Source organism: Nycticebus coucang, chromosome 12, assembly GCF_027406575.1.
Source record: "Nycticebus coucang isolate mNycCou1 chromosome 12, mNycCou1.pri, whole genome shotgun sequence".
Lineage (NCBI taxonomy): Eukaryota > Metazoa > Chordata > Mammalia > Primates > Lorisidae > Nycticebus > Nycticebus coucang.
In genome coordinates, this window is record NC_069791.1 from 99,648,099 (window position 1) to 99,787,391 (window position 139,293).

Consider the following 139,293-nt stretch of genomic DNA (forward strand, 5'->3'; position numbering starts at 1 on the left):
ATGCATACAGGTATCTAATGGCACAGATGAAACCTTGGCTTGTGAAGGGCTTTCAAAAAAGTCCAGCCTGAGATTCCTTATAAAAGGTTCCAGCAAAGCCAATTTTAAAGGAAAGAAGCATCTAGATGGCTAATAATTAATTATTCTTACTGCAGTTTATGCAAATAATTAGATCCAGTATACTGACGGTATAGTTTATTTTGGCAACTAAGTTAGTTCTGCTATAATTTGTCTTTAGTAAAGAGAGAAATTGGACGTGGCACCTGTGGCTCAAGGAGTAGGGCACCGGTTCTATATGCCGGAGGTGGCGGGTTCAAACCCAGCCCCGGCCAAAAACCACAAAAAAAAAAAAAAAGAGAGAGAGAGAAATTGGAAAGAGAATAATGATTCAAAGAGAAAAGAGGCTGTGGCCCACCTGTATTAGATCCCAGCCTTGCCTGTACTGTCAACTCATAAAATGAGACATTACTGTTTCACTAGGGTGGCGCCTGTGGCTCAGTGAGTAGGGCGCCGGCCCCATATGCTGAGGGTGGCGGGTTCAAACCCAGCCCCGGCCAAACTGCAACAAAAAAATAGCTGGGCATTGTGGCGGGCGCCTGTAGTCCCAGCTGCTCGGGAGGCTGAGGCAAGAGAATCGTGTAAGCCCAAGAGTTAGAGGTTGCTGTGAGCCGTGTGACGCCACGGCACTCTACCTGAGGGTGGTACAATGAGACTCTGTCTCTACAAAAAAAAGAAAAAATAACTTTCACTAAATTGATCTGTTAAATGGGACTAAGAGACTGGCCAAAGAGTATAGAATTATATATAGTAGTTATATTTATTCTGAAGCCTTAAGACTCAACAATAGTCACCTGCTGACTACACTGGAAAAATTTGTGCAGTATTAAATGTTATCTACTGTGTCTATATAGATACCTCAGGAAAAATTAAAACCTAAAATGAGAATTTCCCAGTAAATAGTGTAACTGTAAGACTGCATCCTACTGTGCCTAATTCATATACTCTGCTGAGTCTGCTGCCAACAGAAGCCAAGTGGCCCACTTGCCTGGACTTAAAAGATGCCTTTTTCAGTATAAGGCTGGCTCTGGGGGCAGCGCCTGTGGCTCAAGGAGTAGGGCGCCGGTCCTATATGCCGGAGGTGGCGGGTTCAAACCCAGCCCTGGCCAAAAACCACAAAAAAAAAAAAAAAAAAAAAAAAAGGCTGGCTCTGGGAAGCCAGAGGCTGTTTGCTTTCCGGTGGGAGAGAACAGATACGGAAACTGTGATCCAGTATACATGGACCAGGTTGCCACAGCAGTTCAAAACACCCACGATTTTTGGAGAAGCACTGGCTCATGACCTCCAGAAATTCCCAGCTGAGGAATTAGAATGTGTGCTACTCCAATATGCCAATGATCTCCTTTTAGGGCATCCTACCCAGGAGGGCTGTGCCTGAGGCATGGACTGTCTTTTATGACATCTAGAGGTATGTGGCTATGAAGTGTCCAAACTAAAGACCCAGATTTGCCAGCGGCAAATACATTATCTAGGATTTACTATCCAGCAGGGGTAGAGTTATCTAGGCGTGAAATGGAGGCAGGTCATTAATCTCCTCCCCATCCCCACGAGCTGAAACCAGGTTCAGGAATTCTTAGGCTCAGTTGGCTTTTGTTATCTTTGGATCGCCAACTTTGCCATCTTGGCTAAGCCCTTGTATGAGACAACTAAAGGAGAGGAAGGAGAGCCCTTAGAATGGGGAGGAGAACAGAACATGCCTTCTCTCAACTAAAGATGAGGCTGATAAATGCACTTGCATTGGGGCTACCAGAGTTGGCCAAGCCCTTCACTGTGTGTGTCTCAGAGAGAGGAAAGATGTCTTTAAGTGTGCTAAGCCAGCTGGTTGGGTCCTGGCCAAGGCCTGTAGCCTACCTCTCTAAGCAGTTGGATGGAGTGGCAAAAGGATGGCCACCATGTTTACAGGCTCTAGCTGCTACTGCTCTCCTTGTGCAAGAAGCTGATAAGCTGACTCTAGGGCAGGATCTCAGAGTGAAAGTACCCCATTCTATCATCACTTTAATGCACACAAAGAAAAAATTTTCACTCTCTAATGCAAGAACACCCTGAACCCAGCCACGCTCCTTCCAGTCAGTGTAAGAGAGGCTGAGCATGACTGTACAGAAGTTACAAATAAGGTGTACTCTAGCAGACCTGACTTGCGTGACCAGCCTTGGATAGTTGCAAACTGGGACTTGTATGTAGACTGAAGCAGTTACATAATGGTGCAAGGTGAGCAGCTGGCTGGGTATGCAGTGGTTACCTTAACAGAGACTGTAGAGGCTAAGCCCCTATCCCAAGGAACATTGGCTCAGAAGGCTGAGTTGCCTTGACTTGAGCCTTAGAACTAAGTCAAGGGAAAAATGTGAATGCTTTTCTGACTCTCTAAGTACACGGGACATTGTACAAGGAGAAGGGACTATTAAATTCTAGGGAAAAGGACATAAAGTATCAGCAGGAGATACTTCAGTTGCTAGAGGCACTATGAAAACCCCGGAAAGTGGCAGTGATGCACTGTTGTGGACATCAAGAAGACGCTTCCACTATCACTAACAGGAACACCAGGGTTGGTACTGAGGCAAAAAGGGCTGCACCCAAAACGTACCAGGTGTCTGGAGTGGCTCCCCTCATCACGTGGGTTCTGGAGCTCTCACCTATCTACTTCTGAGAAGAGAAGGAACAGTTGGCAGCAGAGAGGAGCCAGGAAATAGAGGGAGAATGTATAAAGATGCCAGATGGATGAGTAGCAGTCCCCCAGATTCTAGGAGCCACCGTCATGACAGGAGTATTTGATGAAGTTGCTGGGCCAGTACTTCTACATCTCCCACCTGGCAGCCCTGGCCAAAATTGTCAGTCTACAGTGTCACCTGCAGCCAGTTCAATGTGCGCCAAGGACCGATGATATCCCCAGGAATCCAGTCGTATGGAGCAATGCCCTTCAAGAACTTCCAGGTAGACTTTACTGAAATGCCCAGGTTTAGAAGGAACAAGTACTTGCTGGTGATGGTCTATCGGACTTGGAATAGGTAAAAGCCTTCCTCACCGGAATAAAAAGGACTCCTGAAATAGTAAAAGTATTGCCTAGAGAAATCGTCCCATGATTTAGATTGCCACTCTGATTTAAATTTAACAATGGGCTAGCCTTCATAACAGAATTAGTGCAAATAATAAGCTAAAGCTTTGAATAACTTATAGGCCTCAAAGCTTAGACAGGGTAAAGTGCATGAACATGACCATAAGAACAGAAATTGATAAACTCTGCTGGGAACCAAAGCTTAATTGGATACAGGTCTTACCACTGATGTTGTTCAAAGAGGCCTCTGTCAATCCTTCGCAATTAAGCAGGAACTCCTAAAAGACCTGGGAAATACTGAACTGAACAGAGAAAACCCCAAAAAGAGTAGCAAGGAAAATCTCCACTGGGGTAATTAACAATGTTCTGTTTAGTCTTTTGTGTCTGTACATCCTTTGTCTCTAGAGGATCAAGGGGACCAAGTCTAGGTCCAGAATCAGAACTTGACCCCCCTGAAACCAAGGTAGGAAGGACTTTATACCATCATCCTGACCACATGCACAGTAGTGAAGGTGGAAGGGATCCTCACCTGGAGTCATCACAGCTTGCTGAATAGAGCTTCACTGCCCCTTGAGAAGTAAAGGTAACTTTTAAGACAGTCAACATGCCCTGCTCTAGCCATATACTAGGAGCTGGCTGGTCAACACATGGCTGAAGCCTGAGGAAACTCCTCGAGGGACTTGTCTTAATTGGACTTTGGGAAAAGGGGGGGGGGAATGTCACAGAGAAAGGTAAAAACTTGTATGTATACCCATCACCACGGTACTATTAAGGCCTGAGAAGAGAACCCAAGAAGAGTTATAGTCCCTAAAATGTCAATGCTAAAAAGTAATTAACATAGGCACCTGCAGAAACAAGCTGATATTGACACCCCAAGTTCTGTGAAATCCTGTAGTTCTGTAGGGACTAGAATAGTATCTCCTACTTGATTCAAACTGGCCAATGAGAAGGGCACTGTGGGGTGGAACTTTTTGACTGTTGATAAAAAGGGGAAGACAAAGCCTCGGGGAGCATGGTGGTTTGGAATTCTTCTATGCCATAAGCTCCCAGCTGGTGAATAAAGCCCTCTTCCTCTTATAAACATGGTATTTGGGTGCTCTTTCTCTCCTTTGGGCCTCGTCTTCCTGCAACAGTTTGGCAGGCCGGGCCAGGTTCAAACCCACCAGCCCTGGTGTATGTGGGTAGCACCCTAGCTGTTGAAGTACAGGCACCAAGCTTTCTTTCTTTCTTTTTTTTTTGATACAGAGTTTCACTCTGTCACCCTCAGTAGAGTGCCATAGCATCAAAGCTCACAGCAACCTCCAGCAACTCTTAAGCCCAGCAACTCTTGGGCTTAAGAGATTCTTTTGCCTCAGCCTCCCAAGTAGCTGGGACCACAGGCACCCACCACAACGCCTACTATTTTTTTTTTTTTGTAGAGACAGAGTCTCACTTTATGGCCCTCGGTAGAGTGCCGTGGCCTCACACAGCTCACAGCAACCTCCAACTCCTGGGCTTAAGTGATTCTCTTGCCTCAGCCTCCCGAGTAGCTGGGACTACAGGCGCCTGCCACAACGCCCAGCTATTTTTTGGTTGCAGTTTGGCCAGGGCCGGGTTCGAACCCGCCACCCTTGGCATATGGGGCCGGCACCTTACCGACTGAGCCACAGGTGCCGCCCCCACATTGCCTACTATTATTGTTGTAGTTGCCATGGCTGTTTTTAGCTGGCTAGGGCCAGGTTCAAACCCGTCACCCTAGGTATATGGGGCCAGCGCCCTACCCACTGAGCCACAGGCACCACCCATCACCAAGCCCTTTTTTTTTTTATTTTTTGTTTTTTGAGACAGGGTCTCACTTTGTCGCCCTTGGCAGAGTGCCCTGAGTCATAGTTCATAGCAACCTCAAACTCTTGGGCTCAAGCAATTCTCTTACATCAGCCTCCCAAGTATCTGGGATGGGACTACAGGTGCCCACCACAATGCCTGTTTTTTTTAATTTTTTTTTTATTTTTTGAGACAGAGTCTCACTATGTCGCCCTAGATAGAGAGCTGTGGCATCACAGCTCACAGCAACCTCAAACTCCTGGGTTTAAGAGATTCTCTTGCTTCAGCCTCCTGAGTAGCTGGGATTACAGGTGCCCACCACAACACCCATCTATTTTTTAGAGTCTGCTTCAGCCTCCCAAGTGCTAGGATTACAGGCGTGAGCCACTGCTCCTGGCACCTCCTCTCCTTTCTGAGAACTGTCACCTCATGTCCACCCATACCCAACATCTTTTTTTTTTTTTTTTTTGTAGAGACAGAGTCTCACTTTATGGCCCTCGGTAGAGTGCCATGGCCTCACACAGCTCACAGCAACCTCTGACTCCTGGGCCCGAGCGATTCTCTTGCCTCAGCCTCCCGAGTAGCTGGGACTACAGGCGCCCGCCACAACGCCCGGCTATTCCCAACATCTTTTAATGGTGCCCAACCTGGTCCTGTACCAGGGTTAGCCGAAGAAAACCTGCAGGAAGTCTCTCCTTTCCATTGCTGGCTCTTCATCCACTACCAGGACATTACAGCTTTTCTCACCTTCTTCTTCCTTGAGTGACTCAGGCCTTCCCTCCTGGGATTTCTGATTTGCTGTCTTGTTTCCACAGTCCTACAAGTGAGCTGGAAATCACTCTCGGGCCAGGCTTTGGGACCCACTCTTGGACTTCCTCTAACTCTAGAGATGCTTGGATTAGAGACTGTCCTCTCCTGGCAGTCAGACTGAGATTAAGGGTCCTCTCTCTCCTCTGGCCTGCCCTGATGCTGGGAGCCAAAACATATCACAAAAATACCCCTTGCTATCTTGATTTTACGAGCAAACTATTCTCAGGAATTCAACCATAAACAGCAACGGTACTTTCCCCTTGCATATCTCCTCAAAAATGTACCCCACCGCCTTAGGGTCCTTCTCCTAGTAATTTTCCAGAAACTAACCCCCTCCCCGCCGTGTTAGGAATAGCCCTTAGTTACTTCCTCGTTTGTGTGCTTATAAGCCCAGCTGAAAAAAAACTCTTCGGAGCTTGATCAGACTCTTGACTTGCTCTCATTCTTTCGTGTCTCTTGTCCCCTCATTCGACTGACCCCTTTGTTTCCCAGGTCCCCGTTGAATTCCCCGTGGGCCGGGGCAATTGGCGCCCAAACGTGAGGCAAGGGTACGGGGGTGTCATGGAACATTGCTGCCAGTAAGGGTACCCTTATCATTGGATTGCCGCAACATGAAGGCTGTGAGTGAAAATCCGCACTGTGATCGCCGCGCCACAAGAAGGACGTGAGTAAAGATCCGCACTGAGATGGCCGCAGAATTGCCCACCAGCAGTCTGATCCGTCAAGGTAAGAGAAAGCAACGAGTTTATGGGACAAACGTTAAGTAAACATGACTTGTTTATTCAGGAACTCAAGGAGTCCCTCAAGACATGAGGAATTTAGGTAAAGAAAAACGATCTCTATAAATTTTTTGTTTTTATTGGTGATATCTGTCCTTGGTTCCCCCAAGAAGGCACTGTTGATGTTCTGAGATGGACTAGAGTCGATAATTGTCTAAAAGATTATTATAGAACATTCGGCCCCGAAGAAAATCCCCGTTCAGGCATTTTCCTACTGGAACTTGATCTATGATATTTTAAAAACTTACAACCAATGGCCTGATATCCAAGAAGTTGTTAAAGAAGGAGAGAAGGCGCTTAAAGAACACTCCAGACCACCCTCAGCCTGCCCTTCTGTTTCTGTTCCTATGCCTGAGCCTGACTCCCTCTCCCCCGAAGAAACGACCACCCGGGAAAAGGAGGCCGCTAAGTATCACAATTCTGACTGGCCTCCCTTCCCTTCCGTCCTAAATCATCCTCCTTCCTATGCTTCTGGCCCTCCATTTTGTGCTCCGATTCTAGGCATAGATACGCCAATTGAAAATGTCAAACGTAAATTATGTCAAGAGGTCTCCTCCCTTAAGGACTTACTCCAAACAAGGAAGGAACATTTAAAACTCATTCAAGAGTTACGTGCTTTAGAATTGGAGCTAAAAATCCCCCCCCACCCCAACGTTTCACAAACATACCTCAAAACAAAAACCTTTAAAGGCGCTGCACACCTTTCCTGTAACTAAGATAAAAGGGAATCCCCCTCCCGAATCAGAACCAAAACCCCCCTCTGATGGGGACAAACACCCCTCGGCAGATGATGCCTCAGATAATGACCACGAGGCCTCTGACTCAGATGCTGAAAAAGCTGAAACTGCCGATCAGCAGTATCGTCCCTTGAATTTCAAGCATGTTAAAGAATTAAAAACTACTGTGTCCCTCTATGGCCCCACAGCCCCTTTCACTATATCTATAGTTGAATCTCTGAGCGAGCGGTGGCTCACCCCAAATGACTGGTTCTTTATAACCCGTGCCACCCTGCCTGGAGGTGATTATGTCCTCTGGAGAATCGAATATGCTGATAACTGCAAAGAAACAGCAGCCCGTAATCTTGAAAATAAGACCTCCAAGAAATGCACTAGGGATAAACTCATGGGACGTAGTCCCTATGATAGTAACATCATACAAGCTAAATTTTCCCCCAGCCTCCAGCCCAAATACAGAATTGCTGCCCTTAAAGCATGGAGAAAGCTCCCTCCCAAGGGATCGGCGACTACCTCCTTGGCCAACATTCGACAGGGCCCCGACGAGCCTTATAGTAATTTCATCAGCCGCCTTACCGATGCGGCTGAGAGGCTCATCGGCCAACAAGAAAATGAAAGCGAGTTCATTAAACATCTCGCATTTGAAAATGCAAACCCTGCATGTCAAGCCGCCATACGGCCTCACCGCAGCGGCAAGACCATTTCTGATTATGTTAAACTTTGTGCAGGTATCGGAACCGCTCACTCCGTGGGACTCGCTATTGGAGCCGCCCTTAAAGAATTCGCTCAGGGAAACAACCCAAAAACTTGTTTTAGTTGTAAACAACCAGGACACTTTTCTAGAGACTGCACGGCCCCTAAGGCCAAACGACCCATACCCCCCACCCCTTTGTCCACGATGCAAGTGGCAAACACTGGGTGTCTGAATGCCATTCAAAAACAGACATCCAAGGCAATCCCTTACCTCAGAAGCAGGGAACTTCCTACGGGGCCAGCCCCTGGCCCCCAAACGGGCACAAACCCCTGGGACTATCAGGTTTGTCCCCCAAAACCCGCCCCCTCAAGTCAAAGCCTCCTCTCCCTCTCCCGAGCAACTGCCGGCAGCGCAGGACTAGACCTCTGTTCCTCCACCGGCGCAATACTAACACCTGAAATGGGCATCCATATCCTCCCTACTGGGGTTTATGGTCCCTTGCCCCCCAACACTTTCGGACTTCTTCTTGGCCGTGCCAGTACCACCCTGCAAGGCCTCACTATTCCCCCTGGCATCATTGATAACGATTACACGGGAGAAATTAAAATTTGCTTCCACCTCCCTCGGCCCTATAACCATTCACCCAGGCCAAAGAATAGCTCAGCTAATATTACTTCCCCTATTACCCTCCAACCATCCTTATTCTCTAAAAACCCGGGGTACTCATAACCTCGGTTCCTCTGACGCTTATTGGGTCAAACAAATCACACAAGAAAAACCCCTCCTTAAGCTACAATTAAACGGCAAAACTTTTGAAGGGTTGCTTGACACTGGGGCAGACGCCACAGTAATCGCCAGTAAATACTGGCCCCCTTCCTGGCCCCTCACTACTTCCCTAACCCATCTCCGGGGTATTGGCCAAACCTCCAACCCCCAACAGAGTGCTGAAATCCTCAAATGGACAGACGAGGAAGGCAACACTGGTACTGTCCAACCTTATGTTGTGCCTGGCCTCCCAGTCAATCTCTGGGGCAGGGACATCCTTGCCCAACTAAGACTAATTATGTGCAGTCCAAAGGAAGCCATCACCCACCAAATGTTAAAACAATGGTTTCGCGCTGGTCAGGGATTAGGGAAATATTCCCAAGGAATAAAAGAGCCCATTCAAATAACCTCAAATCTTAACCGCGCTGGACTAGGCATAGAAAATTTACCCTGACGGCTATTGACCTTCCTGTACCCCACGCTGATAAGATTACTTGGAAATCCGGGCGGCGCCTGTGGCTCAGTGAGTAGGGCGCCGGCCCCATATGCCGAGGGTGGCGGGTTCAAACCCAGCCCTGGCCAAAGTGCAACAAAAAAATAGCCGGGCGTTGTGGCAGGCGCCTGTAGTCCCAGCTGCTCGGGAGGCTGAGGCAGGAGAATCGCGTAAGGCCAAGAGTTAGAGGTTGCTGTGAGCCGTGTGACGCCACGGCACTCTACCCGAGGGCGGTACAGTGAGACTCTGTCTCTACAAAAAAAAAAAAAAAAAAAGATTACTTGGAAATCCAATGAACCCGTGTGGGTCGATCAATGGCCGTTAACTACAGAAAAATTAACTGCAGCAGCAACGTTAGTACAGGAACAGCTTGCTGCTGGCCATATTGAACCTACTACTTCCCCTTGGAATACTTCTATTTTTGTCATAAAAAAGAAATCCGGCAAATGGAGACTACTGCAAGATTTAAGAGAAATAAATAAAACAATGCTTTCCATGGGAGCTTTACAACCAGGTCTGCCTACTCCCGTGGCTATCCCTGCTGGATTTTATAAGATTATAATTGACCTCAAAGATTGCTTCTTTACCATTCCCTTACATCCCGAAGACAAGGCACGCTTTGCATTTAGCTTACCAGTAACTAATTTCAAAGGACCCATGCCTCGCTTCCATTGGAAAGTTCTACCTCAAGGCATGGCTAACAGCCCAACACTGTGCCAAAAGTTTATAGCCCAAATTATTGACCCTTTTCGAACATTATGGCCTACTATCTATATAATTCACTACATGGATGACATTCTTTTAGCAGGAGCAGATGCTTCCCAAGTACTCCTATGTAGTCAGCAACTCTCACAGAGATTAATAGACCGAGGCCTCCAAATTGCCCCAGATAAAATTCAATTAAAAGACCCCTATTTTTATTTAGGATTTGAGCTCCACCATCAGAAAATCACTACACAAAAACTCCAATTAAGAACCAGCCATTTAAAAACCTTAAATGATTTTCAAAAACTTTTAGGCGATATTAATTGGATTAGACCTTATCTCAAACTTACCACCGGAGACCTCAAGCCCCTCTTCGACATTCTTAAAGGTGATCCTAACCCCTCCTCCCCCCCCGCTCCTTAACCCCTGCAGCAATAACAGCCCTAAAAACTGTCGAGGTGGCCATCCAGAACCAAGGAGTCACTTTTATCTCTTATGACAAACCCTTCTCATTCATTATCTGTGCCATACCTCATACCCCTACTGAAGTATTTTGGCAACATGGTCCCCTTCCTGGACCCACCTTCCTGCTTCCCCTTCTAAGATTCTCGTCCCTTATGCTACCTTAGTTGCCAACCTCATCCGTTTAGGACGCGAACAAAGTCGTCAGTTCTTTGGCAAGGATCCTGGCAGGTTAATATTACCCTATACAAAAGACCAGCTAAACTGGCTCTTACAAACCACAGATGAGTGGCCAATTACCTGTTTATCTTTTCCCGGTGCGATTGACAATCATTACTCCAATTCAGCAAAATTCACCCTTTTATTTTTCCAAGAATAACTTCCCCTCAACCACTTCCTGAGGCAAGCCTTGTGTTTACCGATGGCTCCTCTAATGGTCTTGCTGCCTACACCATAGACGGACAAACCACCACTGTCTAATCTCCTTTTAAATCAGCACAACTTGTAGAACTTTATGCAGTAATTCAAGTCTTCTTAACCTTAACTAATCATCCTTTTAATCTATATACTGATAGCGCTTACATTGCTCATTCAGTTCCTCTCTTTGAGACAATTCCCTATATTAAACCCTCCACCAATGCCACCTCCCTTTTTATCCACCTCCAAAAATTAATCAACTCCAGAAATCACCCCTTTTATCTTGAACACCTTTGCACCCATTCTGATCTGTCCAGTCCTCTCGCCAAAGGAACCGCTTGTGCTGATGCGGCCACACGCCTCACCTTCCCTATTTCTGTAGACCCTATTGCAGAAGCCCAGCGATGCCATGCCCTACGTCATTTAAACGCCCAAACCCTACGGCTAGCTTTTAAAATTACCCAGGAACAAGCACGACAAATTGTTTTTTTTTTTTGTAGAGACAGAGTCTCACTTTATGGCCCTCGGTAGAGTGCCATGGCATCACACAGCTCACAGCAACCTCCAACTCCTGGGCTTAAGTGATTCTCTTGTCTCAGCCTCCCGAGCAGCTGGGACTACAGGCGCACGCCACAACGCCCGGCTATTTTTTGGTTGCAGTTCAGCCGGGGCCGGGTTTGAACCCGCCACCCTCGGTATATGGGGCCGGCGCCTTACCAACTGAGCCACAGGCGCCGCCCAAGCACGACAAATTGTTAAACAATGCCCAGCCTGTGTCACCCTACTACCCTCCCCTCATATAGGTGTTAATCCCAGAGGTCTAATTCCTAATGATATATGGCAAATGGATATTACACACATCCCTGAATTCAGCAATCTCAAGTACTTGCATGTAACTATAGACACCTTCAGTGGATTTGTATTTGCTACCCTCCATACTAGAGAAGCCTCCAAAAACGTTATCACCCATGTCCTTAATTGTCTCTCAGTCATGGACAGACCTAAAATCATCAAAACTGACAATAGCCCCGGATACACCGAAAAAACTTTCAGGAGTTTTGCCACCAAATGCAGATTAAACATATTACTGGCACACCTTATAATCCTCAGGGACAGAACATCTTTGAACGTGCTCATCAAACCCTTAAAAATACCTTTCACAAATTAAAAAAGGGAGAATTATACCCCACGAAAGGATCCCCAAGAAACATTCTTCATCATGCCCTATTTGTCCTTAATTTTTTTTTTTTTTTTTTTTTTTTAGAGATTAATTACTGCAATTTACTTAGGGAAATGTATGCAGGCTGGATCAGCTGGTAGTTACATAATAAAACATAACTCAAAACCTGTGAGATGCATTATCTCTTTTAGATTCAAACCATTTTTTTGAATATGGTTTAAATATCAAAGTTATGTTGATATAGAAGGGTTGAATTTCTTTTAGTTTTATAAACATTACAGATATATTTAGCTTTTCAGGTTAATCATGTACAATTATAACTTTGACAGAAGCAATTATAAAGTAAAGCAATGAAAAAGTAATTTTTAAAAACCTGTATGAATGGTTGAAAAAACAGAAGTTAAAACCATGAGTTGTACTAAAATTGGAGTATTAAAGTTAGCCATATCAATAAATATATTTAAGTATTTTTATATCTATATAAAATCTCTTTGTCCTTAATTTTTTAAATATGGATGCCCAGGGCAAGTCTGCCGCTGATCGCCTTTGGCACCCAGAAACAAATAACAATTATGCCACAGTCCTATGGAAGGACCCACTCACCTCAAAATGGAACGGCCCAGACCCAGTTCTTATCTGGGGCCGAGGATCTGTATGCCTATTTGATATGAAAGAAAATGCAGCCAGATGGCTGCCTGAAAGATTAATAAAACAAATTGATAACAATTCTAAAATCCAGGGAGAAAAAACCTCCCTGAGATTATCTTTCTCCTTTCCCTTCCAGAACCATGGATTTCCATCCATGATGCTGCCTTATCTCCTGATCTTCTGCCTTCCGGCACCGGGCCAAGCTGTTCCAGGGGTTACCAAGCCCTTCGCTTGGCGCTTCTATTTAACCGAAAACTCGACTGATGAAAACACAGATTGACAAACTTCATAAGCTTAGCTTAGATTTACAAAAACAAAAATTTTCTTCTGAGGCAAGCGAGTGGTGGAAATCCTCCATGTACTCCTTACTCATGCCCCTTGCAGGTCCCCTTATTAGCTTGCTATTAATAGTCACCCTTGGACCCATTATTCTTAACAAAATCATGAATTTTATCAAATCACAGATTGACTCCCTGACATCAAAACCCATTCAAGTCCATTATCATAGACTCGACCTTGCAGACCGGGGTCTTGCCGAACCTAACAACGAAGATATTCCTCCGGGAACCACGTAAGCACTCAGAGCTATGCATGTTGACTCACCATCATGTGTGAGTACAACCTGGGTACCTTTTTATGGGGTGCAATAAAGACACTGCAAAGGGAAGGCATAAACAGCCTCTCGGAGTCCCTTGGAAGCAAACCTGATTTGCATAGAGGTTAGCGTCCTAAAAATTTCTCCTCTCCTCCCCAAAAAACGCTCAAACTTATCATGCGGTCATTATGCCCGCGGGAGGAATCAGGTCAATACTTCCCCCCAAAAGGTTAATGCCCTCTCTTCTACGCCGACAACTGACAGACCCCAACAATTTAAAAAACTAAAAGGGAGGAGATGCCGGGAGCCAAAACATATCACAAAAATGCCCCTTGCTATCTTGATTTTACGAGCAAACTATTCTCAGGAATTCAACCATAAACAGCAACGGTACTTTCCCCTTGCATATCTCCTCAAAAATGTACCCCCCCGCCTTAGGGTCCTTCTCCTAGTAATTTTCCAGAAACTAGCCCCCTCCCCGCCCTGCTAGGAACAGCCCTTAGTTACTTCCTCGTTTGTGTGCTTATAAGCCCAGCTGAAAAATAAACTCTTCGGAGCTTGATCAGACTCTTGACTTGCTCTCATTCTTTCGTGTCTCTTGTCCCCTCATTCGACTGACCCCTTTGTTTCCCAGGTCCCTGTTGAATTCCCCGTGGGCCGGGGCACCCTGAAGGTCCTTGTCCTGACCCTATCTTTTCCTTAACTTACAGAGTCCTCTAAGTCCACATTTCTTGGCTACCTTCTCTGCAACACACTCTCAGTCTCATGCCCAATATCCAGCCTAAGCACCTTATTTTCTTCTGTAACACAGCTTGGCTTCAATACAAATTTGATAATGACTTTCGGTGGCCTGAAAATGGCACCTTTAACTTTTTTTTTTTTGAGAGACAGAGCCTCAAGCTGTTGCCCTGGGTAGAGTGCTGTGACATCACAGCTCACAGCAACCTCCAACTCCTGGGCTTAAGCGATTCTCTTGCCTCAGCCTCCCAAGTAACTGGGACTACAGGGACCCACCACAACGCCTGGCTATTTTTTGATTGTAGCTGTTATTGTTGTTTGGCAGGCCCTGGCTGGATTTGAACCTGCCAGCTCTGGTGTATGTGGCTGACTTTGATTTTGTAGAGATGTAGTAGAGAAGCAACTCTAAAGAGCACAGCTGAGAGTTTTTGAGACACATTTGTATTTAGGAAAAGATTAGGGCGGCACCTGTGGCTCAGTGAGTAGGGCACTGGCTCCATATACCGAGGGTGGCGGGTTCAAACCCAGCCCTGGCTGAACTGTAACAAAAAAATAGCTGGGCGTTGTGGCGGGTGCCTGTAGTCCCAGCTACTCGAGAGGCTGAGGCAAGACAATCAACTAAGCCCAGGATTTGGAAGTTGCTGTGAGCTGTGTGAGGCCATGGAACTTTACTGAGGATGATGAAGTGAGACTCTGTCTCTACCAAAAAAAAAAAAAAAAAAAAAGATTAGAACTAAACGTGGCACCTGTTGCTCAGTGGGTAGGTGCTGTGATGCCACAGCACTCTACTGAGGGCAACATAATGAAACTCTGTCTCAGAAAAAACAAAGAAACAAACAAAAAGAATAAGCGGCTAAGGCACCAGCCACATACATCTGCGCTGGCGGGTTCGAATCCAGCCTGGGCCCACCAAACAACAATGAGGGCTGCAAAAAAAAATAGCCTTAGGTTGTGGCGGGCGCCTGTAGTCCCAGCTACTTGGGAGGCAGGAGAATCACTTGAGCCTAGGAGTTGGAGGTTGCTGTGAATTGTGATACCACAGCATCCAACAAGAGCGACAACTTGAGGCTCTGCCTCAACAAAAAACATGTAACAATTTTGAGGCTAGCCTTAAAAATTCTCTTGACAAAATCACAGAATAGATATCCAATTTAAATCTGTTTCTGTCTGTGTACTTATGTGTTCCTATATGTCATATACGTGTAATGTTTCACCACCAAAATATTCAAAAGAGTTCTTGTTGCAGGAAGACCAGGCCCAGTGGAGAGAACCAACACTGAATACCATGTTTTAAATAGGAGACGGCAGACGGCAGAGCAGTGGCATAGAAGAATTCAAAATGGCCTTGCTTACTGACCAGCTCAGTCTTCCTTTTATCCCCAGTGAAAAAGTTCTGGCCCTGGGTACCTTTATCATTGGTCAGTTTGGATCAAGCTGGAGAAGCTGTCTCCGGCTTTTACAGACACAGAAGCAATTATTAGTTTGCAGCTTCCAGGAAGTTAAGTTTCTACAAATTCCTAAGAGCTGAGTCATCACAGGGAGCTTTGGCAGGTATATCCTTGGGGTCTCCTTGAGAAGACCTCTGTTCTCTTACACCTTACTTTTTTGGGGTATCCTCTCTCACTCTAATCAATTGGCATTTTATTTTATTTTTTGAGACAGAGCCTAAAGCTGTCACCCTGGGTAGAGTGCCGTGGCATCACAGCTCACAGCAATCTCCAACTCCTGGGCTCAAGCAATTCTCCTGCCTCCGCCTCCCAGGCACGTGCCAAAACGCCCGGCTATTTTATGGTTGCAGCCGCCATTGTTGTCTGGCAGTCCAGGGTTGGATTGGAACCCGCCAGCTCAGGTGTATGTGGCTGGCGCCTTAGCCGTTTGAGCCACAGGCGCCGAGCCAATCAATTGGCATTTTAAAAAGTATGCAGTTAAATCAAACATTTTACCAGGAAAATAGTACAAAATTTGGGTGCATAATGTGGCTTTGGTAATCTATTTTTGTTTGTTTTATTTTGGTTTTGAGGCAGAGTCTCACTCTGTTGCCCTGAGGTCAGTGCCATGGCATCATAGCTCACAGCAACCTCAAACTCTTGGGCTTGAGCAATTTGCCTTCGCCTCACAGGTAGCTGGGACTACAGGCACCGGCCACCATGCCTGGCTTGTTTTTCTATTTTTTGTAGAGGCAGTTTTTTTTGTTTTTGTTTTTGTTCTTTTTTGAGACAGTCTCACTATGTAGCCCTGGATAGAGGGCTATGGAATCATACCTCACAGCAATCTCAAACTTTTGGGCTCAAGAGATTCTCTTAAGCTCAGCCTTGTGACTAGGTGGGACTACAGGCACCCACCACAATGCCTGGCTATTTTTTTTTTTTAGCAGGCCTGGGCCCAGTTTGAACCCACCAGCCCTGGTGCATTTGGCTGGCACCCTAATCATTGAGCAATGGGTGCCAAGCTGACTTTGGTAATCTTTTTTTTTTTTTTGTAGAGACAAAGTCTCACTGTACCGCCCTCGGGTAGAGTACCGTGGAGTCACACGGCTCACAGCAACCTCTAACTCTTGGGCTTACGCGATTCTCTTGCCTCAGCCTCCCGAGCAGCTGGGACTACAGGCGTGCGCCACAACGCCCGGCTATTTTTCTGTTGCAGTTTGGCCGGGGCTGGGTCCGAACCCGCCACCCTCGGCATATGGGGCAGACGCCCTACTCACTGAGCCACAGGCGCCGCCCGACTTTGGTAATCTTTTTTTTTTTTTTTTTGGCCGGGGCTGGGTTTGAACCTGCCATCTCTGGCATATGTGACCGGTGCCCTACTCCTTGAGCCACAGGCGCCGCCCAACTTTGGTAATCTTTAAGAAATGAAACCGTTTTGTTTTGTTTGTTTGTTTGTTTTGAGACAGAGTCTCATGTCACCCTTGGGAGAGTGCCAGGTCGTCACAGCTCATAGTGAAAGACTTGGGGCAGGACCCCCCACTCTGCCCTGAGCTCTGACGACCCCAATCAACGGCAAGAGACGGCGCTTGATGCAAACAGCAAGAGGATTTTATTCCAGCATGCTGGGGCTTGACTCGCAACTCTTTTAGGAGCCGAGGAGTCAAGCCCTGAACAGCAGGTTTTACAAGCTTATAAAGGCAAAAACCATAAAGTAGGGAGGAGTAGCAGACATAGCAGGGGCCTTAGGGAGGGGTAGCAGACATAGCAGGGGCTTTAGGGGTAGCAGACATAGGGGCTTTTCCAGATAAGAAGAACTCTGGTTCATTACTCATCTGTCTTAAGATAAGATCAGCAGTTAAACATTTGCTTAGCTTTTTTCTTTCAGAACCAGTTACCCAGTTACCGGTTATCTGCTTCAGCTTGGGGCTATTTTCTAGGACAGTTACAAAAGGTCACATTCTTATGGTAGGGGGCGAAGGGTGCTGCTACATATCTGGTCCCCCCCCCTTTTTGGATTTGGTAGTACTTTCCTTCAATAGCAACCTCAAACTCTTGGGTGTAAGCAATTCTTTTGCCTCAGCCTCCCAAGTAGCTGGGACTACAGGCACCCACCACAACACCTGGCTATTTTTTTGTTGCAGTTATCATTGTGGTTTAGCTGGCCCGACCAGATTCGAACCCGGTAGCCTTGGTGTATGTGGCTCGCATGGTAACCACTGTGCTACGAGTGCCAAGACAGAAACCAATTTTAAAAATTATTATTTAAAAACAAAACAAAGAGGCAGCACCTGTGACTCAGCGGGTAGGGCACCGGACCCATACACCGAGGGTGGCAGGTTCAAACCCGGCTCCGGCCAAACTGCAGCAAAAATATAAATGGCTGGGCATTGTGGCGGGCGCCTGTGGTTCCAGCTGCTCGGGAGGCTGAGGCAAGAGAATCGCCTAAGCTCAAGAGTTGGAGGTTGCTGTGAGCTGTGTGACGCCAAGCACTCTACGGAGGGCGATAAGGTGAGACTCTGTCTCTACAAAAATAAATAAATAAATAAAAATAAAAAAATAAAAACAAAACAAAACAAACAAAAAAATTGTTATTTAAGGCTCAGCACCTGTAGCACAGTAGTTATGGTGCCAGCCACATGCACGGAGGCTTGGTGGGTTCAGACCCAGCCAGGGCCAGCTAAACAACAATGACAACTGCAAGGAAAAATAGCTGGGCGTTGTGGTGGGTGCCTGTAGTCCCAGCTACTTGGGAGGCTGAGGCAAAAGAATTGCTTAAGCCCGGGCGGCGCCTGTGGCTCAGTGAGTAGGGCGCCGGTCCCATATGCCGGAGGTGGCGGGTTCAAACCCAGCCCTGGCCAAAAACCACAAAAAAAAAAAAAAAAAAAAGAATTGCTTAAGCCCAAGAGTTTGAGGTTGCTGTGAGCTGTAATACCATGGCACTCTACCTAGGGCGATATAGTGAGATTTTTATTTTTTTATTTTTTTTGCCCGGGTCTGGGTTTGAACCCACCACCTCCGGCATATGGGGCTTGCGCCCTACCCCTTTGAGCCACCGGCACCACCCCTATTTTATTATTATTATTATTATTTTTCGATATAGTGAGATTTTTTCTCAAAAAATAAATAAATAGGGCAGCGCCTATGGCTCAAAGGAGTAGGGCGCTGGCCCCATATACCGGAAGTGGCGTGTTTAAACCTGGCCCTGGCCAAAAAATAAATAAATAAATAAATACCAAAAAAACCCAAAACAATCACAAAAGGCTGCAAAGGCCACAACCTTTCACAAAGACCATGCCAACCTTACACACACAAAAATGCTTCTTAGAGAACATCTACCCGGCAATGGCCTGTCCATCTTCACATTGGCAAAGATAATTCTTTCAGGACTACTCTGTCATCCTCCTCGTTTTTTTTTTTTTTTTTTTGTAGAGACAGTCTCATTTTACCGCCCTCTGTATAATCTCGGTATATGGGGTCGGCGCCCTACCCACTGAGCCACAGGGGCCACCCATCCTCCTTGTTTTTACTTTAAAAACCTTTGTTTTGGGCGGCGCCTGTGGCTCAGTAGGTAAGGTGCCGGCCCCATATACTGAGGGTGGTGGGTTCAAACCCAGCCCCGGCTAAACTGCAACCAAAAAATAGCTGGGCATTGTGGCGGGCACCTGTAGTCCCAGCTACTAGGGAGCCTGAGGCAAGAGAATCGCTTAAGCCCAGGAGTTGGAGGTTGCTGTGAGCTGTGTGATGCCATGGCACTCTACAGAGGGCCATAAAGTGAGACTCTGTCTCTACAAAAAAAAACAAAAAAAACCTTTGTTTTTCTTTACCTCCTTGAGCACACACACAATTTACCATGGTAAGCGTTTGGCATTACAATGTCCTATTCCCAAATATTTTTTTTTTTTTTTTTTTGTAGAGACAGAGTCTCACTTTATTACCCTTGGTAGAGTGCTGTGGCCTCACACAGCTCACAGCAACCTCCAACTCCTGGGCCCAAGCGATTCTCCTGCCTCAGCCTCCCGAGTAGCTGGGACTACAGGCGCCCGCCACAACGCCTGGCTATTTTTTGGTTGCAGTTTGGCCGGGGCCGGGTTTGAACCTGTCACCCTTGGTATACGGGGCCGGCGCCTTACCGACTGAGCCACAGGCGCCGCCCAATTCCCAAATAATTTTTTCCTGGAGAGAGCCTCCCTCTATTATTTAGGTTGATGCACCTGTCTTATAAACGTGGGCAGGCCACGAGCCACTCTTCTCTCTTCTTCTCTCCTTGGGCACCAACTGGCTCCAATGTGGCCGCAGTTCAGTTCCCACCCAGACTGTCTTTGTTCTCATACCTGCCTGCCCCACTGCCTGAGTCTCCACGTTTGCATCCTACAGCTCCTCCAACTCAGGAGTGTGAGCTCCCTCCACATCCCTGCTGTCAGTGTGGTCCCCTTGTCCTCACTGAAGCTCATCTTCATCTCAAGCCCCTCAGACCCTCTTGTTCAACTCTGACACAGGAGCCTGCCTTCCCCACTCTCTGTTCCCCTCAGCATGGACAGGGTCCCACCTTTCATAATGCCCAGTTATTTTTAGAGACAAGGTCTCTCTGGCTCAGGCTGGTCTTGAGCTCATGAGCTCAGGCAATCCACCCACCTTGGCCTCCCGGAGTGCTAAGATAACAGATGTGAGCCACCTCGCCTGGCCCAGTACTTTTTTTTCTGCTTGTTTTTTTTAGGCAGGGTCTCAGTCTGTCACCCAGGGCTAGTGTACAGTGGCATCATCACAACTCACTGCAGCCTCCAACTCCTGGGCTCTATCAGTCCTCCTCAGTCTCAGTCTCCTGAGTAGCTGGGACTACAGGCATGCATCACCACACCTGGATAATTTTTCCAGTTTTGTTTTTTTGTTAGACAGAGCCTCATTTTGTCAGCCTCAGTAGAGTGCCGTGTCATCATCATAGCTCACAGCTACCTCAAACTCTTAGGCTCAAGCGATTCTCTTGTCTCAGCCTCCCAATTAGCTGGGACTACAGGTGCTTGCCACAACACCCAGCTATTTTTTTTTTTTTTTTTTGCAGTTTTTGGCTGGGGCCAGGTTTGAACCCACCAACTCTGGTATATGGGGCTGGCGCCTGCCCCATCCAGCTATTTTTTTAGAGACAGGATTTTGCACTTGCTCAAGCAGGTCATGAAACTATGAGCTCAGGCAATCGACCTGCCTCAGCCTCCCAAAGTGCTAGGATTATAGGTATGAGCCACCATGCCTGGCCATTTTTCTAGTTTTTTTAGAGATGGGGTCTCACTATGTTGCCCAGTTTTTAGAAATGGGGTCTCACTATGTTGCCCAGTCTGATCTCAAACCCTGGGCTCAAGCAATCCTCTCACTTTAGCCTCCCAAAGTGCTAGGATTACAGGTCTGAGCCACTGCACCCAGCCCCACTTCTGTCAAGACCACCAGTGACTCTTCACCAGCCTCAGAATGAAATCTGATCTCTAGGTGGCATACACAGCTAGTCCAGAGGGGTCTTCCAGGGCAGCGACTTTCAGCCCCAGAGCTGTGTGCTCTACATAGGCCCTGTTCTCTCTGCCCAGCTCGTCCCTGCCCCCCACAGGCTGCACCACCTGGCCAACACATACTAATTCTTTAAAGCTTAGTTTTGTCACTCCTTTGGGGAAAGCAGCTCAGGATGAATAACTGAGCTTCCTCTACCCACACAAGGACAGGCAAGGACTATGTATTTGGAGCTTGCTATGGCAACAGAATCAGCTGCCTGCACTTGCATGTGGCAGAGAGTCAAAGGCAGGAGGACGGCTCAGGTGTGCTCTGCAGAGGCTGTTGGGCTGGGGAAGCTGGAGGCAGCTCCCTTGAAGCAATAGTGTCCTTTGTGATTAGTTTGGGGGGCATAAGTGGCTTTCTCTGGTTGGTCTTGAGTTGGAAGTGGAGGGAAAATAGGGAAGCTGCAGTCAGTGGGTTCTGAGCCAACACCTGCAGAGATTGTGAGCCAGAATCCTCAGTGGCCTGACCACTGTCCGTGCACACACGTGGGCTCTTCCTGGGCAAAGTGACCCCTAGTTTCCTCTCCTTCCCTCCACATCCCAATCATAACAGCAGCCACCGAGCCCATATCTTTATGACTGGAGTCCCTTTCCTGGCCCACTGCTATCTGCCCAGCACCCAGGACAGGACAGGCACATGGCAGGGACTCACAGGGACCAGGTCACCCCCACAGAGAGAGGATCTGGCCCCAACAGCTGGGCTAAGTGGTTTTCTGGAACACTTGACTTTCTGGCAATGATATCTGTAAGCTTGAGAAAGAGAAGAAATGTACTCAAGGTATGTAGCAAAATATAAAAACCACTTTAGATTGAGCCAGGGTTCAGCTAAGGAAAGTGATACAAGGAAGAATCTGCAAGCAAAAGGGGACACGGGCTTGGCATGGTGGTGTGTGCCTGTGATCCCAGCACCTTGAGAGGTTGTGATCAGAGGATCACTTGAGCCCAGGAGTTGGAACAATGCACTTTAGCCCAGGCAACAAATACCTATCTCCAAGACAGAAAGAAGGAAAAGAAGGAAGGAAGGGAGGGAGAGAGGAAGGGAGGAGAAGAGAGGGGAGGAAAGAGAAAAAAGAGGAAAAGAAAAAAAGAATAGAAAAGAAAAGGGGCGGTGCCTGTGACTCAGTAGGTAGGGCACCGGCCCCATATACCGAGGGTGTCAGGTTCGAACCCAGCCCCAGCCAAACTGCAACACAAAATAGCTGGGTATTTTGTTAGATGCCTGTAGTCCCAGCTACTCAGGAGGCTGAGGCAAGAGAATCGCTTTAGCCCAGGAGTTGGAGGTTGCTGTGAGCTGTGATGCCACAGTACTTTACCAAGGGTGAAGGCAACAAAGTGAGACTCTGTCTCTTAAAAAAAAAAGGAAAGAGGGCGGTGCCTGTGGCTCAAAGGGGTAGGGTGCCAGCCCCATATACCAGATGTGGTGGGTTCGAACCCAGGTCCTGGCCAAAAACTGCAAAAAAAAAAAAAAAAAAAGGAAAGAAAATACAGCAGGTGGGAGGGACGAGGGAATGGGAAAACTCATACTTAACCAGTACAGTGCACATAAAATGGGTAAGGGGCACCCTTATAACTTTTATTCAATCTGTATAAAGCAAATTATGTAACCAAAACTTGTATACCCCAGTAATATTCTGAAATAAAGCAAAGGAAGGAAGGAAGTTACAGATTTTTTTTTTTTTGAGACAGAGTCTCACTTTGTCACCCTCCGTAGAGTGTCAGTGGAGTCACAGCTCACAGCAACCTCAAATTCTTGGGCTTAAGCGATTCTCTTGCCTTAGCCTCCCAAGTAGCCGGGACTACAGGTGCCCGCCACAATGCCCAGCTATTTTTTGGTTATAGTTGTCATTGTTGTTTGGTTGGTTTAGGCTGGATTAGAACCCGACAGCTTCAGTGTATGTGGCTGGCGCCTTAGCCATTTGAGCTATAGGCGCTGAGCCTACAGGATTTTTTTTTAACACATGGCTTAAGGGAAAATCAAATAACTCATGTTACAAATGAAAACAAAGGAAAAAAAATCCATAAAATTGCACAAAAAGACTGCCACAACTTTAAGATGATTTTTTTCATTTTAAACTGCTAGGTCTGGTTTCTTATACCCTCAGTGAATCCCAAACAATAAAAAAAAAAATAATAGGGCGGCGCCTGTGGCTCAGTCGGTAGGGCGCCGGCCCCATATACCGAGGGTGGCGGGTTCAAACCCAGCCCCGGCCAAACTGCAACCAAAAAATAGCCGGGCGTTGTGGCGGGTGCCTGTAGTCCCAGCTACTCGGGAGGCTGAGGCAAGAGAATCGCCTAAGCCCAGGAGTTGGAGGTTGCTGTGAGCTGTGTGAGGCCACGGCACTCTACGGAGGGCCATAGGGTGAGACTCTGTCTCTACAAAAAAAAAAAAAATAATAATAATAATAATAAATTTAAACAAAAAAAACTATTAGGAAATTTTTTTTTTTTTTGCGACAGAGTTCAAGCTGTCGCCCCTGGTAGAGTACTATGGTGTCATAGCTCACAGCAACCACCAACTCGGACTCATGCAATCCCTCTTGCCTCAGTTTTTCTATTTTTATTTTTATTTATTTATTTTTTGAGACAGTCTCAAGCTGTCGCCCTAGGTAGAGTGCTGTAGCGTTACAGCTCACAGCAACCTCAAACTTTTGGGTTTAAGCAATTCTCTCGCCTCAGCCTCCCAAGTAGCTGGAACTACAGACACCCGCCACAATGCTCAGCTATTTTTTTGTTGCCATTGTCATTGTCGTTTTAGCTGGCCCCGCTGAATTCAAACCCGCTAGCCTCAGTATATGTGGCTGGCCACCGACCCACTGAGCTATGGGCGCCGCCCAGTTTTTCTATTTTTAGAGAGACAGGTTCTCACTCTTGCTCAGGTTGGTCTTGAACTCGTGAGCTCAAGCAATCCACTTGCCTCAGCCTCACAGAGTGCTAGGATTACAGGTGTGAGCCACTGAGCCCAGCCTGCTAGCAATATTTTATTGTTTCTTTAAAGAAATGAGGTGAAATAGTAATAAAATTTAATTATCTGCAAAAAAACAGAAAGAAAGAAAGAAAGGGGACACAAGTCCCTACAGGTGGGGATGGACAGGAGATGGAGGCCAAGACTGGGCTGAGGGTGGCAGGAGACCCAGGCCTAGGAAGGGCAGGGCTGGGTGTACCTCTGTGACTGAGACAGAGTATCCCGAGGTCTCTGTGCTGTGCTATCAGCCTAGCTCACAGCAGCCTCAAACTCCTAGGCTCAATAGTCCTCCTGTTTCAGCCTCTCAGGCTAATTTTTAAATTTTAAAAAATTTTTATTTTATTTTATTTATTTCTTCTTGTTATTATTATTTTATTTTTTATTTATTTTTTTTTAGAGACAGAGTCTCACTTTTCACCCTCGGTAGAGTGCCATAGCGTCATGTGTTCCACTCACCTAGGCATAGTGGAGGGCAATTTTAATATACCTGCCAGGCTGAGCGAAGTGGCTCACACCTGTAGTCCTAGCACTTGGGAAGATTGAGGCAAGTGGATAGCTTGAACTCACGAGTTTGAGACCAGCCTCAGCAAAAGCAAGACCCCATCTCTACTAAAAATAGAAAACTGAGGCAACTGCTAACTGCCTTATCAAACACACATTAGGAAATAATCCCAAAATTAAGTATTTAACTTTGCATTAGATATCAAGGAGACACTGGGTGCTATAATTAGATTATTTTGAGGCAGACAGCTGTTGTCCCAACTGATTTAGTACATTGTGTAATTGAGAAAATGTTCACCAGATTATACTTTTTAGTGATTTACATGTACATTTATAAGGGACATGTTCTGTGTATAGTGAATAAATAACTTTTATAGTATCACAAAAAAAAAAAAAAAAAACTGAAGCAAGAGGATCACTTGAGCCAAGAGTTGGAGATTGTTGTGAGCTATGATGCCACAGCACTCTACCCAGGGTGACAGTTTGAGACTTTGTCTCAAAAAAAAAAAAAAAATACACCTGCCGATTTCTTAGCCATTCACTTCTCTTTTAATTGAAATTTAATTCAGATGTCATAAAATTCACCATTTTAGAGTATACCGTGCTGTGGCTTCTAGTGTATTCACAAGGTTGTGCAGCCATCACCACTATTTCTTTTTTTTGTAGAGACAGAGTGTCACTTGATGCCCTTCGGGTAGAGTGCCATGGCATCACACAGCTCACAGCAACTTCCAACTCCTGGGCTTAAGCGATTCTCTTGCCTCAGCCTCCCGAGTAGCTGGGACGACAGGAGCCCGCCACCATGCCCAGCTATTTTTTGGTTGCAGTTCAGCCGGGGCCGGGTTTGAACCCGCCACCCTCGGTATGTGGGGTCGGCGCCTTACCGACTGAGCCACAGGCGCCGCCCCATCACCACTATTTCCAAAACGTTTTTATCATTTCAAAAAAGAAAAACCAGTACCCATTAGCAGTAACTCCCCCAACCCTGGCAGCCACTGGTCTACTTTCTGTCTACAGATTTGCCTATTCCAGACATTTCGTGTAAATGGATGCATACAATATACAGCCTTTCTTTCTTTCGTTTTTAGGCCTCTGCATCATATATTCAACGAACCAGTGCAAAAACATCTTTTGGGGTGGGGGGTGTAGGCAGGCCAGGCTGGGGTCCCAGGAGGATGCTGGGGCTAGGGGTGGAAGAAGAGGGACTTGCTTCCTCTTCCCATCTGCAGGCACGACCCCCTTCTCCTGGAGTCTGGGTCACTGGTGATGGGGCCGCTGACTGTCCATCTGTCGATATACAGCCTTTCATGACTGGCTTCTTTCACTTAGCATGTTTTCAGGGTTCACCTGCCTTATAGCATATATCTGTACTTTTTCCCAATTAGGACTGAATAATATCTCAAGGTAGGGATGTACCACATTTTGTTAATCCATTCATCATTTAATGGGCATTTGGGCCACTTTATGTTTGTTTTGCTTTTTTTTTTTTTTTTTTTTTTTTTTTTTCCTACAACCATTGTTTATTGTACAGGTGATCCCCAACCCACATGATGGTTTTATCGGTAAGATTTCTGGTAGCGAGCTCGGGCACCAGGGCCTCCAAACTTTTTGGATTCACAGCGACGGGGGTCAGCTACAAGCAGAGTCCGGTCATATTGGATGAGGATGTCTTTAATCTCCTTCTTGGAAGCCTCGTCCACATATTTCTGGTAATAGGCCACCAGGGCTTTGGAGATGGACTGACGGATAGCATATATTTGGGCCACATGACCACCACCTTTCACACGGACACGAATGTCTACACCAGCAAACCTCTCCTTGCCCAGAAGCAGAACAGGTTCCAGTAGCTTGTACTGCAGTGTGCGCGGCTCAATCATCTCCAGGGGCCGCCCGTTCACCTTGATGAGGCCATTACCTCGTTTGCAGTGCGCCACGGCTGTGGCAGTTTTCTTGCGTCCGAAGACCTGCACGGACTGCAACGGGCCCTTGGACGGCATGGCTACGGGCCTAGAGTGAACGTCCTCACCGCGCGGCCCCACAACCGGAAAAGATGTTTGTTTTGCTTTTACAACTAATTCACGAAAGCCTTGTGGCTAAATCCGTGTCACTTAGGGATAGTCCTACGGAGAGAAATTGTGATAAAACTACATCGTTCAGTGAACAGACAGGAACGCGTCCACAGGGCGCGTCCAGCGGCTGTATTCTGTCCAATCTGAGGTCTTCTGATTATTAGGAGGCACTGGGAATGGGGGGAAGGGAAGTCAGATGAACAAAGAACCCAAAACACCGCTCAGTCTTGTGTAAACGCTCCCTGTGCTTTTCCTTGGTCAGCAGTAAAAGCTGGTCTGGTAGTCCCTGTCCCAGGCAGGCTTCCCACCCGCGTAGTTTCTGCGTGCTGCTCAGGGAGGCCGCGAGGGGGCGCGCGCGAGCTTTGCGATGAGGTCACCTACCCAGTCCCCAGGCGGTGAGGTAGACCGGGAGCGCGGTTCACACCCAGCTGTCTGGGTCCCGCCTGCCACTCTCGCCGGACGCCCATGCGACTCTTTAAGGACCGGCGCAGGCTGGTCTCGTACCTATGAGCTCAGGGCAATTCACTCTCTGCGCCCGGCTAAAAGGTAAAATTTTCTTTTTCTTTTTTTTTTTTTTGTGGAGACAGATTCTCACTGTACCGCCCTCGGTAAAGTGCCGTGGTGTCACACGGCTCACAGCAACCTCTAACTCTTGGGCTTACGCGATTCTCTTGCCTCAGCCTCCCGAGTAGCTGGGACTACAGGCGCCCGCCACAACGCCCGGCTATTTTTTTGTTGCAGTTTGGCCGGGGCCGGGTTTAGAACCCACCACCTTCGGCATATGAGGCCGGCGCCCTGCTCACCGAGCCACAGGCGCCACCCAAAAGGTAGAATTTTCAAACCACTAGGATAATGTAAAGGCAATTAGCAAATATCAAATATTTACCAAATCAATATGGGGAGAATTCCCTCAGTTTTTTTTTTTTTTCATTTTTTTGTTTGTTTTTGCTTTTTGAGACAGAGTCTCACTTTGTCTCCCTCGGTAGCGTGCCATGGTCTCATAGTTCACAGCAACCTTAAACTCTTGGGCTCAAGTGATTCTCTCGCCTCAGCCTCCTGAGTAGCTGGGAGTACAGGTGCCTGCCATAACCCCTGGATATTTTTAGAGACTGGATCTCGCTGTTGCCCAGACTGGTCCCGAACTCCTGAGCTCAAGCAATCCACCTGCCTGGCCTCCCAGAGTGCTAGGATTACAGGCACGAGCCACCCAGCCTGACCAAGAGTTTTGTTTTAAAAGAAAGCAACCTAAACTGGAAAAGACCATTATTAACTGTATAAATGTATACATCATACTGTGGTCTGAATGTGTCCCCCAAAATTCAAGTTGAAACTTAATCACCCAGTGTGATTAATAAGTAGTATTAATAAGAAGGGGGGCTTTAAAGAGGTGACTAAGCCCGGCGCTGTGGCTTGTAATCCTAGCACTCTGGGAGGTCAAGGAGAGTGGACCGCCTGAGCTCACAGGTTCAAGACCAGCCTGAGCAAGAGTGAGACCCAGTCTCTAAAAATAGCCAGGCCTTGTGGTGAGCGCCTGTAGTCTCAGCTACTAGGGAGGCTGAGGCAAGAGAATTACTGGAGCCCAAGAGTTTGAGGTTGCTGTGAGGCCACGGCACTCTACCGAGGGAGACAAAATGAGACTCTGTCTCAAAAAAAAAAAAAAAAGAGTGACTAAGTCTGTCTTTTTTTTTTTTCTTTTGTAGAGACAGAGTCTCACTTTACCGCCTTCAGTAGAATGCCATGATGTCACAGGACTCACACTTGGGCTTCAGCGATTGTCCTGCCTCAGCCTCCCGAGCAGCTGGGACTACAGGTGCCCGCCACAATGCCCGGCTATTTTTTGGTTGCAGTTCAGCCGGGGCTGGGTTTGAACCCACCACCCTCGGTATATGGGGCCGGAGCCCTACTGACTGAGCCACAGGCGCCACCCGACTAAGTCTGTCTTTAGAGCAGAGCCCTCCTGGACTGGATTAGTAACCTTATAAAAGGGCTGGAGGAAGTGGGTTTGCTCCCTCCATCCTTTCTGCCTTCATCCCCTCCAGAGAAGAGGCAACAAGGTGCCACCTTGGAGGCAGAGAACAACCCTCACAAGACATCAAACCTGCTGGCACCTTGATCATAGACTCTCCAGCCTCCAGAACTGTAAGAAATAACTTTGTATTGTTTGCAAATTACCCAGTCAGTGGTATTTTATTATAGCGTCACAAACAGACTAAGACACATTTATAAACACATACCCTTATTTCCCCATCCCCCTCCCACAAATGCAAATAATGATATTTTCATCACATGTGGAATGCTAGGGTTAATCTAAATTCAATTTTAAAGGCCTTTTTAAATTAGTAAGAAAAAGATTAACCACCAGTAGGAAACTAGGGCAGCAGTTCTCCAAATGTGGTTTGGTGACACCTGGGGGTTCTCAAGAGCCTTTCAGGAGGTCTGAGATTATTTTCATTGCATTTTCTACCATGTTGACATTTGCACCGATAATGAAAAAGCAATGGCATCTCCTAGTAGGAATCAAAGCAATGATACCAAGTTGCACTGTGTTCTTCTTTTTATTTTTTGAGTTGCAAGATGTCTGTCGGTAGAGTGCTGTAGAGTCACACCTCACAGCAACTTTCAAATCTTGGGCTTAAGCTATTCTCTTGCCTTAGCCTCCCAAGTAGCTAGGACCATAGGCACCCGCCACAACACCCAGCTATTTTTTGGTTGTAATTGTCCTTGTTGTTTGGCAGGCCCTGGGCGGGATTCAAACCTGGCAGCTCCTGTGTTCGTGGCTGGGCCTTAGCCGCTGAGCTACAGGCGCCGAGCCATTGTGCTGTGTCTTTACAGCCACAGGCTGGCAGCACATGAAAGCCATTTACTTAAGAAAGTCCTTGGTTGATGAGGCAATACAAAATCATTAATTTTATTAAATCTTGGCCAGGAGTTCATAGCTTCTTGGTATTTTGTTAGAAGTGAGAAATAGGAAATACACATAAAGCACCTCTATTGCATACAATTGTTTCTAGAGAAAGAATGTGTGTAATAATTTGAATTGCAATGTTAGCTAGCCACATTTTTCTTTTCTTTTTTTTTTGAGACAGAGTCTTATTATGTTGCCCTTGGTAGAATGCCATGGCATCACAGCTCACAGCAACCTCAAACTCTTGGGCTTAAGCGATTCTTTTGCCTCAGCCTCCCAAGTAGCTGGGACTACAGGTGCCCACCCCAAAGCCCAGCTATTTTGTTGTTGTTGTCATTGTTGTTTAGCAGGCACAGGCAGGGTTCAGACTCACCAGCCTTGGTGTATGTGGCCAGTGCCCTAACCAGTAAGCTACAGGCACCAACCTGTAGCTACATTTTTCATGGAACACTATTTTTTTTTTCATGGAACAATATTTTTATGTGATAGAGTGACTGACAAGCTGTGTTTTTTTCAGATGTGGGTATTTGGCAGACACTTTTGCAAAAGTGAAAAAATGTGGTATGTTTCTTCAAGGTAAACAATTGACAATATTTGTTGCCAATGATAAAATTGTGACTTTTAAGCAAACATTAAAATTTTGGAAAACTCGGATCTGCCACTGTTTCATGGTTTCCCAGTAATTTAAGGATTTTCAACTATGATTGGTGATGATGTTAGTAAATATTACATTATTTATTTATTTATTTTTGAGACAGAGTCTCACTATGTCGCCCTTGATAGAGGGCTGTGCCATCACAGCTCACAGCAACCTCAAACTCTCGGGCGTAAGTGATTCTCTTACCTCAGCCTCCCAAGTAGCTGGGACTACAGGCACCTGCCATAATGCCCAGCTATTTTTTTGTTGCATTTGTCATTGCTGTTTAGCAGGCCCAGGCTGGGCTTGAACCTGCTAACCTCGGTGTATGTGGCTGGCGCCGTAACCACTATGCTACAGGCACTTAGCCATGAATGTTACATTTTTTTATATTGTGTAATAAAATGTCAACATCCATAAGATGTGCATTAGTCAGTAAGCAAATATTTTCTATTTTTTCTTTTTTTTTGTATATTTTATATATATATATATTTTTTTTTTTTTTTTTTTACAGAATCTCACTTTGTTGCATTAGGTAGAGTGCTGTGGTGTCACAGCTCACAACAACCTCCAGCTCCTGGGCTTAGGCGATTCTCTTGCCTCAGCCTTTCAAGTAGCTGGGACTACAGGTGCCTGCCACAACACCCAGCTATTTTTTGTTATTGTTGCAGTATGGCCGGGGCCGGGTTTGAACCCGCCACCCTCAGAAGATGGGGCTGGCACCCTACTCACTGAGCCACAAGCATCACCCTATTTTTTTCTTTTTGTTATTTTTACTTTTTTTGGTGTTGATTCTGTCAAAGACTACAACTAATATTTTCTAAAAGACCAATGCATGATGTTACCAAACTAGATGTAGATAAAAGATCCTTTCAGGGCGGCGCCTGTGGCTCAAAGGAGTAGGGCACTGGCCCCATATGCCGGAGGTGGCGGGTTCAAAACCAGCCCTGGCCAAAAACTGCAAAAAAAAAAAAAATCCTTTCAAAGTGCTAAATAAACCAATGGATTCTAATGTGATACCATACCAAAATTGTACTGATGCCATTTCAGATTCCACATAGCAACTAACTCCTAAGACCCTCCACTTGTTAAGTTTTGTGTAGTATCAGAGAAGAATATCCATAATCATCTAAAAAGGTTATTAAAATATTTATCCCTTTCTAGGGCGGCGCCTGTAGCTCAAGAGTAGGGCGCCGGTCCCATATGCCGGAGGTGGCGGGTTCAAACCCAGCCCCGGCCAAAAAAAACACACACACACAAAAAAAATATTTATCCCTTTCCAGGTATTTACCTGCACGAGGCTGAATTTTCTTCATGTGCTTTAATGCAAACAACTTCTCCTAGAAGAGTGAATACAGGAGCAGTTGTGATAATCCACCCTGATGTGTCTCATCAGCTAGACACTAAAGCAATTTTTAAAAGTGTGAACCCTGGCTCGGAGCCTGTAGCTCAGCAGTTAGGGCACCAGCTACATACACAGGAGCTGGCGGGTTTGAACCCAACCCAGGCCTGCCAAACAACAATGACAATTACAACAAGAAAATAGCTAGGCTTTGTGGTAGGCGCTTGTAGTCCCAGCTACTTGGGAGGCTGAGGCAAGAGAATCGCTTAAGCCCAAGAGCTAGAGATTGCTATGAGCTGTGACGCCACAGCACTCTACTGAGGGCAACATAGTGAGACTCTGTCTCAAAAAATTAAAATTAAAAATTAAAAAAATAAAGGTGTAAACCCTCCTGTTCACTGATTCTTCTGGTTTGAAGACATAGTGATCCAGTGGATTTATTACTACTATTTATTTTTTTTTGAGACAGTCTCACTTTATCACCCTCAGTAGAGTGCTGTGACGTCATAGCTCACAGCAACCTCAACCTCTTGGGCTCAAATGATTCTCTTGTCTCAGCCTCCCAAGTAGCTGCGACTATAGGCACCTGCCACAACACCTGGCTATTTTTTAGAGACAAGGTCTTGCCCTGGCTCAGGCTGGTCTCTAACATGTGGGCTCAGGCAATTCACCCACCTTGGCCTCCCAGAGTGCTGGGATTACAGGCGTGAATTTATACTGCTATTTTTTTTTTTTTTTTTTTTGTAGAGACAGAGTCTCACTTTATGTCCCTCAGTAGAGTGCCGTGGCCTCACACAGCTCACAGCAACCTCCAACTCCTGGGCTTAAGCGATTCTCTTGCCTCAGCCTCCCGAGTAGCTGGGACTACAGGCGCCCGCCACAATGCCCAGCTATTTTTTTGTTGCAGTTTGGCCGGGGCCAGGTTTGAACCCGCCACCCTCAGTATATGGGGCCGGCGCCTTACCAACTGAGCCACAGGCGCCGCCCTATACTGCTATTTTTAATAAATACTTTTTGGGTGAACCATCTCATTCCGTCACCTGAGTAGAGTGCAGTGGCATCATAATAGCTCACTGCAACCTCAAATTCCTGGGCTCATAGCCTCTTGAGTAGCTGGGATTACAGGCACATGCCATAATGTCCCATTAATTTTTCTATTTTTAGTAGAGACAAGATCTTACTCTGCTCAGGCTGGTGTCAAATTCCTGGGCTCAAGGAATCCTCCCACCTCAGCTTCCCAGAGTGCTGGGAGTATAGGCCTGAACCACCGTACATGGCCTGAATTTCTCGGTTTGAATTTCTATATAGTAAATGGTATGTAACTCACATAACCAGAATCTCTTTGAGCTATTCAATAATTAAGAGTGCAGGGCAGCGCCTGTGGCTCAACGGAGTAGGGCGCTGGCCCCATATGCCAGAGGTGGTGGGTTCAAACCCAGCCCTGGCCAAAAACTGCAAAAAAAAAAAAAAAAAGTGTAAAGCAGGGGGTGCAGTGGCTCATGCAGTGAAAAGTACCACTGTACTCTACCTGGGGCGACAGAGAAAGATCCTTGTCTCAGAATAAAAATTATAATAAAAATAAAGAGTGTAAAGGGATTCTGAGACCAAACAGTTTGAATATTGCTGGACTGAGGAATATAAAAAAATTTTTTTTGAGACAAGAGTCTCACTTTGTCACCCTGGATAGAGTGCTGTGGCGTCACAGCTCATAGCAACCTCAAACACTTGGGCTTAAGTGATTCTCTTGCCTCAGTCTCCCAAGTAGCTGGAACTACAGACACCCGCCACAACATCCAGCTATTTTTTTAGAGATGAGGTCTTGCTCTAGCTCAGGCTGGTCTTGAACCCGTGAGCTCAGGGAATCCACCCACCTTGGCCTCCCAGAGTGCTAGGATTACAGGCGTGAGCCACCACACCCAGCCTAGGAATATAAATTTTAAAACCCAAGACTTACCAGCCCACATAGCAGTACTCTGAATTCTCATGACTCTATGATGTGAGAACTGTTTTTACCCCTATTATCACAGGCAGAAACAGGCACAGGTAGAAACAGGCATGGACAGAAATAGGCATGGACTGGGAAGTAATTAATCCCTCAAGTCACACAGCTAGCAAATGACAGCAGGGATTTGAACCTAGGCCTCGGATCCCAAGCTTATGCTTTCCTTAGGGACAATTTGGCAAAATATTTTAAAAGTTTTTTTTTTATTTTATTTTCTAAATAGATTTTTTATTTTTTTATTCTTGGGGATTCATTGAGGATACAAGAAACCAGGTTACACTGATTGCATTTGTTAAGTAAAGTCCCTCTTACAACCGTGTCTTGCCCCCAAAAGGTATGGCATACACCAAGGCTCTAAACAGATTTTTAATTTACCTTTAGAGTGACGTGGGTGTCTTACAGTGTAAGTGAAACCTTAATTGAGATTGTTATGACATTTGCCCTTTGTTCAATGCTTCTATGATTGAGAAAGCATTTTTAAATACTTCTTTGACATATATGCCCAGGTGAATATGGATCTTCCCCAAGCAGAATAACACCAATTCCTTTGGACCTGTAAGGAAGAATTAGGTTGTTTAAGGTGTCAATGAATTTAGAGTGTTTATTCCTGTTCTATATAACCATGGAGAAAGCCAAGATAAATTTTCCAGATAACAAAGAGAATATAGCTCTTTATATTTTGCATTTTTTAATTTTCATTGCTTTTTCATAATAATAAAGATATTTATGATTTTAAAAGTTTTTAAAAATATATGCCTGCATGGCTCGTGCCCAGAGCTCAGTGAGTAGGGCGCCGGCCACATACACCCAGGCTGGTGGGTTTGAGCCTGTCCTGGTCCTGTTAAACAACAATGACAACTGCAACCAAAATAGCCAGGCGTTGTTGTGGACATCTGTAGTCCCAGCTACTTGGTAGGCTGAGGCAAGAGAATCACTTAAGCCCAAGAGTTTGAGGTTGCTGTGGAGCTGTGACGCCACAGCACTCTACAAAGGGTGACATCTTGAGACTGTCTCAAAAAAAAAAAAAAAAAAAAGAGAGAGAGAGAGAAAAGAAAAAATCAGCCGGACATAGTGGCGGGCTCCTGTAGTCCCAGCTACTTGGGAGGCTGAGGCAGGACAACAGCTTGAGCCCAGGATTTTGAGGCTGTAGTGAGCCGTGATGACACCACTGTACTACTGTACTCCAGCCTTGAACAAAGCAGTGGACTCTGTCTCAAAAAAAAAAAACAAAAAACAAACAACTTTGACATAAGAGATTTATATACAAAATAAATCTTTTTTTGAGACAGAGTTTCACTACATTGCCCGGTAGAGTGCCGTGACGTCACACCTCACGGCAACCTCCAACTCTTGGGTTTAAGAGCTTCTCTTGTCTCAGCCTTCCAAGTAGCTGGGACTACAGGCGCCCCTCGCAACGCCCAGCTATTTTTTGGTTATAATTGTCATTGTTGTTTGGCAGGTCCGGGATGGGTTCAAACCCATCAGCTCCAGTGTATGTGGCTGACGCCGTAGCCGCAGAGCTACAAGCGCCGAGCCTATATACAAAATATTTATAACGTAATAAAGTTAGAAACAACCAGTAGTCTTTGTGTGATTATTAGGTAATGGGAAATAAACCCACGAAGGCCTTTTGGTGGCACTGGAGAATGCCCAGGAAAGGATATGGCCCGAGGAGAATGATGGGACAGTGCGGGGGTGGAGTGGGACAGTGGCGGGAAGGAATGTGGCCCTGCTAACAAGTGGGGCATGAAGGTAAGGAAAATGCGGAGGCTGGGCGCGGTGGCTCAAGCCTGTAATCCCAGGATTTGGGAGGCCGAGGTGGGTGGATTGCCTGAGCTCACCAGTTCGAGACCAGCCTGCGCAAGAGCGAGACCCCCCCTCCCCTCCCCGTCTCAAAAAAATAAAATAGCCAGGCGTCGTGGCGGGCGCCTGCAGTCCCAGCTACAGGCTGAGGCAAGAGAATCGCTTGAGCCTAAGAGTTTGTGGTTGCTGTGAGCTGTGACGCCTCGGCACGTTACCGAGGGCGACAAAGTGAGTCTGTCTCCAAAAAAGAAAGAAAGAAAAGAAAATGCGCGATGCGGGAGGCCCCGGGAACCTCGACCTGGACCTCCTGGAGCGCAGGGACCCGCTTCCTGCACCACCTTTAAAGCCGTGGAGCAGGTAGGGCGGGGATTCCCGGAGGTGAGCGGCTTTTCCGCCCTGCACCCGCTGAGGACACTCAGCCAGAGCGGATAGGGGCTGGCTCTGCTGAGGGGAGCTGACGGAGGGAAGCGTCTCCACGGGGCCCAAGAGTCGGGATGAGCCCAGGGCGTCGTTGTGGGGTGGGGCGGGGCTAGAAGCGGTGGTCCCAGGGTGGCTGGGGGGAAGGTGGGCGTCAGTTTGGGTAATGCTGGGGCCGCCTTGGCTGCTACCGCCAAGAATTAAAAAAAGCTGCACGCAAGACCCCGCAGCTTCAGCGGCGCGACACTGGTCTCCCCACAGGGATGAGGGAGGATGACAAGTGTCTAATGGCTGCGCGCTGTGAGCCAGGACTGCGCAATGGGCGAGGGCTGGACCAACAGAGAGGGCTGGGCAAATGCGTGAGGGCGGGGGCAATGGCAAGGATGCTGCGTCAAAGATGCTGGGTTGAATGGAAACCAACGGATTCAATGAGCGTAAAGAGACCTTCCCTCTGCTTGCTCAGTATTGTGATGGAGCTGAACAAGTCCTTTATTGAACAAATGCTACAGCTTCCTCGACGGAGAGAAGTCAAATCCCAGAGGCAGTCGAAGGGTCTCAGTTAAATCCACCATTTTCGTGCAGCGAGAGCGCCTCCCAGGAACCGAATCCAGGCCGCTAGCCCCAAAGACGCTCAGCTCGGGTTGAATAACCCAATCCCCGCCCCTTCAAAGAGTCCCGCCCCCTCACGCCGATTGGCCAGGCGGCCTGCTCGGCTGCGTTCGGGAAAGACCCGGAGAAGCTGTAGGCGCCCCCGGAATGGGCCTGGAGACTGCTACGCATGCTCGCTCGGTGACCCGGGACTGAGGTGACTGCCCGAACGGAAGCTGGGAGCCGCTTGCGTTGAAGCTGAGAACACGCCACGGCTCTGTGTCACCGCTGCCGTCGGTGAGAACGGGCCCAGCAGGTGGGGAGGGTCCTGAATCACGCAGTGGATGGCCCTGCTCTCATGGAGGTCTACAGGGTCGCTGGTGCTAGGAAGGGGTTTCCCGGGCAGTGCGTCCTAGCGTTCCGGACGCCTCCTTGTCAGTCCGCCACGGGTGGCCTCCTATCCCCTCGCTCCTTCTCGCAGCCCACCAACTCCCTGGACTGATGCCCCCAAATCAGAAAGCCCCACATTCTCCCGCCTTTCCTGGCTGTGTTCGCCCCACCCGATGCTGCGCCCCCCCGGACCCACCACCAGTCCCGTCCCATCTTGGTGGCTCCCAAGGCCCAGCAGAGATGGCAACAAGTTGGAGGCGTGAGATAATTGAGACTGGGAAGACACTCCGGAGCCTTAAAGTTGAGGGGAGGTGGTGATTTGATGGGAGAGAAGAAAACTGAGTCTCTGGGGCCATTTAGGCCAGCAGAGCCAGCATTTGATGGAAATTACATTAGGTAAAGGAGGAGTAAAAGTAAGATTATGAGCCATGGTGATCAAGGGAGGGAGGTGCAGTTACTGAATCTCTGCCGCCCATAGCAGGTAGATCTTGACCTTTGTGTGTGTGGGGGGGGGTCGTGCTGCTTTTTAAAATCTCCTTACACTGGGCGGCGCCTGTGGCTTAGTGAGTAGGGCGCCGGCCCCATATGCCGAGGGTGGCGGGTTCGGACCCAGCCCCGGCCAAACTGCCCCAGAAAAATAGCCGGGCATTGTGGCGGGCGCCTGTAGTCCCAGTTGCTCGGGAGGCTGAGGCAAGAGAATCGCGTAAGCCCAAGAGTTAGAGGTTGCTGTGAGCCGTGTGACGCCATGGCACTCTACCCGAGGGCGGTACAGTGAGACTGTCTCTACAAAAAAAAAAAAAAAATCTCCTTACACTTACACTTACCGCACACCTAAGTGTCTCATCATCCCAGCAGCATACTTGTCACAGCTCTCCATGGACTGCATGGAACACGATTATTAGGAAGCAGCTGTCATTATCACCTGAGGACTGCAAACAATGAATTCACTCTTCCTCTGCTATTGACAACTTTTGCTAAATTCCTTGGGTGACCATCCTATTCTCCGTCTTCAAAGCCAGCACCGTCTTTTCTCTTGGATCTGCTTCCAACCATTACTCTCTTTCTCACTCTCTACTGCCTTTTCTTCCTCTAGTTTGTTTATGAGACAAGGTCTTGCTCCCTCATTCAGGCTGGAGTACAGTGAAGTAATCATTGCTGACTGTAGCTTGAACTCTGGAGTTCCTAATACATAGCAATATCAAACCACCAGATTCAGAGTTGAGGGGAGGGTATAAAATGAGCAAGATAAGATAACTATTAAGACTTTTGCTGTGTGTGTGTTTTTTTGTTTTTTTGAGAGAGTCTCACTTTGTCACCCTCGGTAGAGTGCCGAGGCATCATAGCTCACAGTAACCTCAAACTCTTGGGCTCAAATGATTCTTTTGCTTCAGCCTCCCTAGTAGCTGGGGCTACAGATGCCTACCACAGCTCTCTCCCTCTCCCCCTCTCTCCTCTCTGTCTCTGTCTCTCTCGGTCTCCGTCTCTCCCCCCCCTTTCCTCTCTCTCTCTTTTCTCCCCCTCTCTCTTTCCTCACTCCTCCTTGGTGTTGTCCTGCAACCCCACCCCACCAATAAAAACCTTTTGTACAAGCAAAAAAAAAAAAACAGATGCCTACCACAAAGCCTGGCTATTTTTATTTTTATTTTTATTTTTTTGAGACAGAGCCTCAAGCTGTCACCCTGGGTAGAATGCTGTGGTGTCACAGGTCACAGCAACCTCCAACTCCTGGGCTCAAGCAAATCTCCTGCCTCCGCCTCCCAAGTAGCTGGGACTATAGGCGCCCGCCACAACGCCCAGCTATTTTTTGGTTGCAGCCATTATTATTGTTTGGCAGGTCCAGGCTGGATTCGAACCCGCCAGCTCAGGTGTACGTGGCTGGCGCCTTAGCCGCTTGAGCCACAGCAGCCAGCCTGGCTATTTTTAGAGGTGAGGTCTCACGCTGGTCTCCAACGTGTGAGCTCAGGCAATCCACCCACCTGGGCCTCTAGGAGTGCTAGGATTACAGGCATGAACCACCGCACCTGGCCCATTTTGCTGTGTTTTTTATTCTTTTTTTGAGACAAGTGGGTTTTACTTTGTTGCCCAGGCTAGATGTTGTGCTGCAGTGTCAGCCTAGTTCACAGCAATCTCAAACTGCTGGGCTCAAGTGATTCTTTTGCCTCAGCCTCCCAAGTAGCTGGGACTACAGGCATCTGCCACAACACCCGGCTATTTTTAGAGATGGGGTCTCACTCTAGTTCAGGCTGGTCTGGAACTCATAAGCTCAGGTGATCCACCCACCTCGGCCTCCCAGAGTGCTGGGATTTCAGGAGTGAGCCACGATGCCTGGCCCTTCTCTCTCTCTTTTCTTTTAATTTTCTTTTCTTTTTTCCATTTTCTCTTTTTTGTAAAGATCTGAAGCATTTCTTCTGCCTCAGCCTCCCAAAGTGCTAGCATTACAGCATAAGCCACTAATCCCAGTCTGTCTTCCTCTTTTTTTTTTTTTTAGAGACAGAGTCTTACTTTGTCACCCTCAGTAGAGTGCCTTGGCATCACAGCTCACAGCAACTCCAGCTCTTGGGCTTAGGCGATTCTCTTGCCTCAGCCTCCTGAGTAGCTGGGACTAGAGGTGCCCGCCAAAACGCCCAGCTATTTGTTGTTGTTGTTGCATTTTGGCTGGGGCTGGGTTCTAACCCGCCCCCTCAGTATATTGGGCCGGCGCCCTACTCACTGAGCCACAGGCGCCGCCCCCCTCTTCCTCTTTTAAGGGCCCCAGTGATTACATCAGACCCTCCAGAAAAATCTCCTAGTGAGCATCTTTAATTCATCTGCAATCCCCTTTACTAAGTAAGGTACCATATTCACAGGTTCCAGAGATTGGGATCTGGACATATTGGGGGTTGATGGTGTGTGAGAGACTCCTGCCAATTCCTAACATTGTGTTATCTTGGGTCTTGGCTTTACATTTAGCCATCTGTAGGCTTCTGGGTCTCCTTTGTTTTGTCCACTGTCATGACAACTGGTTAAGATAAGTGGGTGACTAGAAACCCATAGGAATATCAAACCACCAGATTGCAGAGTAGAGGGGAGGGTCTAAAAAGAGTAAGGTAAGATAACTATTAAGTCTTTTGCTGTGTTTTTTATTCTTTTTTCTTTTCTTTTTTTTTTTTTTTGAGAGTGTCTCTCTGTTGCCCAGGCTAGAGTGCTATAGCTTTAGCCTAGCTCACTGCAGCCTCAAACTGCTGGGCTCAGGCAATCCTCCTGCCTCAGCCTCCCAGGTGGCTTGGACTATAAGCCTACCCCACAACCACTGGCTCATTTTTCTATTTTTAGAAATAGACATGGTCTTGATCTTGCTCAGGCTGGTCTTGAATTTCTGAGCTTATGACCCTCCTGCCTCAGCCTTCCAAAATGCCAGGATTACAGGCATGCACCACCACACTTGGTCCCTTTTGATCTTTTTAATTCGTTATCTGCTTCACTTTTTAAGAGTCTATATATCAGCTCAGTGCCCGTAGCACAGTGGTTACGGCACCATCCACATATACCAAGGGTGGCGGGTTGGAACCCAGCCTGGGGCAGCTAAACAACTGCAACAAAAAAATAGCCAGACCTGTAGTTCCAGCTACTTGGGAGGCTGAGGCAAGAGGATTGCTTGTGCCCAAGAGTTTGAGGTTGCTGTGAGCTATGATTATACCATGACACTCTACCCAAGGCGACAGGGTGAGACTCTGTCTCAATAAATGAAAACAAAAGAGGCCAGGCAAGGTGACTGACATCTGTAATCCTAGGATCCTGGGAGGCTGAGGCAGGTGGATTGGCCTGAGCTCAGGAGTTCGAGACCAGCCTGAGCAAGAGACCCCATCTCCAAAAAATAGCCAGGCATTGTGGCGGGCACCTAGAGTCCCAGCTACCAAAGAGCCTGAGGTAAGAGAATCATTTTTAGCCCAAAAATTTAAGGTTGCTGTGAGACACCACAGCCCTCTAGTGAGGGCAGCAAAGTGAGACTCTGTTTCAAAAAAAAAAAAAAATGTTTTTTTAAATGTTCAAGATATATACATTAGAAACTGACTATCTTAAAATAGCTACTTCTTAAAACTTTCTTTACTATTAAAATATAAATTGCTAGAAGTTTAGAAATAAATCTGGAAAAAGATTGATCCCACTTGAAACTACTAACCTAGAACATACCTATCCCCAACCATGGAGTGGCTAACAAGGAGTTTGCCTGTGAACTAGAAATTACAGACTCCTCAGGTATAGGACTTCAACATCATCAGTGTTTTTCAAAGTATCAGAATCAAATGAGGTGCTAGCTAAAAATATAGGCCCTTGGGTCCTTGTCCAGATTTTCTGAGGCAGAAGTCTTAGCATGCATTGGTCCAGAAGTATGCATTTTTAACAAGAACGAAAAGAGAATCTTTGGCGTATTGAAGCTAAGAGAACCACTGCTTATAGACTTCATTTGCCCTTTTCAGAATATTTAAAACTATTGAGATAATTCACATACCATGCAGTTTGCCCACTTAAAGTATATATAATTCAGGAGCTTCTAATGTATCACTTGGTTGTGATGTGTGCAGCCATCACCATAATGAGTTTCAGAGCATTTTCATCATCCCCAAACCCTGTAACCATTAGCAATCACTCCTTATTCTGCCCTCCTCCACCTCAACACAACCACAAATCTACTGTAGGTTCTCTAGCGAAGTCATTTCATATAAAGGGAATCATAATATGTGATCCTCTGAGTCTGGCTTCTTTCACTGAGAATAATTCCTTCAAGGTTCGTTCATGTTGTAGCGTGGTTTTTTTCTGTTTTGTTTTGTTTTTTTGAGACAGAGTCTCAAGCTGTCACCCTGGGTAGAGTGCCCTGGAGTCATAGCTCACAGAAACCTCCAACTGGGGCTCAAGCAATCCTCTTGCTTCAGTTTTTCTTTTTTTGTTTGTTTTTGTTTTTGCTGTTTTTGGCTGGGGCTGGGTTTGAACCCGCCACTTCCGGCATATGGGGCCAGCGCCCTACTCTTTTGAGCCACAGGCGCCACCCGCTTCAGTTTTGCTTTTCTTTCTTTTTTTTTTTTTTGAGACACAGTCTCAAGACGTCACCCTGGGTAGAGTAGAGTGCTGTAGCATCACAGCTCACAGTAACCTCAAATTCCTGGGCTTAAGTGATCCTCTTGCCTCAGTCTACCAAGTAGCTGGGACTATACCTGGCTATTTCTTTTTTTTTTTTTTGCAGTTGTCATTGTTGTTTTAGCTGGCCTGGTCTGGGTTCGAACCCACCTACCTGGGTGTATGTGCTCAGCGCTCTACCCACTGAGCTATGGACACTACTCTTGCCTCAGTTTTTTTATTTTTAGTAGAGATGGGTCTCGCTTTTGCTCAGGGTTGTTTTGAACTCATGAGCTCAAGCAATCCACCCGCTTCAGCCTCCCAGAGTGCTAGGGTTACAGATGTGAGCCACTGCACCTGGCCATAGCATGTTTTGTTTTGTTTCTTTTTTTAACACCAAATAATATTCCAGTGTGTGGATATGCTGCATTTTATTTAACTATTTATTCATTAATGGATATTTGGGCTATTTCCACTTTTTGGCTGTTAAAAATAAGGCTATCATGAACATTTATGTACAAATTTTTGTGTGGAAATGTGTTTTTATTTCTCTTGGGTATATTCTTTTTTTTTTTTTTTCTTTTTTTTTTGTAGAGACAGAGTTTCACTTTATTGCCCTCGGTAGAGTGCCGTGGCATCAAACAGCTCACAGCAACCTCCAACTCCTGGGCTTAGGCGATTCTCCTGCCTCAGCCTCCCGAGTAGCTGGGACTACAGGTGCCCACCACAACGCCCAGCTATTTTTTTGTTGTTGCAGTTTGGCCGGGGCTGGGTTTGAACCCGCCACCCTCGGCATATGGGGCTGGCGCCCTGCTCACTGAGCCACAGGCGCCACCCACTCTTGGGTATATTCTTAGGAGTAGAAATTCTGGCTCATAGGGTAACACTACTTCAACTTTTTTTTTTTGAGACAGAGTCTCACTATGTCACCCTCAGTAGAGTGCTGGGGTGTCATAGCTCACAGCAACCTCAAACTCTTGGGCTTAGGTGATTCTCTTGCCTCAGCCTCCCTAGTAGCTGGGACTACAGGCGCCCGCCACAACGCCCAGCTATTTTTTGTTGCAATTTGGCTGGGGTCAGGTTTGACCCTCAGTATATGGGGCTGGCACCCTACTCACCGAGCCACAGGCACCGCCCTCTTTTTTCTTTTCTTTCTTTCTTTCTTTTTTTTTTTGTTTGTTTTGAGACTGGGTTTTACTTCGTTGCCCTCGGTAGAGTACCACGGGGTCATAGCTCACAGCAACCTCAAACTCCTGGGCTCAAGTAATCTCTTGTCTCAACCTCCTGAGTAGCTGTGAATACAGGCGCCTGCTACAATACCTGGCTAGTTATTTTTAGATACGGTGTTTTGCTCTCACTCTTGCTCAAGGTGGTGTGGAACTCCTGACTTCCAGCAATCTACCCATCCTAGTCCTCCCAGAGCCACTGCACCCAGCCAAATAATCCAAATTTAAAAATAAGCTCAACACAATCCATTTCATTCCCCCCTTCCTTTTCTTTTTTTCTTTTCAGTTTTTGGCCTGGGCTGGGTTTGAACCCACCACCTCTGGCATATGAGGCTGGAGCCCTATTTCTTTGAGCCACAGGCACTACCCTTTTTTTGTTTGTTTGTTTTGAGACAGAGTCTCACTATGTCACCTCAGTAGAGTGCAGTGGCATCACAGCTCACAGCAATCTCAAATTCTTGGGCTTAAGTGATTCTCTTGTCTTTGCCTCCCAAGTAGCTGGGACAACAGGTGCCTGCCACAATGCCTGGCTTTTTTTTTTTTTTTCTTTTTGGGAGTTGTCATTGTTGTTGGGCAGGCCAGGGCCTGGTTCAAACCTACCAACCCTGGTGTATGTCGCTGGCGCCCTAGCCGCTGAGCTACAGGCACCAAGCCTCCATTTCATCACTTTGCCTCAACAATATACAGGAGCTATTTATCATTCAGGATTGTATTTTCAAACTGGTAACCCAAAGATGAAAGTAGTTTCTACAAAAACTTTTTTTTCTTTTTTTGAAACAGAGTCTCACTATGTCACCCTTGGTAGAGTGCTGTGGCATCACAGCTCACGGCAACCTCAAACTCTTGGGCTTAAGTGATTCTCTTGCCTCAACCTCCCAAGTAGCTGGGACTACAGGCAGCTGCCACAATGCCCAGCTATTTTTGTTTTTGTTGCAGTTTGGCTGGGGCCGGATTCGAACCTGCCACCCTTGGTATATGGGGCCGGCGCCCTATCCACTGAGCCACAGGCACCACCCATGCCCAGCTATTTTTTGTTTCAGTTGTCATTGTTGTTTAGCTGACCTGCGCAGGTTTCAAACCTGTCAGCTGTGGTGTATGTGGCTGGCGCCAAGCCCACAAAAACTTACATTGGGGCTTTTATTATTTGAATGATGATCCTAACAAAAAACTCCATATGCACATATTCTGGATCCCCTGGGGGACCGAGCAGAGCCCAGGGACCTGAGTTGTGCTGAGATCCAGTGGAGGCAAGGGCTCCTCACAGCAGATATTCCCTGCATGCTGCCTGTGTGTAGGCCTGGGTGTTCCTGCCCTCTTAGATCTGGTTTGAATGTACATGGAAGCTTGAAATGAAGATTTAGAGATACCACAAGCTATGATTTATCACTCATTTGCTGTGCTATAGGTTGAGTTGTGTCCCCTCAATATTCCTCTATTGAGCCAGGTCCAGTGGCTCAGGCCCATAATCCTAGCACTCTGGCAGGCTGAGGCAGGAAGATCCCTTGAACCCAGAGTTCGAGACCAGTTTGAGCAAGAGGGAGACCCTGTGTCTTCTAGAAATAGAAAAATTAGCTGGGCATTATAGTGGGCGCCTGTAGTCCCAGCTACCTGGAAGGCTGAGGCAGGAGGGTTGCTTGAGCCCAGGAGTTTGAGGTTGCTGTGAGCTAGACTGATGCCACCACACTCTAGCCTGGGCAACCAAGTGAGACTCTGTCTCAAAAAAGTTCCTCTGTTACAGTCCTAACCCCTAGTACCTCAGAATGAGACTGTATGTGGAGACAAGGTCTTTATTTTTTATTTTATTTTTTTTGGAGACAGAGTCGCACTCTGTCACCCTTGGTAGAGTGCTGTGGCATCACAACTCACAGCAAACTCAAACTCTTGGGCTTAGGTGATTCTCTTGCCTCAGCCTCCCGAGTAGCTGGGACTACAGGCACCCTCCAGAACGCCCGGCTATTTTTTTGTTGCAGTTTGGCCAGGGCCAGGTTTGAACCTGCCACCCTCAGTATATGGAGCTGGCGTCCTACCCACTGAGCTACAGGCGCTGCGGAAGACAGAATCTTTGAAGGATTGATTAAGGTAAAATGAGGTCCTGGGATGGGCTCTAATCTAATCTAACTTGTGTCTTTATTAGAAGAGATCAAAGTGAGGTGACATATTCGCAGCACTGTGGGATACTGAGGCAGGAGGATCAAAGGATTGCTTTGATCAAAGGATGCAGAGGCCAGGAGTTCAAGACCACACTGAGCACAATCCCAGCACTATAGGAGGCCGAGGAGGGAGAATTGCTTGACCTCCAAGTTCTCGAGACTTGCCTGAGCAAGTTTGAGACCTTGACTCCTAAAAAAATGCCACACCTAGCAGGGCACAGCGGTAAGCACCTATAATTCCAGCGACTTCCCTAGGCTGAGGCATTGGGATGACCCAGCCAGAGTCTGAGGTTGCAGTGAGCTGTAACGCCATTGCACTCTGCTCAGGGCATAGGGTGGTATTCTGTCTCAACAACAACAACAAAAAAAGCAAAGAAATAAGAAAAAATACATAACAAAAGTGTCACTTTGGAATTTCTAAGGATTTTAGGAGTTGTATGTCAGGAGAGAGAGTTGAAGACCAATTTATTATCCTCACAGCCCAATTTATGGATTTAGGGATTCGCTTGTTCAAATTTGATGAGGTTTTATTTTCTTGACTTTTCTCTTTTTAGAATTTGTCAATAGTTCAGGTCTGTTCTAGTCTTTACTTTGGGAGTTGAACATTTAATTTGAGATGGGGCATAATGTCACTTTGGGCCATTTTTAACAACTCAAGACTTGGCCTGGCAGCAGGGTGGGGACCACAAAGGGTGAGTCAGTGCCCCTAAGGTCACTCTTGGTCCTATGTGAGTGGAGGGTTCTGCCAGGCCAGCCTCAGGCTCCCAAAGGAGCCACAGACCAAGGGGGCGGGGGGTGGGGGAGGCAGCTACCACTGTCCCTACCACTTTATTGTGGGAGTTTGCATGCTGGGTGGGCAGGAAGCCACATCATTTTTGGAGTCCAGGGGTGCTGGGGTGGCAGGACATACTTGGAGACCCCAGGAGGACACTGGGTCAGGACACCTGTTAAGCATCCGTCCCTAGGACCAACCTGAGAATGACACTGACCCAGGCCAGTCAACATCCCATGGCTGGTCTTCAGGTTCCCCACAGCACCTCCAAATAGCCTTGTGGGTCCAGCAGGCAGGGCTGGGAAAACACACACAGAAGGAATAGGGGTTGACTCTTCTTGGGGCCAAGGGATAACATAATAGCAATCCCTGTAGTCAGGTGACTTGTTGGTCTCATTGAGTGCCTGCTCTCTGGAGACAGTGATCCTGGGGTAGGGCCTTCACATCTGTGTCTGTTTAGTCCTGTGGTCAGGAGACTACCCCAGACCCCCTCAGCCTTGCATCCCCTGGCTTCTTTCCTGGACAATGGGGTCTTGGAACATGTTGGCTTGCTGGGCCATGGCCTCTGGAGCCAAATGTATGGGGAAGAGTCAGAAGAAACAATGAGAACCTCACAGCCAGGTTGGGGAGACAGGCCCAAGGGCAAAAGTGGGTATCTATGGTCTTTGTCCTGCCTAGGTTCTGATCCAGGGGCATGACAGCTGCCTGGGCTACAGTCTGAAAGACTCTCACCATCCACCTACCACCCAATTACTCCTAAAAGACAGAAAAGTCTTCCCGCACTGATGCTGCAGCCCCCAGGCCCTGGTCTCTAAGCCAGCTGGCCCCCTTCACTGGCTCCACCTAACCGATCCTCTGCTTCTCCAGGTCAGAAGTCAAGTGGGATTCTCCAACATCGCCATATCCTTGTCCCCGCCCAGCTAGGGCGGGTCCAGCTCCAGTTCAGATTTTCTCAGTTTGAGAAATCGTTAGTAGGGTGACCTGTAGGCCTCCAGACTGAGACGGGGCAGGGCCAGGCTTCAGTGCTGTGGTCTGTAAAGTACAGACAGGTTCCTGGCCCACTCTCCCTTGGACCACAGGGTGAAGGGTAGCAGGGATTCTGGGAAGGGCAACTAACTGAGCTCATGTCTCCTAAGTGCTTGTCTCGGACTGTAGGTACTCAGGGACACCAGTTTCTATGGATACAGATGAGATTCACTAGCTACTGTGTGGGGATGACTTCTGGATCCATCCTAGCTCTGCCACTTCATGGCTGTGTTGGTCACCTTGACATGCCTTTGTGTCTTCATTTGTAAACTGGGTCAATAAAAATGGCCAACTTGGCCAGGCAAAGTGGCTCAGACCTGTAATTCTAGCACTTTGGGAGGCTGAGGTGGGTGGATTGCTTGTGCTCAGGAGTTCAAGACCAGCCTGAGCAAGAATGAGACTCCCATTCCTTCTAAAAATAGAAAAACTAGCCGGATGTCATGGTGGGCACCTGTATCCCAGCTACTTGGGAGGCTGAGGCAAAGGGATTGCTCAAACCCAAGAGTTTGAGCTCACTGTGAGCTACCATGACTTGATGGCACTCCACCCAAAGTGGCAGAGTGAGACTCTGTCTCAAACAACAAAAAAATAGCCAACTTTTTTTTTTTTTTTTGGCCGGGGCTGGGTTTGAACCCGCCACCTCCGGCATATGGGACCGGCGCCCTACCCGCTGAGCCACAGGCGCCGCCCAAAAATAGCCAACTTTTATAACGGACTGGAAGGTCAAAGGAAAAGTGTATGGAAACACTTCCAATGAGCTTAGCACATTAGAAGCCCCATGGGTTGTCACTCATGGTATCACTGTGTTAGTCACCCTGACAGCCCCTCTGTCTTTATTATACATATTTTCCAAATGGGGAAAGTGAGGCTTTGGGTCACAGGGGTGGGGGTGGGGGGTGACCCAGAGCTGCCAGGAGAGGATCTGGCAGTGAAACACCAGCCCAGGGGCCTGGTACTATCAGGTAGATCCCCCGCCTATCAGCCCCAGGGGTCACCCAGATAGCTTCATCTGCCCCAACTTTCTTCCAGGTCCATTTCTACAGCCCCATGCCCAAGGGTTTCTCCACTGACTGGGATTTTGCTTCTTTAGGACAGAGAGCCCCTGAAGCCCTGGGTTGCCAGGGAAGAGGAGAAATCCATCTGCCAGGGGCTGAATGTGGCCTGAGGGACAGGCCATCAGTCCTGGAATGCCCCTGCCTGAGGCCAGTGAGCAGGAGGCTGAGAGCATGAAGGCCAGTCAAGAGCCGTCCCCTCAGCCGGGCACAGATGTCATCCCAGCAGCCCCCAGGAAGCCCAGGAAGTTCTCCAAACTGGTCCTGCTGACAGCCTCCAAAGACAGCGCCAAAGTGGCAGGGGCCAAACGCAAAGGCGTGCACTGCATCATGTCCCTGGGAGTGCCTGGCCCAGCCACCCTTGCCAAGGCCCTCCTCAAGACCCATCCCGAGGCCCAGCGGGCCATTGAGGCAGCCCCCCAGGAGCCTGAGCAGAAACGCAGCAAGCTGGACCAGGGTGAGGCTCCCGCGCGGGACGCCCCTCCCCCGGTCAGCGCACCCTTTAGAGCTGCCCCTCTCCTGCTGCTTTTGACCATGAGTGGGAAGCAGGGAGAGGGTCTTCAAGCCCAGGCATCCCTTTGTGTGACCCTCTCAGTCCCAAGATTCTGAGGCAACCTTGCCTCTGCATCTGTTCCCTCTGAAATGAGCTGTCTGCAGCAGTCTCTGGGGGAGGTGGCATCGCATCACCAGGTGGCACTCCATGCTGGTTGCTGCCATCAGAGCCCAGCTTCTCTAAAGGTTGCTTTATTGTTGCTTCACCACATGTTCTAGAAAACACCTTCACTCACTCATCCAATCACTCAGTCACCAAATCCATGTTTCCTGAGCAGCAGCTGTGTGCAGGCTAGGCAAGACCCCTGACATAGAAGCCTCCTCTCCCAGGAGAGCACAAAGGTCATGAACTTGACCTGGGCTCTCCAGGACTGTCCCTACCCTGCCTGCCTCTTCTGGCCAATTCTCACCCTCCCTGGAGCTCCCAGGACTGAAAGCTCAGTTCCCAGCTCCTCCCAGATCCCTTGAGGGAGGCAGCAGGGAATGCTGCAGCCTGGCTGGAAGTCATCAGGCAAGTTCATAACCTACTCTCTGCCTTTGGGGTAATAGTCTTGGGCAGCCTTAGCCCTGTTCTCCACCCCCGCCCCCGTCCCCAGCCACCTTTGGCTCTGCCCCTGCTGTGGGGCTAGACTTTTTTCCAAGCCAGACTTGGGGGTGATAGAGCAGGTAGGTAGCAAAAAGTGGGATGAGGGCCAGGTCACCCCTTTCTCTGCACCCAGCTCTCCCTAGGTGACCTGGGCCTTAGAATGCTCTCCCCTGCAAAGGAGAGGGCCCCTTAGGCTCTCCCAACAGCAAGTTCTTGGGACCCCTGGGTCCTGCCTCAGGGCTCTGTGGGAGCAGTGAGCAGTGGGAGGAACCTGGGTACAGGGGAAATGACCTGCTGGGGCAGAAGGATGGGCACAGGGGTGGTAGCTACAGGACAGACAGGGGTTGGGAAGACAGGAACCTATGAGGTTAGACCTCCCTGGAGAGCACATGTGTGTCCTGGCACTTCCCATGTGCATGCAGTGGATTATTTCTGCAAGTGTATTGGGGTCTGTCTACTTGAGTGTCTCATTGTCAATCTCTGGGTATTTGTGGTCTTGTGTATGTATTTACCTAGGAGGTGTGTTTGTGCGTCCCCGGTGTGTTGGTGTGGGTCTGTGTGTATCTGTTCTCGTGCTTATTTACATGTTGAAAAGACGGTCTGTATATATGTTTCTGTGTCACAGTCCAAGTGAGTCCTTAAGCAGACCTCCAATCCCCACCAGGCTTGGTGTGAGTGATGGAACCTGAACATGCCTTCTGGGGAGTGCCTCAGGGGGTGCCCTGTGGATGGAAGGAGATTAGCGGGTTTTTTCCCAACTGGAAGTGGGGTTCACCATGCCCTAAGAAGAGGGGACTATTAAACCCTGATAGTTGCTACCTACCTCTGAACAGGTGGCTCCTTGAGGTCACCCGGGATCCTCAGCCAATCACAGGAGAGGGAAGAGACCTTTGGGTTTCCATCTGTTAGCTGAGAAGTGCAGGGAACCCTGCCTCAGTGATGGAAATTGAGGGGTACATGACCTACAGTTGGAGGGAATCATAGCCCTTCAGCTTCCCCATGGGCCAAGGCCCTAGGACATCCTCACCCCGCTCTCCTTAGGTGAGATCTGGACAGGCTCAGGAGACCCTAAGGATCCCTCAGCCTCTGTCCCAATGCTGGGGTCCCTGGCCTGGTGGGGCCATGTCAGGGACTCAGAGGGATCCCAGGAGCCTTCTCTGCTGTGTGCCCGCCTGTCACTAGTATTCCAACAGCTAGTCCTGTTCTGAGTGCTTCCACATGACTACTGGGTTCCTTCCAATAGCCCAAGGGTGGAGGGTGCCATCCCCATGGCCTTTTGAAGGCAGGGCTCAGAGGGACTGAGTCCCTATCCTGAGGCCACCAAAAGTCACTGCAGAGGGTGGAACCCTGGCCTGTTTTCCCTGAGCTCAATGGAACAGGGCCATCTTGAGGGAGGATCCTTTCTAACCCATCTGAGACTTCTGTTCACTTACTTGGATCTGTCTAGACTCCAGGCCCAGGGTGATTTTGTGAGAACAGGAGCAGGGGCACCCTTCTTCAGATGACATGCTTGGCAAGGACCCATCTCAGCCCCAAGAGTTTCACTGGCAGATATTCGTGGGCAGTCTACCTGCCTCACCTTGCTCCTCTATCCCTAAGTCCACAAACATCTCCCCCATGCCAGGGGGCAGGCCAGGCTGTGGGTATGGCAGTGGCTTCCTAGTGCTCAGCCTGGATTTGGCCTAAAGTTTCCTGGAAAGGATTTTAACAGCCTCTGTGGCCCTGGGCTAGTGGCCTTTTGGAGCAGTATCCCTGAGTGGCCCTTAATTGTCTAAGTCAGCAGGGGGTCTGACCCTGGAACATCCCCAGCCTGATGGTGAGGAAGCCTAGTGAGGCCCAGGGTTTGGGCTTCAGGACACTCAGGGTCAGGTGCTGCCCTTCCCCCTACAGACCCTCCCTTTTATTGGGATGCCAGCCTGACCCATCCCTTCTCTTCCAGATGCTGATGCTGAGGGAATGGAAGCTGGCAGGTTGCCAGGGGGCCCTCCCTCGGAGCCAGGAGAGGAGACCGCTGCCAATTCCATGGCATCCAGCACATCCCCGGAACCTTGACAACACAGGGCATCTACCCTCACTGGTCAGCCACCTGGGCTGAAGGCCCTACTCTGACGATAGAGCTTCTTGAGCCCTGTCCTCAACAGATTTTCACTTTCAACATCATTTTTTTTTTTTTTTTTAGATCAAGCATAAATTACTTTTGTAAGCAGGAAAAAAAATCAAAACAGAATAAAAGAAGCTGTATGCTAGATCCTGTCATGGACAGGTTTTAAATTGCAGGATTCTGGATCCTGTGAGGCCCATAATTGCCCCAACCATTCCTAGGCCCCCCCTTCCCAACCTTCTGGCTTGGGCCATCTTTCAAACTCTCCCGGGACTTCTGACCCTCAGGTCTCAACTGGGTCCCTCAACCTGGGCATCAGCCACAGGTCTGGGCACTAGCTGGGGTCCCTGAGGCCTCCCCTTCCAGCTGCCCTTAGACTGAAATGGGTAGTGGCACCTCCGTGCTGGGCCCCTGGGAAGCCAGACTCCTTTCACTCCAGGAGTCTGACCACAGGAGGCCTCAGGCCCTCCTGCTAGGCCTGAGTGACCCTCCATCACTGGTTACTACTGTTCCCTGGCCCAAGTTCCACCTCCAAGAAGCCTCCCAGACGGATGGTTCCTGAGGAAGAACTAGGCCTGACAAAAGTGCAGGGTCACCTGTCCCACAGGTTCATTCCAGGCAGTTTGGGGACTGAGGGAACTTGAGTGCCCACCCCCATCCTCCTGAGTGCTACCCCTGCCCAAGGAGGAGAGAAGGAACACAGATTCCCCTTCCCTGCACTCCTGGAGCAGGCAGCTCTCTGGTCACTTCCCAACATGGCCCTCATTTGAAATCTGCTTCCAGGAACAAGGAATTATGTTTTAAAACTAGGGCCTGCAGTGCAGTGCCCATAGCTCAGTGGGCAGGGGGCCGGCCACATGTACCAGGGCTGGTGGGTTCAAACTCAGCCTGGGCCTGCTAAAAAAAAAAAAAAAATAGTCGGGCACTGTGGCAGACACCTGTAGTCCCAGCTACTTGGTAGGCTGAAGCAAGAGAATCACCTGAGCCCAAGAGTGAGGTTGCTGTGAGGCACTCCACTGAGGGTGACATAATGAGACTCTGTCTCAAAAAATAAGTAGGGCCTGCATTTTTCTTTTTTTGGAGACCAAGTCTCTCTCTTTGCTGCCCTTGGTAGAGTGCTGTGCCATCATAGCTCACAGCAACCTCAAACTCTTAGGCTCAAGAGATCCTCCTCTCAGCCTCCTGAGTAACTGGGACTACAGGCTCCTACCACAACACCCGGCTATTTTTACAGACGAGGTCTGGCTCTGGCTCAGGCTGATCTGGAACCTGTGAGCAGAGGCAATCCACTCACCTTGGCCCCACTAGGATTACAGGCGTGAGCCACGGAGCCCAGCCGTGTACTTCTTGTTTTCAGAAAATTGGGGTGATATCATACATGTTTTTTGTTAGTGTACCACAGATGTCTTCCCATCACATCAAGGCTCCTCAGTACCCCCTTACTGATTGCATATGTCACTGCAAGGATGGAGATAATATACCCACCAATGCCAATTACTGGACACATCCCGGTTGTTTCTGGTTTGTAACAATCCTATAAATAGCCTTGTATTTTCCTAGAAGTGATATTGCTGTTCACAGGATGAAGCAACTTACATTCCACCCACAGCCTGTGAGGGCCGAGCTCTCCCGCATCTTTGTCAACACCCAGTTCATTTTGCTGCCCATCTCCCCAAGCCATCTCCTTTTTTTTTCTTTGTTGGTATTATCATTAAGAAGAAAATAACGATAACGCATTCTACGCTTCGCCTTTGTGTGCGTATTTTCCTCCTGGAGATCGCATTTTTCCTTGGTCAGCTAGTCTGGCAGTCATGGTCCCAACCGAGCCCCCCACCCGCGGAGACACTGCGTGCTGCTCACGGGGAACGCGAGGGGGCGCGCGCCGGCTTTATGACGCGGCCATCTACCCAGTCTACAGGCAGTGAGGGCACCCAGGAGCACGGTTCCCACCCAGCAGTCCGGGTCCCGCCCGCCACCCACGCCGGACGCCCACCGGCTCTTTAAAAACCTGCGTAGGCTCTAAGGTGCCTTCTGCAGGGCTGGGAGGCGAGCGATTGGGCCGGGAGATCTCCTCAGCATTGACCCTGCAGGTGGCCAGCGATGGGAAGAATCGAAAATTATGTGCTCCTCGCTGCCCCAAAAACTGCAACAAGAGGCAGCCGCTCCTCCTTCCTGTTTTATTTTCCCCGTAGCAAGTACCCTCTTCTTCTTTTTTTTTTTGAGACAGAATCTTACTTTGTCGGTAGAGTGCTGTGGCGTCATGGTTCACAGCAACCTCAAACTCTTAGGCTCAAGCGGTTCACTTGTTTCAGCCTTCCGAGTAGCTAGGACTACAGGCGCCTGCCACAACGCCCGGCTATTTTTAGACGGGTCTCACTCTGGTTCAGGCTCGTCTCTACCTGTGAGCTCAGGCAAATCCACCCGCCTCGGCCTCCAAAAGTGCTAGGATTACAGGCATGAGCCACCGCGCCTGGCCTCATGTACCCGCTTCTAATACTCTGTGCATATTATGCGTTTACCAAAGGCATTGCTACCTGGTCTCCTTGTCCCGACCCTCTTCCATCCCCATTAACATAAGCTAAGCAACTCCAGGGAAGGCATCTTTGTCCATTTTGTCCCAAAGTGGAGAACAGGGAGAGAGAGAGGGCGGGGGTGCAGGAGTGCGGAGGTGCTATCAGGACGCAGAGGACCCCTGGGGAGTACAGATGCGAGGGCAAGGGGCCCACCGAAGAGCTGGAGGTTCCGGCGGAGAGTGGGTTGCGTGAGTAAATTCAAGAGGAAAACGGAGAGGACAGGGGTGGAGTGGAGGACGCCGGGCATGGACACAGAGGATATGGAAGGATGCAGGAAGGAAGGGATCCCACAGAGAATGTGGAAGAGGCGGCCGGGTTCAGGACACCAGGGAATGTGGGAGGCTGGGCCAGGGAGGCTGGGGGATCTCATCCCCATTCCAGAGCCCAGGGGGCGCTTCCCGCAGCAGCTTTATAGCTAGGGGAGCGCGGAGGGGAGGGGCTGGAGCCAGAGAGGGCGGGGTTTCCCGGAGGTGAGCGGCGTTTCCGCCCTGCACTTGCTGAGGAAGCGCAGCCAGAGCGGGCGGGGGCTGGTTGGGCCTAGGGAAGCGGACGGATGGAGGCGTCCCCACCGGGCCCGAGAGTCGGGGTGAGCTGAGGGCGCCGTTGTCAAGGGGCGGCGATTCGCAGGGTGGCGGGGCGACGAGCGGCGGTTACCCCCTAGGGCTGGTGAGGGGAAGGTGGGCGTTTGCTTGAGTAACGCTAGGGCCGCCCTGCCTACAACAGCCCAGAGTTCAGGGAAGCAGCGCTTGGGGCTCCGCAGCGTTGCTGGGGTATGACGATTGTTCAGAGGCTGCACGCTGTGAGCGACGGCTGAACCGACGGAGAGGGCTGGATCAACAGAGACGGCTGGGCCAATGAAAAGGCTGGACCAACTGAGAGGGCTGGGCAAATGGCAAGGCTGGACCAAGGGAGAGGGCTGGAGCAATGGGGAAAATCCTAAGGGATTGAATTTGTTGTTGTTGTTGTTTTTGAGTCAGTCTCACTATGTCGCCCTCGGTAGAGCGCTGTGGCGTCACAGCTCACAGCAACCTCCAACTCTTGGGCTTAAGCGATTCTCTTGCCTCAGCCTCCCGAGTAGCTGAGATTACAGGCGCCCGCCACAACACCCGGCTATTTTTTTTGGTTGTAGTTGTCATTGTTTGGCAGGCCCAGGCTGGGTTTGAACCCTCAAGCTTCAGGGTATGTGGCTGGTGCACTAGCCGCTGAGCTACAGGCGCTGAGCCTGAATCTTTTTTTTTTTTTTAATTTGGCTGTCTCAGATTTCGACGTAATTTCACCCCTACAGAAATTGTACAAAGCATTCCCATATACTCTTCGTTCAGATTCCCCAAATGTTAGTTATGAAACCAGCCACAGCCGCAACATGTATACTAGTGAAGTTCACAGGAAAAAAAAAATCTAACTGGAAAATTACTAAATTATGTAGCAAATTATATGTAAAATGAGCTTATAATCTGGGGTGGAGCTTACAGTATAGAGTTAGGTGAAGAAGCAGGGACACAAATATAATTGCTATGAGCTCAATGATGTAAAATTAAAGGTAGAGTTTTTTTTGTAGAGACAGAGTCTCACTTTATGGCCCTTAGTAGAGTGCCGTGGCCTCACACAGCTCACAGCAACCTCCAACTCCTGGGCTTAAGCAATTCTCTTGCCTCAGCCTCCCGAGTAGCTGGGACTACAGGCGCCCGCCACAACGCCCGGCTATTTTTTGGTTGCAGTTTGGCCGGGGCTGGGTTTGAACCCTCTACCCTTGGCATATGGGGCCGGCGCCCTGCTCACTGAGCCACAGGCGCCGCCTGAGATTAATTTTTAAAAAGATTGACAAGAGGGCGGCGCCTGTGGCTCAGTGAGTAGGGCACTGGTCCCATATGCCAGAGGTGGCAGGTTCAAACCCAGCCCTGGCAAAAAACCACACACACAAAAAAAAAAAAGATTGACAAGAAAGATGGCAACTGGAAATTCAAGGGACCCAGAATAGGCAAAAGAATCTTGAAAAAGAAAAATGTTGGAAGACTCAAACTTCCTGGTTTCAAAACTTACTACAAAGCAACAGTAATCAACACAAGCATACTACTGGCATAATAACAGATATATACACCCATGGAATAGAACTGAAAATCCAGAAACATAACCTCATATTTATGGCCAACTGATTTTCAACAAAGTTTCCAAGACAATTAAATGGGAGAAGAATAGTCTTTTCAACAATTAAATGGTACCGGGACAACTAAAATATCCACATGCAAAAAAATGAAGTTGGAGACCTACTTTATATGTATTTTTAAAAATAATAAAAATAATCAGGGCGATGCCTGTGACCCAGTCAGTAGTGCGCTGGCCCCATATACCGAGGGTGGCAGGTTCAAACCAGGCCCCTGCCAAACTGCAACAAAAAACAGCCAGGCGTTGTGGCGGGCACCTGTAGTCTGCCACAATGCCTGGCTACTGGGGAGGCTGAGGCAAGAGAATTGCCTAAGCCCAGGAGTTGGAGGTTGCTGTGAGCTGTGACGCTACAGTACTCTACCATGGGCGATAAAGTGAGACTCTGAAAAAAAAAAGTCCTCGCTGGCAGCACCTGTAGCTCAGCGGGTAGGGCACCAGCCGCATACAGTGGATGTGGCAGGTTCAACTCCAGACTGGGCCTGCCAAACAACAATGACAACTACAACCAAAAAATAGCTGGGTGTTGTGGCAGGAGCCTGTACTCCCAGCTACTTGGAAGGCTGAGGAAAGAGAATCACTTAAACCCAGGAGTTTGAGCTTGCTATGAGCTATGAAGCCAGGCACTCTACCCAGGGTGACAGCTTGAGACTCTGTCTCAAAAAAAAAAAGTCCTCAAGGCGGCATCCATAGCTCAGTGGGTAGGACACTGGCCACATACAAAATAGATGGCAGGTTCAAACCTGGCCTGGGCCAGTTAAAAAAAAAAAAAAAATTACAACTGCAACAAAAAAAATAGCTGGGCATTGTGGTAGGCGCCTGTAGTCCCAGCTACTTGGGAGGCTGAGGCAAGAGAATCTATTAAACCTAAGAATTTGAGGTTGCTGTGAGCTGTGACTGTACAGCACTCTATGGAGGGTGACATCTTGAGACTCTGTCTCAAAAAAAAAAAAAAAATCCTCAAAATGGGTCTAAATCCCAAAAGTAAGAGTTTAATTTTTGAATTTCAGATTAATATGAGTGTACAAGAGATTAGGTTACAATGTTTGTGTTTCTTAGGTAAGGTCCCTGTTGTAGTTGTGCCCCTCAGGAGGTGTGCCATATACCCTTACATTGCACCCATTAGGTGAGAGCACACCAATCTCCCTCCCTCTTTCTCCCCCCACCACCTGTCCTCCCATTCCCGCCAACTTGAATTAAATTGAGTTTTTCTCTTGTGTGGGTATGTATTAGTTTGTTTTTGTTTTTTTTTTTGAGACAGTCTCACTATGTTGCCCTTGGTGGAGTGCTGTGGCATCACAGCTCACAGCAACCTCTAACTCAGAGTCAAGCAACCCTCTTGCCTCAGTTTTTCTATTTTTAGTAGAGATGGGGTCTCCCTTTTTTTTGCTCAGGCTGGTTTTGAACTTGTGAGCTCAAGCAATCCACCCACCTCAGCCTCCCAGAGTGCTAGGATTACAGGCATGATCCACCTCACCCAGCCCTGCTTTTCCATTCTTGTGATACTTTCCGGCTTAATACAGAAACTGTAAAGTCTCCATCATTTTGTGGCTGAATTATGTGTTCCATAGTATACATACACCACAGTTTATTTTTTTATTATTATTATTTTTTTTTTTGTAGAGACAAGAGTCTCACTTTATGGCCCTTGGTAGAGTGCCGTGGCATCACACAGCTCACAGCAACCTCCAGCTCCTGGGCTTAAGCGATTCTCTTGCCTCAGCCTCCCGAGTAGCTGGGACTACAGGCGCCCGCCACAGCACCCGGCTATTTTTTGTTGTTGTTGTTGCAGTTTGGCCGGGGCTGGGTTTGAACCCACCACCCTCAGCATATGGGGCTGGCGCCCTACTTACTGAGCCACAGGTGCCACCCACACCACAGTTTATTAATCCATTCATGAATGATGGGCATTTGTAATTTGCAATTACATCTTGGTAATTGCAAATTGAGCTGTGATGAACAATCTAGTGCAAATGTCCTTATGATAAAATGATTTTTTTTTGTTCTGGTTAGATACCTAGTAATGGGATTGGGGGATCAAATGGAAGGTTTATTTTGAGGTCTTTGAGGATTCTCCATACTACTTTCCAAAGAGGCGTATTAGTCTGCAATTCCACCAACAATGTAAGAGTGTTCGTCTCACTTTGTCACCCTTGGTAGAGTGCTATGGCGTCATAGCTCACAGCAACCTCAAACTCCTAAGCATAAGCGATTCTCTCTCTCTTTTTTTTTTTTTTTTTTTTTTCAGTTTTTGGCCGGGGCTGGGTTTGAACCCGCCACCTCCGGCATATGGGGCCGGCACCCTACTTCATTGAGCCACAGGCACTGTCCCATAAGCGATTCTCTTGCCTCAGCCTCCCAAGTAGCTGGGACTACAGGCTATTTTTAGAAACAACATCTTGCTCTAGCATAAGCTGGTCTTGAACCTGTGACCTCAGGCAATTCACTTGCCTCAGCCTCCCAAATGCTGGGATTACAGGTATGAGCCACTGTGCCCAGCCAAAAGTGTTCCCTTCTTTCCACAACCATGCTAGAATCTGCAGCTTTGGAACTTTATGATGTGGGCTATTTTCACTGGGGTTAGGTGATATCTCAAAGGCGGTTTTGATTTACATTTCTCTGATGATTAAGGATAATGAGCATTTTTTCATGTGTTTTTTGCCCATTTATCTGTCTTCAGAGAAGTTTCTGTTCATATCTCTTACCCAGTGATAGATGGGATTGTTTGCTCTTTTATGTTGTTGTTGTTTAGAGTTCTCTGTAGATTCTGGTTATCAACCCTTTATCAAATTCGTAACATGCAAATTATCTTTTCCCTTTCTGAAGGTTGTGTTTGCTTTAATTATTGTGTCCTTAGCTGTGTAGAAGTTTTTTAGCTTAATTAAGTCACATTTCTTTATTTTTATTGTTGTGATTGCCAATGGAGTCTTCTTCATAAAATCTTTTCCCAGGCTGGGCATGGTGGCTCACACCTGTAATCCCAGCATTTGGGAGGCCAAGGCAGGTGAATTGCCTGAGCCGGAACAAGACCTCATCTCTAAAAAATAGCCAGGCATAGTCCCAGCTACTTGGGAGGCTGAGGCAAGAGAATCGCTTGAGCCCAAGAGTTTGAGGTTGCTGTGAGCTGTGATGCCATGGCACTCTACTAAGGGTGACTCTATCTCAAAAAAAAAAAAAAAACTTTCCCTGGCAGATATCATCAAGAATTTTCCCCATGCTTTCTTCTAGGATTTTTATTGTTTTGTGTACTATTTAAATCTTCTATCCATTATGAGTCAATTTTTATAAGTGATATGAGGTTCGGGTCCAATTTTAGTCTTTTACATATGGTTATCCAATTCTCCTAGCACCATTTATTGAATAAGGATTCTTTCCCCCAGTGTAGGCTTTTGTTTGGTTTATCAAAGGTCAGATGGCAATAAGAGGCTGGTTTCATCTGTAGGTTTTCTGTTCTGTGCCATATATGTTGTCTCTATTGTTGTGCCAATGACATGCTCTTTTGTTTTGTTTTGTTTTGTTTTTTGAGAGCAACCTGAAACTCTTGGGTTTAAACGATTCTCTTGTCTCAGCCTCTCAAGTAGCTGGGACTACAGGTACTCACCACAAGACCCAGCTATTTTTTAGAGATGGGGTTTCACTCTGGCTCAGGCTGGTCTCGAACCTGTGAGCTCAGGCACTTCACCCAAGTGCTAGGATTAAGGCATGAGCTACTGAGCCCAACCCCCATTAGCATGCTGTTTTTTTTTGTTTGTTTGTTTGTTTTAGCTTTATTCAGATTAATATGAGGGTACAATGTTTAGGTTACATTGTTCTCACTTCCAGGGTAAAGTTTCATTTGTAGAAGAACAAGGGGGCATGTTATACACCTTCACAATGTGCACATTAGATGAGATCCTGACACACGCCCTCCCTCCTTTTGTTTTTTTTTTGCGGGTTTTTTTTTTTTTGGCCGGGGCTGGGTTTGAACCCACCACCTCCGGCATATGGGGCTGGTGCCCTACTCCTTGAGCCACAGGTGCCACCCCCCTCCCTCCTTTTGCATACGTCCTCCCTCCTCCCCCCTCCCGCTTCCCTCTACCCCCAAACTGGACTATAATAGTGTTTTATTGTTCTTAGGAACATATAATTGTTTATTGATTTCATATTAGTATGGAGTACATTGGACATTCATCTTTCCATTCTTGCGATACTTCACTAAGAAGAATGTATTTGAAGTACATTCAGATAAATGTAAAAGATGTAAAGTCTCCATCTTTTTAATGGCTGCTTAATATTCCATGGTATACATATACCACAGTTTGTTGATCCATTCATGGGTTGATGGGCACTTAGGTTGCTTCCACAACTTGGCAATTATGAATTGAGCCGCAATAAACATTTTAGTGCAAAGCATGCTGTTTTGATCACTGTAGACTTGTAATACAGCCTGAAGTCTGGTAGAGTGATGCTCTGGATTCATTTAAAAAGTTAAATTTTAAAACCCTTAGAGGAAAACACAGATAAATCTTTGTAAACTTGGATTAGGCAATGATTTCTGAGCCAGTGATTTATTTTTATTTATCTATTTTTTTGTAGAGACAGAGTCTCACTTATTGCCCTCGGTAGAGTGCCATGGCATCACACAGCTCACAGCAACCTCCAGATCCTGGGCTTAGGTGATTCTCTTGCCTCAGCCGCCCAAGTAGCTGAGACTACAGGCACCCACCACAACGCCTGGCTATTTTTTTGTTACAGTTTGGCCGGGGCTGGGTTTGAACCTGCCACTCTCAGTATATGGGGCCAGTGCCCTACCCACTGAGCCACAGGCGCTGCCCCTGAGCCAGTGATTTATTAGATATGACCTTAAAATCACAAGTAACAAATGAAGAAAACAGATAAATTGAACATCATCTAAGAACTTTTGTGGTTCAAAGAAGACCATTTCCACTGGGAGCAATAAAGGGGAAAGACAACCCACAAATTAGAGGTGGTGTTTTTGCAAAAAATCTGATCAGAGATTTATTCAGACATACATCTGAATTCAGACATACATCTAGAATATATAAAGAAATTTTACACTCAGTATTAAAATAACAGCCTAATTTAAAAGTGGGCAAAGGATCTGAATAGGTATGTCTCCAAAGAAGATATACAATGGTCAATAAGCACGTGAGGAGAAACTCAATATCATTAGACATAAGGGAAATGAAATAAAAATAGGCGCCCGCCACAATGCCCGGCTATTTTTTGGTTGTAGTTATTGTTGTTTGGCAAGCCCGGGCTAGATTCAAACCCTCCAGCTCTGATATATGTGGCTGGCGTCTTAGCTGCTTGAGCTACAGGTGCCCAACCCTGTAATAATAACTTTTAAAAGACAGATAATGAGTGTCAATGAAGATGTGGAGAAACTGGAACCTTCTTTTTTTTTTTTTTTTTTTTTGTAGAGACAGAGTCTCACTTTATGGCCCTCAGTAGAGTGCCGTGGCCTCACACAGCTCACAGCAACCTCCAACTCCTGGGCTGAAGCGATTCTCTTGCCTCAGCCTCCCGAGTAGCTGGGACTACAGGCGCCTGCCACAACGCCCGGCTATTTTTTGGGTGCAGTTTGGCCGGGGCTGGGTTTGAACCCGCCACCCTCGGTATATGGGGCCGGCGCCTTACCGACTGAGCCACTGGCGCCACCCGAAACTGGAACCTTCATACACTGTTAGTGGGGATGTAAAATGGTAAAGCACTATGGAAGACAGTTTAAGAATTCCTCAAATGGTTAAATACAGAGTTACCAGATGGTCCAGCATTTCTACTCCTAGGAATAATACAGGACAGGACCCCTCTTAGGAGACTTTAGGGGAGGCAGCCAGCATGGAAATAAAAGTATTGAGTCTCTTCAGGGGAAGTTCTGGAATAGCCTTGCAAAGTGGGTGGGGCCAAGTACAGTGGCTCACTCCTGTAATCCTAGCATTCCGGGAAGCTGAGGTAGGTGGATTGCCTGAGCTCACAGGTTTGAGACTAGCCTGAGCAAGTGCAAGACCCCATCTCTAAAAAATAGCCAGGCATTGTGGTGGGCGCCTGTAGTCTCAGCTACTTGGGAGGCTGAGACAAGAGGATCACTTGAGCCCAAGAGTTTGAGGTTGCTGTGAGCTATGACACTATGGCACTCTACAGAGGGTGGCAAAGTGAGACTCTGTCTCAAAAAAAGAAAAGAAAGGAAAAGCGAGTGGGCAACTTGATGAGAACTATGGTTTCATGAGGTGTTTTGGTTCTCTATGAAGACTAAAAGATGGCATCTAAATATATGTTCTTGAGTTATTTTTCAGAAACCCCCCCACCAGATGGAAAATACAGGTAAGGGGGAACTGAGAAATTGAACTCTGACCACCATTCTTTGTCCTAAATTTCCCTCGAAGGGGCCTATTACACCCATTTTAACATTCCTTTCCACTAATCCAAGAATCTCTGAATCCACATATGTTAGCCCCCATCCCCTTCAGGATATTCCACGTTTTGGGGCCATGCCAGTGTATCACTTCCATGTACAGATTTGTAATTTTGACTGGCTAACACGTACCCCTGCCTTTGAAAGCCCTGGTTTGTAAGCTAGCAGGGAGTCTGGGTCCTAGGCATGAGCTACCCATTCTTGCTTGGCTTCCTGCAATAAGGCCTTTTCCTCCTAGTGCAACTATTGGCTTCAGGGTTTGGCTTTGCTGCACAAGGCAAGTGGATCCCAGTTTGGTTTAGTAACAGGTGTCTACCAGGAGAAATGAAAACTATGTCCACACAGAAAGTTGTACAAAAATGTTCATATCAGTATTATTAATAGTAGCCCAAACAGTAGAAATAACCCATATGTCCATCAGGAGATGAATGGATAGATACATTGTGGTATATCTATAAATAGGAATGTTATTTAATAACATTAAATGGAATGTTATTTAATAAAAGGTAATGAAGTTCTGTCACATCTGCAATATAGATGAATCTTGAAAATGCTACGCCAAGGCTAAGCTAGTCACAAAAGACCATGGATTACATGATTTCATTAATGAAATGTCCAAAATAGGCAAATCTCTACAGCCAGAAAGAAGAGTAATGATGGCTTGCAGGGGTCCTCAAACTTTTTAAACAGGGGGCCAGTTCACTGTCCCTCACACCCTTGGAGGGCCGGACTATAGTTTAAAAAAAAAAAAAAAAACTATGAACAAATTCCTATGCACACTGCACATATCTTATTTTGAAATAAAAAAAAAACAAAACGGGGGCGGCGCCTGTAGCTCAAGGAGTAGGGCGCCGGTCCCATATGCCGGAGGTGCCGGGTTCAAACCCAGCCCCGGCCAAAAACCACAAAAAAAAAAAAAAAAACGGAAACAAATACAATCACACCACCGCATGTGGCCCGCAGGCCGTAGTTTGAGGACCCTGGCTTAGAGCTAGGGTGACTTGGATTGGAGAGTGATGGCTAAAGCCTTTCTTTCGGAGTTTTCATGATATTTGCACAACTTCATGACAATATCAAAAAATCATTGAATTAGTTGGTGCCTATGGCTCAAAGGAGTAGGGTGCTGGCCCCATATGCTGGAGGTGGTGGGTTCAAACCCAGCCCCGGCCAAAAAAAAAAAAAAAATCATTGAATTGTACATTTTAAATAGGTAAATTTTATGGTATGTGAATTATATTTCAATAAAGCTGTTGCCAAAAAATTAACAATGATAAACTCTTTATGTGTTAATGTAACATAAAATATATATATATGTATATATATTTTTTTGAGACAGAGTCTCACTATGTTGCCCTCGGTAGAGTGCTGTGTCATCACAGCTCACAGCAACCTCAAACTCTTGGGCTTAAGTGATTTTCTTGGCTCAGCCTCTCTAGTAGCTGGGACTACAGGTGCCTGCCACAACACCCTGCTACACCCGGCTACTTTTTTTGTTGTAGTTGTCATTGTTGTTTTAGCTGGCCCAGGCCAAGTTCGAACCTGCCAGCCTTGTTGTATGTGGCCAGTGCCCTACCCACTGAGCTATGGGCGCTGCCCTGTGACATAGTTTTTGAAAAATTATATTTTTCTAAAGAAAGAATAGTGGGGCTCAGCGCCTGTGGCTCAAGCAGCTAAGGCACCAGCCACATACACCTGAGTTGGCGGGCTTGAATCCAGCCTAAGCCCACCAAACAACAATGATGGCTGCAACAAAAAATAGCCGGGCGTTGTGGCGGGCGCCTGTAGTCCCAGCTACTAGAAAGGCTGAGGTAAGAGAATCGCTTAAGCCCAGGAGTTGGAGGTTGCTGTGAGCTGTGATGCTACAGCACTCTACCCAGGGCAACAGCTTGAGGCTTTGTCTCAAAAAAAAAAAAAAAGAAAAGAAAAAGAAAGAATAGTGGGATAATTCTACATTTTCTCAAATACCTTTAATGTCAGTGTATAATAGAAGATTGTTGGTTCTCATATTTGCTTCTACATTCAATCTGTTACATCACACATCATGTAACCTTCGTAATATTCCACCATATGCTTAGGAGAGAATGAACATTAAAAAAGCAAATCCTAGTCTTATTATGAAAATAGTTTTAACTTTCTAGACTTCCTGAAAGAGTCTTATGGACCTCCAGGCCACCCTCTAAGAAATGTCTCTACTGGGCGGCGCCTGTGGCTCAAGGACTAGGGCGCCGGTCCCATATGCCGGAGGTGGCGGGTTCAAACCCAGCCCTGGCCAAAAACCACAAAAAAAAAGAAACGTCTCTACTGTAAAATTAATATTTTCTATTTTCTCCTTTGTTTTTGTTTTGCTTTTTATTATTATTTTTTTTTTTTGGGAGACAGAGCCTTAAGCTGTCGCCCTGGGTCGAGTGCAGTAGCATCACAGCTCACAGCAACCTCCAATTCCTGGGCTTAAGTGATTCTCTTGCCTCAATCTCCCATGGGACTACAGGCGCCCGCCACAACGCCTGGCTATTTTTTGGTTGTAGTTGTCATTGTCGTTTGGCAAGCCAGGGCTGGATTCGAACCCAGGAGCTGTGGTGTATGTGGCTAGTGCCTTAGCCACTTGAGCTATAGATGCCCAGCCTTCTCCTTTGTTATTAGTAAGAACCTTGTTGGGAGGTACTTTTGTGTTCAGTAAATACTTGTTCCTTTATTTTTTTATTTTATTTTTTTGAGACAGAATCTCAAGCTGTCACTCTCAGTAGAGTGCCATGGTGTCATAGCTCACAGCAACCTGCAACTTGGGCTCAAGAGATCCTCTTCCTCAGTTTTTCTGTTTTTGGTAGAGACGGGGTCTTGCTCTTGCTCAGGCTGGTTTCAAACTGTGAGCTCAAGTAATATACCCGCCTCAGCCTCCCGAGTGCTAGGATTACAGATGTTTGAGCCGTCACGCCCAGCCCTTCTTTTCTTTTGGGACATGAGTTTCACTATGCCACCCTCAGTAGAGTGCCCTGGTGTCACAGCAACTTCAAACTCTTGGGCTTAAGCGATTCTCTTGCCTCAGACTCCCAAGTAGCTGGGCCTACAGGCGCCTATCGCAACACCCAGCTATTTTTTGTTGCAGTTGCCATTGTTGAGCTGGCCAAGGCTGGGTTCGAACCCACCAGCCTTGGTGTATGTGGCTAACGCTGTAACCACTATGCTAGGGGCCCAGAGCCATTTTCTTCCTTTTTCTTTTCTTTCTTTTTTTTTGAGACAGAGTCTCAAGCTGTCGCCCTGGGTAGAGTCTTATGGCATCATAGCTGACAGCAACCTCCAACTCTTGGACTCAAACCATCCTCTTGCCTCAATTTTATTTTTAGTAGAGACAAGGTCTCAGTTTTGCTCAGGCTGGTCTTGAACTCATGAGCTCAAGCAATCCACCTGCCTCAGCCTCCCAGAATGTTAGAATTACAGGCATGAGCCACCATGCCAGGCTGTTTTCTTTCAAGATAGGGTCTTGCTCTGTTGCTCCAGGTTGCAGCACAGATGAACAATCTTAGTTCACTGCAGCCTCAAACTTTTTTTTTTGTTTTTTGTTGTTTGTTTGGTTGGTTGGTTTTTTTTGTTTGTTTGTTTTTTTGTGGTTTTTGGCCGGGGCTGGGTTTGAACCCACCACCTCCGGCATATGGGACTGGCGCCCTACAGCTTGAGCCACAGGCGCCGCCTGGTTTTTGTTTTTTTTTTGAGACAGAGTTTCACTATGTTGCCCTTGGTAGAGTGCTGTGGCATCACAGCTCACAGCAACCTCAAACTTATGGGCTTAAGTGATTCTCTTGCCTCAGCCTCCCAAGTAGCTGGGACTACAGGCACCTGCCTCAACACCTGGCTATTTTTTTGTTGCAGTTATTTAGCTGGCCCCGGCCAAGTTTGAACCTGCCACCCTTGGTGTATGTGGCTGGTGTGGTAACCACTGTGCTACAGGCGCCGAGCCAGCCTCAATCTTTTGGGCTCAAGCGATCCTCCTGGCTCAGCATCCCCAGTAGCTGGGACTCCAGCACTTGCCACCATGTCCAGCTAGTTTTTCTGTTTTTGTAGAGACAAAACAGGAAAATGTTGCTCACGCTAGCCTCAAACTCCTGGCCTCATGCATGCCTGCGTGCTGGGATTACAGGCGTGAGCCATTGGGTCTGCCCTTGCTCCTTATTAAATTTATTTTTAATTTTGTGACAAGATTCTCATTCTGTTGTCCCAGGCTAAAGTGCCATGGCCTCACAGCTGACAGCAACCTCAAACTCTTTGACTTGAGTGATCTTGCCTCAGCTTTCTGAGTACCTGGGACTACAGGTGCCTGCCACAATGCCTGGCCAGTTTTTCTATTTTTAGTAGAGATGTCTCGCTCTTGCTCAGGCTGGTCTGGAACTCCTGAGCATCAAGTGATGCTCCACCTTAGCCTCCCAGAGTGCTAGGATTACAGGCCTGAGCCACCGAGGTCAACCTTACTAAACTTTCATTAGTGGGCGGCCATTGACGAGCTTTATTATACAGTGCCAAACACTGTATTATGGTGTTTGGCAAATTATGGTTTTCTGTATCATTGTTCCTTCATTATTGTTAGTTGGCTTTTTTTTTTTTTTTAGACAGCGTCTTACTATGTTGCCCTCGGTAGAGTGCTGTGGCGTCTCAGCTCACAGCAATCTTGGGCTTAAGCGATTATTTTACCTCCCCAGTAGCCGTCAGTTGGCTTTCTACTGTAAGAAAGAGCGCTCACTCTCCCCCGTTATTCTGGATCTCAAAATTGTCCCAACTTTAGGGTCGTGTCATTTGAAGGCCCCAGTGAAATGGGTAAGAAATTTTCTCTCTCTGACTCAGGAGAGTGGCAAGCCTAAGGATACACTTAAATGAACACTCCGGGTCCTTGAGCGTGGGGTGCACTCCCGAGTAGGGTACCGCCGGCCCACCAAGCCCCCCACCCACTAGTGCACGCAGCGCCCCGCCTACGGTACCCGGCGGAGCCCCCAGTCTGGCGGACGCTCCGCCTCTGCACCACGACGCCCAATCCCGGGATGGCTTCGTCTTCTCCTGAGTCATGGACCTGCCTCTCACGCAGATTGGCCTGACAGCTCGGCGCCACGCAGGGAAGACCCGGAGATGCAGAATTAATCAAGGAATGGGTCGTGCGGCCCTACTGCGCCTGCTCACAAGGAGTCCACCTGGACTTTCCGAGAGGCTTGCGGGGTCGCGCACGCGCGGGCACGGGGCTCGCTCCCGAGTGCGCGGGTGCGGGCGGGGAGCGGGCGCCGGGGTTGCGGTGGCTGTAGCGGCCTGGGCCGACAGGTTGATGCCTTTGGCTGCAGCGGCCGAAGCCCGGGGTTGCGCTGCGGCTCTGGCGCCGGAGAGGGAGGGCCCGGCTACCGTCGGTGAGGACGGGCCCCAGCGGGTGGGGAGGGTCCCATGTCCTGCGGTGCGAACGCGCCCCCGGCCTGGCTCTCCCGTAGGTCCCCAGGACTGGGGAAGGGGTCCCTTGGCTGTGCGTCCCAGCGTTCGAGCTGCCTCCTTGTCGGTAGCCAGCGATTCTTCTCCTTCCCCTTGCTTCTCCTTCCCGCAGCCCACCAGCTCCCTGGACTGATACTCCTAAACCAGGGAACCCCACATTTACTCGCCTTTCCTGACCGTGTCCGCCCCACTGGTTCTGCGCTCCCCGGAGCTACCACCCGCCTCAGTCCCATCCCATCACTGCAGCTCTGGAGGTCCCAGTGACCTTGCACTTTTTGCCGGCTTTAACCTTCCTAAACCTTCTTCCACTTCTGTTTCTATAGATCGCCAGTTACAGCTTTCAAACTTTTTTGACTGAAGCTACACTGAAAATATATATTTTACGTGTATACTCTTTGCCTGCAGATCTAGATCACTGAGCCACACGTTTAAAGGGAGAGCTCACATGACGCAGCCAAATCTAGTCTAATTCAATTGTATTCCATTCTGTTCCACGCCATTCCAAAAGACTGCTGCTAACCCAATGAATCAGGACCTAACGGGTCTGACAGTTTGAAACCCTTCGTTTCCTTTATTCCTTGCATTTGGAGGATGCCAAGTTCCATAATCAGATAAACACATGCAAACTTCAATTCCAAAGAAAGAGTACATTTTTATTTTGGCATTTCTGCTTTCCCTGGTCAATGTGTTTTTCAGGACTTGATTTAGATTTTCTTGTGTGATTGGATGAGATTTTGTTCCTTTCCAAATGCTACCATTTGAACTGCGGAAGAGTATGTGAGGTTTGGGCTAGATTATGGAGCTGCTGAGACAGATGGTTTTTACTGAGGAGGGACAATGACGAAGTTAAGCTTTAGGAAGAATAACCCATGGGCACCTTCTGGGGAGAATTGGAATGGCCTATGCGGAGGACAGCAAGACAGGTAGGAATGTTTGGTGTGGGCTGAAAAGAGGTGGTGAAGAGCAAAGTTCTAAGTTAATATGGGAGTGGGAAGGAGAGGGAAAATGGGCGTGATCAGATGTGAAGGGAATGAGACTTGAGGATACATTGGGCCAGGTGCGAGAGGAGTAAAAATAATTAAGATTCTTATTAAGGATATTTAGGTGCCATGGGGCTGGGGAGGTCCCATTAACTGGGAGCTCTCTTTCTGTACCCTCTGCATTTCTTTCTTTCTTTTATTTGTTTAGACACAGAGGCTCAAGCTGTTGCCCTGGGTAGAGTGCTGTGGTGTCACAGCTCTCTCAAACTCCTGGGCTTAAGCGATCCTCTTGCCTCAGCCTGTCAAGTAGCAGTGACTACAGGCACCCATCACAAAGCCTGGCTATTTTTTGTTGTTGTTGCGATTGTCATTGTTGCTTTAGCTGGCCCGGGCCACCTTCAAACCCACCAGCCTCGGTGTATGTGGCTAGCACCCTACCCACTGAGCCACAGGCGCCACCTACCCTCTGCATTTCTAAGTTGCTTTGGAGCAGTGGTTCTTGGGCAGTTTTGCCCCTCAGGGGACATTGATCAATGTTAGTTGTCATAACTTGGGGGGGGTGTTTTTGGTGGGGGGCATTCATAGCAGGTAGAGGCCAGAGATGGAGGCCACTAAACATCCTAATTTCAACAGGACAGCAACCCACAGCAAGGACTATCTGGTCCAAAATGCCAGTGGTACTTAGGTTATGAAACCCTTCTTCAGAGTAGTAATTCTTAATCTTTTGGGGACTCTCTAATTTCTCCTAGGAGTAATGCCTGTGTGCATCACAGAGTCTATGCATGTAATCATAAAGAAGTTCCTGAACTAGACAAAGGATACCTCTAAACCTCATGGCTCATTGGCAGGAGTGGGGGCAGCTATTGGGATCATTCAGGAACTATTTTATTTTATTTGGGGGGAGGGTCAGAGTCTCACTCTCTTGCCCAGCCCAGAGTACCATGGTGTTAGCCTAGCTTACAGCAACCTCAAACTCCTGGGCTCAAGTGATCTTCCTGCCTTAGCGTCCCTTAGTAGCTAGGATTACAGGCGCCAGCCACAACACCTGACTAGTTTTTCTGCTTTTAGTAGAGATGGGGTCTCACTCTTGCTCAGGCTGGTCTCCAACAACTGAGTTCAGGCAGTCCTCCTGCCTCAGCCTCCCACAGTGCTATGGTTAGTAGGTGTAAGCCACCAGGTCCAGCCCACAGGAACTTTGTTGAAAAGCAGGGCCTGGACAAAGAACTCCTTATTCTTGTGTAATAGTTTAGTTTATAAAGGAATTTCACCCATTGTATCTCATTTACCACTTTTCCTATTTTACAGATGAAACCAGCCCAGAGAACTTGTAGGATTTGCCCCAGATCTCCTACCTAGCAAGCCAGCACCAAAGACCCAGGTATTAGTGGGTGATGGTGGTAGTTTTCACTCTGTGTGAAGGTAATTCTGTTGGTGAACTGTGATTTCAGGACCTTACTGATTAGAGTTTGGACGAGTGGTGTCTGAGAGACACCTAAGAGTTCTTAATATCATGTGTGTCTTGAGTTTATACTGAGCCCTTTGCGAACACCAGCAGGACAGCAGTTTCAAAGCAGACAACCTGAGTATTGCATTCAAATTTCCCTGTACTCTCAGCTTTGGGAGAGGGGAAAGAGGGTAAGAGAGTGATGAACTATAAACCTTCCATTTATATCTGCTTCACTTTTACTCTATTTATTTATCAAATCTTTATTGAGTGAAAATTGAATATTATAAAATAAACACATTAGAGCCCAAGTATTTACCCTAAAACAATGGGCATTCGAAATAAGAAAACATTTAAATCAAACTAGAATAAAAAATAAAACATTCATAAAATAATACCTTTACTTGTATCACATGCAATGCAAATTGATATTTTCTATTTAATTTTTTTTTTTTTTTTTGAGACAGAATCTTACTATCTGTGAGGTTGCTCATAGCAACCTCAAACTCTTGGGCTTAAGTGATTCTCTTGCCTCAGCCTCCCGAGTAGCTGGGACTACAGGAGCCTGTCACAATGCCCAGCTATTTTGTTGTTGCAGTTGTCATTGTTGTTTAGCTGGCTGGGACCAGGCTTGAACCCAGCAGCCTTGGTGCATAGGGCTGGCACCATAACCACTGTGCTATGAGCGCCGAGCCTCTATTTAATTTTTTTTAATCTCTCATTAGAACCTAATGACTAGGGCTATTTGAGAATCACTGCCTTAGACCAAAACAAAGGAAATTAAACTCTTTCATACAGCTATAAAAGGAAATGTGTTAAAAATTTTGCATATTATTAGAGAACCAGTAAGATATTATAAACAGTTTGCAAGAGAATGCAAAGAAGGTTCTAGAAGACTATAGATCAGGAGTATTGACATTAATGTACATTGGAGCCAAAACTAGCTCCTCCATAGTAGGGGGATTTATTTACTAAAAAAAAAAATTAATTTATTTTTACAGAAAGAGCATTTATTTACTAATCTATAGACTAGAATTATTTTGCATTTTTCTCAGTTATCTATAATTTATCCAAAAAAACTCAAAATCAGGGCGGTGCCTGTGGCTCAGTGAGTAGGGCGCCGGCCCCATATGCCGAGGGTGGCGGGTTCAAACCCGGCCCTGGCCAAAACTGCAACAACAAAAAAATAGCCGGGCGTTGTGGTGGGCACCTGTAGTCCCAGCTACTCGGGAGGCTGAGGCAAGAGAATCGCGTAAGCCCAGGAGTTGGAGGTTGCTGTGAGCTGTGTGAGGCCACGGCACTCTACCGAGGGCCATAAAGTGAGACTCTGTCTCTACAAAAAAAAAAAAAAAAAAAACTCAAAATCAGTTAAAGGCTAGAATCAGAGAAACTGGAAGGATGTGTTCTAAACAATGCATAGTTTTCCATGGAAGCACAAATTTTCCATTCAGTTTCATAATCAATGAAAGTTTTTTTTAAGACAAGAGTCTCACTATGTTCCCGGTGGTAGAGTATCATGGTGTCACAGCTCACAGCAACCTCAAACTCTTGGGCTTAAGTGATTCTCTTGGCTCAGCCTCCCAAGTAGCTGGGACTATAAGCACCTGCCATAATGCCTGGCTATTTTTTTTTTTATTGTTGTTTTAGCAGGCCCTGCCTGGGTTTGAACCCACCAGCCCCAGTGCATATGGCTGGTGCCCTAACCACTGAGCTACAGGCACAGAGCCAATGAAAGATAGTTTTGATATCTTTATTATAAAATAAGAATGCACTCTCTCTAGCTGGACAAGGTGGCTCACTCCTGTAATCCTAGCTCTCTGGGAGGTTGAGGAGGGTGGATTACCTAAGCTTAGGAGTTTGAGACCAGCTTGAGCAAGAGCAAGAACCCATCTCTAAAAATAGTCAGGTGTTAAATGGTGGCTGCCTATAGTCCCAGCTACTCAGGAGGCTCTAGCAAGAGGATTGACTGAGCCCAAAAGTTTGAGATTGCTGTGAGCTATAACACTATGGCACTCTACTGAAGGCAGTAAACTAAAACTCTGCCTCAAAAAATAAATAAATAAGAATACTCTCTAGCCGGGCGTTGTGGCGGGCGCCTGTAGTCCCAGCTACTCAGGAGGCTGAGGCAAGAGAATCGCTTAAGCCCAGGAGTTGGAGGTTGCTGAGAGCTGTGTGAGGCCACGGCACTCTACTGAGGGCCATAAAGTGAGACTCTGTCTTTACCAAAAAAAAAAAAAAAAAAAAAAAAAGAATGCTCTCGTTAGGCCAGGTGTGGTGGCTCATGCCTATAATCCTAGTGCTCTGGGAGGCTGACTCTGGTGGATCACCTGAGCTCAGGAGTTTGAGACCAACCTGAGCAAAAGCAAGACTCTGTCTCTACTAAAAATAGAAAAACCAGTCAGGCCTTGTGGCAGGTACCTGCAGTCTCAGCTACATGGGAGGCTGAGGCAAGAGGATTGCTCAAGCCCAAGAGGTTGCTGTAGGGTAGGAAGCCATGGCATTCTACCCAGGGCAACGAAGTGAGTCTCTGTATCAAAAAAAAAAAAACAAAAACTCATTAGATTTAGCTTGATTATTTACATAGCCCCAACTATAGTGTTAATCCACTCAATAGGTCTATTTGACTTTGCTTTCCTGGAAGTCTTCATATGGAATTTTACTTTAGACTTTTTTTAAGTTTGTTATTTGATATCTTGAGGTATAGAAGTCAAGCCCAAGATGCTTTCTTCACTGGATTTTAGGTGTAGTACTTATAAATTTGGGCACATTCCTCTCTTCTAGTGGTCTCCACTATACCCCAAGATTCCCGAAACTCGTTAAATTGTTAAAAGGTAATTTCAAAAAGGGTGAAATAATGACCCTCACACTGATATAAAATAAATAGATATTAATGATTTTATTTAGCACATTAATGAGGAAACCTACATGATGTTGAAAGAATCAGACCAACGCCATCTTAGGAGTTAAGTTTCGCTTTCCCAGCCATTTCACTTTACAGACAAGCCCAGGCAAGCCCAGGCAATTCCCCGAAATCATGAGACAACCTCCTACCAATCAGGGACTCCCCCTCACCTACCCAATCTAGAAGCGTCCCCTTTGTTTCAAGCTTTGCATGCCCACCTGCTCTGCTGGACCATAAGAACTCCCTGCTCCAGAGCTCGAGGCTCCTGGCTCGGATCCGTTGCAGTGGAGTCCCCGGGATCCCAAGTTCGAGCTTGCAATAAAAGGCCCCTCAATGAATCCCCAACAATAAAAAAAAAAAAAAAAGGCCCTTTTGCTTTTGCATCGACTTGGCTCCCTGGTGGTCTTTGTGGGGGATTTCGAGATCTGGGCACAACAATGTTACAGGTTAAATGAGATTATGTAAAACCCTCAGGGTACCTGGTACAAAGAAACTTCAGATCTTTCTTAGGTTAGTCATTTAGCTGTAGCCCACTTCTTCTCAAATGCATCTATTCTAGTGTTTCTCAAAGTTGAGTTCATACTTCCAGTATCAGAGCCTCATGGGTATTTGTTAAAAATCTAGATTTTTGAGTTCCTCTCTAGACCCTCAGCCAAAATTTTATGGTTGTTTTGGTTTGTTTTTTTTTTTTTTTTTGAGACAAGCTCAAACCTCAAGCTGTCACCCTGGGTAGAGTGCCGTAGTGCCACAGCTCACAGCAACCTCCAACTCCTGGGCTCAAGCGAGTCTCCTGTCTCCGCCTCCCAAGTAGCTGGGACTACAGGCGCCCACCACAACACCTGGCTATTTTTTGGTTGCAGCCGTTATTGTTGTTTTGCGGGCCCGGGCTGGATTCGAACCCGCCAGCTCAGGTGTATGTGGCTGGCACCTTAGCCGCTTGAGCCACAGACGCAGAGCCAGTTTGGGGTTTTTTTTGTTTGTTTGTTTGCTTGCTTTTTTTTTAGACTGAGTCTCACTGTCACCCTGGGTAGAGTGCCACAGTATTACAGCTCATAGCAACCTCAAACTCTTGGGCTCAAGTGATCCTCTTGCCTCAGCCTCTGGAGTAGCTGAAACTACAGGCATGCACCAAATGCCCAGATAGTTTTTTCTGGGGGTTTTTTTGCAGTTTTTGGCCGGGGCTGGGTTTGAACCCGCCACCTCCAGTATATGGGGCCGATGCCCTACTCCTTTGAGCCATAGGTGCCGCTCTCGTTTTTTCTGTTTTTAGTAGAGACAGGGTCTTGCTTTTGTTCAGGCTGGTCTTGAACTCCTGAGCTAAAGCATTCTATTTGCCTTAGCTTCCCAGAGTGTAGAATTACAGGTATAAGTTACCTCACCTGGCTTTCAGCCAGAATTTTGAATGTGAAATCCAGGAATCTGCATTTTTGTCAAATGCCCCAGGTAATTCTTACATGGATTAGAATCACACACACGAATAATTGAAAAGAAAGTTTCATAAACACTATATTATTTAACCTTATTTTATGGATGCATGTTTTGTATTTGATTTCATTTTTTTAAAGTGCTAGTCATAAGCAGGGTTTCTCAGCCTTGGTGCTGTTGACATTTTAGACCAGATCTTTCTTTGTTGTGGGGTAGAGGGCTGTCCTGGACACTTCGGGATGTCTGGCAGCATCCTTGGCCTCTGCCCACTGGATTCCAGTGGCACACCCTCCCCCTTCCAGTTGTGACAGACAAAAATGTCTCTAGACATTGCCAAGTATTGCCTGGGAGTCAAAGTCACCCCAGCTGAGAAGCATCAGTCTTACAGACTTAATCCACAGATAGCAATGGGTCAAAATCCTCAATTTGAAAAACTGTTTTAGGGCAGCGCCTGTGGCTCAGTGAGTAGGGCACTGGCCCCAAATACCGAGGGTGGTGGGTTCAAACCCAGCCCCGGCCAAACTGCAACAAAAAAATAGCCTGGCGTTGTGGCAGGCACCTGTAGTACCAGCTACTCGGAAGGCTGAGGCAAGAGAATCGCCTAAGCCCAAGAGCTGGAGCTGTGAGCTGTGATGTCACAGCACTCTACTAGTGTGACAAAGTGAGACTCTGTCTCTAAAAAAAAGAAAGAAAGAAAGAAAAACTGTTTTAACCCTCCTTTTCTTGCCGGGGCCCGGGCGTGTAGTCCGCTCCTGATTATGTGCAGAGGTAGAGGGAAAGGGCTCTGGCCCACTCGGCGTCATGTGTTCTGTGCTGGCGGCTTCCTGTCTGCCAGTTCTATCCTCAAACACCGGGACATCACGCAGAACTGAGATCCAGCGGGTTCTTTCTCAGGTTCTGCGGACGCCGCCGCCCCTGGAGTGTCCTATCCCCTACTTTTAGACTGCATTGTAACCAGTAAAGGCCATTTCTGCTGGAAAAAAACAAAAAAACCTGTTTTAATTGGTTTTAAGAACTTAGGCCCTGAAGGCAGACACAGGATGTTTGAATGGTGACTCTGTATTGGCCTGACCCTGGATCTCAGGAACCTATGACTAAGCCCTAGTTTCCTCTGCTATGATATGAAAGAACAGTAAAATCTAATTGAAGTTTTTGGAAGATAAAGTGAAATAATGCATATGGAGTGTTTAGTGTAATGCCAGGCATATTGTTAGTATTAATAATATAAATGTTGAAATCACAGTCTTTTAGATCCTTGAAGGATGTATTGGTCAGAGTTCAACTGAGAAAACAGAAACTTACATAAGATTCCAACTGAGAAGTTATAATAATTGTTCTCTCCAGTGGTGGAAGAGCTGAGAAGTCAGACAGGAAACAATGAGGTAACTCAGAGCTTAGCAGTGGCCAGCAGCTGCCACCACAGCCAGGCTGATGGCTCAAGGGCAGCAGGCAAGGTAACCCTGCAGGGCTGGAGTCAGTCTGGGAGGTGGCTGGACCCTGCAGCAAACAGTGCTGGTAGAGCACTGCCCAGGCAGGCATCTGGGGAACTGGGCCCTGTTGGCTGCCACCCCTCTGGTCTCCTGTAGTGCCTCCCATTGGCCACATTCAGCAGGACACGGCTGTGATGCAAAACTACAGTGAATGATGAAGTAGCTGGTTTGTAGGGACACATGAATACAACTACTTACTTGCTTCTAGGGCATGACTTTAGCTCTGTGGAGCAGTTCTCCTTGTAACTGGCATTTCTGACTTTAAGCATCTATTGCTCAGAGGCAAAGGAAGTTGTGTTGGCTCTAGAATAGCCAGGTCTGAGTTTGAGAGCCCTGGTTTCTACTATCCATAGAACTATCCCATCTAACTTGGGAACTCAGGTTCCCAAGAGGCCCCAGTCTGCCCATGCACAGAATAGGGATAATGGTGACATTAGGAAGGGAGGTTATTAGGTTATGGTAATGGAAGTTAAGGGCTGATCTCATAGGAATTTTTTTTTCTGACTCAGGTCCCAGGTCAGAGACCAATGCCATGGCTCTGGGCAGGTCATTTCTATGCCAGGAGGACCAGAGAGGCAAGGTGCTCTCCCCGTGCCCCTCTCCCTTTCTCTGTTACGTTTTCCCAGGAGCTCTCTGTGTTGCTCTTTTTCTCTGTCAACTTCTGTTGCATCTGTAAGTGTGAAATTTGGGTTTCTAAAAACGTTCTATTTTGTATTTTTAGATTTTTAAAAAACTGAAAAAATACTACATGTGCATGGTGGCACATACTTGTAGTCCCAAATACACAAGAAGCTAAGGCAGGAGAACCCCTTCAGCCTAGGAGTTCCAGGCCAACATAAGCAACACAGTGAGACCCTACTCTTAAAAAAAAAAAAAAAAATAGTATAGGCTCAGCGCCCATAACAAAGCAATTACAGCACCAGCCACAGACACTGAGGGTGGTGGGTTCAAACCCAGCCCAGGCCAGCTGAACAACAATCACAACAGTAACAAAAAATAGCCAGGCATTGGCTGGGCACCTGTGGCTCAAGCGGCTAAGGCACCAGCCACGTACATCTGAGCTGGCAGGTTCAAATCCAGCCCCAGGCCTGCCAAACAGCAATGACGGCTGAAACCAAAAAAATAGCCGGGCGTTGTGGTGGGCGCCTATGGTCCCAGCTACTTGGGAGGCGGAGGCAGGAGAATCTCTTGAGCCCAGGAGTTTGAGGTTGCTGTGAGCTGATGCAACAGCACTCTACCCAGGTAGACAGCTTTGAGGCTCTGTCTCAAAAAAAAATAGCCAGGCATTGTGGCAGGCGCCTATAATCCCAGCCACTTGGGAGGCTGAGGAAAGAGAATCGCTTAAGCCCAAGAGTTTGAGGTTGCTGTGAGCTGTGACGCCACAGTACTCTACCGAGGGTGATATAATGAGATTCCATCTCAGAAAAGAAAAAAAAATTGTACAGAGATTTCTCATATACTGATCACCTAGCTTCCCTGAATTAACATGATAATATTATATAATGATCCAAACCTGGAAATTAACATCAATATACTACTATTATCCTGAACTTTTTACCTTATTCAGATTCGGTTAATTTTTCCTCCTAATGCTTTTTTCGGTTCCAGAATCTGATCCAATCCCGTATAGCATTCAGTTGTGGTGTCTCCTTAGTCTCCTCTAGTCTGTGACAGTTTCTCCCTCTTCCCTTATCTTCAGTGACTGACATTTTTGAAGTGTCCTGCTCAGTTGTTTGGTAGAATGTCCCTTAGAGGGGCTTTGTGGGAGAGCAGGGGCATTTGTGGCAGGAATAACGGAGTGGTAATGTTGGGTCCTTCTCAGTGCATCTTCCCAAGAGTACATGTTTTTTGGAGTGTCTTAAAGTTGACCTTGATACTCAAGTGGTACCTGCAGTTGCTCTCTTTCCCTTTGTAGTTAAGAAATATCTTGGGGAAGATACTTTGAAGTCCTAAAACAGAGATTTTAATATCCTTGATTTATTCATTCCTGTATTCTCTTTGTTTGACTTCGTCTTCTCTATATAACATTGTGCTGTATAGTGATGGAATCTCTGTTTTCTGAGAGTTAGAGAAAAACTTATCACACAAGCAGATGCAGCTTATATTTACAGTTTAATATTTTCATACTGTAGAAAAAGATAATGCAATTATAAACTTTTTTTTTTTAATTGAGACAGAGTCTCACTTTGTTGCCCTTGGTAAAGTGCCATGGTATCATAGCTCACAGCAACCTCAAACTCTTGGGCTCAAATGATCCTCTTGCCTCAGCCTTCCAAGTAGCTGGGACTACAGTGCACACCACAACATCCAGCTATTTATTTATTTGCTTGTTTATTTATTTATTTTGAGATAGAGTCTCACTGGGTCACCCTTGGTAGAGTGCCATGGCGTCATAGCTCACCACAACCTCCAACTCCTGTGTTCAAGTGATCTTCTTACCTCAGCCTCCCACGTAGCTGGGACTATAGGAGCCCACCACAAAACCTAGCTATTTTTTAGAGATGGGGTCTGGCTCTGTTTCAGGCTGATCTTGAACCTGTGAGCTCAGGCAATCCCCCCACCTTGGCCTCCCAAGTGCTGGGATTACAGGCATGAACTACCACTCCTGGCAGCTATTTTTTTAGAGATGGGTGGGGTCTTACTCTTGCTCAGGCTGGTCTCGAACTCCTGAGCTCAGGTAATCCACCCTCCTCAGCCTTCCAGAGTACTAGGATTACAGGAGTGAGCCACTGTGCCTGGCATTATAAACAATTTGGAGATGAAATTTAAGAAGAAATCACTATTCTTAGCTACTTTTAACATTTTGATGTATTATTTCCTAGTTTATCTAATTAAGTAGTGTTTTTAAGTTATGAACATGTAAAATAAAATTAGTCAATAAATAACAAATATGGCCAGAGTAGAGAAGAAATAGAAGGGAAGATGAGTAGATTGAAGACTAGATAGGGGGGTGGTGCCTCTGGCTCAGTGAGTAGGGTGCTGGCCCCATATACCAAGGGTGGTGGGTTCAAACCTGGCCCTGACCAAAGTGCAACAAAAAAATAGCCGGGTGTTGTGGCGGGCATCTGTAGTCCCAGCTACTTGGGAGGCTGAGGCAAGAGAATTGCCTAAGCCCAAGAGCTGGAGATTGCTGTGAGCTGTGACGCCATGGCACTCTACCGAGGGCAACTAAGTGAGACTCTGTCTCTAAAAAAAAAAAAGAAGACGACGACTAGATAGAGGTAGCATCAGTGTCCAAGTAATAGTTGTTTTGTTTTATTTTGAGACAGAGTTTCACTATGTCACCCTTGGTAGAGTGCAGTGGTGTCACAGCTCACAGCAACCTCAAACTCTTGGGCTTAAGTGATTCTCTTGCCTCAGCCTCCCAAGTAGCTGGACTACAGGTGCCCACCACAATGCTTGGCTATTTTTTTTTTTTTTTGGTTGTAGTTGTCATTGTTGTTTGGCAGGCCCAGGCTAGGTTTGAACACGCCAAGTTCCGGTGTATGTGGCTGGCACCCTAGCCCCTGAGCTACAGACGCTGAGCCAGTTTCATCTTTTTGTGAAAAACTTTATACTTGTTTGTTTTAGAAAAGATAGTTTTCTGAATTTGTTAATTGGAACTAATATGTATGAAGTCCTTTTGAATTTTCTTTTCCCAATAGGGAAAACCTTCCAAATTCTTGTTTTGAAAACGATACCCACTTAATTTTACCAAGAAGGCAATAGGAACACTTCAAGGAACAATATCACCATCTTGTGGCCATCCTGAGTATTGTTGCTGAGTGTTTAAGTTGGGTTTTCTGACTGGGCAAGATGGCTCATGCCTCTTAATCCTAACACTCTGAGAGGCAAAGGTGGGAGAATTTCCTGAGCTGAGGAGGTTTTGGGGTTTTTTTTGTTGTTGTTGTTGTTTGTTTGTTTTTTGCAGTTTTTGGCTGGAGCTGGGTTTGAATCCGCCACCTCCGGCATATGGGGCTGGCGGCCCACTCCTTTGAGCCACAGGCGCCACCCTTTTTTTCTTTCTTTCTTTCTTTTTTTTTTTTCCTGAGCTGAGGAGTTTGAGACCAGCCAGAACAAAATGAGACCCCTTTCTCCACGAAAAATAGAAAAAAACTAGCCAGGTGTCATGGTGGGCACCTATAGTCCCAGGTACTCAGAGGGCTGACGCAAGAGGATCACTTGAGCCCAAGAGTTTGAGGTTGCTTTCAGCTATGATGATGCCACGGCACTCTATCCAGGGCACCAGAGTGACTCTGTCTCAAAAAAAAAAAAAGAAAGAAAAGTTGGGGTTTTCCTAACTGTTATGGGCTTGCACTGCCAAGTGCTGCTTTGGTCTTTTACAAAAAGGCTGCGTCAGGTCTGTAGGTGGCGTCTTTTTTATTCTCAGGAGGAAAACAATAGCAAGCCGTGGTGTGTGCACCACAGAAAAATAAAGTGTGTGTTAAAGGCACTAATACAAGAATGGAAATAGTTGTGCATTTGGGTGATAGGATTGTGGGTGATTACTAGTATGTTCTTAACACTTTGAAAATGATTTCTGTGTAGTTTTTAGAATATAAGAATTTAGGAAACTTTACAACATATAATCCTGCCCTCCACTGCAGCTTTGACAAGTAAACTGAACCCAGGAACAAGAAGCCTCCCCTGTTTAGTAGAATTATTTCTGGTAGGGTGGTGCCTGTGGCTCAGTTGGTAAGGAGCCGGCCCCATATACCGAGGGTGGCGGGTTCAAACCCAGCCCCGGCCAAACTGCAACCAAAAAATAGCCGGGCGTTGTGGCGGGCGCCTGTAGTCCCAGCTACTCTGGAGGCTGAGGCAAGAGAATCGCTTAAGCCCAGGAGTTGGAGGTTGCTGTGAGCTGTGTGAGGCCACGGCACTCTACCGAGGGCCATAAAGTGAGACTCTGTCTCTACAAAAAAAAAGAAAAAAAAAGAATTATTTCTGGTATAGAAAACTGCTTTTCATCCAAGTGCCCCCTGGGATGTGAGTCATACTTACTAGGATTTTTTTCTGACAAGTTTGCTGAGATATGATCCATGTACCATATAATTCAGTGTACAATTCAGTGTTTTTAACATGTTCACAAAGTTGTGCAATCATCACCACAATCTATCTTAGAACATTTTCCTTACCCTACAAAGAAACCCCATGCTCCTCAGCCATCACTCCCAAACCCTGCCAACCCTGTCCATAGATTGGCCCATTTTGGACATATCAATGGGGTCATACAGTGCTTGGTCTCTTTTTTTTAAGTTGTAGTTGTCATTGTTGTTTGGCAGGCCTGGGCTGGATTCGAACACTCCAGCTCTGGTGTATGGCACCCTTGCCACTTGAACTACAGGCACCAATCCTGTAGTTGGTCTCTTATGACAGGCTTCTTTCACTCAGCTTGTTTTCAAGGTTCATCCATGTTTTTTGGGTTTGTTTGCTTGTTTGTTTTTGAGACAGAGTCTTACTTTGTCGCCCTTGATAGAGTGCCATGGCATCATAGCTCACAGCAACCTCCAAGTCTTGGGCTCAAGTGATTCTCTTGCCTCATCCTCCCACATAGCTGGGACTACAGGCGCCCTCCGAACACCCAGCTATTTGTTTTAGAGATGAGATCTTGCTCTGGCTCAGGTAGGTCTTGAACCTGTGAGCTCAGGCAGTCCTCCCACCTTGGCCTCCCAGAGTGCTAGGATTACAGGCATGAGCCACTGCACCTGGCCATAAATTTTTTTTTTTTTTTTTTTGGAATAGAGTCTCACTCTGTCATCCTGAGTAGAATGCCAGGACATCATTATAGCTCACAGCAACCTCAAACTCTTGGGGTCAAGTGATCCTCTTTCCTCAGGTTCCTGAGTATCTGAAACTATAGGCATACGCCACTACACTCAGGTAGTTTCTTTTTGCAGTTTTTGGCCAGGGCCAGGCTTGAACCCACCACCCCCCGTATATGGTACCAGTGCCTTACTTCTTGAGCCACAGGCACTGCCCTCTTTTTTTTTAAGTAGAGACAGCATTGCACTCTTGCTCATCTGGAAACAAACCCCAGAGCTCAGGCAATCCACCTGCATCAGCCTGCCAGAGTGCTAGGATTATAGGCATAAGCCACTGTGCCTGGCCTGAGCTTCATTCCTTTTAATTTACTGAATAATATTCCACTGTACAAATAGGCCACATTTTGTGGTGTATCTTCTCACATAGAAGACCATTTCCTTGAAGGCCTAGGCCGAGGCAGGTGCTTGGAGCTGATGAGATGATGGGATGGCCAGGCCAGTGCAGTCAAAGTGAGAAGGGGCGAGTGGAAAAGCTGTATAGTTGAGGGAAGAGGAGTTTTTTGTTAGGTTGGTTTTGGGCTACAGGAGAACTGAGTACCCCAGTGGTCCAAATGGAAATAAATCAAAGGAGGCAAAGAGCTTTGGAAAGTGAAGGGAAGGGGTAGGAAGGGCACCACAAGGGAACTGGACAGAGACCCTTTTTTTCTAGAGCAGGACAGAAGATGCATACTGTGTTCACCTAGATGGTGAAGATGATGAAGAGAACTTACACAGCTATCCATCCAGAGGGATAAATTGTGAATCAGATAAAAATTATAAAATTCTGAGTTATGGAGGTATAACTTTACTCAGAAATCTATGTTGTATGGAGAACCTCATTCACTGGATGATGTTAGGGAAATGGGGCATTTCTATGTATAGTTTGTTACAGATGGTGTATGTATGTGCATGGTAAAATACACATAACATGAAATTTACCATTGTAAGCTTGGCGTCTGTAGCTTAAGCAGCTAAGGCACCAGCCACGTACACCTAAGCTGGCGGGTCCAAATCCAGCCCGGGCTTGCCAAACAACAATGACAACTACAACCAAAAAATAGCCAGGCATTATGGCAGGTGCCTGTAGTCCAAGCTACTTGGGAGGCTGAGGCAAGAGAATCGCTTAAGCCCAGGAGTTGGAGGTTGCTGTGAGCTGTGATGCCATGGCATTCTACCCAGGGCGACAGCTTGAGGCTCTGTCTCAAAAAAAAAAAATTTACCACTGTAACCACTTGCAAGTGCACGGTTGAGTACATACATTCATTGTTGTGCAACCATCACCACTGTCCATCTCAAGAACTGTTTCTTTTTTTTTTTTTTTGCAGTTTTTGGCCAGGGTCGGGTTTGAACCTACCACTTCCTGTATGGGGCTGGCACCCTACTCCTTTGAGCCACAGGTGCCACCCTCAAGAACTATTTCAAACTTGGTAAACAGTCTGTGAAGCTAGTGAATGATGCCCCATGATTATATCAATGTACACAGCTATGATTTAATAAAAAAAAAGAAAGAAAAAAGAGAACTATTTCAAAAATAAATAAATAAAAATAAATTTGAAAAAGAAAGAAAAAAAAGGACGATTTCATATTCCCAAACTGAAACTCTGTACATTAAACACTAAGTCCCTATTCCCCCTTCTCCCAGCCCCCTGGCAACCACCGCTGCCCTTTCTGCCTCCGTAAATTTGACTATTCTCAGTACCTCATCTAAATGGAATCCTGTAGTCCTTGTCCTTTTGTATCTGGCTTATTTTGTTACAGTTGCTTTTAAATACTTAATTTTCATTTGCTATCTCTTATTTATAATATAGGGTGTCCATAAAGTTTAAATTTAAAATGGTCAGGGCGGCGCCTGTGGCTCAGTGAGTAGGGCGCCGACCCCATATACCGAGGGTGGCGGGTTCAAGCCCAGCCCCGGCCAAACTGCAACAAAAAAATAGCCGGGCGTTGTGGCGGGCACCTGTAGTCCCAGCTGCTCGGGAGGCTGAGGCAGGAGAATCACCTAAGCCCAGGAGTTGGAGGTTGCTGTGAGCTGTGTGAGGCCACGGCACTCTACCGAGGGCAATAAAGTGAAACTCTGTCTCTACAAAAAATAAATAAATAAATAAATAAATAAATAAATTTAAAATGGTCGACTGGCTTAGTGCCTGTAGCTCAAGTGGCTAAGGTGCCAGCCACATACACCAGAGCTGACAGGTTCGGTCCAGCCCGAGCCTGCCAAAAGAACAATGACCAACTACAACCAAAAAACAGCTGGGCATTGTGGCGGGCGCCTTTAGTCCCAGCTACTTAGGAGGCTGAGGCAAGAGAATCGCTTAAGCCCTGAAGTTGGAGGTTGCTATGAGCTATGATGCCACGGCACTCTACCCAGGTGACAGCTTGAGGCTCTGTCTCAAAATAAATAAATAAATAAATAAAATAAAATGGTCACCTATATTAAATTACACAGGAATTTTATGGCCCTTCATTGAGTTACAAGATCTTTGAATGCATCTCTCTAAGGGGTGTAATGTGTGTGTGGCATGTCACTCTGTGGTTCATAGGCACTTTATGTCAGATATTTCACGGCCATCAGTGTTGTTCCATCTGTCAAAAAGCCAGAATTCACTAAGTTCAATCACTTGCCAAGTATGTCAGTTATTGGTGCATAACAGGTAACTCCAGATCTTATTTTTTCCTTTCTTTTTCTTTTTCGAGACAGTCTCAAGCTGTCACCCTCAATAGAGTGCTGTAGCATCACAGCTCACAGCAAACTCAAACTTTTGGGCTTAAGTGATTCTCCTGCCTCAGCCTCCCAAGCAGCTGGGACCACAGGTGCCCGCCACAACACCCAGCTATTTTTGTTGTTGTTGTTGCAGTTATCATTGTCATTCTACCTGGCCTGGGCGGGCTCAAACCCTCCAGCCTTGGTGCATGTGGCTGACGGCCTACCCACTGAGCCGGCCTACCCACTGAGCCACCGGTAACTCCCGATCTTAACAGCAGGGTGCCACCGGTAACTCCTGATCTTAACAGCAGTTCACTACTGATCCTGGTCCTGTTGGTCCCCAAGCTCCTTATGTGTCTGCACACTGCCGGAGGGGCTATTGGGGTGGAAGGTACAAGTTGACTTCCTCCCTGTGTGGCAATGCTGCGGTGCCCTGCAGGTGGCATCTCCTACAGCTTTCTTCCCTGCTGGCTCAGGGTCACAGTCCACCAGGGCTTTCCCAAGCACACAGTGTGCTTCTGCCACTCTCTGCTTGCTGGACACAGTGAGCCTTTAAGGCCAGTCCAGTTTCAAGAGTCTGGAGGCAAAGCCCTATTGCAAAGGACCTACATCCTTTATGGGACGGTTTGTGGTCATTAAACAACTTACTACCCCAAGGCCTTTTAGCAGGCAAGAGCTAGAATAATCCATCACATCCAATTTCTAGCCCATTGTGGGGTCCCACACCTTTACAGGGTCTTTTGCTATATCATCATTTTTTCCAGATCTTGGAGGTACGTGGATCTTGGGAGCCTTTAAAACAAATTTTACTTGAGAAGATTGCACTCTCTCCTGTCATTTCTGGTGACTCGGTGTACAATCCGTGGGAATGTGGGGCTTTCACTGTTGTGCTGGGTAGTCTGAGACTTAGGTGTGTTGGGGCCGGCAACTTTATGTCTCCAGCCCTAACCTATGAAATTGTCTGGATGCGGACCGCCATACATTTTCACTCTGGGTATGTCTCATTCAGGTATCAGGTGCCAAAGCACCTTAGAAGTTGCAGTCAATGTTAGTAGGAGTGAGCATCTAAGCAACAGTCCGTCAGTCTTAGTCCGAGCAGCCTAGCAGGAGCTTCTCCTGAGGCTATTTATAGAAGTAATAGGGCGTGCCTGTGGCTTAGTGGGTAGGGCGCCAGCCCCATATACCGAGGGTGGCAGGTTCGAACCTGGCCCCTGCCAAATTGCAAAAAAATAGCCAGGCATTGTGGCGGGCACCTGTAGTCGCAGCTACTTGGGAGGCTGAGGCAAGAGAATTGCCTAAGCCCAAGAGCTGGAGATTTCTGTGAGCTGTGATGCCACGGCACTCTACGAGGGTGACAAAGTGAGACTCTGTCTCCAAAAAAAAAAAGTAATACACCATAGGTATGGAGACTGCTATGCAATAATGTCGGTGTTCTTTTCTCAAGCTTTTATGTGCTCTTGTGCTCTTTAAAGAGAGACCAATGATGTTAAATGATGTTAAATCCCTTCCCCAATCCCTTATGGCCAAAGTATTTCTCACAGGTGCCTCCTACATAAGTGGTTGATGTGGAGGTCCCTTACCAGCTATTCCACTCCTATTCCTCTGCTGTATACTATAGGAATAAAATGGTCAGCTATTTTAAATTACACAGGAATTTTATTGCCTTCATTGGGTTAGGGTTAGGGAATTTTAATTTTCATGGTGGGTGGCAGCAACTGAATCATTGGGGTAGCCTGAGTTGTCTGAAAGACCTTCCGTGGGAAGAGGCCTGGCCTCCTGTCCGCATTGCCCTGGCTCAGTGGAAGGACCCCGGGAAGGCAGGGAGTGCAAGCAGCTCTCAGGGACTGGTCCAGCCAGGGAGTAGTAGGAACTTTGGGTAGGGGACATGCGTAGGACCGGGAGGACACAGCATCAGCGAACCCACCACGTCCATCCAAGTTCATTCGAGTCCATTCATCTCCATTCGTCTGCATGGAGTCGGAGGAGCCAGCTGCTGACAGAGAACTATGCGCGGGGCCAATCAGCACGCAAGGCAGGGTGTTGTGTGGGCGGGGCCTCCCACCAGAACCCTTTCCTGCCGAGAGCAGCTCTGCCGTAGAGGCCCCTGGTGGGAGTAAGCGACTGTGATCCCTAGCTGCCTCCCCAGATTCCTGGTACCTCAGGTTACCTGTGGAGCAGGGTAGGCAAATTGCAGAAGGATCCCACGGGAGTGAACAGCGGTTGGCTTGTTCTGGGGCTGGACCTGGCCTAGGAGTGGGGGTGGCAGGGTGGGACACAGGCTGCTCTGGACTATGGACTCCCCTTTATATGCCTATTACCTGGGGGATTTCTTGGGGTCCCGCCTGGGTATGGAGACTTCACGGCTGCCCTGGGCTGACCGCCTCTCTGTGTTGTCCTGCAGGGACCCTGGAGCTGACCGAGACTTTGGGGAGCTGCATGTGTGTCCCCAGACTAGGGAACTATAGAACATAAATAGGGACCAGTGGAAGTGGAAGCACAAAACCTGGAATGGGTAACATTTCACCAAAGAGGAAGCTAAAAATGCCAGGGGGTGCACTAGTTTTATTTCCAAGCTATCACTGAGACCCCCAGGGAGCTCCTGATCTGTTGGGGAGGAGCCTGGAGGTGCGTGGAGTGGAGCTCAGGGCTGCAGAGGCGAGCAGAGCTGAGCGGCTGGGCGGGCCTGGCCTGGCCAGCGGAGGGCTGAGCGGCGGCGAACATGCGCTTTTGACACGGTGGAGGCTTTCTTGATCATGGATGGTGAAGATATACCAGATTTTTCAAGTTTAAAGGAGAAAACTGCTTATTCGAAGGAGCTTTCCTTAAAGCATAAACAAAGCTTCCAGGAAGCTCGGGATGAGCTAGTTGAATTCCAGGAAGGAAGCAGAGAATTAGAAGAGAATTGGAGGCACAATTAGTATAGGCTGAACAGAGAAATAGAGACTTGCAAGCTGACAACCAAAGACTGAAGTATGAAGTGGAGGCATTAAAGGAGAAACTAGAACATCAGTATGCACAGAGCTACAAGCAGGTTTCAGTATTAGAAGATGATTTAAGTCAGACTCAGGCCATTAAGGAGCAGTTGCATAAGTATGTGAGAGAGCTGGAGCAGGCCAGTAATGATCTGGAGCAAGCAAAAAGGGCAACAATAGTTCCACTGGGAGACTTTGAACAAAGGCTAAATCAGGCCATTGAACGAAACGCATTTTTAGAAAGTAAACTTGATGGAAAGGAATCTTTGTTGGTCTCTGTACAGAGGTTAAAGGATGAAGCAAGAGATTTAAGGCAAGAACTAGCAGTTTGGGAAAGACAACAGGAAGTAACCAGAAAGTCGGCTCCTAGTTCTCCAACTCTAGATTGTGAAAAAATGGATTCTGCTGTCCACGCATCACTCTCTTTCCCAGCTACGCCTGTTGTCAAAGGAACAGAAAACAGTTTTCCCTCACCGAAAGCTGTACCAAATGGTTTTGGTACCAGTCCACTAACTCCTTCTGCTAGGTTATCAGCACTCAATATTGTTGGGGATCTCTTACAGAAAGTAGGGGCTTTAGAATCCAAATTAGCAGCTTGCAGGAATTTTGCAAGGACCAAGCATCACGGAAATCCTATATTTTAGGGAATGTTAACTATGGGGTTTTGAATGGCAACAGCACAGAGTTCTCTCAATCAGGGCCTACATCTTTCTTTGGCAAAGGGGCAGTAAATGGCTTTGACCCAGCTCCTCCTCCTCCTGGTCTGAGCTCCTCGTGTCCGTCTTCGGCACCAGGTATGCTGCCTCTCAGTGTGTGAGTGGCCGGCCTCCAGGTAGGGGCTCCTGCCCTCCTCCAACAACCCAGGATACCCATGTCTCGCCCCTTGGTGCCTGGGCCCAGCCCTGCACCCCTCTGTCTGCCTCCCCATGGCTGGCAGAGGGCAGGCCGTATGGAGTGGTGGTTGCTGGGCCCCTCCCAGCCCCAAGACTCCGCACGATATCAATACTGGCTATTTTCTCTTCTCGCCGTAGTGCCATTGGTTTCACATGATTGCACTTTGTGGGTCACAAGATGATACATACGTGTATTACTTGGTCACTGGATGCAGAAGTACCCATTCATCACACCTGCCTCATAGCCCCCACTCTGCTGTACTGATAGGATTTAGTTGTGTTTAGAACATTGCCCATCTTCTAGACGTTCTCCCCCAAATCAGGTCTATGTGTGCCCTCCCCCTGTGCTTCCACACATCGCAGTGCTCACGATCATGTGTCCCCAGCTCCACCCCTCACAGTCTGGGTCTATTTCTGGCAGAGTCAGGAAGGTTTCTGAATTAGGGAACATTTTTTACACCTTCTGATTTTACTTAAGCAGTTACCATTCCATGGACCACCTCCCAGAGCAGCAAAATGCCCTTCTGAGCCCCAGGTGACAGGAGCCTTGGGGCCTGAGCTCACAGGCTGAGCCTCTGTGCTGTCTCCTCCTCAGGGTGCCTCAGACCCAGGGGAAGGGGAACCCCTCGCCAGCTTCCCCGTCCTTCAGTTTGATGACGTCTTCAGAGCATTTTTGTTTTCTCCTCTGAGGGCCCGTCCAGTTGGGTTAGGAAGGGTAGAGTGGCCTGATTCCAGGGCTGCCTGGTGCCAGCTCCTGAGGGCAGAATGACCAAAAGAGGTTGTCTCTGTGCACCCTTTGATTACTCTTGTGCTGCATTTACTGTTTACATTTGTTTTATTGTACATAGGTTTGTAAACATTATTGCCTAAGATATTTGTATATAATTTGGGCTTTGTAGCTTTTACTTACTCAGAACTCATATGGCATGTTAATGACTTATGATGTCCTTATCTGGGCAGCTGTATAGGATCATCAAAAAAAGTCTTTTAATGTGGAAACAATAAATTTCACAGAAAAAAAGGGGAAAAAAATGCAAAGGCTGCCACGCACCCAGGTCTCCATGCCAGCCCTGCCCGTGCTGGTTCCACATTATCTATCTGTCCCTTCTTCACCAGGCTAGAAGCCAAGGAGTGCCCAGTGACCTGGAGGGATTCTCTGACACCTCCACAGCCCTGTCTGGCTCAGGCACAAGGTTGCTGCTTTATTGAGGCCCTGGCATCTTGTAAGGGTTAGGTGGCCTGGGGCCTCCAAACTAGGATAGGGACCTCCCAGGACCAGGCTTTAGCGCTGTCTTCAAAGTGCTACCGCTTACCTGGCTCACCTTGTTTAGGTGCACAGGTCTGAGTGGATTGCCCTGCGCAAGAGGTCCAGTGAGTCCCCGAGACACCTGAGCGGAAACTGAGGTTCAACTTCCTGCTTCTTCAGCCTCAAGCATACATGGGTCACTACAAAAGTTTTGAGACAGCCTGAGTATGATCCATTATTTCACTTCCAAGAACTGTGTTTTTGTTTTTTTTTTGAGACAGAGTCATACTTTATAGCCCTCGGTAGAGTGCCATGGCATCACACAGCTCACAGCAACGTCCAACTCCTGGGCCTACGCGATTCTCCTGCCTCAGCCTCCCAAGTATCTGGGACTACAGGCGCCCGCCACAACGCCCAGCTATTTTTTGGTTGCAGTCTAGCCGGGGCCGGGTTTGAATCCACCACCCTCTGTATATGGGGCCAGCACCCTACTCACTGAGCCACAGGCAGTGCCCAACCTGTCCAAGTTTTGACTTGCTCAGTTTATCAGTGTTGCTGGCAGGGCTTCATTTGTTCCTATCCATGCAGATTATACATCTCTTGATTTTTATGTGTATCAAAATTTCCTTTTTTTTTTGCAGTTTTTGGCCGGGGCTGGGTTTGAACCCGCCACCTCCAGCATATGGGGCCAGCGCCCTATTCCTTTGAGCCACAAGCACCGCCCTCAAAACTTTCATAAGGACTCCTTGTTTTCTATGCCTCAATGTCCTCATTGGTAAACTGGGTCAGGAAGGATGGCCAACTTTCAGAACATGGGGGCTGGAAGGCCAATGGAACAGTGTGTAGAAACATTTCCTCTGTGCTCAGCACATTAGAGGACCCCCCAAAAAAGTCACTCATGGTATCAGTGCATTAATCACCCTGACAACCCCTCAGGAGGGGTATTTATTATTCTAGTTTTCTGAATGGGGAAAGTGAGGCTTGGCTAGGGGAGGTGATCAAAGCTGCCAGGAAGAAGACCTGGCAGAGAAACACCAGCCCAGAAACCTGGTTCCATTAGGTCCTTTCCCAGCCTCAGCCCCAAGGAGCACGCAGGTAGCCCCATCTACCCCAACTTTCCAGGTCCATTTTTAGAGACCCATACCTAAGGGCTTCCTCCACTGACTGGGATTTTGCCTCCTTAGGACAGAGCCCCTGGCCCAGGTTCCTTACCAGGGAGGAAGAGAAATCCATCTGCCAGTGGCTGAGTGTGGCCTGAGGGACAGGCCATCAGTTCTGGAATGCCCCTACCTGAGGCCAGTGAACAAGAGGGGGAGAGTATGAACGCCAGCCAGGAGCCGTTGTCCCCTGAACTGGGCAGAGATGTCGTCCCAGCAGCCACCAAGGACCCAGAGGAGTTTTCTGAACTGGTCCTGCTGACAGTCTGTAATCAGGATGGGGATGAAATTGACTCTGAGCCCAAAGAAGTACACTGTATCATGTCCCTGGAGATGTCTGGCCCCACCACCTTTGCCAGCACTCTGCAGATCCTGCCAGCTGAGGAGCAGGGGAGCATAGTCCAGCCAGCTCCCCCCGTGACTGAGCAGATACGCAGTAAGCTGGACACAGGTGAGTCACCAAGCCTGCTGCCTCTGACCTAGTACCTCTGTAGGTCCACATGCTCAGACTGGGCCCTGGGCACTCTCCTTTCTAGGGAGTGACCATCCCTGCTCCCAACTGAGTCTACTGGTCTCTAATCATGTGGTCCCTGTGGATACTACATGGATATTAGAAGCTTCCTGAGTTCAGGGGATTGCAGTGACATACCAAATTCCTTTAACTCCTTAAAAACATCCACTCTCTTCCCTCAGCAAAAATCTACCTTGAGAGTTTGGACTTCTTTACTGGGTCCAGGAGCAGACACCTCCCACCGTAGGAATCCTCCTCCATTCTAGGCCCCCACCATTCTTACTGGCTCTGCTCAGGCCCTGCTCTGGGTCAGCTAACTGAGCCCTCCCCTTGTCCCAGCAGCCCCCAAGCCCCTGGAATTCCTGAGGACCCCATTTGGGGGACGCCTCCTGGTGTTGGAATCGTTCCTGTATAAACAAGAGAAGGCCGTGGGGGATAAGGTGTACTGGAAGTGTCGACAGCACGCTGAGTTGGGCTGCCGGGGCCGGGCCATCACCCGGGGCTCAAGGGCCATCATGATGCGGGGCCACTGCCACCCACCTGATAAGGAAAGCCTGGAGGCCCGGCGCCGGAAGGAGAAGCTGCCCAGCCTGGCTCTACCTGAGGGAGGCCAAGTGGAGGAGTCCCTCGAGGGAGCGGCCCCATGGCCATGCCCCCAGGAGCCAGAAACCACTTCTGGGCTGGTGCTGAGCAAGCCATCCTCAACCTTGGAGGAGAATAGGAAACGCCAAATCCTGTCAATGTTGAGTCTGCCCCCCAAGAAACGCTCAACACTGGGGATGGGTGAGTGCACACTGGGGCGGGCTGGACCCTGGAGGCCCCTTCCAAAGCCCAAGTAGAAATGTGGGGTCCCCTGTGTATGTTTGTTTGTTTACACTATAGGCTGGTTTCCGATCCTTTTTCCGATCCTTTCTTGTGGTTTTTGGGGTGTTTTTTTTTTTTGACAAAGTCTCACTTTGTCACCCTCAGTAGAGTGTTGGGGCATCACAGCTCACAGCAACTTCAAACTCTTGGGCTTAAGTGATTCTCTTTCCTCAACCTCCCACAACGCCCAGCTATTTTTAGAGATGAGGTCTCACTCTGGCTCAGGCTTGGTCTCAAACCTGTGAGCTCAGGCAATCTACCTGCCTCAGCTTCTCAGAGTACTAGGATTATAGGCGTGAGCCACCATGCCCGGCCAGACCTTGTGGGAGTTTTTTTTGTTGTTGTTGTTTTTGTTTTTTTGAGACGGAGTCATACTTTGTCACCCTTGGTAGAGTGCTATGGCATCATAGCTCACAGCAACCTCAGTAACCTCAGACTCTTGGACTCAAGTGATCTTCCTGCCTCAGCTTCCCGAGTAGCTAGGACTATAGGCACCCACCACAGTGCCTGACTATATATATTTGGGGGGGGGGGGCAGTTTTTGGCTGGGGCCAGGCTTGAACCCTCCACCGCTGGTATATGGGGCTGGCGCCCTACTTCTTTTTTTTTTTTTTGTAGAGACAGAGTCTCACTCTATGGCCCTCGGTAGAGTGCCGTGGCCTCACACAGCTCACAGCAACCTCCAACTCCTGGGCTTAAGCGATTCTCCTGCCTCAGCCTCCCGAGTAGCTGGGACTACAGGCGCCCGCCACAACGCCCGGCTATTTTTTGGTTGCAGTTTGGCCGGGGCCGGGTTTGAACCCGCCACCCTCGGTATATGGGGCCGGCGCCCCACCGACTGAGCCACAGGTACCGCCCAAGCCCTACTTCTTGAGCCACAAGTGCCACCCTGTTTTTTTTTTTAGAGACAGGGTCTCACTCTTGCTCAGGCTGGTCTCGATCCCATTAGCTCAGGCAATCCACCCATCTTGGCCTCCCAGAGTGCTAGGATTACAGGTGTGAGCCACTGTGCCTGGCCCCTTCCAGCACTTTCTGAAGCAGCAGGGTCTAGTGTTGGGCCCAGAAATCAGAACTTTAACAGGTTCCCAGGTGCTCTGGTGTCCCTTAAGTTCAGGAAGGGTGTGGAGTGGAAGAGTTTTGGACTGTGGGTCCCAGGTTCAAATTCAAGCCACATCTGTGGTCATCCTATAGCCTCAGAAAATTTGCTTAATTTCTAGAGTTTTAGGAGCTTTATCCTGAGACAGGCAAGATAATCTGGGTTGTTGTGGAGCATGTATGTTTTGATGTCTAGGAAGTGCCCAAATTGCTCAATGAGTGGTAGATTGAAGTTTTATGGTGGGTTTTATTACCAGTGACCAGAGGTGGGTTCAAGAAGCATAGGCACCTCCCAGCCCAGAAAGGATTTTAGGATCTAAGGTGGTCACTGGACTGGGTCCAGGGAGGGAAGAGAAAGAGGATTATTTTTCAACGTGTATTTTTTGGTACCATTTGAGTTTTATGACATATGTGTATATTATTCAAAAAAGTAGATAAAATTTAAAACTAATCCTTAAAAGAAAGTATGACCAGGATGAGTGAGAACACAAGCTGCCAGGTCAGAGTCCACGTTGATCCCTTCTGGGGTGACCCTAATATGGAGTCTCACAGCCTCACACTGAACGAAGGGAACCATGGCTCCTTGGGGTCACAGGGGAGGGGATGGCTATGCATACCCAGCTCTACAGCCAGGGTAAATTTCACCCCCAAACTGCCAAGAGCACCCTGCTCTTGCACCTGTGACTACCCCAGTCCTTCCTGCAGGACAAGCCCAGTCCTACGAGTTCCTGAGGACGTGCTTTGGGGGCAACTTCCTGGTGTACAAGTCATTCCTCTATAAGCGGGAGAAGGCTGTGGGTGACAAGGTGTACTGGACCTGCCGAGACCACGTGCTACATAGCTGCCGCAGCCGGGCCATCACCCAGGGACAGCGGGTGACCGTGATGCGCAGCCACTGCCATGCACCTGATATGGAGGGCCTGGAGGCCCGGCGGCAGCAGGAGAAGGCAATGGAGATGCAGGCCAAGCCAGATGGCTCCGGGGGCCAAGTGGACAAGCTGCTCCAAGGCGTGGACAGTCTGTTGTACCGCAGGGGGCCGGGCACCCTGACCCTCACCAGGCCCCAGCCCAGAAAGCGAGCCAAAGTCAAAGATGGGGGACTTCCAGCCCAGCCCCATACCGTGGAGGGATCCCCTGAGGAGGACCAGGATGGGGACCCTGGTGAGGCTTCTTCCTTTGCAGCCCTGCCTCCAATCTTACTTCCTGAGATCTGGGAGGTGGAATCAGGTTTGCCCCTGCCTCCTCCTCAGCATTGCCTCCCCTCTGTCCCCTCCCCTGACTGCCTCTCTGTTTTCCCCAGGAGGCCCTGAGTTCCTGAGGACCCCACTGGGGGGCAGCTTCCTCGTGTACGACTCGTTCCTCTACAGGCGGGAGAAGGCCGCAGGGAAGAAGGTGTACTGGACGTGCCGGGACCAGGCCCGAATGGGCTGCCGCAGCCGGGCCATCACCCAGGGCCGGCGAGTGACCGTGATGCGTACCCACTGCCATCCACCCGACCTGGGGGGCCTGGAGGCCCTGAGACAGCGGGAGAAACGGGACAGTCCGACACCACAGGGGAGCCCAGGTATCTAGGGACAAAGTGGGAGCTGGGTCCTGGAAAGCAGGCCCCAGGCCCCACAGCCTTTCCTTTTTGACCTCACATGTCCCACTGTCAATGTCTTCCTCCTCCTGTGAACATTCTAGAAGGAGTTACAGTCCTGCCTCCCATTCCTGGCCCACCTGGTTCCACCCTCAGTGGGGTCCCACCCACCTTTCCAATCTGGCCTGCCCCAAATCTCAGGAGCTCAGGATGAACCCATGCTCCTCCCTACCTTCTTCTCCTCTGGGTTTTTTTTTTAGTTTGTAGTATTAGTAAGGGAAGGTGATTACACAGTAGGTGGTTTTCATTGACACAGTAGAAGTGGACAGATGTGACTGCCAGGAACAGGCTTGTCCCATGGTCTCAAGGGTTAAGCATTGAGGAGGTGATATCTACACGTCACTGATTTCTCCCACTGTCCGCAGCCCCCTGTACTATCTCAAAAGGGAATATGGTAAGGGTCGCAGCTGTTCTTTCCAGTTCCTACTCAGTATGGCCCCAGCAGTGTCTGGTGTTTTGACTCTTATAGTCACAGTGTAACTGTTCCAATCCTATCTGGCTGAGAAGAGCAATTTCAGTCCAGACTTCTCAGTGCAGACTTCTAAGTCTGAGACATGAGGCACCTGCCTCTCTTTCCAGAGCTTCTTCCCAATCCCATAGGTTTTTTTTTTTTTTTTTTGTAGAGACAGAGTCTCACTTTATGGCCCTCTGTAGAGTGCCATGGCCTCACACAGCTCACAGCAACCTCCAACTCCTGGGCTTAGTGATTCTCTTGCCTCAGCCTCCCGAGTAGCTGGGACTACAGGTGCCCGCCACAACGCCCAGCTCCAATCCCATAGTTTTTTGAGTCATCTGAACTTCCTACATGGCCCTAAAGTTCTCTCAAATGTCAAAGCTATGATTTTCTAACACTATTTATTCCATTTCTGTAACTTTTATATATAGGGACAAAATTGTGCAAAGTACACAGCTGCCCCACGCCAGCTCCTGAGCAGTGTCGCAGTGTCTGTTAGTCTATGTCTTAGAGCATTTGCTGCTCTATTTGTTTTTTCTTTACTTTACTTTTCTTCTTTTTTTTTTTTCTTTTACCAAGACACATTCTCACTCTGTTGCCCAGGCTAGTGTGCCTTGGCCTCAGCCTAGCTCATAGCAACCTCAAACTCCCAGGTTTAAGCAATCCTACTACCTCAGCCTCCCAAGTAGCTGGGACTACAGGGCCTGCCACAATGCCCAGCTAATTTTTCTATTTCTTAGTAGCGACGGTGTCTTGCTCTTGCTCAAGCTGATCTAGAACTGCTAAGCTCAAGTTATCCTCTCGCTTTGGACTCCCTAAGTGCTGGGATTAAGGTGTGAGACACCACGCCCAACTTCTTTTTTTTTGTTTTTTTGAAGACACTTTGCCACCTACACTGGAGTGTGATAGCATCATCATAGCTTACTGCAGCCTTGAACTCCTGGGCTCAAGTAGTCACCTGCCTTAGTCTCCAGAGTATCAGGGACTACAGGCATATACAACCGTGCCTAGCTAATTTATTTTTTATAGCTTTTTTATAGGGAAAGAGTCTCTTTATGTTGCCTAGACTGGTCTTGAATTTCTGACCTTAATTGATCCTTCTACCTCAGACTCCCAAAGTGCTGGGATTACAGGCATGATCACCACACCTGGCTACCCTATTCCTTAAAACATGCTTTTACTGCCATTAGTGGGTTTTTTTTAAATCTCTTTGTCACTTGTTAACTTCCAACCAGCTCTAATCCACAGGCCCACCACTTAGGGCACTTCTTGTGCAGGTTTTTGGTTTAATTCCATTATAGAGACCTGTTCGTGGCTGAGCACAGGACATGCTGCAATGCTATTTCCTGTCTTCTCTGCAGTGCAACAGCTGCTGAATTTGTTTGCCTGGTTTTCTGTGCACCCATTACTGCTTTCTTCCTTCTCCTCCTCCCTCACCTTGGTCAGATCTTGAAACAATTCCAGTTTTTGCTGATGAGGGCCCTGGGGATCCTGGCCCTGCTCTAGGCCAGCCTGGGAGGCCAAGGGCAGCCCAGGTCACCCATCACCCCAGGGTTCCTTTTGCCAGACTCCCTGCTCTGGGCGTGCCTTTCTCTCTCTTGGTTTTCTCTTGTGTTTTGTGGTTGGAGAAGCCCCTCCTCTAGTCTCTCACCAAGCCAGAGTCCCAGGAGCGCTTTGAGACCTTGTGTATCTGAAGGTGCCTCCACCCTAACCTCACACTCAGTAGACAGTGTGGCTGTTTGTGGCACTCCAGGTAAGTAGGTTGTATGTTAGTGGCTATCAGGTCTGTTTTGGAATGGCCTTGTGGTATTCTGATGACTGATCTGTATGATCTCAGTCGCTGATGCCCCTGGCTGTGCTGGGGGCACCAGGGTCCTTTTCAGGCCACTAGCTTGTGTCCTTCAGCGTAGAATGGCCTTCTGTGTCCTTTGAGGACCTCCCCCATCATCATTTCTTCCTGTTCCTCTTGGTTGGAAGTTGGTCCTTCCAGGATAAGATTATTTATTCAGTACCGAGGCTTCCCAGTTTAGTCTTCCAATCCTCCTATTTTCTGAAGTTTTGCTCTGGTAGTTGAATATCTCCTTTGCAGCCCATTCAGTCTCAGGAGCACAGCAGCCTGTGTCCTTCAAGTGCCCAATCTCTGCTTTCCTCTGCCTTGTTGAAGGCGAGGCTCTGATATGATCTGTGAGGGCGCTGACCTTGGGCTTAGCTGCAGGGTTTAGCTGTTTCCACTGCTGGACCTCAGGTCCCTGTGTGGGTCTTTGGGCTGGTCAGTGCCCATAGGAGACAGACACCTCCTCCTGCCTTGGGCACACAGAGGCACCTGGTCCTTGGCTTTCTGGGACTTTGGCAGGGAAATCAGGCAGGAAGTGTCAGCAGCTGGGATGTAGATGCCCACATCCTCCCCTCCGCCCGTGTCATGCCACTGGTCACAGAAGCTGCTGTGGCCTTCCATTGGCTCTTCATACAAAATAGCCCTCTCCCGGGATCCCTCCTTCAGAGGGTCCTCAGGCCTCTGGTTCCTGGCTGCCACCCTCTATCATCTCTTAGCATCTCTGGTCCACTGTCTTCTCCTCTCCAGATATCTGGCCTTGTTGTCTCTGCTGTTTTATTCCTTGCTAGACATTTTAATTGCATGTGGAAGGAGATGGAGGCTGCCTCATGGTCATGAGGCTCATTTCATATAGTTATGTGTCCCCACTCTTCCTCCTGGCTTGGCCTTCTATCTCTAGGCTCTGTAGCCTGCCAGGTCCTCCTGCCTCCTGGGCTCACCTCCCCAGCCAAGCATCTCCACCTGCTCGGCCCTCACTGCCTCTGTCTAAGGTGCTTCTCTAGCCAGCCGACCTTGACTTCTCAAGGGCTTTCTCACTCCCAGGCTTCCTCTGCCATCTAATGTGCTGACAACCCCACCCTATCTCCACCTACCCCTTTGGCCCCTATGTCTGGAGAGGGAGTCTTTTGAGCAGAAGGGCACAGCCAGACTCCTGGATCCTGCCTCTCAGCTCATCCAAGATGGGCTGGGGCTCCACCCAGCCTGGCAGGGGGCATGACCCTGCTGTAGCCCAACGCCTGCTTCCCCACAGCCCCCCATTTAGCTTGAGCTGCCTTTCTTCCTTCCCCTGGGTGTATCCCTCTGACTGACCAGGCACAGCATGCCCTGCACACTGGGCCGTGTGGGTGCTAGGACAGATGAATGGACATAGCAGCCACTACCCTGCAGGCATGGGGGTGCCAGGCTTCTACCTACAGAATCCTCACCCAGCTGGTCCCCAGTCTCAGATAGGGAGCCCCCAGCAGGTAGAAGCCAGCTGGGCTTGGAGAAAGGCAGGGTCTGTGTCTTGGGCTCCCTGCCACCTCACTCAGAGCAAGGCCTCACATCAGTGGCCATGCTGCTCCTGGAACGGGGCACCCGCTGTGCTCCCTGGCAGGGCTCTAGCCCCCTCCCCTGACCGCCTCTCTGTCTCCCCCAGGAGGCCCTGAGTTCCTGAGGACCCCGCTGGGGAGCAGCTTCCTGGTGTATGACTCGTTCCTCTACAGGCGGGAGAAGGCCACGGGGGAGAAGGTGTACTGGACGTGCCGGGACCAGGCCCGAATGGGCTGCCGCAGCCGGGCCATCACCCAGGGCGGGCGGGTGACTGTGATGCGTGGCCATTGCCACCCACCCGACCTGGGGGGCCTGGAGGCCCTGAGGCAGCGGGAGCAGCTGCCCAACCTGGCCCAGTGGGAAGGAGGCCCAGGTGCGGGCAGAAGGGTGGGTGGGTGCTGGGCCCTGGTCTCCCTGCTGCCCGCAGCACTCCGAGACTTGAGCCCCAGAACACAGCCTGGAGGCAGCCAGTGGGGCATTCTGTGTGTGCTGTGCACATTGCTGTGTGCCCTTGGCTGTGCGCTTCCTGAGGGCAGGGGCCCATCTGCAGGCTCCATGCAAGCTTGGCTATCGGGTGAGAAAGCTGCTCAGACCACTAGAGAAGCGAGGTGGAGGGCTGGGCTGGCATCATCGGCAGCTGCAGGACATGTTCAGCACCCCCTGATCTGTGGCATATGTGCCCAGACACACTTCTACTCCTCTCCCCAGCTCCCCCAGCTGCTGCTGGTCTCACAAGGTTCCCTCTGGCCACCCCAGCCCCAACACTGAATGACCTTTTGGTTCAGCTTCTTTTTCTTTAAGACAGAGTCTCACTATGTCGCCCTCAGTAGAATGCCATGGCATTACAGCTCACAGCAACCTCAACCTCTTGGGCTTAAGCGATTTCTTGCCTCAGCCTCCCAAGTAGCTGGGACTACAGGCGCCCACCACAATGCCCAATGCCCAGCTATGTTTTTGTTGTAATTGTCATTGTTGTTTGGCAGACCCAGGCTGGGTTCAAACCCACCAGCTCCAGTGTATGTGGCTGGTGCCCTAGCTGCTGAGCTACAGGCACCAAGCCTTGGTTCAGCGTCTTAAAAGTTTGAGAGAGGGCCAGGTGCAGTGGCTAACACCTGTAATCCCAGTACACTGGGAGGCTGATGGGGGAGGATCTCTTGAGCTTAGGAGTTTGAGACCAGCCTAAACTAGAGCGAAACCCTACTAAAAATAGGAAAATTAGCCAAGCATTGTGGCAGGCGCCTCTAGTCCCAGCTACACGAGGGTGAAGCAGGAGGATCACGTGAGCCCAGGAGTTTGAAGTTGCTGTGAGCTATGCTGACACCATGGTACTCTAGCTTAGGTGACAGAGTGAGACTCTGTCTCAAACAAGAAAAACACAGGCGGTACCTGTGACTCAGTGGGTAGGGCGCCAGCCCCTTAAACCGAGGGTGGCAGGTTCGAACCCGGCCCCAAACTGCAACAAAAAAATAGCCGGGCGTTGTGGTGGGTGCCTATAGTCCCAGCTACTCGGGAGACTGAGACAAGAGAATCGCCTAAGCCCAGGAGTTGGAGGTTGCTGTGAGCTGTGACAGTACGGCACTCTACCGAGAGTGATAAAAATGAGACTCTGTCTCTACAAAAAAAAAAACAAAAAACACAAACAGGTCAGGTGCAGTGGGCTCACGCCTATAATCCTAGCACTATGGGAGGCCAAGGCAGGTGGATTGCTTGAGCTCACGAGTTGGAGACAAGCCTAAGCAAAAACAAGACCTTATCTCTAAAAGGCTGAGGCAAGAGAATTGCTTGAACTCAAGAGTTTAAGGTTCCTGTGACACTTGGCACTCTACCCAGGGTGACAGAGTAAGACTCTGGCTTGAAACAAACAAAAATGTCTGAGAGATCTGATCGGCAAGTAGCTGAACAGGACCTTGGCTGTTGCCCTGGGGGACTGCATGGTCAAGGGAGGTCTCCAGGAGAGCTCAAGATTTGGTTAGCACCAGGGCCCTTGGATAGGCACAGCCAGTCTGCACTCAAGTGAGTCAGGGCTATGGGTCCAAGAGGCAGCCAGATGGCAGGGGTCTGGGACCAGAGTGGGCCATGCTTGGGGATTGCTGCTTTCCGCTATGGCTGATTTGGGGGATAAGGAAATGTCCGTCCCTAACCTTCAGGCCCCACTCACTGTGTCACATTCCCCTTCAGGAACCCTCCAGCCTCTGGAGTTCCTGAGGACGTCCCTCGGGGGCAGGTTTCTGGTGTACGACTCGTTCCTCTACAGGAAGGAGAAGGCTGCGGGGGAGAAGGTGTACTGGATGTGCCGAGACCAGGCTCGGCTGGGCTGCCGCAGCCGGGCCATCACCCAGGGCCAGCGGGTGATGGTGATGCGTAGCCACTGCCACCCACCAGACCTGGTGGGCCTAGAGGCCCTGAGGCAGCGGGAGCAGCTGCCCAGCACAGCCCAGGAGAAGGACCCAGGTACAGGGGTAAGGGGTTAGGGTATGAAAGAGCTATGACTGTCCTTGTCTTTGCCATCCAGGCACAAATACCCTGGCACCTTCCCGAAAGCCATCAGCCTCTCCACTGGTTCCTTCCTCTTAACCAGGAAACACTCCTAAACCTGCCCTTTCCTTAAAAACTCCCCTTCTATCATTTTTTCTCCTTTTATTCTAAGAGGTCTTATCTCTTTACAGATGGCAGACTCTTTGGAAAATTGGATGAAAAATATAGACTACTCCAGAATGATGCACTGATGTTTGTGTGTGCATGTATATATGTACAAACGAGGATGGTTTTTTCTTAGAGACAGAGTCTCACTTTGTCACCCTCAGTAGAGTGCTGTGGCATCACAGCTCACAGCAACCTCCAGCTCTTGGGCTTAGGTGATTCTCTTGCCTCAGCCTCCCAAGTAGCTGGGACTACAGGCGCCTGCCACAATGCCCGGCTATTTTTTAGTTGTTGCATTTTGGCCAGGGCCGGGTTTCAATCCGCCACCCTCAGTATATGGGGCCGACGCCCTACTCACTGAGCCACAGGTGCCACCCTGTTTGTTTTTTGAGACAGTCTCAAGCTGTTGCCCTGGGTAGAGTGCTATGACATCATAGCTCATAGCAACCTCTAACTCTTGGGCTCAAGCGATCCTCAGTTTTTCTATTTTTAGTAGAGACGGGGTCTCACTTTTGCTCAGGCTGGTCTCAAACCTGTGAGCTCAAGCAATCCACCCACCTCGGCCTCCCAGAGTACTAGGGTTATAGCCATGAGCCACCACACCCAGCCCAAACCCAGAAGATTTCTTTTTATTATTATTATTATTTTTTTAATTATTATTATTATTATGCAGAAGGTTTTGAGAGTATTACTCTGTTGCTCAGGCTAGAGTGCCATGGCATCAGCCTAACTTACGGCAACTTCACACATCTGGCTTCATGTGATCCTCCCACATCAGCCTCCAGAGCAGCTGGGACTACAGGCACCTACCAAAATGCCTGGCTAATTTTTCTTTTTATTTATTTATTTTTTTTGAGACAGAGTCTCACTGTGTCACCCTGGGTAGAGTGCTATGGCATCATAGCTCACAGCAACCTCAGACTCTTGGACTTAAGCAATTCTTTTGCCTCAGCCTGCCAAGTACCTGGACTATAGGAGCCTGCCATAATGCCTGGCTATTTTTTTTGTTGCAGTTGTCATTGTTGCTTTAGCTGGCCCAAGCAAGGTTCAAACCTGCAAGCCTCACTGTATATGGCCGGTGCCCTGCCCACTGAACTACAAGCACTGCCCTAATTTTTTTCTATTTTTAGTGGAGACAGGGTCTCACTCTTGCTCAGGCTGGTCTCAAACTCCTGAGCTCAAGCAATACTCCTTCCTTGGCCTCCCAGAGTGCTAGAATTATAGGCTTGAGCATTAGGCCAATAATTAATTTTATTGAATTGAAAAATGGGTTCCTAGGCGGTGCCTGTGGCTCGATGAGGGGGGGGCCAGCCCCATATACTGAGGGTGGTGGGTTCGAACATGCCCCAGCCAAACTGCAACAAAGAAATAGCCAGGCATTATGGCGGGCACCTGTGGTCCCAGCTACTTGGGAGGCTGAAGCAAGAGAATCGCCTAAGCCCAGGAGCTGGAGGTTGCTGTGAGCTGTTATGCCACAGCACTCTACCAAGGGCAACAAAGTGAGACTCTGTCTCTAAAAAGAAAAGAAAAAGAAAAATGGGTTCCCTTCGTGTGAACAGAATATAAAATCAGTCTTTGGAAAGCATTATAAAGACCACATTATATATAGGCGGCGCCTGTGGCTCAGTGGGCAGGGCACCGGCCCCATATACTGAGAGTGGTGGGTTCAAACCCAGCCCCAGCCAAACTGCAACAAAAAAATAGCCGGGCGTTGTGGTGGGCGCCTGTAGTCCCAGCTACTCTGGAGGCTGAGACAAGGGAATCTCCTAAGCTCAGGAGTTGGAGGTTGCTGTGAGCTGTGTGATGCCATAGCACTCTACCAAGGGTGATAAAGTGAGACTCTGTCTCTACAAAAATAAATAAATAAATAGAAGACCACATTATATAAAACATAGAAATTAATCCAAGTTATATAAAACAACTAAAAGAAAAAAAGTATTTTTTTAATTTTTTTTTTTTTTAGAGACAGAGTCTCACTTTATCACCCTTGGTAGAGTGCCATGGCATCACAGCTCACAGCAACCTCCAACTCCTGGGTTTAGGCAATTCTCTTGCCTCAGCCTCCCAAGTAGCTGGGACTGCAGGTGCTGCCACAACACCCGGCTATTTTTTTGTTGCAGTTTGGCCGGGGCTGGGTTTGAACCCACCACCCTCGGTATATGGGGCCGGCACCCTACTCACTAAGCCACAGCGCCACCCAAGAAAAAAAGTATTTTAAATAAGGGATTTCCATGAGGAAGCAACCATTTGGCTTAAATAAGTAGTAGAAGTTGTAGGCCAGTGCAATATCACTCACCCGTATAATCTTAGCATTCTGGGAGGCCAAGGTAGGAGGATCCCTTGCACTCAGGAGTTTGAGACCAGCCTGAACAAAAGCGAGACCCCATGTCTACCAAAAATAGAAAAATTAGCTAGGCGTGGTGGTAGATACCTGTAGTCCCAGATACTTGGGAGGCCGAGACAGGAGGATCATTGAGCCCAGGAGTTTGTAGTTGCAATAAACTATGATGATGCCACTGCACTGTACATGGGTTGACAGAGCAAAACTCTGTCTCAAAAAAAGAAAAAAGTAGAAGTTGTAGAGTAGCTATGGCCTAGTGAAAACCATCTCATCTTTGATATTTAGTTGACTCCTAATTCTTTTTTTTTTTTTTGAGACAGAGTCTCACTATGTTGCCCTCAGTAGAGTGCTGTGGTGTCACAGCTCACAGCAACATCAAACTCTTGGGCTTAAGTGATTCCTTTGCCTCAGCTTCCCAAGTAGCTGAGACTATAGGCACCCGCCACAATGCCCGGCTATTTTTTGGTTTAGCTGGCCCAGGCCAGATTCAAACCCTCCAGTCTTGGTGTCCGAGCCACTCCTAATTCTTTTAATGATAGGAGCTAAAGACTGACTCTTAGGACCTCAAGTAACTTATTTTACTAGTCACAGGTAGTTCTGGGTGGTAGAAAACTAGAATTTCAGTCAGGTATGGTAGTTCATACCTGAAATCTCAGCAACTCAAGAGATTGAGGTGGGAGGACACTGTCACTTAAAAACAAGGATGGGTGTGGTGGGTCATGCCTATAATCCTGACACTCTGGGAGGCCTAACTAGGAGGATCTCTTGAGCCCAGGAGTTTGAGACTAGCCTGAGCAAGAGTCAGACCCCCATCTCTACTAAAAATAGAAAAGCAGGTTGGGTTCAGTGGCTCATGGCTATAATCCTAACACTCTGGGAGGCCCAGGCAGGCAGATTACCACTTGGGAGGCTGAGGCAAGAGAATCACTTAAGCCTAAGAGTTTGAGGTTGCTGTGAGCTATGACACCATGGCACTCTACCAAGGGGGATAAAATAAGACTCTTTGTCTCAAAAAAAAAAAAAAAAAAAGAGGCCGGGCATGGTGGCTCACGCCTGTAATCCTAGCACTCTGGGAGGCCAAGGCAGGCGGATCACCTGAGCTCACAGAATTTAGTGCCAGCCTGAGCAAGAGTGAGACCCCATTTTTTTTTTTATTCTTGGGGATTCATTGAGGGTACAAGAAGCGAGACCCCATTTCTAAAAATAGCTGGGCATTGTGGCAGGCACCTGTAGTCCCAGCTACTCAGGAGGCTGAGACAAGAGAATCACTTGAGCCCAAGAGTTTGAAGTTGCTGTGAGCTCTGATGCCAGGGCATTCTACCAGGGCAACAAGTGAGACTCTGTTTCAAAAAGAAAAAAAAAAAAAAAAAATAGAAAAACTTAGCCGGGTGTTACAATAGAGGATGCGAATAGTCCCAGCTACTTCGGAGGCTGAGGCAGGAAGATTGCTTGAACCCAGGAGTTTAAGTAAGGTTGCTGTGAGCTAGGCTGATACCACAGCACTCTGGCATGGGCAGCAGAGTGAGATTCTGTCTCAGACAAACAAATAAACCCAAGAATCCCCTGTGACTCCCCAAATCACATTCACTGACTCCATCTGGTTGTCTTCATCATAAAGACATTGAGGTTGTCTCAGTGCCCATAGCACAGTGGTTACGGCGCCAGCCAAACACACCGAGGCTGGCAGGTTCGAACCCAGGGCCAACTGCAACAAAAAATAGCCTGGCATTGTGGCTGGCGCCTGTAGTCCCAGCTACTGGGAGGCTGAGGCAAGAGAATCGCTTAAGCCCAGGAGTTTGAGGTTGCTGGGAGCTGTGATGCCATGGCACTCTACCAAGGGTGACATAGTGAGACTCTGTCTCAAAAAAAAAAAAAAAGACATTGAGGTTATCATTAATTAGGAATGTGTTATTGATTCTGTCAGGTTCACTAAGATTTATTAATTCATGTTTCAATTTTTTTCTCAGAAAAGATAAAACGTCTGCCTAAAGTTCAACTGTGCTTCAAGACTTGTCCTCCTGAAAGCCATCATACTCATGGGTAATTGTATTAGTTATCTAATGCTTTATCACAAATTACACCAAAACTCAGTGGCTTCAAACAACAAATATTTACTGTCTCTGTCAGATTTTATGGGTCAAGATTGTGGAGATGGTGGGACTGGGTGGTTGAAGAGAAGATGTCAGCCAGGGCTGCAGTCCCCTGAAGGCTTACTCACCATATGGACCTCTCCAAAGGGCTGCCTGAGTGTCTGCAAATATGGCAGGCATCTTTCCCTGAAGTGAATGACCCCAGAGAGAGCAGAGCAAGAAGGAAGCTGCCAACAGCAGAATTTATATTCTTCTTAAGCACATATATTCTCCAGGATAGACCATATCTAGGCCATAAAACAAGACTTTGTAAATTTGAAAAGATTGAAGTCTAACAAAGTATATGCCCTATAACAAATAAAATTCATTCAATGAAATGAAATTAGAAATCAATTATAGAAAGAAATTTGGGAAACTCACAAATATTTGGAAATTAAACAACACACTCCTAAGAAAATGAGTCATTGAATATATCAATAAGGAAAATTAGAGAATAATTTGAAATGAAAGAAAATAGAGACACAATATAACAAAATGTATGGGATGCAACAAAAATAATACTTAGAAAAATAATAATAGAGGAAAATTTATAGCTGTTTACTTATATTAAAAAAGAAGAAAAGGGCTCGGCACCTATAGCTTAGTGGCTAGGGCGCCAGCAACATACACCAGAGCTGGCAGGTTCAAACCCAGCCCAGGCCTGCCAAACAACAGTGACAATTACAACCAAAAAATAGCCGGGCATTGTGGCAGGCTCCTATAGTCCCAGCTACTTGGGAGGCTGAGGCAAGAGAATCACTTAAGCCCAAGAGTTGGAGGTTGCTGTGAGCTATGATGCCACTGCACTCTACTGAGGGTGACATAGTGAGACTCATGCCTATAATCCTAGCACTCTGGGAGGCCAAGGTGATTGGATTTCCTGAGCTCAAGAGTTCTAGACCAGCCTAAGCAAAAGGGAGACCCTGTCTCTACTAAAAACAGAAAAATTAGCTGGGTGTTGTAACAGGTACCTGTAGTCCCTGCTACTTGGGAGGCTGAGGCAAGAGAATCACTTGGGCCCAGGAGTTTGAGGTCATTGTGAGCTATGATACCATGGCACTTTAGCCAGGGCACAGAGTGAAACTCTGTCTCAAAAAAAAAAAAGAAAGAAAAATAGTCTCAAATCAATAACTTATATGTTAAGATACTATAAAAAGAAAAACCTAAACCTAAGTCTAGCAGAAAGAAGGAAATAAAGATTAGAACAGAAATTAATGAAATAGTGAATATAAAGAGTAGAGAAAATAAAACCAGAAGTTCCTTTGAAAGGAACAACAAAAATTGTCATATCTAAATTTACCTAGGCTGGGAACGGTGGCTCATGCCTATAATCCTAGCCCTCTGGGAGGCCGACGTGGGTGGATTGCTGGAGCTCACAGGTTTGAGACCAGTCTGAGCCAGAGCGAGACCTCATCTCTAAAAAATAGCCAGGCGTTGTGGCAGGTACCTATAGTCCCAGCTACTTGGGAGGCTGAAGCAAGAGAATCACTTCAGCCCAAGAGTTTGAGGTTGCTATGAGCTGTGATGCCCGGGCACTATACTGAGGGCAACAAAGTAAGACTCTGTCTCCAAAAATAAAAAAATAAAAAAAATAGGCTCAGGTGCAGCACCTGTGGCTCAATGACTAAGGCGCCAGCCCCACATACGGAGGGTACCAGGTTTGATCCCGGCTCCGGCCAAACTGCAAAACAAAAAAATAGCTGGACATTGTGGCGGGTGCCTGTAGTTCCAGCTCCTCGGGAGGCTGAGGTAAGAGAATTGCCTAAGCCCAAGAGCTGGAGGTTGCTGTGAGCTGTGATGCCACCACACTCTACCGAGGGCGGCAAAGTGAGACTCTGTCTCCGAAAAAAAAAATAGGCTCAGCGCCTGTAGCACTGTGGTTACAGTGCCAGCCACATACACCAAGGGTGGCAGGTTCGAACTCAGCCCAGGCCAACTAAACAACTGCAACAAAAAAAATAGCCAGGCATTGTGGTGGGTGCCTGTAGTCCCAGCTAAGCTACTTGGGAGGCTGAGGCAAGAGAATGGCTTAAGCCCAAGAGTTGGAGATTGCTGTGAGCAGTGACACCACAGCACTCTACTGAGGGCAACATAGTAAGACTCTGTCTCAAAAAATAAATAAATAAATTTACCTAGTCTAACCCAAAAAATTAAAGAGAAAGAGCAGACCCAAATTACTGAAATCAGGAATGAAAGATGAGACATTACCACTTATAGTAATTTTTAAAAGATTATAAGGGGGCGGCCCCTGTGGCTCAGTGAGTAGGGCGCCGGCCTCATATACCGAGGGTGGCGGGTTCAAACCCAGCCCCGGCCAAACTGCAACAAAAAAATAGCCGGGGGTTGTGGCGGGCGCCTGTAGTCCCAGCTGCTCGGGAGGCTGAGGCAAGAGAATCACGTAAGCCCAAGAGCTGGAGGTTGCTGTGAGCCGTGTGATGCCACGGCACTCTACCAAGGGTGGTACAATGAGACTCTGTCTCTACAAAAAAAAAAAAAAAAAAGATTATAAGGGAATACTAATGAATAATGGTATGCCAACAAATTAGATAACTTAGATGAAATGAAAATATTCCTAGAAAGATATCAGCTACTAAAACTGACTTAAAAAGAAATAGAATACTGACTAGACCTGCAGCTAGTAAAAGAATCAAATTAGTAATCTTAAATTTCCCATAAAGGAAAGGAAAGCCTAGGCCCAGAAGACTTCACTATGAAGTCTAACAAACCTTTAAAGAAGAATTAACATCAATCTTCACAACCACTTTCCAATTCATATACTACTACCAAAACCAAGCAAAGGTATCACAAAAAAAAAACAAAAAAACAAAAAAAACACCAGACCAGAATCTCTTAGGAATATGAAAGCAAAACTCCAGGCCTGGCACAGTGGCTCTTGCCTATAATCCTGGGAGGCTGAGGAAGGTGGATTGCTTGAGCTCAGGGGTTCGAGACCAGCCTGAGCAAGAGCGAGAACACATCTCTAAAAGAAGCTGAGTGTTGTAGTGGCAACTGTAGTGCCAGCTATTTGAGAGGCTGAGACAAGAGGATCACTTGACTGAAGAGTTTGAGGTTGCTGTAAGCTATAACACCACGGCACTCAACCCCACAGCGAAGGAGTGAGACTCTGTCTCAGAAAGAAAAGAAAAGCCGGCTCGGCGCCTATGGCTCAAGTGGCTAAGGCGCCAGCCACATACACCTGAGCTGGCGGGTTGGAATCCAGCTGGGCCCTCCAAACAACAATGACGGCTACAACCAAAAAATAGAATATTGGGCATTGTGGCAGGCGCCTGTAGTTCCAGCTACTTGGGAGGCAGAGGCAGGAGAATCGCTTGAGCCCAGGAGTTGGAGGTTGCTGTGAGCTGTAAAGCCCCAACACTCTACCCAGGGTGACAGCTTGAGGCTCTGTCTCAAAAAAAAAAAAAGAAAAGAAAAGCCAAAATCCTCAACAAAATACCTTCAAACAGAATCCAGCACCGTAAAAAAAGATTATATACCATGACCAAGTGAGCTCCCAGTAATCCAATATTGGTTTAACATTCCAAATCTGATTAGTGTAATAGCAGGCCTGAGGTGCTGCCCTTAGAGCAGCCTGTGTGCAAGAGTGACCATTGGCTAATAAATAGTTCCCTATATGGATACAATACTGTCACTAAAAGATAACAGGTGCTCACTCTTTTTTTTTTTTTGAACCCAACACCTCCGGTCTAAGGGGCCAGCGCCCTACTCCTTCGAGGCACAGGCACTGCCCACAGGTGCTCACTCTTATCTGTGTATACTAACTCATGTGATTTTTGCTCAATAGCAGCTTTTCTTCTGGAGTCAAATTCAGTGACTATAGTCAGTCATCTGGGCACAGAACCAGCCCCCAGTCAAAACCCTGGACTCCTAGGTTCAGGCAGCTTCCCTGGTAGACAACATGTCATACTCATGGCCAGAGAATTAAGCACATTCTGTGAGGACTTTTGGGAGCTCGTGCCTGGTCTCCTCTCAACTTTGCCTTTTCTTGTTGCTAATTTTGCTTTGTATCTGTTTTGTTTTGTTTTGTTTTGTTTTGTTTGAGACAGAGTCTCACTCTGTTGCCTAAGCCAGAGTGCCATGGTATTAGCCTACCTAATAACAACCTCCATCTCCTAGGTTGACCATCCTTCTGCTTCAGCCTCCCAAGTAGCTAGGACTACCGGTCCTATCTTTAGTAGAGTCAGGTCTCACTCTTGCTCGGGCTGGTCTCGAACTCCTGAGCTCAAGGGATCTTCCCATCTCAGCCTTCCAGAGTGCTAGAATTACAGGTATGAGCTACTGTGCTCAGCCTGTATCTTTTCACTGTAATAAAACCTTAGCCCCAGAATGATTATATGCTGCACCCTGTGAATCCTTCTAGTGAAATTACCAAAACTGGGGGTAGCCTTGGGGCCACTAGCACACTATAGCAATAGAGTAAAAGATAAAAACCACATGATCATTGAATGGACAGTAAAGCATTTGACATAATCTAACACCATGTTGTGATAAAAACACTCAACACACACACAAAACACTCAACAAACTGGAATAAAGGGGACTTCTTCAACCTGATAAAGAACATATATGGAAAACCCCACAACCTGCATCATACTTAATGGTGAAAGCCTGGATTTTTCCCTCTAAGATAAGGAATGAGACAGGGATTCTACTCTTGGCTGCCTCTCATCAACATTGGGTTTTGTTTGTTTGTTTGTTTGTTGTTGTTGTTGTTTTCTCATCAACATTGTAATAGAGCTTCTAGCCAGGGCAGTTAGATGAAAGAAGGAATTAAAAGACATCCAGTTGGGCGGCGCTTGTGGCTCAGTCGGTAAGGCGCCAGCCCCATATACCGAGGGTGACGGGTTCAGACCCGGCCCCGGCCAAACTGCAACCAAAAAATAGCCGGGCGTTGTGGCGGGCGCCGGTAGTCCCAGCTACTCGGGAGGCTGAGGCAAGAGAATCACTTAGGCCCAGGAGTTGGAGGTTGCTGTGAGCTGTGTGAGGCCACGGCACTCTACCGTGGGCCATAAAGTGAGACTTTGTCTCTACAAAAAAAATAAATAAATAAATAAAAGACATCCAGTTGGGAATAGAAGAAGTAAAACTATTTGTGGATGACATCTTATATTTTTAAAAATTTTAAGAAATCCCCTAAAAAGTCTATTACAACTAATAAATCATGGCCAGCCAAGTTTCAAGTTAGAAGATCATTTGTATTTCTATGCACTTGCAATGAACAACCTAAAAGTAAAATTAAGAAAAGAACTCTAAATAGCCGGGCGTTGTGGCGGGCGCCTGTAATCCCAGCTACTTGGGAGGCTGAGGCAAGAGAATCACCTAAGCCTAGGAGTTGGAGGTTGCTGTGAGCTGTGTGACGCCACGGCACTCTACCAAGGGTGATAAAGTGAGACTCTGTCTCTACAAAAAAAAAAAAAAAAAAGAACTCTAGGGGGAGCGGAGTGGGTCACACCTGTAATCCCAACCTTCCTGGAGGCCAGTGTAGGCGAATAGCTTGAGTTCAGGAGTCAGAGACCAGCCTGAGCAAGAGTGAGACCCCATCTCTATTAAAAACAGAAAAACCGGGCGGCGCCTGTGGCTCAGTCGGTAAGGCGCCGGCCCCATATACCGAGGGTGGCGGGTTCAAACCCGGCCCCGGCCAAACTGCAACCAAAAAATAGCTGGGCGTTGTGGCGGGCGCCTGTAGTCCCAGCTGCTCGGGAGGCTGAGGCAAGAGAATCGCTTAAGCCCAGGAGTTGGAGGTTGCTGTGAGCTGTGTGAGGCCACGGCACTCTACCGAGGGCCATAGAGTGAGACTCTGTCTCTACAAAAAAAAAAAAAAAACAGAAAAACTAGCCAGGTGTTGTAGCAGGGCACCTATTGTCCCAGCTACTCAGAAGGCTGAGGCAGGAGTATCGCTTGAACCCAGGAGTTTGAGGTTGCTGTGAGCAATGATGATGCCACAGCACTCTAGCCTGGGCAACACAGTGAGACTCTGTCTCAAAAAAAAAAAAAAAAAAGAATTGAGAGTACAGAAGTAAAACCTCACAATGTCAATTAGTTAAAAACTAATTGGGTGCCAAGGGTGCCAAGACAGTGAGGAATGAATTCTCAATAAGTGGTGCTGGAGGCTGGACGCGGTGGTTCACACCTGTAATCCTAGCACCCTAGGAGGCCGAGGCAGAGTGGTTCCTAGGTTGAGCTCACAAGTTCGAGACCATTTTGCCTGAGCAAAAATTGAGACCCCCATCTATACTAAAAATAGAAAAACTGAGGCAAGAGGATCACTTGAGCCCAAGAATTAGAGGTTGCTGTGAGATATGACGCCACAGCACTCTATCCCAGCAACAGTTTGAGACTGTCTGAAAAAAAAAAAAAAAAAGGCGGCTGGTTGGAACCCGGCCCTGGCCAAACTGCAACAACAAAAATAGCCAGTGTTGTGGCGGATGCCTGTAGTTCTAGCTACTTGGGAGACTGAGGCAAGAGAATCACCTAAGCCCAGGAGTTGGAAGTTGCTGTGAGCTATGACACAACAGCACTCTACTGAGGGCGACAAAGTGAGACTCTGTCTCTAAAGAAAAAAAAAGTGGTGCTGGGACAAGTGGATGTTTGCCCACGAAAGGATGAAGTTGGGTCCCTTTTCCACACCTTATTAAAAAATATTTAGGGCTTGGTGCCCATTGCTCAGTGGTTAGGGTGCCGACCACATACACTGAGGCAGACAGGTTTGAACCCAGCCCAGGCCAGCTAAACAACAATGACAACCGCAACAAAAAAATAGCCAGGCATTGTGGTGGGCGCCTGTAATCCCAGCTACTTGGGAGGAGAAATAGTGGCTCAGCCCAAGAGTTGGAGGTTGTTGCGACACCACGGCACTCTACCAAGTACAACATAGTGAAACTGTCACAAAAAAAAAAAAAAGAATTAGATTATAGATCTAAATGTAAGAGCTAATGTAAAACTGTTTAAAAATATAAAGATGGGGGCCAGGCGCAGTGGCTCACTCCTGTAATCTAAGCACTCTGGGAGGCTGAGGCAGGTGGATTGCGTGAGCTATGGTGTCCAGACTAGCCTGAGCCGGAGTGAGACCCCATAACTAAAAAGAGCTGGGCATTTTGGTGGGTACCTGTAGTCCCAGCTACCTGACTGAGGCAAGAGAACCACTTGAACCCAAGAGTTTGAGGTTGCCACGAGCTATGATACCATAGTACGCTACCAAGGACAACAAAGAGAGACACTGTCTCAAAAATAAATAAAAATATAAATATAAAAATAAAAAGATAGGTCAGGTGAGGTAGCTTATGCCTGTAATTCTAGCACTCTGGGAGGCTGAGGTGGGATGATCCCTTGAGATCAGAAGTTTGAGGCCAGCCTGAGCAAAAGCAAGACCTGTCTGTACTAAAAATAGAAAAATTAGCTAGGGATGATGGTGGGCACTTGTAGTCCCAACTACTTGGGAGGCTGAGGCAAGAGGATCTCTTGAACCCAAAAGTTTAAGATTTCTGTAAACTATGATGACACCACAGCACTCTACCCAGGGAGACTCTCAAAAACCAAAAAAGATAGGAATAAATCTTTGTGGCCTTGAATTAGACAAAAAATTTTATTTATTTTTTTAATTGTGACAGAGTCTCACTTTGTTGCCCTCTGTAGAGTGCTGTGCTGTCATAGCTCACAGCAACCTCAAACTCTCGGGCTCAGGAGATTCTGTTGCCTCAGCCTCCCTAGTAACTGGGACTATAGGTCCCCTCCACAATGTCTGGCTATTTTGTTTGTTTAGCAGGCCCAGGCTGGGTTCGAACCCGCCAGTCCCAGTGCATGTGGCTGGTGCCCTAAACACTGAGCTATGGGCACCCAGCCAGACAAAACATTTTAGATAGGACAGCAAAAGCACAAACAACCAAAGATGAGATAAGTTGGACTTTACCAAAGTTTAAAATTTTTGTGTTCAAATGACACCATGAAGAAAGTGAAAGGCAAATTGCAGAATGGGAGGACCTACTTGCAAATCATATCTGGTAAGGGACTTTTACTCAGAACATATAAAGGGTTTTTTTTTTCTTTTAGACAGAGTCTCACTTTGTTGCCTTTGGTAGAGTGCAGTGGCATCACAGCTCACAGCAACCTCCAGCTCTTGGGCTTAGACGATTCTCTTGCCTCACCCTCCCGAGTAGCTGGGACTACAGCTACCAGCCTGGCTATTTTTTTGTTGTTATTGCAGTTTGGCTGGGCCAGGTTTGAAACCGCCACCCTCCGTATATGGGGCCAGCACCCTACTCACTGAACCACAGGCGCCGCCCCTATATAAAGGATTCTTAAAACACAACAATGAAGAGACAACCTGATTAACAAATGAGCAAAGGATGTGAATTCAAAGTTTTCCAAAGATTTGATTTCTCTGATGCAAAATTCAAGATATACAAAGGGCCAATAAGCATAATTAAAGGTACACAACATTCTTAGCCTTGAAGAATTGCAAATAAGATGATAGTGAGATACAACTTTATCCCACTAGGATGGCTATTAAGAAAGACAGAACAATAACAGGTATTGGTGAGGATGTGGAGAAATTAGAACACTCACATTCTCTTGGTGAGACTGCAAAATGGTGTAGCCACTTTGAAAAACAGTGTGGCAGATCCTTAGAAGTTTAGAAATAGTGGCTCAGCGCTCATAGCTCAGTGGTTACTGTGCCAGCCACATACACCGGGGCTGGCAGGTTCAAGCCCACCCAGGGCCTGCAAAACAACAAGAACAACTACAATAAAAAAAAATGTATAGACACATATATATATATCTCCAGGTGTTGTGGCAGGTGTCTGTAGTCCCAGCTACTTGGAAGGATGAGGCAAGAGAATCACTTGAGCCCAAGAGTTTGAGGTTGCTTTGAGCTATGACACCACAGCACTCTACCAAGGGCAACATAATAAGACTCTATCTTCAAAAAAATAAATAAATATTTAGAAATAGTGTTACCCTGTGACCCAGTAATTTCACTCCTAGGTATATACTAAGAGAATGGAGAACATATATCCACACAAAAATATATGCAAATATTTCTATCAGCATTATTCATAATGGGGCGGTGCCTGTGGCTCAGTGGGTAGGGCGCTGGCCCCATATACCGAGGGTGGTGGTTTGAACCCTGCCCTGGCCAAACAGCAACTACAAAAAAATAGCTGAGGACAGCACCTGTGGCTCAAAGGAGTAGGGTGCCGGCCCCATATACCGGAGGTTGAGGCCAAAAAAACCCTGGCCTGGCCAAAAAAAAAAGATGTATAACTTTATAGGCAGCGCCTGTGGCTCAGTGAGTAGAGTACCGGCCCCATATTCTGAGGATGGAGGGTTCGAACCTGGCCCCGGCCAAACTGCAACAACAACAACAAAAAAAAATAGCTGGGTGTTGTGGCGGGTGCGTATAGGCCCAGCTACTCGGGAGGCTGGGGCAAGAGAATCACCTAAGCCCAGGAGTTAGAGGTTGCTATGAGCTGTGATGCCACGGCACTCTACTGAGGTTGATAGAGTGAGACTCTGTCTCTGAAAAAAAAAAATTATTCGTGGGCAGTGCCTGTGGCTCGGTCGGTAAGGCGCCAGCCCCATATACTGAGGGTGACGGGTTCAAACCCGGCCTCAGCCAAACTGCAACCAAAAAATAGCCGGGCGTTGTGGCGGGCGCCTGTAGTCCCAGCTACTCGCGAGGCTGAGGCAAGAGAATCGCTTAAGCCCTGGAGTTGGAGGTTGCTGTGAGCTGTGTGAGGCCACGGCACTCTACCGAGGGCCATAAAGTGAGACTCTGTCTCTACAAAAAAAAAAAAAAAAAAAATTATTCGTAATGGCCAAAAATTGAAAACAATCCAAAATATCTAGCAAAAGATGAATGGGTAAATAAAATGTGGTCTATTAGGCTGGGCACAGTGGGTCATGCCTATAATCCTAGCACTCATGGATTTCACTGTATTGATAGACCACATTTTTTTTTTTTGAGACAGAGTCTCACTTTGTTGGCCTGGGTTGAGTGCTGTGGCATTGTAGCTCACAGCAACCTCAAACTGTGGGCCACGGTGGGCTGATCGCTTGAGCTCAGGAGTTCAGGACTAACCTGAGCAAGAGTGAGACCCCTTCTCTAAAAATCAGGCATTTGGCAGGCACCTGTAGTCCCAGCTACTTGGGAGAATGAGGTGAGAAGATTACTTGAGCCCGAGAGTTTAAGGTTGCTGTGAGCTACAATGCCACAGCACTCAACCCAGGCCAACAAAGTGAGACTCTGTCTCAAAAAAAAAAAAAAGTGGTCTATCAATACAGTGAAATATTTGGACACAAAAAGGAATGAAGTACTGATACTTACCATGAGGTGGATGAACCTTAAAAACATTATCTTAAGTGAGAGCAGCTAGTCACAAAAGAGCATGTAGTATATAAAATCCCATTTATAGGAAATGTACAGAATAGGCAAATTTTTTTTTTATTTTTATTTTTTTTTTTGTAGAGACAGAGTCTCACTTTATGGCCCTCTGTAGAGTGCCGTGGCCTCACACAGCTCACAGCAACCTCCAACTCCTGGGCTTAAGCGATTCTCTTGCCTCAGCCTCCCAAGTAGCTGGGACTACAGGCGCCCGCCACAGCACCCGGCTATTTTTTTTTTGTTGCAGTTTGGCCGGGGCTGGGTTTGAACCCGCCACCCTCGGCATATGGGGCCGGCGCCCTACTCACTGAGCCACAGGCGCCGCCCCAGAATAGGCAAGTTTTATAGAGAAAGAAAGTGGATTCGTGGTTGCCTAGGACAAAGAAGGTTGGAGAGTAGTTGAGCAGTGCCTATGGCTCAGTGACTAGGGCACTGGCTCTATATACCGAGGGTGACAGGTTTGAACCTGGCCCCGGCCAAACTGCAACAAAAACATAGCCGGGCTGGCGCCAGTAGTCCTAGCTACTCAGGAGGCTGAGGCAAGAGAATCGCCTAAGCCCAAGAGCTGGAGGTTGCTGTGAGCTGTGACACCATGGCATTCTCCTTAGGGTGACAAAGTGAGACTCTGTCTCTAAAAAAAAAAAAAAAGTTGGGAAGTACCAGGGTGAGAGTTGAAAGGTAGGGGATTACTTTGGGCAGTGGCAAAATTCTCTAAAAGTGATCGCAGTGATGGCTGCATAAAATCTGCACAAATCATTGAATCGTTCACTTTACAAAGGTGAAATTAGGGTTTGAATCATAGTTCAGTAAAGCTGTTATACAACAAAAAGGAAGGAAGTCTCAGTGACTTTCATAGCCAGTGTCCATTCACAGCACTGCCTCATTCTGTCCATTAGGACTTGGTCCCCACAGTAGCCCACGCTCCAGGGGAGGGGAATTAGGTGCCTCCATTTGAAGTGAGGAAGAATCTGTGAACAAATTCATCACAGGAACAAGGAAGAACTTTGCATTTCCTGACAACCTTGAAAAGGCCAATGTGGGAGTCCCTAACAACTTTCTGGGGTAGGAGATGGGACATCTCAGAAGTATTGGGTATTTCTCCCTAGAACATGCTACAGTAGAAAGCAGGGAGGGGAGTCCCCAAAGTATTTGTTAGGGAGCAGCCTATTAAAGGAATTGATACGATGCATGTACCTGTATGTGTGTGTGAAAATGATCTATCCAATGGTTATCTCTAGGAAAAAAGATTCCAGAAATTCTGAACTATGTTTGAATCTATGTGATGAATATGTGTTTCTTCATAATCAGGAACATCAAAGATACACAGGTGGATAGCGAGTCTCAAGAAGGCGAATCTCCTCCTACGTGAACAGAGGAAGACAATTCTGCCAGCCCAGAGGAGGCTTCTTGTCCATGCAAGCATTGCCCGTGCACTTAGATCTTGCTTGAAAACACTTTTCACTCTTCCAAAGCATCAATGGCCTTCACATTTCCTTAAGTCTCCCAGCAGGAATCTTGGATGGTGTTCTCATGTTGGCAAAGCCTAGTGCTGGGAGCTGGCACCGGCGATCATGCCTATTGTGGGGCAGGGCAGTGGCTGCCAATGCCTTCCTGACCTCAGAAAGATGTGAAGAAGCATCTCGGGACAAAGATACCTCCTCCCTGATCTGCTGCTCCAAGCCACAAACACCCATGCATTTTCAGAGCACTTGACTTTCCCAAGTACTTTCCAACCCGGGGTGACCCTGCTTAGCTTAATAAAGCGAAACATAAAACAGTGTCTTGGAGCCAATGTGTGTTTCTTGAAGTTCTCACATCTTCTAGCTGAGCTGCCTTCCATAGACCAGTTCAAGCCATGCCAGGCCTGGCCAGGTGCCTAGTGCCTGGTCTTTCTTTGGCTGCCTGCTCCTGGCATGCCATTCCAACAACTGACAGAGCAGACCAAACCAGAGGCCTTGCTATGCCCTCTGTTGAACTCTCCCTTCTACGCTGTTTTCCAGCTTAAATTAAACCCTGTGTGCACGATTCCCATAGCAGGTGTTGTTACCAGCAATGGGAGCCAGCCCAGATGTCAGCGATGAGCAGATGCACCCTGCTGAGGCCAGCAGCATCCTCAGCTACCTGTGTCCAGCTGGATTCTAAGGAGAGTTAGATAGATGCCCTGTCCCCTCCTCTCATTGGGCAGCTTAGTGGAGTGCTGGATAAGCTGATCAGAGGCAGGTCAAACTGACATCTGTTGGGGAGACCCTACTTGTCATCAAGGCTGAGTAAGCAGCAGCACCGTCCCTGCCGTCATGCTAGGGCTGTGCAGGGGAACCAAGCAGCAGGCTCCCCCTCCCCTGAAAAGCTGGCCACAAAGCCACCATCCTACTGTGGGGTAGTGACAGCTTGGGCACACCCACTATTTCTCCATGTATGTCTCCCCCAGATAAAGCCTATTTTATAGCTCATTGTATGGAGCTGGTATGTGTCCCTGACCCCTTTGTAACAATAGCTGGCCACACACTCCATGTGTCTCTGTGCCATATTCTTCAGAAGAGACAAGGTTTGGTTGAGCAGTACCTGGGGGAGATCCCCTTGCCAGAGCAGTGGTGGTCACCTGGCCCAGATATACACTGGACCATGAATAGGTGGGGGGAACTGGAACGAGGACCCTGGAACGAGGGCTGCTGAGGGGTCTTTCCCCAGCTTGCTGGCCTCCCCCAGGCCTTGAAGGAGTAGGTCTTGTCACAGGAAGAGGTTCCATTCTCTTGCTTCTGCACCTCAGCCTGTCTGGGACTTCTGAACTGGTTGGTCACTATAAGCTGGGGCAAGGTTGAAATGGAAGTGACATCCCCAGAGGCAGGTTTGCCCCACAAGACCCTGGCTACCATTCCAGACAGGGATCTGTCCCCTTTTGTCAGCCTGGCCCATTACTTGGCTGGCCTCTACTGACAGCTGGACATGTCATAGGTCCTGAAGATGCTCCACTGACATGACAGCACCTTTCAGGCTATGCCATTTGCTTCCAGCCAGCCTGCCATTTGCTGATGTCCCTGGTAGGGGACACCCTACATCATGGCTACCTTTTAGGCAGTGCTCCTAGCTATGAAGCATCCTGCCCTGAGGCTGAGTGAACTCACAGCCAAGGTTAAAGATGCAGCCCTGTGGGAATAGACACAGCACCCCAAGCTGACTCCATCCACATGATGCCAGTGTGCACACCAAGGGAGGCCACACCAGAGGAAAGGCCCAAACTGGACAATCCAGTTTGCCATGACCAGCTGCATCTCTGGTCAGGCCAGCAGGGAGATGAAGAAGCTGCACAAAGCCCTGAAGTACCAAGAAATGCTGCAAGTCATAACAGCCATCGCTACTGAAAAGCCTGCACTGTCTCCCAGCTCTGACCCTCTGCAATGCAGACCTCCACCAGGCCCTATCCCATTGGCTGGGCCCTGGTCACCCAGAGCTAGTATGAGGAGAGTCAGAGGAAGGTCCTTCCTTCACACTGATTGACAAAGGTGGTACCCCTTTCCTTTTCTCCACACCTGCTTTGACTTCAGAGAACAGATGGGTAGCCCACACTACTGAGACTGTGACTCCCAGATGGATATGAATTTGGATGCTGCCATTGCCTTGGGTGGCTTTCTGGCTGCCCACTTCCACCCCAGAGGCTGCTCAGCCACAGCAGGAGACTGATGTTAGCCACTGAGCTCCAGAGCCTTCCTCCTTGTAAGTCCACTTCCCTGTAGTTCCAGACCCCTCACAATGCCCCCCTTCCGTATCCTTGTCACAGAGCAAAGCACACAGTAGGTCCCTGTCATGAAAGGTGTCTATAGAGTATGCAGAAGAACTCAGCAGGGTGGCTGCTACTTCCCACTTTCTCTGCTGACAGCTTTTCCAATAAACCCTATTTGATCAAATCCTCACCATGTGTTATATCTCTGGGGTCCTTGGCATGACAGTGCAAAATACCATCTCATGATAAGATTTAACATTATGAACTCCTGAGCAGCAAGGGTGTCAACAAGGAACATAAGGTTTGAAAAATGAGGGGCAGTGGCTGACTCTAGGAGCCCCTAGCCTTCCTGTCTCCCTGTCTCTGTGGTTGCAAGGTGGGCTTCAATCCCACTGGCCCCAGCCCAATCTCCTGTCTCAGCTCCTCTGTCAAGACAGCTGCCATAGGTGTTGCAAAGTCATTATCACTATTGAGTTTGGCAGATGCCCCTCGGAATTGCCTGTGGGCACTGCCCACCCTTCCATCCCTCCTTTTTTTTTTTTTTTTTTTGAGACAGACTCTCACTATGTCGCCCTTGGTAGAGTGCCTTGGTGTCACAGCTCACAGCAACCTCAAACTCTTGGGCTTAGGTGTTTCTCTTGCCTCAGCCTCTCAAGTAGCTGGAACTACAGGTATCTGCCACAATGCCCGGCTATTTTTCTATTACAGTTGTCATTGTTGCTTAGCTGACCTGGGCTGGGTTTGACCCCACCAGCTTCAGTGTATGTGGCTGACGCCACAACCACTGTGCTACGGGCAATGAGCCTATCCTACATTTTTATTGATTTTTTTTTTTTTTTTAAACAGAGTCTTAAGCTGTTGCCCCTGGTAGAGTGTCGTGGCATCATAGTTCACAGCAACCTCAAACTTTTGGGCTTAAGTGATTCTCTTGCTTCAGCCTCCTAAGTAGCTGGGACTACAGGCACAACACCCAGCTATTTTTTGGTTGTAGTTGTCACTGTTTGGCAGGCCCGGGCTGGATTGGAATCTGCCAACTCCGGTGCATGTGGCTGGTGCCCTAGCCGCTGTGGTACAGGTGCTGAGCCTATCCTACTTTTTTTTTTTTTTTTTTTTTTTTCAGTTTTTGGCCGGGGCTGGGTTTGAACCTGCCACCTCCGCCATATGGGGCTGGTGCCCTACTTCTTTGAGCCACAGGCGCTGCCCTCTGTCCTACATTTTTAAAAGAGGAAAACATAAATATGAACTCACGTGATGATTTTATTATCTATTTTAGGTTACATAAAATAATTAAAGTGTTTTTATTTTTGTTTATAAACAACAACAAAAAATCATTGTGTCGAACACAGTCTGACATAGGATAGGCAAGAGTTATAGAGGACAGCCTGGGGTGTTAGGACCCAGAGCCCACTACCTGCTTGGCAGTGCCCAGCCCCCTCCTCATTCACTGTGATCTTCACCAGCGTCTCCCAAAGTCAGAGCATCAGCACTGCCATGTCTTGGCCCACCAGCCCCTGTTGCCCCTTTGGGTCATCCCACCCAGCCCTGCAGGGGGAAGTTGCTACCAAGAGTGGGTGTTCCAACCCTTGCCCCAGGGTGGGGGGTAATGGAGCCCCTGCTACCTGGAGATAGCTTCAGGAAAAGAGTTGAAGCCTCGGGCCAGAGTGGACTCCAGAGCTCCCTCATGCCTGACACCTGTGGGGCAGAGACGGACACTGAGCAGGACCTCTCACCCACCCAAGTCCATGTTGTTCTCTCCACCTGGATTCAGGCACTCAGTCAACAGTAGGTGGTTATTATGTGCCAGGCAAATATCCCTCCCTCCTCCCAAGCATGGGGGCTCCTCCAATGCCCTTGGAGCCCCCAGGGGACAACAAGGTAGGCAGCTGGAGGCACTGGGTCTAATGAGGGGCTTCCCAGGTTCAGGCCTTCCCTGGCAAGGGGTTCTCAGGCCCTGGCAGGGAGCCACCCCTTGGACTCAAAGACCTGAGGAGAAAAAGGGGTAGAAGGGTGTAAGCACCTCTTTGAGACAGTGACAGGCCAAGGCAAGAAGAGTGATGGAGATCCCCAAGGGCATGTGTGCCCCTCACAACAGGTGGGGGGGGGAGGGGAGCAGAGGCTCGTACCATCCTCTTCATACCAACTGTCAGAAATCAGGTCATGATGAGCTCCTCACCGGTGGAGAAGGAATGCACTGGCTCTGCAACCCCCAGACCAGCCCCCAGACCAGCTGAGGCTCGGTCTTCTCCCTCCTGGGATCCCTAGGTCACACTCCCCACAGACCACAGGTCAGGGGCCCAGTGGACCAGGGAACCTCCAGGAGGGGATTCAGGAGGGGACTCTGAGTGGGGAGTGGAGCCCTTCCCACCTAGCCCAATTCTGAGAGGGAAGCCAGGAAAGAAACAACCTATGCCCCACCCCAACCTGGCACAGAAACACCAGGGGCTGAGTGAACAGACAGGTAAGAGCCCACAGCCCAGCCTGGGCACAGCTGCTTCTAACAAGTCAAGCAGGCTCCCTGGAGGCAGACACAGGCACCCCGAGGAGTTGGTCTGGCATCAGGCCAGACCCAATCAGCGAGCCCTGGCACTCCCAGGTCCTGCTGGCCACCATGTCCACATCTGAGAAGGGCAGGCAGGGCTTGCAGACCAAGCCATTGAGATGATTGCCAGTTACCCAGTGTTCCTGGCTATGGTCACTTTCCCCATGGCAAACAGGCCTTGGAAGCTCAATGCCCAAATCTACCCAGTAGGTTCAAAGACAGGAGTGAAGTAAGAGTTTCCAAATCTATAGCCGGACACTGTGGCAGGCGCCTGTAGTCCCAGCTACTCAGGAGGCTGAGGCAAGACAATCGCTTAAGCCCAGGAGTTGGAGGCTGCTGTGAGCTGTGTGATGCGATGGCACTCTACGGAGGGTGATAAAGTCAGATTCTGTCTCTCCTAAAAAAAAAAAAAAAAGCTTCCAAATCTGGGTTTCTCCATGGCTCTGAAGTCCTGGGGGTTAGGGCCTCAATGCAGGTCACCTAACAGGTGACAACAGGTCACCCCATTCCACTGAAGTAAGCCTGGCTTTTGACTTCTTGCCTGAGGTCAGCCCACCCTTTCAGCACTTGTGTTTCCCAGGTGCTAAGGGAGGCACAGAGGAAGCGGGCAGCTCAGGAGGCAAGGGGTGAAGAAAGCAACCAGCAGGGGTGGTAGTCAAGGAAGGCTTCTCTGAGGAGGTGGCTCTAAGCTCCAAGGCAGGAATTGGCCTAGTAAGGATGTAGGAAAGAAGCACGTTGGTGTAAGAATGGCAGATTCAGAGCTCCAGAGGGAAAAAGGGACATGGACCTGGGAAACAGGGAGATCAGATACTGGGGTGGAGGTGGAGGGCTGGGGTCAGGGAGTGGGGCACACAACAGCACAGGCTTCGGTTTGCAGTTTTGAAAGCTTTCAGAGGGTTCCTTCACACCAGAGATTCAATCTGATTTAATGTTTAATGACTTTATCCAGCCATTTATCTGATCATTTAATGTTTAATTACCAGATAAATGACTCTGGTTGCTGGAACAGATCATGGAGGAAGAGAGCAGAGAGTTGAAAGGACAGTTGTTTAGGCAAGAGACAGAGGTGGCAGTAAAGATAAAAAAAGAGACAAAAGATGATTGAGATGTTATGCGTTGTGTCCTCCAAAAATTCATGCATTGAGGCCCTAATCCCCAGGACTTCAGACTACGACCTTATTTGGAAATAGGGTCATTGCAGATGTGATTAGTTAAGATGGGGTTACACTGGAGTAGGTGGGCCCCCTAATCCAAAATGCTGGAGTCCTTATAAAAAGGGGAATTTGGGCACAGGCATGCACATGGGGAAAGCACCTTGTCATGATGGAGGCAGTTTGAAGTGATCCTTCTATAAGCCAAGGAATGATAAAGATTGCCAGCAAAACACCAGAAACTTAGAGAGGCCTGGCTGGAATAGACTATCCCTCAGAGCCTGTGAAGCAACCAACCCCAACACCTCCATCCTGGGCTTCCAGCCTCCAGAACTGAGAGATGATAAATCTCTGCTGTTTAAGATCTCCAGTTCTCCAGTTAGTAGCCGGGTGTTGTGGTGGGTGCCTATAGACCCAGCTACTTGGAAGGCTGAGGCAAGAGAATCGTTTAAGTCCAAGAGTTCGAGGTTGCTGTGAGCTGTGATGTCATGGCACTCTACCAAGGGCGACATAGTGAGATTCTGTCTCAAAAAAAAAAAAAAATAGTTAACCGTCGAATAATAATGGGGTGGTGGTCAGAGACATGCTTAAGGTAGGTAATGCCAGCTACTGTCACCAGCAAGCTCCCAATCTCAGTGGCTTAACACATAGCTGTTTATTTCTCACTCATCAGAGATCCATGCCAATACTTCTAGCTGGCAGGCACTTTCCACAAGGTCACTAAGGGATCTAGCTCCTTTCACCCTTCTCAAGGCCTGGGTCATCTCTTCCATTCAGTTTGTGAATGGAGAAGAGAGAAACTGAGGCTGTTTTGGCCAAGCCTGGCAGGGGCTTTCTATACTTCACACCCAGGGATCTTGAAAAAATGCAGGTGCTAAAGGAGGCTTGAGTGGAGCCTGACAATCTGTGTTTCTCATAAGCTGCCTAATGATGATGACGGGACTAGACCAGAGACTGAACTCTACCACAGCCCTGAACTCCTGTGAGAGAGGCAGGGAGATGGAGTCAGTGATTTGTGCAGACGCTGAAGAAACTGGGATTAGTAGACACAGGTGGGAGGCAGGTATGAAGCGTTTGGGAGGAACACAGCTCTCCCATGAAGAGGAACAGGGCTGGGGAGCTCCTGCCTGGGGTCCCAAGGCCCCTCAGTAGGGAGCCTCTTCCTGACTTCCCTGAAACCCAGCCTCTAACCCAAAAGTCCCCCGGAGCTGCCCTCAAGGTCTTAGAGGACCAAACTTGGAGGTCTTCTTGGAGGTGAGGCCTGGCCTGGTTCACCTCTCCCAGGGCCTGCCCATGTTCCCTGAGAGTTCGTTGCCCATAGAACATTTCCAATGCTTCCTTTTGCTTTGGTGGCCCTGATGTGCCCCTGTCATGAGGAATGGGACCCAAACAGAACATTATGTCCACTAGAAAGATAAGAAAACAGAAGGAAGAAGACCCATGCTAGCTGAGCAGGTAGAGGGTGGAGAGCTGTAAATTAGGTGTCCTAAACTCCATACCAGGTCCAACCTCACCTCCCCGCTTACTCTGCTGTCCTGGAAGAAAAGGGCTGCACTCCAATACACACACCTCGGCCCCTGCACTGAGACTGCTCCTTCCCTTCCTGAAGGAGTGACTGAAACAAAGTGGCCCAGCCCCTCCTTTCACCCAAGATCCCCCACCCACTCTACTTCTTCTCCACCCCAGCAGAGTGATTCCCTCATCCCATGCCCCAGAGGAGGGAATGAAAGGCCCACTCAAGCCCTAGGTTACTCCTCCACCTACTGACCGCCAAGTCCTTGGCTCTTTTCTCTCTGCTACCCTCACGTGGCTGCTCTCAGCCGGTGAATCTGCTCCTCTCAATTGACAAGCCAAGTGGGGGTCTAAGGTCTGCCACAGCACGGTCAGATTCAGGCCCTGCTGACCTTGGGGGTGACCCCTGCCCCATTCTGACTTCAGTCTCCCGGTCTGGGAAAGGGGCTGCTAAAGATCCTACTCTGAAGATGTTAACTCACGGCAGGGACATGGGAGTGGTGTTGTGATCCCCAGAGTACAGGCAAGAAGGAGCCTCTTTATACTCAAAGGACCCGGAAGCAATGTGGGATGGGGGCCTAAGCCATGCTCAGCTTTTGGCTGAGAGGAATCTGAATCGCAGTTCCAGCACTTAATAGCTGGTGACTGTCCATGAGTCACTATGGCCTTTGAGCCCTAGTCAACTCATCTGCAGAATGGGGAGATGCAAAGTACCCCCCACCCTGCGGGGCTCAGGGAGGGAGACATGCCACTGCTTGCAGAGCGCTAAATGACAAATGCTCAAAAAGTTAGGCAGGAGAGGGCGAAGGGCTGAGGGCCTGAGATGAGCTTGTGGCAAGAGCAACTCTCCATCCCATATTGGTGCTCCACGCCTCAGAAATGAGCATCCCCTTCCTCCCATCCATGGCTCCCTTTGTAGGAGACTGGGGCCTGGGGGCCTGGGACAGTGCTCTTAGACGGGTACTTCCCCAGGGAGGAGGACAGCTCCTCTGCCAATACTTCTTCCACTTGACACAGGTTTCACATTTGGGATCCTGATTGTCCCTTCCTTAACTGGCTGTGACCCTGGAGGTGAAGCATCACCATCCTTCAGTCCTGCTGGAAGACATTCTCCAAAGGCCAGAGCCTGGGGTAACACCACCAAGACCCTCTCAGCACTTGTGCTGTCCAGCTAGAGGGAGAAGAGAGACTCAGTGGACAGTTGTCTGCGGGGTGCTCCCACCTCAGGGTAGGTCAGGTGGGTTCCAGCTCTGAACCAGCACCGGAGAGACGCTCTCAGTTCAGTACTCTCTAGGAGCCCAGGCCAGCCTGGACACTGAAAGGGTTTCCTGAGGAGGCAACCTGAACAATGGCATAGATTCTCCGCAGGCCCATCTCCTTCAAGTGTCCCCCATCCCCTGGACCTGCCAGACGCACTAACAGCAGAATCCCGCTGGTCTGACGCCCGCGCGAGCACCCTGGCCTGTCAAAATCCTCTCTGCAACCCCATCTCGCTTTTCCATCAGTTCCGGTATGGACGGGGGCAGTGGGGTCGGACAGCTTGGCAAGGGCCAGATGAAAGGTGGGCCGGCGGGACTGAGGGGCAAGGGGTCTGAGTGAGGCAGGGCGCTCTGGGCCCCACCAGCTCCTGCTCCCTCCTCCGCCTCCGCCCTCGCCTTCCCACGCACCTGGGCTGGCCTCCCCCCAAGCCCTGGGGCCAGCGGGCGGGTAGCGCTGGGAGATCAGAGGACTCCGAGGAGCCGGCCTCAGAGGGAGGGGGCGGGAATTTCCCCCCACGCTTGCCTGGGCCTGCTCCCCTCCCCCTCCCTCGCAGGTGGGGGGCACCGCTAGGGGAATTCCACCGCACTGTGAAGCTTGGAGAATAAGAGCTAGGGGTCCTAAGGAGGGGGAGGCGAGGAAGGGGCGGACTGGGACCAAGGTCGCAGCTGCCTATCTCGCCAGACACCAGCTGCCCCTGCCTGTCCAGGACTGAGCGTCCAGGATTCCCACCTGTCCCGGCTGATGGGCTAGGTCGGGAGTGGCACTTCCACCTTCTGGCCAGAAGCGTCTGGACGTGGGGAGGGAGGAACCCCGGTTTCGGAGAAAGTGTGAGTGTAAGCAGTTGTTAATGAATGGATAACTGAGTGGAACTGTGTGGTGCACTTGAATGAGGGTGTTTGTGACCTGGGGAGTCCGAGGTGTCCCGGGGCGCGTGCAGTCATGGGAGGGGGTCCTGTGTCACCCTTTTAAGGTTCTCCTCTGGGCTTGCCTGTCTTGACCTCTCCACACTTTCCCACGTGAACCAGCACCGACCCCGTTAGGGGGAGAAGCCGGGAGGCCCGCGTCGGGATCCTGGGGGTCTGGGAGGACGTCTGTGGGAGGTGTCTGGACCTGCTGCCTCCACTCCAGTCTGGGGCGGGGCTTCCCGGCCTCCCCGGGTGGGGAGGGACCCGCGGAGGGACACGAGGGGGGCAAGAGCCAGCGCGTTAGAGATCTGGGCGAAGGAGACTCAGAGAGCCAGGCGCAGCGAGAAGCGGTGGTTGAGAGGCCAAGGCACTACCCAGAGTGCTAAGAGGCTAAGACTGAGAAGGCCCCCATCCATATACCGTCCGGAGAGAACTGGGGTAGGGACAGGGGCAGAGAGACGCCTCCAGGGGCAGAGCCCCTGGAAGGCAAGGACCCCGAGGAGATAGTTTCCCGTCCCAGACGGAGAGCGGCACCCAGAGTGAAACGAGGACAAACGGTCAGAGAACAACGCCCTCCAGATAGCCTGGGACACGCCAGAGCGACCCTGGGGGCATCACGGGCCGTGTCTGGGAGAGTGCGACCTCTCCTTCACTGGCGGCGATGGGGACACGGGTCCTACAGGGCTTCCTCCTCCTCTTTTTCCCGCTGCTGCAGCCACACGGGGCCTCTGCGGAGAGCCTGAACAGTCCAGGTGAGTGAGGGCACCGTGGCCGGTCATGATCACCGCCCCTTCCTCCGTCTCGGCGCCCAGAGCCCGGCCCCCGAGGCTGGGGAGGAGGCTGAGCAGGTGGCTGAAGCAGCTGGGCAGCCCGAGGGCCCCTGCGGGGGCGGGTACAAGGGGCACTGGCTGGGACTTAGGCGGGGAGTTGGCGTGGGGTGGGGGGTCGAGGATACCCAGCGTGGGTCCGGACCTCCCCAGGCCCCACCGTTGCCGTGCAGGCCTGTCCGAGTGCTTCCAGGTGAATGGTGCCGACTACCGCGGCCACCAGAACCGCACCGGCCCGCGCGGGGCTGGCCGCCCGTGCCTTTTCTGGAACCAGACGCAGCAGCACAGCTACAGCAGCGCCAGCGACCCTCAGGGCCGCTGGGGGCTGGGCGCGCACAACTTCTGTCGGTGAGGGGTGGGGCCTGCACTGGGGGTGGGGCTAGGAGCGCCACTGTGTTGACCGCCTGAGGCTGGACCCCCATGTGGGCGGGGCGGAGGTCTTCACTGAGGGAGTACGCAATCAGCGGGAAGACTGCCGGCGAAGCCAAAGCGAGAGGCGGGAACTATCTAGTGCTGGGGGTGGGGCGAGCCGCGCAAACCTTTTGGTCAAAGGGGTTGGCCTTAGGTGCAGAACTACTGCAGAGGCTGAGGTCAAGGACAGGAGTCAAGGGCAGGAGACAAGGATCTGACATGGGAACTCAAGGGGTCCCGTGCAAGCAAGGACTGTTCAGAGGCAGGCCCTGAGGTGGGATGGGCTCTTGCTATACAACTTCTTTGCCGGGCGTTGGGGGATTAGGGTTCCTGGAGCAGCAGGAATGAAGCAGAAGGACACTTCCCTGCTGAACCGCAAAGCTTAGGGTTCATCACTTCTGCTTTTTAAGTGGGGTTGTATGTCTGGGTGGCGATGAAGACTACAGATGGCCTCAAACTCCTCATATATGAGGTCAAGCCCTACCAACAGCTGTAGTCCTAAAAACAGCCCTTAAGGCCCCTTTAATGACTTCCCACCGTCAACTCAGAAGTCGAAATCTAGCAGCAGGTGGAGAAAACTAGAATTTGTGGAAAGACAGAGAAGAGCATAGCTTTCAACATGCCAGAAGCCTTGGTAGTCACTTTGCATGTAGGCTGTGGGGTTTTGGCCTGGGTTTGCTGCTCCCAGGGCAGTGGAATCTTGACCACCTCCCGTCAACTGGTAGTAACCCAGACGGCGACGTGCAGCCCTGGTGCTATGTGGCTGAAACGGAGGAGGGCATCTACTGGCGCTATTGCGACATTCCCACGTGTCACAGTGAGTGGTCCTGGCTGGACTAAGGGGTCCTGGCTGGGCGGTTGCTTTCAGAGGTGTGGGAGCCTAACTCCCCTGCCCCTTCAGTGCCAGGCTACCTGGGCTGTTTCGTGGACTCGGGAGCGCCCCCAGCCCTCAGCGGCCCCAGTGGCACTTCCACAAAGCTCACGGTCCAAGTGTGCCTTCGCTTCTGCCGTATGAAGGGTTACCAGGTACTGCTCATAGGCCCAGACCAGTAACCCCTGATCTTGATCTCAGGACCCTACTCAACTCCCAACACTCAGGTGCCAAACCCAGACACTAATTTCTGAACATCCAGCCAGATTCTCACATCTGGCCCAACCCTAGGCCCCCATCACTTCACCCCTAACCTACCCCTACCTCAGGGGTCACCCAGTCTGTGCTCCCAGCTGGCAGGAGTGGAGGCTGGTTATGCCTGCTTTTGTGGCACTGAGAGTGATCTGGCCAGGGGACACCTGGCCCTAGCCACCGACTGTGACCAGATCTGTTTTGGCCACCCGGGCCAGCTGTGCGGCGGTGATGGGCGCCTGGGCATCTATGAAGGTGAGGAGAGGTCAAGGATGCGGGCCTGGGTGGTTCCTAGCTGGATAGGAGAGCCACTTTGATGTGGAGCTCTACGCGGTCAAGGAAGAATCCTCCTGGCCTCAAGGTCCTGACTGCCAGCCATGCCTGCAGTGTCCGTGGGCTCCTGCCAGGGGAACTGGACGGCGCCTCAGGGTGTCATCTACTCCCCGGACTTCCCCGACGAGTATGGACCTGACAGGAACTGCAGTTGGGTTCTGGGCCCGCCGGTCGCCGCGCTGGAGCTCACCTTCCGCCTCTTCGAACTGGCCGACCAGCGCGACCGACTGGAACTACGCGACGCTACCTCAGGCCGCCTGCTCCGCACCTTCGACGGCGCCCGCCCGCCGCCGCCTGGGCCGCTGCGCCTGCGCGCTGCCGCGCTGCTGCTCACCTTCCGTAGCGACGCACGCGGCCACGCGCAGGGGTTCGCGCTCACTTACCGCGGTGAGCTCAGCTCCGAGCCCTCCATCCCCAGGCGATTCTCCTCTACCCCGCCTCATATCCCTCTCCACAGGGCTGCCGGACACCATGGAAGACCCGGCACCCCACAAGGGCTTGGCCCAAACCACCAATGCACCCCCTGACGGGGCCAACGTGAGCTGCAGCCCCAGGCCCAGGGCTCCGCCGGTTGCGATGGGAGGTGAGGCAAGCATGCAAGGCGGGAGGGAGTCAGGGAGCGGCCCCTTCTGAGCCCTGTCTTTACTGCACCCGTGTGCCCGCAGCCCGGGTCTTCTCGACGGTGATGGGTGTCTCAGTGCTGCTGCTGCTGTTCCTGTCGCTGCTGCGTCTTCTGCGCCGACGGTGCGGGCGCTGGGGCAGGGCCTGAGGGCGGATTCCGCGCCGTGTACCTGTCGCCTCGGTGCCCTGGGGCGCGTGAGGCCCCTGGTGGGAAGCTGGGGCCCAAGAGACTCACCGGGCTAGAAATGAACTCCTGGGTTCTTGAGAAAGCGAGGTCTTAGGTCCACAGAGAGAATCACAATGTCAGATTGCAGGCAGAGCAAGGATGCTCTACGTGGATTTTATCAGTCAGGGTACAGCTGACCTCTGCTCCCTCTCTAGGAGCTGTCTGCTGGCTCCAGGAAAAGGGGCCCCGGCGCTGGGTCCTTCGGAGGGACACGGGAAAAGGTGGGCTGTGTGGTACCGTCCGCCCCAACAGGTGGCCCTGCCGTGCCCCCCTGGGGACTCTCAGGCTGAGGGTCCTGCCCCAAGCTACCGGCCCCTGAGTGCCTCCAGCCAGAGCTCCTTGCGCTCACTCATCTCTGCTCTCTGATTTGGACCCCGTTGGACCCTCCACCAGCAAGATGGATACCTGAGATGCTATGCCACACCCTACATTGGCCTTCTGCCTCTTTAAGAGCAGTTTGGCCTCTGGTCATCTTGGGAAAACCAGAAGTTGGACAGGATGCATCTGGAGCTATTATCAGGAACTTGGTCTGATCCTCCAAGTTCAGATGGTTGAGGGCAAAGGACAAGAATCCAACCCCCTTCCCATGGACCTTGATGTGGTTTTAGAGGTCTTTGAGTCACTCTTGCGGCGGTCCTGGACTGATGACCTCAGTGAGAAGTCAGAGATCAAGAAAATAGTCAAAAAGATCCAACAGAATGCAGGGTGAAGTGGCTCACACCTGTAATCCTAGCACTGTGGGAGGTCAAGGTGGGTGGTTCACCTGAGCTCAGGACTTTGAGACCATCCAGAGCAAGAGAGAGACCCCTGTCTCTAAAAAATAGCCAGGTCTTTGTGTCAGGTGCCTATAGTCTCAGCTACTGGGTAGGCCGAGGCTAGAGGAGCGCTTGAGCCCAAGAGTTTGAGGCTGCTCTATTGAGAGCAACAAAGTGAAACTCTTAAAAAAAAAAAAAAAAAGACACACACACCCCCACCAAAAGACCTGCCACAGATTTTAAATAAAGGGTCTGTTTTGGTATGGGTTTCCTCAAGTTCTTATGTGGTGAGAGGAGCATATTAATAAGGATACAAGCCAGGCATGGTGCTCACGCCTGTAATCCTTGCATTCTGGGAGGCCAAGGCAGGTGGATTGCCTGAGCTCATAGGTTGGAGACCAGCCTGAGCCAGAGCGAGACCTTGTCTCTAAAAATACCCTGGACTATATATATATATATGGATAACAGGAGCTGCGCTTTGCCTGTGTCCATACAAATGAAGGGCGTTGTGTACCATGAGTTTCGTGGGGCCGCCTGGAATGCAGAGGACTAGGGACGGAGAACACGGGAGGATGGGTGGTCAGCAGGGTCTGTAGAAGGTGGAGGGAGGATAAGAAGGATTGTGGGCAGAGTTATGATGAAGAAGGGGCACCCTCCTGCTTCCTGCTCAGGAAGGACAGGATAGAGGCCGACTTTCTCTCCTTGCTTCCTGCCTTGTGGTTTCTCATCTGTTTCCCGTCTGTCTTGGGCGGGGCCGAGGGTGCGCCTTGTGGGTGATAAGAGGGAGCGAGTCGGACTGAGCTCAAGTTCCGAGAAGCCTGGCTGGAAGAGCAGGGCCTCGCCTGAGGGATCAGGCACACCCTCAGAGGCCTGGGAACCATGGCACAGCTTGCTGAGCTCCAGAAAAGTTCAGCCGGCGGAGAGATCACCCGGGGTGGGAGTGGACCGACTCTAGGCCGGACCTGTCCGGCAGCACCTTGGACAGAGCCTAGTCTGCAGGCTGGGGCTGACTGGTGGGGCTGTATCCTCTAGGGCAGGTGTCCAAAGGTGCAGAAACCTGTGGGTCACACAGAAAACCTAGGCGCGCAATTCTGAGGGATGCGAGGTGCCAGGGTCACTCCAGCGGAGCCCGCAAGATTCAGAACGTCGAATCCCAAGCCAACATACTCCTCTTGCAAATAAGGCTGGGTCCACACACGTTAAACCAGCAGAACTAAGGCCGGGGCGGTCTCAGGGCGGAGCCTCCCCGCTGGCCGCGCCTATTGGCCCTCGCAGCGACGACGTCAGGAGCCCAGCGCGCGAAATCCGGTCAGGATGGCAGAGGCCGGGAGCCAGGGCGGAGCCTGCAGTCCCCTCCCGCGTCCGGCGGCGCTCGTCCTCTGGGCTGCTGGCGAAGCGACTGGCCGCTGCCACGGCAAGCTTCTCCAGTGGTACGCCTAACCCCGGCGCAGCCGACTACATTGCACTCGGGCTCCGGGCACGTCCCCAGCCTCCCCCTCAGCGCGTGGGCGTCGGACGCGCGCGTGCGCAGCGCGGAGGGGCGCGGGTCGCGACCCACCCTTACCCCAGCTGGCGCGTGCGCCGACCCAACGCAGGATAGCTAGGGTCGCAGCCGGCGCGGGGTGCGGGCCGGAATGAGCCTCTGAGCGCTGCAGCTCTACTGAGGCGGCGGGCCGGGAGCTGCAGGGGCGCGGGCTGCCCGCGCCGTGCCGGGCCATGGCGTTCCTGGCGGGTCCGCGGTTGCTGGATTGGGCCAACTCGCCGCCGCACCTGCAGTTCAATAAGTTCGTGCTGACGGGCTACCGGCCGGCTAGCAGCGGCTCGGGCTGTCTACGCAGCCTCTTCTACCTGCACAACGAACTGGGCAACATCTACACGCACGGTGAGCCGCAAAGCGCATCCTACAGCCACGGCCGCTTTGCCGGTGCCGGGTCGGGGGACTCGAAGGCCACGGCCGTTTTGCCGGTGCCGACGCCGACTTGGGGGACTCGAAGGAGCACCCAAGTCCTGGGCTGCCCCAGCCCTGGCACAAACAGTAACCGCGGTGACAAAGCTGCCATTGTCCTGGGCCATGCTGCCAGCTTCCGCGTTCCTGGTGGGGCCCTGGGTCAGGAGAGGGGAGCAGAGTGGGCAGCTGAGCCTGCTTAACTCCGCTGAGCCCGATTGCAGGGAGCTTCTCCAGCTCTTCTTAATCCCAGCGCTCTGGGCATTCTACCCCCGCCAGCACTCATCCCGGAGAGGGGTGTTGACTGCAGCGAGAAGGTCTGGGAGAAGCCGGCCGCAGCCACCTTGGCGCCCCCGCCCCAGCAGCTGTCTTGGGGCTCCGCCTGGTGGCTACTTCTTCCTCTCCCTGCAGCCGCCCGGCCCCTCCTCCACGGCCTGGCCAAGCTCTGCTGACACAGCCCTGCCCGTCCTTGAGCTGCTCAGGCAGGGAGAAGGGCCCTGGGCTGGCTGGGCTCAATCTCGGCACATTTCCCCAGCTACTGAACTGCCAAATCCCACCCAGAATGGGCATCCTGCTGGCACCGTTTGACCCCTGTGAGAGCAAAGCCAGAATGCCTGCAGGGGGCATTGGGCTGGGGGCACTGGGTGAAGGGGGGAACTGGAACAAATGGGAGTCCCCAGGCTGCTTTCATTGTCCGGGAAACCTCTTCAAGACTCAGCTTGAGCTTGCACTTTCTTAGGTTTCTGCTGACACCTAGGCCAGGTCGGGGGCCCCCTGTTTGTGGGTGAGAACAGTGTAGAAGTTAGATGGCCCAGGCTCTGTCCTCTGCCCTGCTTACCTGCTGAGCTCACCTGGGACAGGTTATTCAACCTCTGTGAGCCTTGGTTTCCTCACCTAAGTGGGGATGATGTTCTCTACTTTCCAGAACTGTCCTGAGCCATTAGTAACTAAAGTTTCTTATTTTTATTTTTTTTTTATTTCGTTGCTTATTTTTTATTTCTTTTTTTTTTTGGTTATTGGCCGGGGCTGGGTTTGAACCTGCCACCTCTGGCATATGGGACCGGCGCCCTACTCCTTGAGCCACAGGCGCCGCCCGTAACTAAAGTTTCTAAAAGCCTTTAGCCCAGAGCCTGCCTTAGTCCAAGGCCTGGCTGGCCAACAGCATTATCATGACCTATCTTGTTCCTGTCACTCCTAAGTTGTGTCTAGTCCTCCATGCTGGAACTGTCTGATGAATAACTGTCTCCCTTCACCAGGGCTAGCCCTGCTGGGTTTCCTGGTGCTGGTACCGATGACCATGCCTTGGGGTCAGCTGGGCAAGGATGGCTGGCTAGGGGGCACACACTGTGTGGCCTGTCTGGCACCACCCGCAGGCTCTGTGCTTTATCATCTCTTCATGTGCCACCAAGGGGGCAGCCCTGTGTATGCCCGGCTTCTTGCCCTGGATATGTGTGGGGTCTGCATTGTCAACACCCTCGGTGAGTCAAAGCCCTGAGGGATTGTTGGGGGAGGGGGATTCATATGAGCCCTGGGTAGGTAAGGGCAGATGGACTGTCAGACTGACATAACTTCTCCTGCTTTCTCCCATGCAGGGGCTTTGCCCATCATCCACTGCACCCTGGCCTGCAGACCATGGCTGCGACCAGCTGCCCTAGTGGGCTACACTGTGCTATCAGGCGTGGCTGGCTGGCGGGCCCTCACTGCCCCCTCCACCAGTGCCCGGCTCCGAGCCTTTGGCTGGCAGGCTGGTGCCCGCCTGCTAGTGTTTGGGGCCCGGGGAATGGGGCTGGGCACAGGAGCTCCAGGCTCCCTGCCCTGCTACCTACGCATGGATGCACTGGCCCTGCTTGGGGGCCTGGTGAATGTGGCCCGCCTGCCAGAGCGCTGGGGACCTGGCCGCTTCGACTACTGGGGCAACTCCCACCAGATCATGCACCTACTCAGCGTGGGCTCTATCCTCCAGCTGCACGCCGGTGTTGTGCCTGACCTACTCTGGGCTGCCCACCACATCTGCCCCTTGGACTGACTAGAGGCTGTCCCAATGGCCTAGAGTCAACAGCCATTCTTCCCTCCTGCTGGTCTGCAAGGGAATGGTTCCCTGGATGCTCCCAGTGGACAGGCCATCTCAGCTGAGAGCCCACATCTGCTCATCCATTCTTCCCTGTGGACTAACCTCTTCTTCTACCCATGCCTTGGAGCTCCAGCTTCTTCTCCCTCCAGGCTGCGGTTACACTGTGTTGGCTGGAAGAAAGCCCTTCCCTCTGGGCCTGTTTACCCCCTGTGACTTGAGGGTTGGGCTAGAGTGACTCTGGGGTCATATCGTGCTCTGACAGGTGAAGTGCTGCCAACTTACCAGGTCCACTCCAGCCCAGAGCCGTTACACCCTCTGGTCCTTCCCACCAGGCCCCTCCTGAGTCCCTGGCCAGCCGGTACTTCCAGCTGTCCCAGAAGCCAAACACTCACCCCTTATCCCTATGTCCACACACCTAGGGCAGCAGGACTAAATGGGCACTGACCCTTTTCATACCAGCTGACCAAAGGGCATGAGGGCTGCTGCCACTGCTTTTTCCAGGCAACTGGCACTGGGCTTCAGGCCCGCCCTCTTCCCGGAGTGCCAACGGCTCAACCTGTCCACCAGGGACATGCTCGCTCAGGAAATCTCAGCTTCACACAGTGTGTGGCTCCAGTCTGCTGGCCCAAGGCCTGATGGCTTGGGTTCTGCAGTAGAGCTTAGCCTCAGGGGCCTAAGACCCTGGGTGACACTAGTAGTAGGACAGGAGGGGCTACTGCCACATAAGCAAGCATGGGTGTTTCCAGTATTCAGATACCTTTTATTAGACACAGCCAGGCAGAGGGAGTTTCCAGAGGGATCCCAACTTTCAGGGGAATTTGGAGGGAAACAGAATAAAAGACTAAAAGTGCCCAGGGAAAGCCTGTGGCTCAGGTTGGGTCTAGGGAGTCCTCAAAGAGGCTGAGAAGGTTCCGAGGTTCAAAGGAGGGAAGAGAACCCCGGGGAGGCTCTAAGTCAATGTTACTGAGGTCCAGGACATCCCTGGGAGGAGAGGAAAGAAATGACACTCAGGATCTGAATGCCAACCCTGCCTGTCCCTGGCCCCTGGCCCCGCTCACCTGGGTGTGTACCTGCTCCAGGGTGTGGAAGTGCTCCCTGCCCGGGCCAGGATGGCCTCTGGGGAGAGTGAGGGCCTATGTGGGGGTTGGAGAGATAGGCAGGGTGTCAGGTGGAGAGGGCAGGATGAGTCTAGCTCTTGCAGGTCTCAGACTCCCACTTGACAGCCAGAGAACCACAGCTAGGGACAATAAAAACTTGGTACACTTTGAAGAAGCACTGACAGCCTTCAAAGTCCTTCCACCTGACTACACAAAGGCTCCCTCTGTTCCTTTATAGGACACATGGGCTTTGACTGAAGTGGATTTGAAGTGAAGTTATAGTAAATGAAGTTTTTCTGCCAGTATGTGGCTACTTTAAAGTGTCCCGAGTAAAGGGGTGACATTTTTGTAAGGGAAGGGTTAATGGCAGGATTCCCCAGAGAGCTGTCTGCCCTGAGCATGTAGTTTCTTTTTTTTTTTTTTTGGTTTTTGGTTTTTGGCCAGGGCTAGGTTTGAACCCGCCACCTCTGGCATATGGGACCTACTCCTTGAGCCACAGGCGCCGCCCTCTTTTTTTTTTTTTGAGCATGTAGTTTCTTAATTACAGCCTCTCACTTGGCCATCAGGCACTTGGGACTAAAGAATCCTCCCCAGGCATAGGCTCTCCAGGTGCTGAGAGGGTTTTTCCTCCCATAGAAGGGACAGTACTTTGTGCCTGGACACTGGAAGCCTCCACTGGGGTGGGGGCCACACCACCTGCCACCCCCAATAAGATTGTGCTTATGTGTGGCAGACCACACCAAACTGCATTCACACCAGGCTAAGCCATACCCACCCCCCGCCCCCAGCCTTGGTTCCCTTTCTGGGGTAGTGATGGCCAATTTTGTGGGAAGGGTCCGCATTCACCACTAATCTCCATAGAGCTGGGGCCTGGGCCTTCTGTTTGGCCACAGAGATGTGCATCCCTACTCCCTGCCATGTATCCTGTGTTATCACTCACCCTATGCTGTCGTCATCCCAGTTGCTGGAGAGGCTGCTGTCCAGGAGCAGGCTACAGGGTGGTGAGCCAGGCGGGGTGGCTGGTGGGCTTGGTGGCTGTAGCCAACTAGCAGGGTAAGCCAACCCATGCCAGAGCCAGGACAGTAGGGCAAGCAGGGCCTATGGGAAGAGGGTGCCTCAAGAGCCTAGGCAAAGCCTGGGGCTGGGAAGCAAGTAGGCAGCCCATCACTATAGAAAGCTTACCTGCCACAGGGCCCAGCCTCGACTTAAGGCCTCGGCAGCCATGTACCACAGGACACTCCAGGGCCAAGGCTGCCTGAGCACTGGCAGGGCCAGCAGATCCTCGGCTGTGGCCCGCAGCTTGGGGTCTGGCTCCAACATCATTACGAGGACAGAACGCAGCTCAGCAGACAGGCCTGCCCGCAAAGCAGGACTATAGCAGGGATCCCACACACTGACTGGGCCCCGAGCCCAGTGAGTATCTCCACCACCAGCCACTCCTTCCATGGGAGTCCAAGGGAGCACACCCCTCCTGCCCTCACCCCCCTCACTCACCAGCAGTGAACTCGGGGGGCAGGTAGCCCTGGCGCAGCTGCTGCCAGCCCTCCCCACCACGGGGCAGCTCCATGTTGCATGCCATTTCCAGAATAGTGAGACCCAAACTGGGAGGGACAGGATATCACAGACAGAAAGTACTAGGGTTGGCTTAAGGACATAGCCCATGTCTGGGCTATCTCTTGGACAAGGATGGGAAAGGGCCACTATCTTTTGCCATAAGCCAGAGAGGTAAGGAAGCAGGAAGTAGGGGAGCCCTGAGGAGGCCCTGACAGGAAAGGGACTATGTCTTGGAGCATAGGCCCTGTGCCTAGTGTAGCCCACGTGCTACCAGGGCAGGTCCTTCCAATGCCCCACTGGACAGGTGCCACAGTCACTATAGTGACTAGTGTTACTCATCCTGATCATCAGGGCAATGGCCACCAGTGTGGATTTATGGACCTCAGTGCCTGGGGCCAGTCCCAGCTGTACCACCTGTTAACTGTGGGCCTCAGGCAGGTCACTTACCCTCCCTGTGCCATGTCATCCCTGTGAATGGAGCAATAACAGCTCCTCCTGTAGAGCTGAGGAGGAGGTAGGCAAGTCTATCAAATTAGCTCAGAGGATTCACCGCTTATAGGAGCCTGACCTTGGAGAGCCCTCAGGGGCAACATCCCCTATTCCTGAAGCTTATAAGGAATGGGGTAGGGCTAGGGAAGGAGTCCCTCTGGGGAGTCCCTTTCTCTACCAGCTGCCCCCCAAGGAAGACCTCCCTTACAGCTGGGACCCCTGCTGAACATCTCCTTACCTGAACACATCTGATGCTGTCCCGTAGGAGCCCTGCAGCAGCTCAGGGGCCATATAGCGGGGGTCTCCTTCCTGAGCTTCACTGGCCCCAGCTGTACCCAGCTCCACCAGCAGCCCAAAGTCACCAAGCTTGCAGCGACCTCGGGGCCCCAGGAAGATGTTGGCAGGCTTGACATCAAGGTGGACCAGACCTTGGCCATGCAGATGGGCCAGGGCAAGCAGAATGTCCCGCAGGTAGCCCCAGACCTGGGCTTCAGGCAGGCTTGCACCCCAGGCTTCACAGTGCTGCTGTAGGCTGGGCCCACAAAGCTCTGTCTGCAGGTACAAGATGCCGCCCTCCTCCCAGGCCCGCTCCAGCTGTACGCAGCGTGGGTGCTGCCCCACCTTCTCGTGGCCGCCTACCTCAGCCAACTTCCGGGCCCGGTC

At 49.1% G+C, this 139,293-nt stretch overlaps 6 protein-coding genes, 1 non-coding gene and 1 pseudogene across 24 annotated transcripts in view; 6 read left to right on the plus strand and 2 right to left on the minus strand.

Annotated features, from left to right (window-relative positions):
- Positions 1 to 25,901: 25,901 nt before the first annotated feature.
- Positions 25,902 to 26,408, minus strand: LOC128560809 (40S ribosomal protein S16). Its single transcript, XM_053554297.1, has one exon. It carries the CDS (start codon positions 26,348 to 26,350, stop codon positions 25,910 to 25,912), a length of 441 nt encoding a protein of 146 aa, XP_053410272.1. The 5' UTR covers positions 26,351 to 26,408; the 3' UTR covers positions 25,902 to 25,909.
- An 8,866-nt stretch (positions 26,409 to 35,274) lies between these two features.
- Positions 35,275 to 52,797, plus strand: FLYWCH2 (FLYWCH family member 2). 3 transcript variants are annotated; one of them, XM_053554292.1, is made up of 4 exons: positions 36,243 to 36,413; positions 44,794 to 44,902; positions 47,862 to 48,280; positions 50,901 to 52,797. In XM_053554292.1, the coding sequence occupies exons 3-4, from the start codon at positions 47,926 to 47,928 to the stop codon at positions 51,011 to 51,013; spliced, it is 468 nt and encodes a 155-aa protein (XP_053410267.1). In that variant the 5' UTR covers positions 36,243 to 36,413; positions 44,794 to 44,902; positions 47,862 to 47,925; the 3' UTR covers positions 51,014 to 52,797. The 3 variants fall into 3 exon arrangements, with proteins under 3 accessions (XP_053410269.1, XP_053410267.1, XP_053410268.1); XM_053554294.1 differs by lacking the exons at positions 36,243 to 36,413; positions 44,794 to 44,902 and adding an exon at positions 35,275 to 35,468; XM_053554293.1 differs by lacking the exon at positions 44,794 to 44,902 and having other exon boundaries at positions 36,245 to 36,413.
- Positions 52,798 to 54,140: 1,343 nt separating this feature from the next.
- FLYWCH1 (FLYWCH-type zinc finger 1) lies at positions 54,141 to 117,873 on the plus strand. 10 transcript variants are annotated; one of them, XM_053554230.1, is made up of 10 exons: positions 54,141 to 54,221; positions 69,950 to 70,022; positions 90,685 to 91,108; positions 91,508 to 91,951; positions 93,833 to 94,288; positions 94,428 to 94,691; positions 98,691 to 98,957; positions 100,763 to 101,035; positions 105,533 to 105,605; positions 117,402 to 117,873. In XM_053554230.1, exons 3-10 carry the CDS (start codon positions 90,781 to 90,783, stop codon positions 117,460 to 117,462), a joined length of 2,166 nt encoding a protein of 721 aa, XP_053410205.1. In that variant the 5' UTR covers positions 54,141 to 54,221; positions 69,950 to 70,022; positions 90,685 to 90,780; the 3' UTR covers positions 117,463 to 117,873. The 10 variants fall into 10 exon arrangements, with proteins under 10 accessions (XP_053410205.1, XP_053410209.1, XP_053410211.1 ...); XM_053554229.1 differs by lacking the exon at positions 54,141 to 54,221 and adding an exon at positions 67,308 to 67,588; XM_053554233.1 differs by lacking the exon at positions 54,141 to 54,221 and adding an exon at positions 67,308 to 67,588 and having other exon boundaries at positions 90,690 to 91,108.
- On the plus strand, positions 75,129 to 75,276 carry LOC128562976 (small nucleolar RNA SNORA57). Its single transcript, XR_008373655.1, has one exon. It is a non-coding gene; the product is annotated as a small nucleolar RNA SNORA57 (small nucleolar RNA).
- Positions 86,899 to 89,768, plus strand: LOC128560795 (nuclear distribution protein nudE-like 1; annotated as a pseudogene). The gene has a single exon (XR_008373154.1). The product of XR_008373154.1 is annotated as a nuclear distribution protein nudE-like 1 (transcript).
- A 9,674-nt stretch (positions 117,874 to 127,547) lies between the features above and the next one.
- KREMEN2 (kringle containing transmembrane protein 2) lies at positions 127,548 to 131,639 on the plus strand. The gene is made up of 9 exons (XM_053554299.1): positions 127,548 to 127,930; positions 128,179 to 128,353; positions 129,142 to 129,233; positions 129,318 to 129,442; positions 129,641 to 129,794; positions 129,927 to 130,259; positions 130,330 to 130,455; positions 130,538 to 130,616; positions 130,875 to 131,639. The coding sequence occupies exons 1-9, from the start codon at positions 127,840 to 127,842 to the stop codon at positions 131,083 to 131,085; spliced, it is 1,386 nt and encodes a 461-aa protein (XP_053410274.1). The 5' UTR covers positions 127,548 to 127,839; the 3' UTR covers positions 131,086 to 131,639.
- Positions 131,640 to 131,788: 149 nt separating this feature from the next.
- PAQR4 (progestin and adipoQ receptor family member 4) lies at positions 131,789 to 135,459 on the plus strand. The gene is made up of 3 exons (XM_053554275.1): positions 131,789 to 133,356; positions 134,676 to 134,897; positions 135,012 to 135,459. Exons 1-3 carry the CDS (start codon positions 133,191 to 133,193, stop codon positions 135,443 to 135,445), a joined length of 822 nt encoding a protein of 273 aa, XP_053410250.1. The 5' UTR covers positions 131,789 to 133,190; the 3' UTR covers positions 135,446 to 135,459.
- Positions 135,460 to 136,336: 877 nt separating this feature from the next.
- Positions 136,337 to 139,293, minus strand: part of PKMYT1 (protein kinase, membrane associated tyrosine/threonine 1) — an 11,287-nt gene continuing 8,330 nt past the window's right edge. For 5 of the 6 annotated variants that reach the window (XM_053554262.1, XM_053554263.1, XM_053554260.1 and 2 more), the window contains 6 exons: positions 138,869 to 139,293; positions 138,082 to 138,188; positions 137,770 to 137,942; positions 137,528 to 137,685; positions 136,549 to 136,623; positions 136,337 to 136,471 (listed from right to left, as the gene is read on the minus strand). The exon at positions 138,869 to 139,293 is cut by the window's right edge and continues 69 nt beyond it. In XM_053554262.1, coding sequence (XP_053410237.1) covers positions 136,360 to 136,471; positions 136,549 to 136,623; positions 137,528 to 137,685; positions 137,770 to 137,942; positions 138,082 to 138,188; positions 138,869 to 139,293 — 1,050 coding nt within the window. In that variant the 3' untranslated portion in view covers positions 136,337 to 136,359. The remainder of the gene's footprint in view (positions 136,472 to 136,548; positions 136,624 to 137,527; positions 137,686 to 137,769; positions 137,943 to 138,081; positions 138,189 to 138,868) is intronic. The other variant, XM_053554261.1, reaches the window with a different exon arrangement.

What these genes read in the sequence shown, in the direction of transcription:
- FLYWCH1 (XM_053554230.1), top strand. Translation starts at nt 90,781, where the DNA reads ATGCCCCTACCTGAGGCCAGTGAACAAGAGGGGGAGAGTATGAACGCC. An exon ending in GGACCAGGATGGGGACCCTG is followed by an intron (nt 94,289 to 94,427) that starts GTGAGGCTTCTT and finishes TGTTTTCCCCAG; the next exon opens with GAGGCCCTGAGTTCCTGAGG. An exon ending in GACACCACAGGGGAGCCCAG is followed by an intron (nt 94,692 to 98,690) that starts GTATCTAGGGAC and finishes TGTCTCCCCCAG; the next exon opens with GAGGCCCTGAGTTCCTGAGG.
- FLYWCH2 (XM_053554294.1), top strand. Translation starts at nt 47,926, where the DNA reads ATGTGGCCTGAGGGACAGGCCATCAGTCCTGGAATGCCCCTGCCTGAG. An exon ending in ACGCAGCAAGCTGGACCAGG is followed by an intron (nt 48,281 to 50,900) that starts GTGAGGCTCCCG and finishes CTTCTCTTCCAG; the next exon opens with ATGCTGATGCTGAGGGAATG.
- LOC128560809 (XM_053554297.1), bottom strand. Translation starts at nt 26,350, where the DNA reads ATGCCGTCCAAGGGCCCGTTGCAGTCCGTGCAGGTCTTCGGACGCAAG.
- KREMEN2 (XM_053554299.1), top strand. Translation starts at nt 127,840, where the DNA reads ATGGGGACACGGGTCCTACAGGGCTTCCTCCTCCTCTTTTTCCCGCTG. An exon ending in GCGCCTGGGCATCTATGAAG is followed by an intron (nt 129,795 to 129,926) that starts GTGAGGAGAGGT and finishes CCATGCCTGCAG; the next exon opens with TGTCCGTGGGCTCCTGCCAG. An exon ending in GTTCGCGCTCACTTACCGCG is followed by an intron (nt 130,260 to 130,329) that starts GTGAGCTCAGCT and finishes CCCTCTCCACAG; the next exon opens with GGCTGCCGGACACCATGGAA.
- PAQR4 (XM_053554275.1), top strand. Translation starts at nt 133,191, where the DNA reads ATGGCGTTCCTGGCGGGTCCGCGGTTGCTGGATTGGGCCAACTCGCCG. An exon ending in GGGCAACATCTACACGCACG is followed by an intron (nt 133,357 to 134,675) that starts GTGAGCCGCAAA and finishes TCCCTTCACCAG; the next exon opens with GGCTAGCCCTGCTGGGTTTC. An exon ending in CTGCATTGTCAACACCCTCG is followed by an intron (nt 134,898 to 135,011) that starts GTGAGTCAAAGC and finishes TCTCCCATGCAG; the next exon opens with GGGCTTTGCCCATCATCCAC.